General features: G+C 36.5%; 4 protein-coding genes and 1 non-coding gene across 9 annotated transcripts; 1 reads left to right on the plus strand and 4 right to left on the minus strand.

Moving 5' to 3' along the window:
• Positions 1–14198: 14198 nt before the first annotated feature.
• On the minus strand, positions 14199–15135 carry LOC137963990 (CRIB domain-containing protein RIC4-like). Its single transcript, XM_068811243.1, has 3 exons — positions 14882–15135; positions 14675–14779; positions 14199–14505 (listed from the first exon to the last, which is right to left on the minus strand). Exons 1-3 carry the CDS (start codon positions 15003–15005, stop codon positions 14267–14269), a joined length of 468 nt encoding a protein of 155 aa, XP_068667344.1. The 5' UTR covers positions 15006–15135; the 3' UTR covers positions 14199–14266.
• Positions 15136–19399: 4264 nt separating this feature from the next.
• Positions 19400–25998, minus strand: LOC137962285 (nuclear transport factor 2-like). 2 transcript variants are annotated; one of them, XM_068809066.1, is made up of 10 exons: positions 25883–25998; positions 25630–25686; positions 25337–25474; positions 24120–24411; positions 23803–24038; positions 23114–23285; positions 22861–22982; positions 22632–22694; positions 20523–20589; positions 19400–20115 (listed from the first exon to the last, which is right to left on the minus strand). In XM_068809066.1, the coding sequence occupies exons 2-10, from the start codon at positions 25675–25677 to the stop codon at positions 19841–19843; spliced, it is 1413 nt and encodes a 470-aa protein (XP_068665167.1). In that variant the 5' UTR covers positions 25678–25686; positions 25883–25998; the 3' UTR covers positions 19400–19840. The 2 variants fall into 2 exon arrangements, with proteins under 2 accessions (XP_068665167.1, XP_068665165.1); XM_068809064.1 differs by having other exon boundaries at positions 22632–22697.
• An 8991-nt stretch (positions 25999–34989) lies between these two features.
• On the minus strand, positions 34990–65373 carry LOC137962299 (sulfite oxidase). 4 transcript variants are annotated; one of them, XM_068809083.1, is made up of 14 exons: positions 65262–65373; positions 65045–65126; positions 61183–61268; positions 45195–45310; positions 45037–45099; positions 44898–44934; positions 44444–44525; positions 44205–44323; positions 43966–44061; positions 43746–43856; positions 43525–43626; positions 36797–36844; positions 36092–36307; positions 34990–35458 (listed from the first exon to the last, which is right to left on the minus strand). In XM_068809083.1, the coding sequence occupies exons 3-14, from the start codon at positions 61255–61257 to the stop codon at positions 35342–35344; spliced, it is 1182 nt and encodes a 393-aa protein (XP_068665184.1). In that variant the 5' UTR covers positions 61258–61268; positions 65045–65126; positions 65262–65373; the 3' UTR covers positions 34990–35341. The 4 variants fall into 4 exon arrangements, with proteins under 4 accessions (XP_068665184.1, XP_068665183.1, XP_068665185.1 ...); XM_068809082.1 differs by having other exon boundaries at positions 61183–61271; XM_068809084.1 differs by lacking the exon at positions 65045–65126.
• Positions 48407–48525, minus strand: LOC137964219 (5S ribosomal RNA). The gene has a single exon (XR_011115438.1). It is a non-coding gene; the product is annotated as a 5S ribosomal RNA (ribosomal RNA).
• A 12033-nt stretch (positions 65374–77406) lies between the features above and the next one.
• On the plus strand, positions 77407–95035 carry LOC137962146 (probable magnesium transporter NIPA2). Its single transcript, XM_068808876.1, has 8 exons — positions 77407–77765; positions 78191–78247; positions 92098–92188; positions 92284–92444; positions 93031–93158; positions 93244–93381; positions 93977–94069; positions 94742–95035. Exons 1-6 carry the CDS (start codon positions 77639–77641, stop codon positions 93322–93324), a joined length of 645 nt encoding a protein of 214 aa, XP_068664977.1. The 5' UTR covers positions 77407–77638; the 3' UTR covers positions 93325–93381; positions 93977–94069; positions 94742–95035.
• Positions 95036–105088: the final 10053 nt, after the last annotated feature.

Genomic DNA, 105088 nt, shown 5'->3' on the forward strand with positions numbered 1-105088 from the left:
TTCACTTTTACTAAGGTGAAAGATTTTTTTATAATATTAATATTTTTGATATCTATAAATACAACTTAAGAAGGAGGGTTTGGACTAAGTCCATTACCCTATTCTTCCTCCTTTTTTCTCCAAATTCGTTACTCTTCCTCTTCTCCTCCTAAAACCTTCTCTCCACAAATCTTCTTCTTCTTTTCACCCCTTCATCCTCTTCTACTGTGATTACACATCATAGAATCCTATATTTCAACACAATTTGAGTTTGCTAAGAGGATTGAAGAAGCATCCTCCACTTCGGATCGACTAAAGGAAATTGAAGATGATGTGAGAGCAACCCATTCAACTATTCTTGCCACTCAAGAGTAGTTGAAGATGGGTTAAAACAAGCTTCATGAGAGTTAGAGGAGGATCGAGATTGTGTTGGGGATCCTCGTTAGCCACTCAGCTCCCCCACCACTGCCTCAGTAGTTTTCCTTCTTATCTACATTTTGACTGAGCCTGACTCCCTACTTGTATTTACATTAGCTTGTTTTGAATGTATTTTATTTTAGCATTTGTAATTTTCAAGACTTCTTGTACATTTCAATATCTATCTATGAAAGGCCTTTAAGCCAACCTTTTATTTCACAATTCCATTGCAAATCTTTTTGAGTGTGACAAAAAGGGGGAGAGACCATCCAAAAGGCACTAAAAGTATAAAATCAAAGCTTAAAATTTGAAATTAGATATGCATAGATTAAGGGGAGCTATTTCCCAAACAATTTTCACAATCTACTTACCTCCAACTCTTAGGGATGTTATACTTTTGATTTTTCTACATTAAGTATTGCCATCATAAAAAAAGGGGGAGATTGTTGACTGAGTGTTGAGTCCCTTCTTGATTTTGATGATATTAAAACTTAATTGAACTAACAATTGCAATTGAAGTATTTTAGATGCATTTCCATCAAGAGGCACAAAACTCAAAGGTCTAAGCAAATAATTGACACAAGCTTCTCAAACACCTCGAGCTCCATGGAATGTCAAAGCGTTCTTGAAAAAACACCCTTAGAAAGAAGTGAAAAATTGTAGACTAGAGTTTAGGAAAAATTGAAAAATGTCAAAACTCAGTCTATGTAAGAGAGCAACCCAATCCTTCCAAAACTTGAGGTATAATATAAATTTTGGAGCTTTAGGATATATTTTCCTTCAAACATGTTTTTACCAAAACAAATAAACATTTCACACATGTTAGTATCACCAAGGGTCACAAAATTCCATACTTTAAAAATTCACACAATGAATTGACACTGAAATGATCGATCAACCATAAGTGCATAGGCAACATATATAAAACATGATTGATCAACCTAAGTGGACTGATCAATCAATACTGTCCAGGCAAAGAAAAATCATGTTGATTGATTGATTAACCTCATGAGATTGATCAATCATATTGACATTTGTCATCCAGGGACATAAACCATAATTGATCATAGCAAAGTCATTGATCAATCATACTTGTTATGCACAACCAGTAAGGATTCTGACTGATCGATCATACTATCTACATTGATCGATTAACTTAAAATGTCAATCCCAGTGGGAAGATATTGATCATTGCTACCATCGATCAATAAGTGTCTTTCTTAAAAAAATATAGCCATTACACATGATTGATCGATCAATCATTTTACATTGATCAATCAATGTGAAATCAACTTTTGGTAAACACAAAAAAATGACTAGCTTGGCTTGGGGAATTTATAAATACCCAGCCAACCTCCCATTGAGAAGTTAATGAGCTTTTATTGACATACCTACAGTTATTTATTAGCATTATCTTGAAATTCCTTCCTAAGTTCTATTTTGAGAAAGAGAGAGCCTATTTTGCAAAATTCTACCATTTCTCTCTCAATTCCAACTTTTTGCATTTATATTAGTCAAACTCTTATTTGTTCCATTGCACATCAAAAGGCTGACAACTTGGAACTCTCAAGGAAATGGTTATCTCTCCACAATTCAAAGGGTGTAAGTTTTACTTTTCTTTGTAATTTTTTATTTTTTGATAGGTTCATCTAGAATCTTGAAATCTAGATAGAAAGGTTTGCTAGAACTAGAATCTAGCTAATCTCTTAGAGAGATTAAGTTGTAACCGTGTATTTGAGTATACATGGGGCTTGATGGAGAGCCAAAATCTCTTTCTTGCCCAAACACATATTCTTGGTCGGTGAATACCAATATGGGAACTTCGATAATAAAACATTTGGTGTTCAATTGTGGTGTGTGAATTTCGTCTCTTCAATTGCATTTGTGTTTACTTTAATTTCCATACACTTTAAGTTTAAAATTTCAATTACTCAATTCAGCCTCCCTCTTGAGATACTACCAACACCTAAATCCTTCTAAGGGCAAGATTACACTTTTAGATGAAGATTATGAGTTGTTTCAGAAATTTAAAAATCAAATGGCTACTTGATAAAGTGCATCCACAACTATAGTTGCTTCTACTAGTCCGTACTTTTTTCTCTCATGTTCCAGATCCTCACCTTGGATCATTGACTCTAGAGCCTCTAAATGTCTCACGGATAAAATTGAAAACCTATCCTTTGAGTCTCCATGTTCTATGGACCGTTTTGTATCCATTGAAGATGGGTGTCAAACAAAAGTTTAGGGCATTGGTACATCTACTCTATCACCTTCCTTTTCACTTTCTAATGTCTTATTTGTTCCTTAGTTTCCCCCAAATCTCATGTTTGTTGTACAATTAATAAAAAAACTAAAAGTATTTTTTAACATTTTTTCCTTCACTTTGCATTTTTAAAGACATCGAAACGAAACGGGTGATTGGTGGTGGCTAAGCAAGAGGAGGTCTTTACTTTATGGACCCCACAAGCTTGACAATAGTATCTACTACCGACAAAGATGCACAACAATGGCAGAAATAGTTGGGTTGTCCCTCCTAATCAAAGTTGGAAATCGTTGGTTCTACCACTTACTCCAGTTTCTCAATTGTCGTGTGAATTTTATGAGTTTGGTAAACATCATAGATCTACTTTTCAGCCCAGGAAAAACAATATATCTTCTAGTCCTTTTACTTTAATTCATTAAGATGTTTGGGGACCTGATAATGTCCCAAATATTTCTCAGTCTAAGGTATTTTCTCATATTTGTATACGAGAATTACATGGTTATATTTGATGAAAGATAGAACTGAACTATTTAAAAATTTTAATTCACTTTTTGCCATGGTAGAAACTTAGTTTTAGAAAAAAAAAATACATATATTCAAGTCAAATAATGCCAAAGAGTACTTTTGGACTTAGTTTCAAACCCTGTGTCAATAAAAGGGTATTATCCATAAGTCTTCATGTGTTTATACACCCCAATAGAATGGTGTATCCGAAATAAAAATATATATACATTATTGAAGTAGGTAGGACAATTATACTTGCAATGAATGTCCCTCAATTTTATTGGCCATATACGGTTCTCATTCCTAGTTTTTTAGTTAACCACATAGCCTCTAGTGTTCTACATGGCCAAACACCTTTGTTTCAAGTTGTTCCATAACTCTTCTTTCTCGTTGCCACCTTGAGTATTCAGTTGCACCTCCTTTTTTCATAATTTGGGTCCCTATCAAAATAAATTTAGTCCTAGAGCAGTTAAGTGTATCTTTTTGGGATACTCCAAATATCAGAAAGGGTATTCGTGTTCTTCACCAGTTCTAAGGCAGACTTTTATTTTAGCAGATGTAATACTCTTTGAAGATGAGCCATACTTCGCGGCTGGTTCTCCTTCTGGTTTTACTCCTTCTGCAGGGATGTCAAAGCCTATTGTACCAGTTGACCACCAGCTTTCGCATGATAGGCAGCCACCTGAGTTTTCTCTCTCTTTGGCTGCCAACCAACCACCTATGGAGCCTTTTGATGTCCTAGAGGTAATTTCTCCTCCATCTTCTATATGTAGTTTGGACCAACTTATGACACCTAACATCTTGCCCTCTGTAAAGAACCTTGTACCACTACTCTTAGACCTCTATCCACTTCTGATCCCATCCCCAATTATGTATCCCTTCACCGTTTTTCTCCCAATTGTGTTTCTTTTTTGTCTGCAATATCATCTTACCATATTCCTAAAAGATCCAAGGTGGAAAACTGCCATGGATGAAGAAATTCAAGCCATGTACAAAAATTCTACTTGGGACTTGGCATCTCTTCCACTAAAAAAAAGGTGGTTAGTTGCAAGTGGATTTATACAATCAAGTATATTCTTGATGGTACAATGGTCAGGTATGAAGCAAGATTAATTGAAAAAGGTTATACTCAGTCTTACGATTTTGACTATAGTGAAACATTCTCCACTCTGGAAAAGATGAATTTAGTTCGTGTTCTTATTTCTCTAGCCGTTAATTTTAAGTGGGTTGTATGTCAGTTGGATGTTTATATTGATTACAAAAAGTCAATTTATGGGGTTGAACTAGTCCCTCCCATGCCTAGTTTGATAAACTTGCCATTGTAGTTACTTAGCTTGGGTTCAAACAATGTGTCGGTGTTTGCCAAAAACACCATACATGGGAAGATTCTCATGGTTGTATACGTTGTTGACATTATCAATACTAGCAGTGACTATAATGACATTCAACAAGTTAAGGACTTAAATAAAGAATTTTAGACAAAAGATATATGACTTCTCAAATAATTTTTTGGGTATAGAAGTCCTTCAATCCAATTACGACATTGCGTTGTCATAGAGAAAATATGTATTTCATCTCTTAATAGAAACTGAGATGCTTGGGTGAAATCCAGCTAATATGCCTATGGAACCAAATGTTCGAATATTTGCAAAAGCTGGCAATGATTTTGATGCTAACCACTTTCAAAGGTTGGTTGGAGAACTGATCTAACTCACAAGTATGAAACCAAATATATCATATCCAGTTAGTGTTATCAGTTAATTCATGTACCGACCTTAGTTGTCACACTGAATGGCTTTGGAGAGAATTCTCTGATATTTGAAGAAAAGTGTAGGTCAAAGATTATTGCATAAATTCTTTAGATACACTGACATTGAGGGATTTGCATATGCTGATTGGGTAGCTTCTCTAGATCATACAAAGTCCATCTCTGAGTACTCTATGACTGTAGGAGGTAATTTGGTTGCGTAGAGAAGCAAGAAATTGAATATTGTGGTAAGGACAAGTGATAAGGCTGAATATAGTGTGCTATGGCACATACAGTAAGTGAGCTATTATGACTTAAATTTTTCATGACCAAGCTCGGGTTCCAAGTAACTAAGCCTATGTAGATTCACTATGATAATCAGGAAGCCATTCATATGGTAGCCAACCTTGTATTTCAATAAAAGACTAGACACATCGAGTTAAATTATTACTTTGTTCGAGAAAAGTTAGAAGTTGGAGTTATATCAATGCAATACATAAGAACAAACTAACTGGTATTTTAATGAGAGCTATTGCGACAATATCTATCTCTGATATTTGTCCCAAGTTGGGAATATTTGATGTTTTTCACCAGCTTGAAAGGGAGTATTAAAGAAGTATGAGTGGTTACATAAGTGTTGGAGTGGCATAGGGCATATTTATTTAAAAGTTTAAGTTTTTTTTTTTCTTTCATGGATTTGGGCTTCCAAATTTCATCTATAAATATGAATTAAGTGGGAGAGCTCAAGGACGCGCTCTCTTTTTTCCCCTAAGAAATCCTAGTCTCCTCTCTTAAGCTCGTTCCCACTTTCTTGCTTCCTTTGCTCTCCTTTGTTCTACTAAAAAAATCATATTTGGGATATATTACCGCCAGAGAAATCTTTGAGTTTTTAGATTGTTTCTAATATTCTTCGTCATCAAAGTTTTAACATTTGTAGTGTCTATTTCTAAAATAAAATGTCCTTTTATAAAAAAATTATTAAACTTCCTCAAACTTTTTATTGTTGTGAGAATCTCATTTGTGCTTCACAAATGCATATGGCCCTGTAAAAGGAGTCAAAGGTGGTAAATTTTGTGCTTCACAGATAGGAAATGAGAAATAGAACAAATAAAAATTAGATAATTAAAAACAAAATATAAGAAAATAAAATTGAAAATAGAAGAATCATATAGTGAAAATTACATCTTCATAAATGTATAAATAGGAAAAAGATTAAATCACAAAAAAAAGAGTAAAAGAGAATATTGAATAAATAGAGAAAGTAAAAGAAAATATAAGATAAAAAAAAAGAATAAAAAGAGGAAAAAGATTGCATAGACGAATAATAAAAAAATATAAAATAATAACAAAACATAATTAATAAAAAATAATGATATTATAATTAATTTTAAATAATTGAAGAGAACTTCACCCAGAAAGAGAGGGAGATACAACCCCAATTGAAAAACAAAAGGAAAGAAGGAAACAAAGATGATGATAGAGTTTTTTTGTAAAAAAAGGGGGAGACTACATAAGTACCATTTACAATGACTTTGGAAGGCTTCATTATAAACATCAATTAGGAAGGGTGTTGGTCTGCAATGGGAGTAATCACAAGTTCATTAGTTACATTTATGGCAAGCTAGAGGAAAATACTATCTTGCTCCACACATGGCAGGGATGTAAAACTCGTGACATAAGGATTCTAGGTCACCATTGAAATTCAATTTGGTGCTTAACATGCATGAGATACACACAATAGGGAAAGTTTTATGGAAAATCAACAAGGGCCTATTAGCGTGCAGAGAAAGTGATGGGAAAATTCATTGTTTTTTTGGTTAAAGAGGCTTTAAAATGTTAGTCAACCTAAAAATTTCAGGAGGAATTCGCTTTACCTAGAGAATGTGAATCAACTCGTTTCTTAATAAAATGATGGAATGTGAAATGCCACCTCTCATGTTGGAATTTCACTTTCCGTCTTTGGTTGCCTTCATGGGTTTGCATAGTGTGCTCCTTCATCCCCCATTCTTCCTCCTTCCTTATTTCTTCTTTTTATTATTTATTATTTAATATTTAATATTTTGTAATTAGGTTGCTTAATTTATTATTTCTTAATCATACTAAGTAATTATGAATATATTTATTATATAAAAATAAATTCATGCTATTTAATTTAAATTTTATTTTTATCAAAATAAATAAAGTAATTACGAATTTAATTAATAAAAAAAATTAAATTCTTGTTATTTAATTAAAATCATATTATCACATTAAATAAATTTAAACCATTGCTTATTTAATTTATTTTTATTAAGTGAACTAATTTAATTAAATAAATTAAACGTGAATAAACCCAATAACATCTAATTATAACCCTTCCCTAGTATTTCAATTATCATTCAGAAATTCAATGATATATTTGCAGCCCCTAGGGACTTCTGCCTCATTGGGCATGTGACCATATGTTGAAACCATTGCGCTAAAAGGCTCGAACCTTTCAAGAAAGCAACCCCACAGATCTTATAAAATGACTGACCTGGTCGATACAAACAAATATTCCAACTCTCCCGCACGGGGAAAACCCGTGGACAAACTCACCGAAAAAACCCAGGACAAATTCACTAGAAATACCTGGGACAAATTCGGTAGGAGCGGCACTCGAACTCGGGACCAACCTGCTCTGATACCATGTTGAAACCATTGCGCTAAAAGGCTCAAACCTTTTAGGAAAGCAACCCCACGGATCTTATACAAGGACTGGCCCGGTCGATACAAACAAATATTCCAACACCATAAAATTCTCATTAAATCAAATGCCTCATGGGTTTAAGACTCAAAACTTTCTTTTTTTTTGGTGGGGGGGAGTGAGTCCCAACTTGTCATTCTTGATGTCTCTTATGATGGACAAGAAGCAATAGATTCTATCTCCTCGGAAAAAATTATAAAAACTAATGAGATATAGCTATTCACCACTTTTTATCGGTCAAGAATACTGTAACTAATGGATGATGACTCTGAGGCTATCTTTGACATCAAGAAGGGAAATAATTCACATTTACAGTAACTGAATTTTCTTCTCCTTTTTTGCCTTCATTTTGATAACTACCAAAGTGCAATTGCAGTGCAGAAAGAGAATGAATATCTCCTTACCACGACTAGTCCTCATTGCCTTAGTTTCAGCCTTCTTCATCTCCAAAACCCATGCAAATGGAGGAAGAGTTGCAGGCAATGTGAAGCAGACTCTACCAGGGAGAGCTGGATTGAACCGTTTCCGTCATGCCGTTGCTGAAAAATCTGATCCAAAAGTGATATCAGAAGCTACCCAAGGCAACTCACCTGACTTCCGCCCTGAAAGCCATCGCTCTATAAGCTTTGAAGCTTATCGTCGAGCAATAGGCCCCCTTCCTAAACCACCCCAGTAGTTTGCGATGTGTAGGAGTGTGTTTATGTGCTTGAAATAAAGTGGAAGGAAGTAATAGTCCTAGTCTATCAGATTGGGCTTGAAATAAAGTGGAAGGATGTATAGTGTGCTTGCTATGAAGAGTAATTCTAATCTATGTAATATTAAAAGGTAGATCTCTTACATTCCCAGTACTTTATATGCATGAGATCTATATGAATGGGCAGCTTTTAATCTGTCTTTTGGCCAAACGGAACTCCGAAAACTAGAGTTCATCATCGTCTTCGTTCATAGTTCATGGAGTTCCCAACATGGTACGTAGTTGAGCTTATAATGTTATGTGGGGTTGTTCGTCTCACGTTGATACTTCAAATGTACATGCTACAAAGTGTAATCTATGTGAAGTTGGGTATAAGGACCATCCCAAAATGACTAGCCAATTTAGAAAATTTCTTTTCCAACTAATAAACTGAGCATCTTTCTACTAACTAATCCATGTGGGATTATTCCTTAATACTGTCCCTCACGTGTATGCCCTCTTTTGTGGCTCTACATGTGGATAATTTGGGTGGAGGGCTATATATGAGTACCTGCTTTGATACCATGAGAAGTTAGGTCCAAGGGTCATCCCAAAATGACTAGCCAACTTAGAAAGCCTCTTTTCCAACTAATAAACTCAACATCTTTCTATTCACTAATCCATGTGGGAATATTATTTAACAATCTATGATAATAATACATCAACCTTAGAATGAGACGAATCAGAGAGTGTTCTTTGTTAAAGTAGCAAAAGCCTTGTTGGATGTCTCGCGTCTTCAGTATCTTGTCCTTGAAAACCGCAGCAAGGCCAACGTATCTTGCTTCTGGTTCTTAATTTTCTAGGTTTGGCTCGTGAACAAGCGTTAAAATTCAGAATTTATATTCTAAACTAAAAGCTCATGAGAATCCACTTGGGTGTACGTGTTGGGAGAGTGGAACTATATTGAGCCAAAGTAGATTATCACAATATCACTTCATGAAAATTCTTTTTTCTTTTTCTTTTTTTTATAACACGCAAAAAATTAAAATTCAGCACTTGTAGCTTGCCAAATGAAATATTTCTTTGACTCGTAAAAGTGTTTCCATTGTCATACACAATATTTTGAGCTATGGGTCCATGTTATGCCCACTAGGGTTGCAAATGGAATGGGTGAAAGTAGGGGAACCACATGATTTATATGTGAGTAACAGAGCCAAAATAAATATGGTGGACTCTAAGAGGAGTCTTAGAGGAGAATATCTCATAAAAGTCTCAGTTTAAGATATTTTAATTATATTAGTCTTTTATTTATGTTCAGTTGTTCAATTGTTCCAGGACTTATCTTTGGGTGAAACTAGGATAAGGGTAGTTTAATTATAATTGGATTTTACTTGCTTCCTCTATTATAAATAGAGATTCATTATACTCAAATTACAACAAGTCAATAAAGTATTTTTCTTTTTTATAAATTGAACAACATGCAACGCCATCCAATGTCGATTTTATCTTCTTTGAAAGTTTCTGCTCATGTACACTCAAAGAACTCATCAACTATTCAACTGATAGCCGAGATAGATCTGTTAACTTTTTAATGACTGTGGCTCTTCATCATTCTATCTTGTCACACATGAGCAAGCTAAGCCTAGTAGCTCTCCTTGTCTCTAATGTTGGAAGATAAGGTTTTGCATCTCCAAGTGTCTACGATCTTGTTGATGCTTTCAGATCTAGTGAATCTTGCAACTACATTGGTCGCCTCATTGAGACCCTCATTTTTTCACATTGCTACTATCCAGTCAATTGGATGGACAATCATGTTCACTTGATGTTGTCTTCCTCCCCTCTGTTGCTAGGAAGCTTGAGTTGACTCGACCTTCTAGTATTTGACCATGAGGTGCCTTTAGACCATTTCCTACATCGTGCAAATTTGTAAAACAAAAATCCCTCTCAATTGTTACACTTGATACCAAATATTGGGTGTAACCTTTAAACAAACTCTCGTTGTGGTACATGCAAGCACACTTAGTTGGTGTGTGCTTGGCTGATATTTTTATGAAATATCCTATATTGTGTTTTTTTTTTTTGCTTGGAAGCTTGAGTTGACTAGAGCTTCTAGTATTTGACCGTGAGTTGACTTTAGACCATCTCCTACGTCGAACAAATTTGTAAGACAAAAATCCCTCTCAATTGTCCCACTTTGATACCAGATATTAGGTGTAACCTTTACACAAGCTCCCGTTGTGGTACATACATGCACACTTAGCTAGTGTGTGTGAGGCTGATCCATGTAACAATAGAAAAGAAAGAAGCATAACAAAATGACGACAAGAACTAGCAGACCAAGAAGAAAATTTTCCTCGACAAGGCACAATTATGTTTTGTATTACTTGCTTTATTGTAACGGATCAATAAGCGCACATTATATAGGCACATTCTACTCTCTTTTTTATGTTTGGGACTAGAACTAAGGTCTAAATACATTGAACGTACACACTTTTTTAAAACTACCAATTTTGGGCACTAGTAACATATTTAAGGCAATTTTAACTGAACTAGGAAACTAATAGTAAAATCCTAATATATCTTAACTCATAATAAAAAACATTTCCTGAATCCTATCTTGCCCAAGTCCAAATATGAGTCAATTCATTTCTACACAAAACAGGAATTATCTCTCGTTCCTTATGAATTATACTAATAAATACAAGAAAAATCTCTTTAAGGTAACTTCTTTATGTATTAATAAAATGTTAAATTGAAGATGTTTTTGAAATTAATGCAAATAAAAAACATTTCTAGTTTTTCCACTATTGGGCCTAAATGATATTTTGTTAAGAAACATTTCTAGCTTTATTAGATTTTGGATTTAATTGTTTTAAGATTGCTCCATATCCAATATGGGAGGCATCAGTTTTAACAACCTTCTTCCATTGAGGGTTGGCTAAGGTAAGACAAAGTAACTATCGAACTCGAGCTTTAATTTTTTGGACAACCATAGTATGGTTCATGGTCCAAGGTGCAAGATTCTTTTGTAAGCTTTCGTAAAGAAGTGTAGGAATCCTGAGCAAGATTTGGATAATAATCTGCAATGTAATTCAGACTACCCAAAAATCTTTGTAATTGAGTTTTATCCTGGATTTCATCGGGAAATTTGGATGCAAACTCAATTCATCTATCAATAAGAATTATTTTTCTTTCATTAATATTAGGACCCAAAAATTGGATAGTAGTTTGAAATAATTTCATTTTTGGAGCCGAAATTACAAACCATTGCGTTTAATAAATGTTTTAAATATTTTCAAATGTTTAAAATGTGATTCTATAGTTGTGGAAAATATAAGAATATCATCAATATAAACTATAAAAAATTAACTATAATCATTAAAAATATCATTCACAATATTTTGAAATTCAGATGGAGCATTTTCAACCCAAATGGCATAACATAACATTCATAATGTCCAAAAAGAATAGTAAAAGAAGTCTTATGTTTATAATTTTTATGTATTTGAATCTGTCAATAGCTTGATTTAAGATCAAATTTAGAAAAGAGTTTTGCTGAATATGATCTATCTAAAAAATCCATTTTTATTTGGGATAGGATATCTAATCCATTTAAGATGGTCATTGAGTGGCTTATAATTTATCACTAGACGAGGAACTCCTCATTTTTTTGAGCATTTTTCATCAAAATTGTCAACATATGGTAGAAACAATGTGTTTCTTTCAATTCCAAAAAGTAGTAGGAATGTCACTGCAAATTTTTTAAGTAAATTGTTTTTGTATTTATTTTATCTGATCTTTAATCTCAAATGTTCCTAGCCTTTATTCAATTGTTAGATAACAAATTTCTTCTTGTAAATAAATGATTTGATTTTTCTTTTGAAAAGACATCAGTTAATTAGTGCCCCAAAATGAAAAAATATGATATAAACAAACGAATGAGTAAGTTTTTGTAAAAATAGAACATAGGCCTAAACAGATAATTAAACAAAATAACCATGGCTACTACACTTATAAGTGATTTAATGTGAAGTATTAAAAAATATTAATAAACTAATTAATGAAAGACTATATTTTATTACTTAATGATTACAGTTTATTATAAATTAATATAATAATTATGCGTGAATAGAATAAATTATAAAAAAATTTAAATAAAAGTAAAAAATAACATAAGCTATATTTTAACATTAAAAACCACTATTTTAATACAGTAATAAATTAATTAATATAATAAATAAATAAATATATTATTTTATCAATAACATAATATATATTTTTATGTATTATTAATTAATAATATATTGTCACAAAATTTAAAACCATTGGTTTAATTAATTATAGCAATGAGAAAATTAAACCAAAATAATTTATCAAATATTTATTTAACAATATTTTAATTATGACTATTAAATCACTAATTATAAAATGAATATATTGAATAAATAAAAACAATTATTTTATAAATAAATAATATGTATTCTTAGTTTTATGACATAAGATATATTTTAGCATTAAAAACTACTAATTTAATACAATAATAAATTAATTAATTAATAATGTATTATCACAAAATTTAAAACCATTGGTTTAATTAATTATAGCAACGGGATAATTAAACCAAAATAATTTATCAAATATTTATTTAAAAATATTTTAATTATGACTATTAAATCACAAATTTAATACATAAATTATAAAATGAATATATTGAATAAATAAAAACAATTATTTTATAAATAAAAAATATGGATTATTATTTTTATGACATAAGATATATTTTAAAATTAAAAACCAGTAATTTTATACAGTAATTAAAAAATAAATATAATAAATAAATATATATATTATTTTATCAATAACATAATATATATTTTTATGTATTATTAATTAATAATATATTATCACAAAATTTGAAACCATTGGTTTAATTCATTATAGTAATGGGATAATTAAACAAAAATAACTTATCAAATATTTATTTTAACAATATTTTAATTATGACTATTAAAGCACTAATTTAATACAGTAATTATAAAATGAATATATTGAATAAATAAAAAAAATTATTTTATAAATAAAAAATATGAATTATTAAAACCACTTCGTCTTCCTCACGGCGCATGTTGTCTTCCTCAGCACTGATAATGGCAGGAGACTATGACGGGCCAGCGGGCAACAGCGACGGAGGCAGTACGCCGAGAGAGAGCCGAGAGAGAGAGAAGAGAGGCAAAGGCTCAGCCTCCCGTGCTCTACGACGGAGTTCGAGAGGGAGAAGAGAGGGAGGCCGAGAGGGAGAAGATAGAGGGAAAAAATTCGGGGGAGGACAGCCGAGTGGGAGAAAAAAAATTCTGGAGGAGGAAACGTGTCCCACGTGCGATACATGTGGATGATTCGCAAAATAGGTATGAAACCTAATTCCCCCGTTTTTGCCTGAGCACATTACCTGACGTTATTCAAATAAAGAGGAGATCATTTTGGACGAAGGGCATAATCAAATTAACTGAGTAATGCGGGAGTAATTCATGTCTAATTCATTTTGGACTAACCCCGCCCTAATATGTCCTTCTATCCTCCACTGGTTATACCTGTAATTGGCATAATCTTTCTAAGAAACAACATAGGATGTTAAATTGAAGATGTTTTTTAAACTAATGCAAATTAAAAACATTTCTAACTTTTCCACTATGCCTAAATGATATTGAACAGTTATAGCATATTGACAGCCTTGGCACGGCGAAGATCGAGAAGGAAAAAATGTTAACATGATTTAACAAACATCGTGGTTATGAATGGTTAGCATTGGTTAATATGTTCTTGTTCTATGACATGTCATGTTGCAGCTGCGGAAGGAACCAGGGAAGCTTACAAATGGAACGAACACCAGAAATGGAAAAGATTGAAAATCAATGAAGTCTGCATTTCTTCATCTGCGTCTCATTACCATTATCAAAATGTTTAAGCAAGGCTAACAGCAGACGAAATAGGAAGAGATGCATCAGCTTGAGCAGACCTGGGCAACTCAAACTGCTTGAGGGATATGGGAGGTAGTGGAAGCAGCTCTTCCCAGCCCTTGAAGGTGGTGGTGGTCGTCGTCGTCGTTGTAAATCCATCCCATCCTATGTGAGTCACATGCTGCACATCCGAGGGGAAACCGATCTCCATCTGCATCTCTCTTATCTCTTCCTCCTTGTAAACTGAAATTGTAAAGTAAAAAGAATGTGAAAATTTTCATCGTTTTCAATCGAACAAGTAGAATTAATTAAAAGATTAATTGCAGCAGAAATCTTTTCCTTTTGTTGCAGTCTTGCAGCCTAATCTTATTTCAAGATTTATCTGGAGAGTTGTTTATGAAATTCAACATACCAAACAACTGCGAGAAACTCTTGATGCCTTTGATCAATCTCTGGAAGCCAAAAGAGCTCTTGTTTTTCACCTCAGATGCATTCTCTCCATCTTGATCTTCCCCTCCTACATCATGTTTGAAGTTTCAAACAAACCCTATCAACCATGCAAACTAAAAAAAAGAGAAAAAGAAAGAAAGCAAAAACGAAGAGACTTAAATTAAATTACCAGCAGAAGAAGTGCAGACTTCCTTGATTTTCTTCGTCTGGGTCTCTGCAACAGCAACACTAGACTCAGAGACGCAGCCGATGGAGAAGGGAAGAACCGCAAACCGCTCCATCTGGTATTTCATCTCTTCATCAGACCTGGGCAGAAACGATAACAGAAAGGCAGCAGGAGAGGCTGTTGTGGGTATGAAACCATGCTATATTGGGTGCCGTTGGCTTAGATTCCAAGTGAGAATGGCTTCCTACGTTTGGTGAGAGAAAGAGAAACCAAAGGGTAATTATGGAGTGGGTCGTAAAGGCTTAGTTGGTTACCAGCATTGAAATCCAACCTACTATTTGCTGATTCACGGCCAGTTTATTGGCCACAGATGAGCCCACAATCTACCTTTTTCTGCTTCCTGGCTTCTTCACCTCGTTTCCTCCCGTGCATACCAAGACAACATTTTCAATCCACATCTCTCTTTCCTACTCATTAACTTGTTATGGACTCCTTCCATACCGAGATTTCACATTTGAGTAAACTGGAAGGAACTAAGGTCACCAAAACCTCCCCTTTCTTCTATTTCAATATAGCATGAATTGTTCTTCATTAGCCCGTTTGATATCCAGATTCAGATTAAAGAACTGTTATTATTCTCCGATGTCTTGCCTTTTTGCTTCTGTTACTGTGGAATTATATTCAAGTTGAGTGTCATCTTCTCTTAGTGGGAGTTAGTTAGGGAAATGGATTAAAGAAGGTACTAAACTTTGGAACTTTAGTGTAATGCTCTTGTTGGGTTTAGATTGCTGATTATTAAAGAGATTAAAACTGAAGACTTGTGGGGTTCAATTCGTCTTTTGGAGTACTACAAGATTGCAACACTTGAGAGCCTCAGTCTGGCCACACTGCTGTTGCAGTTTCTTTATCTTTCAGGTGGGTTAGGTGAGTTTCTCTTTAGTTGAAGAAGTAGTGCAAATGAAGATTACTAGAATCAATCAGAGTACCAGTGTCACCTCTTGTGCCTGGGTTTCCGTTTAGAAATTGAACTGAGGCCCTCTTAACTTTATATTATGCTTTTTTTCTGGGTTATTCTCAATTATATTCTCATATCTGTATCTTCTTTTAGTATTGTGTTAACTCAACCTATAATCTAACACGTAGTGCTTGATATGTGACAAGTATTGATAGATATGAGCACACTTGCTACTTCCATTCCTTCAATAATCAACAAATCCAACTAATAGTTAAGAGTCCAATTACCTAATCAAGTGGCCACATGTGCTATGTGTTATATACACATAATACTGTAGGATGATGGGACATTTTGTTAGCATATGGCCTTCTGTCTAACACCTCATATGTGATCATCTAACCTACAAAAGTCTAAGTGAATTGCATCAATTTTCATCTCTATCAACCCCAAGGAAATAGTGTCAATATGACACCCATCAACCAATAATCAAGTGGCAAAAGAACAAATTCTATGAAATTAAATAATGCATGTTCAAATTAGTTAAAAAGTGGCATGAGTAGGACCCTATAGCAAAACTCTAACAATCTTCTAGTTGGGCTATCAAAACCAAGGAGAACAAATTACTATGCTAATACCACTCAAATAAGGGAACAATAACCATCTCTATAGGACTTCTCTTCAAATCACTAACTAGTTTTCTTTTGTACATTCTCCCTGATTAAATCAAACTTTTTATCAATGTGCTTTACTCTCAAATAAAATTTAGAGACTTTGGTTGAACCACCATATGCAACTTATATCTCAATATAAATATAGTCAAATTCTTCATAAAATCCACTTCCTGCATAAATTTTGGCTGAACTTACCTTTTAAGCCTAAATTGCCATCATCATAGAACTACTATCACAATGAAGTTATTTATTTTCTATGATTTATTATCATTGTTAAAAATGAAAATAGAAAAAAAATCTCACTAGCTAGATCATCTTGTTATTTTTACTCCACTATAAGTGAAGAAAACAAAAGTGAGACTAATTGTCCTAGTTCCATTCAAATACCTCATAAATTTGTTTTACATCTTCCCATGGCATGACTTAGGATCCACCTAATAATAATTAATCATAGGAGCGGGCCTGTAAAAAAACTGTAACTATCGGCCCCCTTTAAAAAATTGCATAGTAAGTATGATCGATAAGTATCCATAGCTAAAAATTGTTCACATCTTTGAAGCATTGGAAACAAATCCATTGTTCACTATATATATAACTCTTTCAGCTCTCAAGTAAGCCATTATAGAGAACTTCAAAAGGAAATGTGTTAGTTTCTGATAAATAATTATATTTACATTCTCCTTCAAATAGCCCCATGAAGAGTATTCCAAAAAAAATATATATATTTTGATTAAGTGAAGGGAAAATAAATTCAATATTATCATGATCGTTGAGAATGTCAAACTAGGAAAATCCAATGGAAACTCTCTTAAAATAACCTTTCCTTTGTAGCCACACTTGCTTCTTGTTGCATAACTCCCTGGACTAAATTATTCAGCATGTCTTTGCATCTTTTAGCTTGTGCCCTCGTCATTGGACCTACTTGAATTTGAGTTCGTTCATGAGTATTCCTTGTAGGCTTGATTTGTTTAACTCTTGAAGACCTTCATAATGTTACTTAAACATTTTCAGGTTGAGAATATTGAGTGACTAGATCTATAGGAATATCTTCATGATGATGTAGTTCTTCTATTATTGGTTGTTCTTGAGTAATCAAATCATGATGATTATCATAAAATACAACCAATCTATGTGAAAATGAAGGAGCAGGTTGATTGTTATGCTCCTCAAAAACTAATTTCAAGGTTGGTTACTCCTACTAATTTCCTCATCCACAAGGAACTTTGCCTTGTTAGATTCCAAAAATTTTGTGGCACGAGATGGACAATAAAATTTATATCCCCTAAGACTTTTCTACATAGTTAATGAAATATTCACTGATTGTTCTAGAGTCTAACTTTGTCTCATGTAGATTGTAGATTCTAACTTCAGTTGGGCAACCCCAAATATGTACAATCTTGAAACTAGGTTTCCAACTATTCTATAACTCAAATGCCGTTTTGTGAACTGCCTTGGTTGGAACCCTTCTTAGTACATATGCTACAATTTTTAGAGTTTCACTCCACAAAGACAAATGGAGATTGGAGTTACTAATCATACTCTCCCCCATGGCCATTAATGTTTGGTTTATCATTTCTGCCACACTATTTTGAGATGGTAAACTCGGTATTATGTATTGTGCCACAATACCTTGTTCATCAAGAAAACCTTGCAAATAGACTTGACAATTGTTCTTTTTAGTGTAGTTGGCATAATATTCACCACCTCTATTAGACTTCACGATCTTAATGTATTTACCCAATTGTTTCTCTATTTCTGCTTTATAGACCTTAAAAGCATATAATGTTTCACTTCTATCATAAAACAAACAAAAATACATATATCGCGTCATCAATAAAAGGTAATGAAATATTTTTTACCATTAAAACATACATCATAAAGACTTGAAATAACAATGTGTATAATATCTACAACAACAGAAATCCTCCTGGCACATTTCTTGTACTTGTTAGTTCACTTTTCTTTAATGCAATCTACATAAGTACCAAAATCAGTAAACTCAAAAACCTCAAAGACTCCACCATTTACCAATCTATTAATTTTATCCATGGAGATATTATTTAATCTATTATGCCACAATATGGAGGATTTTTCATCTATAACACCACGATTAATGCCAACATTATTACCAATCACAGTAAGATAGAATTTAAAAAAAGTTTAAATAGCCTATCATCCAAAATACTATTTCCAAAAAAAAAAAACATTATCTTTATACAAATGAAGGAAATTCCCAATAAAATTGAAACAGAAACCATAAGGTAAAAATCTAGAAACTAAAATATTGTTTCTTGAAAAAAATGGAAACCCTACCAAGTACTGGCAACATGAAAACTTCACTTTTTATCTTCTCTTTTTTCTCATATTGCATGCAAATCCCTGAACTTATGTCCCCTAAATTGCTACGGAAAAGTACACTAAATAGGATTTTCTCGTGAAGACTTCACAAGTTCTCCTTGGATGACTACCAACCCACGATCTTCCTAGAATATCATTGTTCTTATTGAAGAATTTAAAGGGAAAAATCTGAATCACCTACACCTTATTACCCAAACTAAATACGACTTTAATACACTTCGATTTATTTTTCCACCACTGTAAAACATTAACTACGCACTTATAACCCTTCTATTTACATTTTTGAAGGGAAGGGAGGTTCTTTCTTAACAGCTAAGCACAGGAGTGAACCTCGTTCAACCGGACCTGGGTCAGGCCACTTTTCACTATACACAGCTTAAATAGATTAACATAATCAATAATCCTTATCCCACGTTACATCATATATAATTTTCCTTGCAAATTATATAACAACAGCTAAAAGGACTGATGCTTACGCATCAGAAGGCACCAATTTTGGTACAATCCGCAAATTGATTTTAACAAAAGGTCAAAAGCTGATGAAAGAAAAAGATCATTGGCTTTGCTACGTTGCCTCAGCCTGAGTTGCAAGAGAAGAATACAATAAAGGTCTGCCAAGCCTCAAAACTTTCAAAACAAAATAAAGGCAGGCAAATGATACAAGAAAAAAGGGGAACAAAAAAAACAAAAAGTTCTCATTGTAGAAGACTACCACCACAATTATACTGCACAGCGTCACTACTATCAACCAAGTATCACTCCGTTTCCCCCAAACGACAGAACCAAAAAAAAAAAAAAAAGAAGAGAAGCACCTATATCAACTACCCCAAGAGCTCAAACGGGCAAGAATGAGAAATCTATCCCATCATCACTGCCCAATTTGAGAAGGAAATCTTCAGAACGTTCTAACCCAAAATTTTAACTAAGATATATTTGCCCAACCTGCTGTTGCACTCACAAAGATATCATTGTGTAACTTCACGCAGAAGCAGACACCGGTGGGGCGACATTTTTTGCTGCTGCATTGACCGCAACAGGGCGATTAATGCGACCATAACTTCCATCACCTCCACGGCTGGATGAAGATCCACCAACTCTACCCGAGCCCCTGTTACTACCGAAATCACTCCGGTTGTTGAAATCTCCACGGCCCCCATAATTTCTAGGGCCTCCATAATTGCCTCGCCCTCCTCTTCCACCATCATTGCGGAACCCTCCACCTCTTCCAGGTGGAAATCGACCTCTGTTATTAACTGTGCAAGTAAAACAAATTAAATAACTTTTCCAAGCCTTAAAAATTAAAAATAAAAATTAATCACATTCACCCTGTAATATATGATACAAGAAAAGTAGCCAACCCTGCTTGTTTGTATATCAGTATTTCCAGGTACTTATTAAGTGGAACCAGCATTTCTTGCACTAGGAAATAGACAGTAGTCTTCATGACCAAGGGATTCATCATCTATTCATTATCTAAGTTACATGCGCTGGCAACAACTACTGAGAGAAACAAAGCAGGAAAACAGACTCGATGCAGTCCAAGAGCCATCAATAATAATCATGTCTATTTATTATTTGGAATGGTGTAATAATGAGACACTGAGTCCTTTTTTAACAGAACACTAATAAAAAAATAAAAAAATAAATATAAAATACTTGCCTCGAGAACTTGAAGCCCTCTTCTCCTCAACATGAGCTTGTCGACCACCAATAATAATAGGTGAGGCCTGAAAAGCAAACATCTCATGTAAACAATGGCATACATAAAAGCTGCTCGCAACATTCAGACATGCATTGTAGAAGCACCAAATGAAGATCAAAGTCCACCATGGAAACAGTAGGAAACAGCAGAAGTTTAAAAACTCTCCAAAATGTAAAAAAAAATCTAATAGACATTAATGTTCTGTTTCTTGCAAAAAATTCTGATATTGCATAACAATTTTATGGCTAGAATAATCTAAAGATAAATAATATACTACATTAAAAAGTACATGAAAAATAAATTTAATATCAAGCATTGACATTATGGTGGAAAATATCTCAACGCATGTAAATTACATCTCCAGATAAGCTTTCCTGTATTCATTGAGAATCTAAAAAAATGTTCAGATTCTTCCAAGCTGAAACTATAAAATGATGTTAAATATATATTATAATAAGTCATACAACATATGAAGTAATAATACAACTACCTGACATTAATAGTCATGATTAGTGAGTATACATTGCAAAAATGTTTATTACATAATCCGCTTTGAATTCCAATGCTTGGAACATCTTCAATTTAAATTTTCAAAAACGACTTATATGGAAGTTCTAGATTGGATTGGACGATGGAAACTTCTGTATATATACAGGCCAATTAATGTGGAAAAGCATGGCTACTTATCACTCCCAACAATACAGAAACAGATACATATCAGTCTGTGCCAGTGAATGGACATGGAAGCCAAAAACAATTGGTTGAAGCAGATTTTGGGAGTCAATATCCTTCTCATGGTGGCATGTGTAGGGAGGGGTTTTTTTTTTTTAGGGCGCAGTGAACGTGTGCAATCAGCATTCAGAAAAAAAAAAAATTTAACATGATATCAAGAAAAGATTTCTCGTGCATCTCACAGTAAACATATTTCTTTGCTGAACCATTTTATAGAACCCTATAGACAACACAACATGCATTGATACCAATTGAATGATATTTTCAAGATATTCAAACCATCGCACATAATCCTGATTTATGATCCAAGATTTAGATACAAGATAATTTTGGACCATCATGAATCTAATTTTCTAAGAGATTCAAACTATTATACACAACCGTAAATTATGATCCAAGATTAAGGTATAAAAGAATTCTTTACCATCATTAATCTAATGATCTAACTGATTAGTGCCATAAAAACCACTGACTCATTTAAATTAACCAAAGTAGATGGTAGCGTATTCAAAATGGAGAAAATTATTCCCACAACAAAAGAAGTGCTCTCTTTAACTCAATAACTATTTGATTTTCTTGATCATAACAACAAAAGAAGTGTTCACTTAATGCCATAATTAACTGCTATTCAATTTTAGTCATATTTTTTTCCTAATTTTTTAAATGGCATTTTTTTCCTATTTTAAGACAAGAATTATACATTTTTGCAGGTAGTAGTATCTATTACACCATTATATTGAATTCTGAAGAACATATTTTCCTTCAAACCATCCTTCCTATGCTGTCATATAGAAAGAAGTATAAGATCATATGATCAGAACCTAAACCATGTTATCTGCCAGCATACCACAACAAACTCTGGTAAGCTTTTAGCATGTGTAGGCCAGCCTGAACCACTCAATTAGAGTAAATCAGAATGTCCACACTGATACGCATCACTGCAGATAGGATTACATGTTAATCTCTGAAGTTGGCAATATTGACCATTTGTTACACAAGGAACCACATCTGCACTTGTATCATAGTTCTGTCTACACCAAAAAGTCATAACAGCAATAAACATAGGTCAAGCATAATGAAGAGACACAGGAAGACAGGCAAGCATTTAGGCACAAGTCAATGTTTGAAGTTTGAAAAACAATGAAGGAAATTTTCAACCAACAAAGAGAGTGCAGGTTATCAATGATATTAAATCAAGTACTGAAATTAGAGTTGCTTAAAACAATAGGGGTAGTGATCACAAAGAAAAAAGGTAATTTAGATGCAGCCATATAACTTTAAATAGACATAAGAACAAGAAGGAAACAGACTCACAACATGACCAGGCAGTCATACCTCTATTGCACTTTGAACAGCACTAGCAACATCAAACTCCACAAAGCCAAAACAGAATCCTTGCTGCTGCACCCATCAAGAATAAAACAATCAACACAAAGCATAATCACAACATGATCAAACAAGATTAAGGAAGTGTAAGATAAACAAAGGATTCATATCCTTAACAAAACAAGTCATCCACAAGAAAAAAAGTTATAAACAAAAATAGAAACAAGCATATAGAGACCTTGTTACTTCTAACTTGCACACCCCCACTCTTAATGGGTCCAAACTTCTTGAACTCTTCCTCAAGCTGAGCAACTGTGGCATTGATGGGCAGACCCCTGATATAAACCGAGTATCCATCAGCTGCAACAAGCAAAAGGATGGCAAAAAAAGGATAAAAGAAAGAAACCGTCAGAAAAAAAATTGAGGACCAAGCCATAGAAGCAACAAGAAAAAACAAGTTAAAAAACTAAAAATCTTAAGATAGCTCGAACCTTCTGCCTCCTGGTTATTGTCATTTTCAGTCGCATTCAAACTGGATGCAGGGACCTCAGGGGGCTGGTTCTGTGGAGGAGGGGCCACTTGCCTTTCAGGATTTGCAGGAGCTGGCCTGGCAGGAACAGGTGCAGAGACAGAAAGAGGCGGAGTCTCCTTCATAACCTTCACCTGCATCAAACAAAAAGATTTAGAACCCAAAAAGACCAGAATGTAGTTAGTAATAGTAGCAGAATTAAAGAAAACTACCTAATCTAATTCCCATGGAAACTGTAAACCTCTGGAAAAAAAATGAAAGAAAAACACATTGTAAACCTATTTTTGACATGTTAAAACAAGTACTCACACTTACATGATTATGAAAATTGTTCAGGAAAAAAATGCATTATATATCAGTGAAATAACAGGCGCAAAGACATGCAGCACTAGAAAAGCTCTATTCGAGCAAAATTAGAGCACAAGTAGTTCAGCCAGCTTGGAAGTATCATGACAGCTTAAACTATGGCATATTTTCATGAGCCAACCTACACTCAACTAGTCTGTTAAACATTATTCTGTACTTCAATATGATCAATCTTAGCTCATGCCAGCCCAGGCTTGACTTGATCACATGAACTGAACTTGAGCTTTACGATTCAGTTACAGCAAAACAAAACAAGATAGACAGCAGAAAAGTTAAATTACTCACAATAGAAGCATAGGACTTTTTGGGCACCTCTTCTTGCACAGTAGCAGGGTTAGAATCAGCAAGAACCTGAGAATCATTTGGAACTTCATCAACCACCTCAGCTTCAGGTATTTCTTCATCCACAACTGAGCTATCCTCATGATCAGAGGAATTATAGACTTCCTCAACGGTAACTTCTTCCTCCGACAGTGAAGCATTTTGTTCAGTGACTTGATTTTCTTGGACAGGAAGAGGTTCTGCAGTGGAGGAAGAAGCTTAGCATCAAATTAGTACCAAATAAAAAGTACTTACAACCACAGATAACAAGCACCACATACCCTGGTGAGATGCCAGAGGGGCACCCGTGCCATTAGGTAATCCCTGGTTCACATCAGGATGGTGTTCAACATCCTCCACATATCGAAATATATCATTCAAAACAAAGTAGCCTTTGTCTTGTGGAGCAAGGAAGAAAGACTGAGTGAAATTTCTCTTCACATTGTCCTTTCCAGTCAGATACCCAGTCACAAGAACAAGAACTCCACCATTGAGTGATTCCTGTGCATCCACTGTCTTTATTTCAGCCCTTGATTCACTGTAGTCAAGAGAGCGGATCTTCTCGTCGATAGCCTGTTTAAAACAATAAATAAAGGCAAAATAAAAACCTTATCAGTTCATTCATCTAACATCTTCCAGCATATAAAACACTAGAAATCCTTTTTCTCTTTTGCTGTGATGGTTCTCTATAGTAACAGCAGCCCCATTTTCCTCAATTACTCTGTGGCAACACAATGATCTCTATGCTTCCCAGCAGGTCTACAATCCGAATCGGCTACCAGTACCTATAAAGACCGCTCGAGTTCTTGAGACTGGGGAGGGGCACCCCCAGTGCAGGGACATTTTCAGTGCCAGTTGGAGACCTGGTTCGAGATACATATCTTGAAAGAGAGCCATGCCCTGACCGCAACTCCTAATTTGATTCCCTTAGCGCCCTGTCCTATGAGCCTATGACTCATTAGTACCTGTTAGTGCGGATTGCTATCGTACCCTTAGCGAGCACTTGACCTTCCCTTATTGCAGTTAAGTTAACATGTTAAGAAAGAAGTCTTCCTAAGAGAGAGGGTCTTTTATGCTTAGGAGGCGGAGCACTTGCCCTATCACCCACCTTTTACCTTTTCATCTAAATTTCGCTTGATGTCTTGTACTGAATGAATCAGGAGATTCTCACTTTCTTATGATTCCATTCTATTGCAGTGATCCAAGACCATGTCAAAACATGACTAAAATCACCTCTCATCTTTTTTACCAATAAAACGTGATCGACAATATTCAATCCATCTTCTAGCCTCCTTCACAACCATTTTGATAACTACTTTTACAAGCATAATTTTGGCACACATTCCGTATCAACTAATTTCAAATAACTCCCAATAAACCCAACCAAAATCCGGCAAAAAGAAAAAAGCAAAGGACACGTGAAAGAACTAATCTAAAAATAAAGCTATTAATCTAAAAATAAAGCTAAGTCTTGGTAAGGGACGAACAGAAAAATCACCTGCATGGTGGTCACTAAACTCATGGCTCCCTCCGCTTCATGGCGGCCAAGCTTGCTAATCTCCTGGTAGAATCGGTAAACAAGGTCCGGACAGTGGTGCAGAATGTGATAGTACTGATGAACAAAGGCATTTCCGACCTAAAACATAATAAGATGCTTTTAGCCAGAAAATCAAAAATGAAAAAGAACCACGGAATGTCAAGCAGAAAAGAACAAGACGTCTGAGTTTTTTTTTTTTCTTTCTTTCTTTTTAGAAAGATGATTGAGTTTTCGAACTCGTATTTGATACGTACCACCTGTGCAGAAGGACAAGATCCAGCTGTGGTCTGCTGAGAGGCCATTTCGGGAACCTTAAAAGGAACAAACCATTTTACAAATTATAACAGTATGACAGAAGGCTTAAAACACTACAATGCGGAATATGGACCAAATCAATGGATCGGCATGAAAATTCAGAGACTAAGGCAAGACAATAGCAGTCGAAAAAAAGAAACAGTAAAAGAAAAAACGAATAAAGAGAGAAGCAAAGAGAAGGAAGATCCAAACCTGGTCTGATCCGAAGAAGATAGCTTGGACGAAGGAGATGAAAAAAGGACTTCGCTTTCTTCCCTCCTTCGCCTTTCTTAGGGTTCTCGCTTTTGGATCTGAAGAAAAAAAGAGAGGAAAGGGTTTCACAGTCGTGGGGTTTTATATTAGAAAAAAGGGTTTATACGAGAGCAACCGCGGTAAGAAATTACCTTTTTTTATAAATTAGAAAATAAAAAGAAAAGAGATAGCATTCTTGACGTGATTGGGTCCGATTCTGCGGGACCGCTACCGACGGAATTGGACGGTTCGTTTTGGCTTCGTAACTTGTAACAGATTCCTGTTCGGACTCCGAAGGCGACTCCGTGGTACTTATGGGTGCGTGATGCCCGTTAATGGAGTACAATAATACTTCATGCAGAGATGCCCGTTTTCGTAAAAAACTGGAAAAAAAAATTGTTTAAAACCAGTATTATAAAACCAGAATGGATTATACATTTTAGATATATGTATATAGAGGACCGATCTTATACAAAAAATTATTTAGTATAAAACGGTTATCTCAGCATTTCGATCATGATCAACGGTTATCTCAATCGTCTGATCAACGACTACCTTATCCGTCTGATCATGATGGGATGGTTGAAATAGCCGCATGTTTTGAACCAAATGACTTTTCATATTTATTAAAAAAACCACATGACCTAAATGGGTATTCCTTATTAGGCATTAAATCAATTGAACGCACATGTAACAAATGGGGGAGGTAGGTGTTCTCCCTTCTCTTTTGACAAGTACGGAAGGAGAGGTTCCAATTGACCATAGGTTGACTCCTTTATTATTTTTTATAATAATTTTTTTAATACTGTTACAATTTGCAAATCGAGTATTTTTGATATTTTACCTTCAAGAGACAATGCATCTCAAGTTAAAAAACTTCAAAATGATCAAACCTACACAAGACCTCAAACAACATAAAAGGACATCTCTTAAATAAGCACCCATGAAGAAGAAGACTAGAGTTTAGTGTCATTGATGTATGTTAAAACTCGGTCAAAATATAAAAGAACTATCATAACTCGTTTATTTAAAGTACAATGGTGTACATAGGGTTTTAGGACACACTATGCATCTATCTACATGATTATGAATATTACACAAATCCTCTAGAATATGTTAGAGGACTTAGATTAATTCATTCTCACACTTTAAAAGTCAATTTAGTTGAACTGACACTAGAATAATCAATCAACTTCTGTCGATGATCAATCATCCAGAAATGTGCAAACCAAAAATATAAAGCATGATAGATCAACCTCAGTCAATCGATCGATCATCTAGAACATGGTCATATCATCTTATAAAGCATGATCGATCAATATAGTCCATGAAAGCAGAATTTACATGCAATGATCAATCATCCCACCAGATTGATCGCTTAGACAAAATTTTGTCAGTCAGGGATATAAAGCATGATCAATCATAGGAAGATCATTAATCGATCATACTTGTATTGCATAGCTAGAGAGAATTATGATCGATCGATCATTCCATGGTAATGATCGATCAACTTAATTTTTTTGAACCAACGATAACTTCTCAATCGATTAGTCCATCAATCAATAAGTCATATACTGACAAAAAAATAGCTGATACGATCGATTAATCGCTCTATCACTTTAGATTGATTGATCCATCAAAGTATTGACTTTGAAAATGGGCAAAATGACTAGTTTGGCTTGAAAATGTTATAAATAACCAAACCTCACATGGAAAAGCTAATGAGCAGTTATTGGTAAATCTACAACATTTATTCTTTAAAGTCTCATAATTCTTCTCTAAAGAACTTTTGAATGAAAAAAGAACTATACCCTTGCAAATCTTCCTACTCTTTCCTCTTCCTTTCCTTGCATTTTATATTAGACTAACTCCCTTACTCTACATTGTGCTGCAAAAAAAGAGGATGATTGGATCTCTGAAGGAAAAAATACTCTCCAAGTATTGGTAAGTGATTTTTTCTCTCTTTATTTTTATATCATCTAGAACCTATTTAATCTAGATAAAAAGGTCTCGCTAGAACTAGAATCTAGCCAAACTCGTGAGGAGAATGTGATTGTAAAAAACATGTATTGTGCTACATATGGCTTAAAGAGAGCCAGAATCTTTGTGTAAATTCTAGCTATTAAAGCTTTAAATAGTGGAATTTTCCAAGCACAGGATTTTGGGTGGTGAATACCAATAGTAAAACATCGATAACAATTTTCTTTTGTCTCTTATAATGTGTGAATGTTTGCTTTACATTGAAATTGTTACATTGCATGAATTTCATTACACGCGTTACTTAAGTTTTAAATTATAAATCTCTATCAACCCCCCTCTTGAGAAGTCACCTAGGCCAATAGTTCTTCCACCACCGGTAATAGAAAAAGGGGAGAGGTGACAATCATTGCCTCTCACTTGTTTCTTCAGGTAGTGGACCCCTCTCCCAATCCAATATAAGAGGATGGAGGTCATTGCATCTCCCTCTTTTCTTTTTATTATTTATATATTATAAAGACATATGTTAGTGTTTTTGCATTGTGGTAGAATTTTTTTAAAAAATTTGTGTATATTTTATTCGATTCCATAATCATTCATTCCTTTAGTGGTTGGTTATTAGGCGTGTGACATATTGACACTGTCCAAGAGCGAAGTATTCCAAATTTCTTCTAGGGTAGTTACCGTAAACCTTTGTATGTTAGATGGATGCATATGGTTTATTTTATTAGATATAAGACCATGTGCTAACTTAATGTCACATCATTTTATAATATTGTTTGTGCAATACATAGGATGGGTGAGCACTTGGTTGGGTAATTGAGTCCATGATCTTGATCACCTTCTTATCACTTCCTTTGATCTTAGGATAAATGATTATTTTGGAGTGCAAAATGATCACATAATTACTTTATTTGATGCATTTGGCTACTTTGGAGAATTTGTATTTCCTACAAAATTGGGAGGTTTTATTCCAAGTGGAACTCATGCTATGAGCAAAATCATAATTTTGGAGGGTATCATATACACAAGAAGTTATTGATTATATTTAATATTATGGATATTTTGATTCCCATAAATAATTTTATAATATTTTAATATGTTTTACCAATTATTTTTTAAAATATTTTTATTTAAAGCTTTATGGGAATTGGGCTCGGTGAACCCCATAAGTTGGGTATTATATTTGGAATCAAACACAGTTGTTTAGGGATGTGTATACTAGCTAGAATTTGAGTTTGAGTGGGAAGTTGAGATAAGGAGCAATCCTTTTTACCACCTAGATAGGTTGATTTGTGCCTACACTTTATATAAGCACATGTTGAGGACGACCCACAAATCCTCAAATAGATTATACCCATCTCGAGAGAAATCGACCTGTCATCAAGGAGGGTCTCCAAAGAGGAAAGGTAGACATCACGTATAGGAGAAATTTCTACATATAGCTTAGTACCTTTAACTATTTTATTTTAAAATTTTAGAACTTTAATTAGTTTATGAAAATTTTGAATTATTTATAGGACAACAACATCGATGAATCAATAGTAAATATCGGTTGATCCAACTTCTACCAAATTTGTTCACCTCTCCAAAATTATGACTAGGCCAATTTTTATAACATTGTTAAGACTTCACCCATAAAAAATTCAAGGTATTTGGAGGAATATTTTACTTCAACTAAATGAAGATTAACATAAAATCAGAATGTTTCTAAAGTCATTTTAGTACATAATTTGTAGGTATTAAATAATTCTTAGAAGTGTTATACAATCCAAACTGGAGTCTACATTCTAATGTACATTTGTCAATCCAATTTTTGAATAGGGAGAAATAAACATTACAAGAAGCAAATGTTTGGTGGTTTTAGTAAAAAAATATTAAAGAGTAATTATGGAAGAGTCTTACATGACTCTCACAGGAAAAAAGTTATTGGCCTAGGTGACCTCTCAAGAAGGGGTGAATTGAGTATTTCAAATTAAAATCTATGTAAGGCTTGTAAATAAAATATTGTGCAAGTTTGTAATTTCAATCAAAATAAACATTCACACACCACAACACTAGGAGAATTTTTGTTATTGATGTTCCCCTAATGGTATTCAACAACCCTTACTTGAGAAATTCCATTATTTCAGAGCTCTAATAGTTGGATTTTACACAAAGATTTTGGTTCTCTTTAAGACACGTGTAACTCCATACACACTTTTACAATCCCAATCTCCCCAACAGATTACTATTAGATTCTATCTCTACCTAGCCCTTTCTATCTAGATAAAATAGGCTCTAGATGAACTTTTCGCGAATTGAAAAAAAGAAAAGAAAACTTACATCCTTTACTTGGAGAGTTCCTTCTCCTTGAGAGATCCAAGTTTCCACTTCTTTAGCAGCACAATACAGAGTGAAGACTCTTGTCTAATATGAAATACAAGGAAAGGAATGTGTTGAATATATGAAAAAGAGAAATACTTCATTGACTTCATGAACTTATTATAATCAGAGTACATGAACTCTATTTATAATAAAGGAAGGTAGCAGAGTCCAATTACAATAAAACAACATTTGTCCCAATTACACCCAAACTCTAACACTTAAAGATAAGTCCTAGCATAGTTAAATAACTCAATATAGATAAAAGAGAAACATAACTCAAACTAGAACTCTTTTAGGACGTGACCATAAGATAAATATGCTTTCGTGAGTTCTTTTTTATCTTCCAACTTATATAATAAGGATGCCAGCTTGTGGTAATCATAGTGGATCCTACTTCTTATGTGCTTGGAACCATCTTGTGGGTCTACCTTGGTCGTGTGACCCATCTTATAATACTCTTAGATAAGTAGGTCTTCCTTGGTCGTGTGGGCTTGGGCCTCTTCCAACACTTCCCTCAAACTGAGGATGAGAGAACAACATGAACTCTCAGCTTGCTGCAAATAATGTATAGAATCTTTTTGTAAAAAATGGCACATCTTCCAATATGCCTTCATCTTCCAACACTCCCCCTCACGTTGTTGCGCCCTTCCATGAGGCCCTACTTGCATAATGTAAGTGAGAGTAAAAATCACTCCTAACCTGTAAGACATTGCTCCATACTCCAGTCTTAATGCTAGATGTAGGGCACACTCTGTCTTTTGTAGGTATTGTGTCTATCAGCATTACTCTGAAGTGTCCACCACCGTGTCCCTCCACAGGACAATGACACTCAAGTGGTAGGAGTAATAAAAGCCACTACAGGGGGTAGTGGGTTTATTTATAATGGTGTCCAAATCCGGACACTAACTCTCATGGTATCCCAATCGTGATATTTTTTAGAGTTAAATTTATCATGGTGTCCCAATCTGGGCACCGACTCTCATGGTGTCCCAACCATGATATTTTGAGAGTAACATAAATTATGGCATGAGAAAAAGTATTGAGGCCACCTCTTCTTCAATAATAATCTCTCATCCAAAGAGACATAATAGCAGCTGAATATAACACGTCCATCTTCCAACTCATATAACACGAACCAAAAATAATAAACCTTGTAGAAGGACGCATGAAATAATCATAATCCGATATAAATATTTTTTCTTAGATGCAGAAGCTTCATCTTTTGTGTTCTAAACTTATCCACAACATATGAAATAAAATACCTTTTTCTTATACTTCTTTTACTTCCCTCCCTCAAACTGGGAGGTAATGGTAGTGATCCCAGCTTGAACAAAATATCATAGATGTAACCATAAACCCAAATAACAGAGATGTATAGATAAGCCCTCAAACTAGGGAGAAGTGAGATATTTTTCTGATATATCAAATCAAAAAGTGACGCAAAACAATGAGCTTAAATTCGGATTTTTCAATGCAACAGAATATCAGCATGACCTTTGATTCTTCCAATGCGAATATATATTTAATTATAGATCAAATTGACATAAATTTTCTTTGTCTAAAACTGACTTAAATACCTTTCATCCAAGTATAACTTCTCTTCATAAAATATAATTATCAGAAAATAAATAATTTGATAGATTTCGATCTATGTCATCTAGCCGAACTAAGTATTGTTTCTCCTTTTTTTCCAGAATGACCATTGACTCTTCCAAGATCAATATCTCCTTATAAAAACTTCATACCGAGAATTGGTTGAATAGGTAAGAAAATAGACTTACATATATTTCTTTTGATATATAATTCTCCATATAAAGTTTCTTTCTTGATAGCATAAAATACCTCGGAAGTTGAAGCTTTCTACTACTGCTCGAACCTCTTTTGCAATCTGACCTTTGCTACTTCAAATATAGATTTATCTTTGTAGATAACTCAGATAAAAAATTGGATGAATAGGTAAAATAATAGACTTACAGATCTTTCTTTAGATATATATTTCTCCATACAAATTCTAGTTCTTGATAGCATAAAATACCTCGGAGGATGAAGTTTTTTGCTGTTGCTTGAACCTATTTTGCAATCTGACCTTCGCTTATTCAAATATCGATATCTTTCTGTAGATAACTTCGATTGGAATAATTCATTTTTCCTTAGAAATTAAACTCCAATATATTTCTGTCAATATATAATTTTTAATATGAAAATCTCATTATAGAAGTGAAAATGCAAAGCAAACTACAGGTGTAGGGACTGAAAAAAATAACTACGAACCTAGACTTAGGGTTTAGGGTTTAGAGAAAAGGATTTCATTATCTTTGTGGGTTGACCAAGTCAACTCATAGAACCTGCTCTTATACCATGTTGATTATATGGAAAAGAGAAATATTTCATTGACTTCAATAACTTATTATAATCAGAGTATATGAACCTCTATTTATAATAAAGGAAGGTAGCAGAATCCAATTACAATAAAACTATCTTTGTCCCAATTACACCCAAACTCTAACACTTAAAGATAAGTCCTAACATAGTTAAATAACTCAATATTAATAAAAGACAAACATAACTCAAACTAGAACTCTTCTAGGACATGATCATAAGATAAAGATGCCTTTATGAGTCATTCTTGATCTTCCAACTTATGTGATAAGGATGTCAGTTCGTGGTAATCATAGTGGGTCCTACTTCTTATGTGGTTGGGCCCATCTTGTGAGCCTTCCTTGGTCGTGTGGCCCATCTTATAATATTTTTAGATATGTGGGTCTTCCTTGGTCATGTGAGCTTGGGCCTATCTTCCAATAGAATGGAAAGAGTAAACTATTTTCAATGTTAAGGCTCTCTCTTTCACTCAAAATCACTTTAGAGAAGTTTTGCAATATTGAGAGTAAATGCTCAATGGATTTGCTTATAAATGCTGATTAATTTCTATGTAGTATGGTGGTTTGTTTATAACTTCTCTAAGCAAAACTAGCCATTTTTTACCCATTTTCATGATCATTGTAAAGTGATTGATAAATTAATCGATTATAACGTCTCCTTTTCTGTCAAATAATGACTTATAGATTAATGGACTAATCAATCAATATTTAAACGTTGGTCCTCAAAAAATAAGTTGATCAATCAAAATTCTCTCACTGTAGGTATGATCGATCAGTGAACTTCTTATAATCGATCATGCTTTATGTCCCTGATTAGCAAGATTTTGTCAGATCAATCAATCAAGTGAAATGATCAATCATTCCATGTAAAATTTTCCAGCCTAGATAATATTTATTGATCAATCCAAATGGGATGATTGATGATACTTTATAGCATGATATAACTATGTTCTGGATGATTGATCAATCGACTATAGTTGATCGATTGTATTTTATAATTTTGGCATGCACACTTTTAGATTATCGATCTTTGGCAGAGGTTGATTGATCATTCCAGTGCCAAATCAATTAAGTTGACTTTAAAAACATGGGAATGATTTTCTCTAAGGGCTTTAACATGTTCTAAAGGATACATATGATGTTCCTAAATATGTTTACATGCAATTTATGACCTAAAGCTCCATATTCACTATTGTACTCAAAGAATGAAGTTTTGGAATACTCTTTTATATTTGTGACTAAGTTTTGACATATGACTTTTACATCGAACTCTAATTTTTTCGTTATATTTTTTCTTGTGAGCGTTTCTTCAAGAGATGTCATTCAATGATGCTTGTGGTCTTGAATAGGTTTTATTTTTTTGAAGCTTTAGACCTTGAGATACATTGACTTTTGAAGGTAAAGTATCTAAAATGCTTGATTTTACAAATTTTTAGATCTATTAAGTTTTGTTATCATCAAAATCGATAAGAGAGCCAACCTATGGTCAACAATCTCCCCTTTTTTATGATGACAAAACTACACTTTGAAAAAATAAGAAAGTACATAATCCATAAGGTTCAGAGCTAAGCCAGTTATGCAATTATGAAATAGATTAGAGTTTATTTGAAGTGAAACTTTCATAGTTTTAAATATTAGAGACTATAATTTAATATTTAGTACTTCTTTGCATGTATTATGAAATCAATTGATTATACATGATCAAGTAAGTTTGAACTAAATCTCTTTTACTTTAAAATAAACATCTTGTTCAAATCATCGATAGTAGGAGTTAAATTTTAAAATTCAAGTATCAACATAAATTTACTTTGAAATTTTGATCTTAGTTGAGTACAACCAAATGAACTTAATTTCATCTTAATATCATTTATAAAGTTCATATCAATACTCATAAGCTTATATTTTGAGATCAAATTGCTTTTAAGTGTCTACCTTTAAAAAAAAAAAAAAAAAAAACAATCCAAGTATCTTATTTTCTTTAATTTTGAAGTCATAAAAAACTTATTGAACTGCTATTACATAATATAAGTACATAAGATTAATTGTGCTTATCTATTTCATACTTTAGTTGTAATATCTATTTAATCAAAAGGCATTTGTAAATCAATTAACTCTTTGTGACTTTAAATTGTGTTGCTTAATTGGTAGTTGATATCTTATTGAAGGCATAGGTTGGAAAAGGCTTTGCTTATTGCTTTGAGAACTATTAAGTCCTTGTATAAACAAGTGATGCTAAAAATCCCTTCCTAAATCTAAATAAATGTGTCTAATTTGTTATTCCAAATCCCTCAATGACTCTTAAGTAAAAGTGTTTAGTACCAATGGATCAATAGTGGAGACATTGAATTACCCAAAACTATGAGCCCCCAGTCTCAAATAAAAAGAACATCAAAGTTAGCATCAAAGTTAATAAAGTTTATTCTTCAGGATAACTAACATAATCGCACTTGAATTGTGTCTTGACAATTTCAGAAGCTCTTAGTACCCCATAAGAAGAGCCTCAATACCGAGAGAAGCAACTAGAGCTCCTTTCATGAGAGAAACATTCTCACACAAGGATTCAAATACATCACCTATCCTGTCCTTATTGCCTAATTAGAAAGGGAAGTAAGAACAAAGATGAAGCTTTGGGAAGCCAGAAACAATCAAAATCACCTTTTCGTGGCTACTTGACATTGGACTCCCATGTCTTCCCCATTTACAGGTTAGAATATGGACTTCTAACTTGAATCCGATGCCATGAAGTGTTTAGTATTCCTCGCAGGTTCCATATGTCCTCCACTTTATCAGGTTGGACATTTGCTGCAGAATCAACCTGTAAAATAACATAATATATAAACTCTGATTATGATCCATGGTTATATGATTTGTTTTGTACGAAGGTTATGTTATCTTTTGAGAGAACCATGATTTAGACATAATCTCTTAGGGTCTGTTTGGAACCCGTAGAAAAGAAAATGAGAATTTGATTATTATTATTATTATTATTATTATTATTATTATTATTATTATTATTCCCAAAAATAGTTAGTAAAAATAAGATAATGATCAAATTCTCCTTTTCACTAACTATTTTTTAGAATAATAATGGTCAAATTCTCTTCTTTTTTTCTTTTCTTTCTTTACCATGGGGTTCCAAACAGACCCTAAAAGAATACAAATGGGAAAATAAGAAATTCTTGTGACTAACAAAACGCAAATAACAAGAATCAGCATGGGTAATTCATTCAGTCAAATCAATGTCTTGTACTTTGGGGGCTAGTGCAGTATCAATTTCAAATTGTTAAAGGGATTCCCTCCTTATCTCATTATCTCATAAAGAAAAGAAAAATAAATCAAAGAGAGTCGCAAAAAATTACAAAATAACATTACTACTGATGGCCAAAAAACAATTGATAATTGTTAGGATTATTCATACTAATACCAATAAAGAACAAAAGTCACATACCGCTTTGGCAATTATTTCACCATTACGTGGAGCGTTAACCTCTGCTGAAAAGAAGACCCATGCCCATTTATCACTGCTTAGATCATCTGGGATGTACGGCGTTCCATTTGTCTGATATCTACTGGCCTCCACCCATGTCTTGCCACCATCTGCAGAAACATCCACTCTTTCAATACCACGCCCTCCTCCGGAAACTGCATATCCACTAACAGTTATCTGCAGCATGTGGAAACAACTACATGACTTATATTGATTTCCCAGTTTCTTCTGCCATGACAACTAGATCCAAACACACATTATCCTGGCTATATAAAGCAATAACGATTTACTTGCCACCCTTTATAGCACATCCACGAGATCAACACTGACCATTAATGACGATACTCACAAAATATCCACATTTTAATGTGGATTTTCTTCATAATGAATAGTGAAAACCTCATCAATTAATGCACACATATATACTAATTAGTCACCAAGACGGTTTTATGGACATAGTTTCCTTGCACATGCATATCCATGCGACTGAGTGTATGCATAGACATATCATTGATGCACTCCAAGGCTGGAATTCCCCAACCAAGCAGTAGCCAGAAAGTTACTTGCAGGACACCTATAGAAAATTTTCGTACAGAGGGAGAGAAGCCCGAAAGGCACCCATCTTGAGTATGCAGAGAAATGGATTACACAAAGATTTCACCTTACCTTCCCTTCCCTTACAACAGCAACATCCTCCAAGGAGCATATAGCACACTGGCACACCAATAAAGCAACAAATATAAGTTCAATTTAAATAATTACTATTTCTATATAACAGAAAAATAGAGGATACTTTCAGAAATAGTCAAAAAGTACGTAAAATAGACTCACCATGTTGTGGTTGGATAGTGAGTCATTTAGGACTAATTAGGTATAATTTTGTGATTTGAATATTTATATTTTGTATTGTACTTAGATGTAATTATCTTATTTGTTTAGGGGCATTTTTGTCATTTGGAATTATCAATTTGAGCTTTGATGTCTATTTAAAAGCTTGTAATGTTCTAAAAGATTATTGAATAGCGAATTTGAGAAAACTTCTTTGCCCCGATTGCTCTTGGCTCCCCCTTATTCTTCCTCACTTCTTCTCCTTCCCTTCTTCTCCTCCTTTCTCTCGTCATGCTCACTACAACAACACCTTCGTTTCGCATCAACTCTGATATCAGAGTGAACGACTCCATCGCCACCAACCTTTCTGCAGAGCCCAAACTCTATGACCTCCTTCCTTCTCTTCCCTGGCACTTGAACCAACCCCAAACCGACCTAGTTCTGCTTTGAAGCATCTTCACCAAACAACCCGAAAGAATCGCCTCCGTCCGAGCTCTCCGCTGTCACACCTCTGCGTTGTCATCTCACCATTGAAAAATTGATGTCGGTCCACCTTCCTACCATCTCTTTCGATGTCGTCCGACCTTTCCACAGCCGTTTCCAACCCTAGCCGCCATCGTCATTGCACTTTCTTCCTCCTTCCAGTCATTGTCCCACCACTAGAAGCCCCTTTTCCCCTTTCTTGACTGCAATATCAAGCTTCTAATTAATCAGCAGCTCAAGAAGGAGAAGAGCTCAGTCGTGCGAAATTTGCATGTGTGAGCTTAAGCAAGGGGGTAAAAAACAAAAATGCCTCACGCTTGAAGACTGCTTGCTCCTTGTTTCAGTCCCAACTGACCACCTATCTTACATATGTCGACTCAGCCAGTCCCAAATCGATTTACAAGGTGACGTCGCTCCTACTCCTCTTTGGTATTCCACTAATTGTCTTAAATTGCATCAAATATCTAATTTGTGCTGGTAGTTAGCTCTTTCATTATTAAGGCCCACTTGAGCTGGTCCTCAGACCCAAAATAAACTTTCAAACAAAAAAAAGGCCCACTTGAGCTGAATTTGACCTCGAGACCCATCTCAATAAAAAAAACTCATTCCGTTGATTGAAGCACCTGTGTGCGATCAATCTTTGGTGTTAATTTTAGAGTTCAGCCCATTGGTGCAATATGCATCATTGCTTAGGATTTACCCTTTCTTTACTTTAGTTGTATCTACACTCTTAATTTGCAATTTCATTGATTTGAATCTTGACTAGTCACAAGCAACCTAATAAGCATCTAGTTTATTTGGGCTTTACATGCTAGGATCCGCTAGTACATGCATTTGCATAGTGGTCGCATCATGTCAGGTGTTGTTTCATCTTCCGTTGTAGACAACAAAGATGACACACTCAAGCAAATCCTAAAAAGTTAGGCACCACCAATGATAGCCTCACAACCCTAGAGATTTAGTCCTCGAAAGGGAAAAGTCCTTTAGAAGTTAGGTCTCCTAGGGGTTATCACACTGAAGACAAGGAATTTGCCTCTACGCGCCCTCACATATTGCCTCTTTCTAGGAACCACACATCCTATATCTCGTGCCATGAGGGTCCTGAAGACAATGTTGAAACACATAAAAGGTTGAGGTCCCTACATTTGATGGTTGCTTAGACCCATGGGTATTTTCCACATGGATTTGTGAGATGGACAGATTTTTCAAGTAGTATGAGCTATCTAAAGATAGAAAAGTCAAGAAAATGAAATCAACATGCACCGCTCAACTTTTCTTGGAACATGTTGAGAAAGATATCGCGAGAAGACAAGAACCTCCTATTACTCACTGGGAGAAAATGAAACTCAAGATTCAAACAAAATACCTTTCCCCTCCTATAGACGCACTCTTCTAGATCAATGGCACAATCTTAGGCGGGGAAATAAGTTAGCTACCAAATACATTGCTCAATTTGATGAGTTTCAGATGCGGTGTTCTATCATGGAAGACAAAGTGATCAATTTGAGCAGGTTCCAAAAGGGCTTGAATGACGACCTTAGGCGAGAGATGATGCTTCAAAGTGTAACCACCATGGAGGATGCTTACGCACTTGCCCATAATTATGAGCCTCCAAATTTCAGCCAACACGTGGATGAGACAGTTGTACGGTGCCTTTTAGGTCTCCCACTGCCAATCCTCAAGTCCCAGGAAAGTCAATTTTAGGGACTCCCCCTCAAAGACTAAGTCGCAATTTGGACCTCCTTGCTTCAAGGGCAGTGAACGAGATATCAAAATTCAATTCAAGGATTCAATGTCACAAGTGTCGAGGGGCACATCGCATCCAATTATAGCACTCGAGCCCTTCTTATCGAGGATCAAGAGTACTCCCAGGAAGACCAAGAAATTGTGTAGTACAAGCCTGACCCCGCCAACTTTGATCATTTAGATGAGACATGTGAAGAAAGCACATCCACTTTGAATTGTGTCACGCCCACCCACACTCCCGTCCACAGACTAAATGTCGTCCAATGTGCGTTGACTAAACCCAAGGAGTCTGACTACTGGCGTCAAACTACTATCTTTCATACTTACATCAAGTGTAGAGATAAGGGCTACAAGGTCATCATTGATAGCGACAATTGCATCAATGTCATTTCATTCTGCACAATTACCCACCTTGGCCTTGAGACCGTTCCACATCCTAGACCTTATTGAGTTTCACACTTCCAATTCAGTCAAGGGTAGATTCCTAGTTCCCATTCAATTCCTCGAATACAAGGAAGATATTTGATGTGATGTAATTACAACGGATGTGGATCATATCATTTTGGGCAAGCCCTTATTGTATGATTAAGATGTTACCATTTATGGGCGCTCCAACACTTGCTCCTTCTTGTTCAAAGGAAAGATCATCCACCTTAAACCACTACCACCAAAACCTGTGACACAAGGTAAAGCATAATCGAGCTCCCAAAGGAGAACCTTGCACTTCATTAGTCTCAAGGATTTGGAACATGAAATACTGCATGAGTCTGCAGTTTTTGCAGTGGTAGCCCGTGAAGCACCCGTGAATTACTCAGCCAACTCCCCACTAGAGGTTTAGACCATTTTACAGGAATTCCAAGATATCTTTCCCAAGGAGCTGCCAGATACACTACCACCTATGTGTGACATCCAACACTCCATATATTTAGTGTCGGGAGCTACACTGCCAAACTTACCCACTATCAGATGAACCCTGTTGAGCATGGAAAATTATAGCAGCAAGTGAATAAGCTCCTTCAAAAAGGATTCATTAGAGAGAGTTTAAGTCTTTATGTAGTACCTAGAGGATGTGCATGAACAATATGGTCATCAATAAAATCATCGTAAAATATCAGCTCCAGATTCCCCAGCTAGATGATATGATAGATATGTTGATGAGTGCCACTATATTTTCAAAGATGACTTCAAAATCGGTTACCATCAAATTCGGATCCGCCTAGAAACGAATGGAAGACAACCTTCAAAACAAAAGAGGGGTTGTATGAATGGGATAGTCATGTCGATTTTATTGGCCTAGTTTAAAAAGGAATGTTGCCAAGGTGGTAAGAGAGCGTAGGGCATGCCAATTGGCCAAACACAACAAACAAAACACAGGATTGTATATTCCTCTACCAGTCCCCACATGCCCTTGACAAAATCTTAGCATAGATTTCGCCTTAAGCTTTTCCCGTACCTTTCGGAAACATGACTCCATTTTCATGGTGGTAGACCCTTTTTCCAATATGACTCATTTTATCCCTAATACTAAAACTTCTAACGCCTCCAAAGTCACTCGATTTTTCTTTGATGAAATTGCAAGCTATATGGCATACCCTAGACTATTGTTTTGGATAGGGATGTTTGTTTTATGAGCTATTTCTAGAAAACTCTTTAGCACTTGATGGTCAAACTAAAGTCATTAACTGAAGCTTGGGAAACCTCCTTCACTGCTTCGTAAGAGATCCCCATCACATTTGGGATTTAATTCTCCCAACAGCCCAACTTGCCTAAAATAACTCAATCAATAGGTACATAGGCATGAGTCTATTTCAAGTTGTCCATAGTTATCAACCTAGGAAACCGTTGGATCTCATACCCATGTCACCTCATGCTAGGTTTTCAAAATCCGCCACAACATTTGCATGTAGGGTTCAAGATCTGCATGTTGAAATCACTAAACGAATCCAAGCAAGTAATGTCCAATATAAACTTCACGCCGATGTGCATAAACGTGATAAATAATTTAATGTCGGTGACTATGTCATGGTTCAAATTAGACCTGAACAATTTCCTAAGGGATCTACTCGAAAATTGCAAGCTCGTAGTGCAAGGCCTTTTAAAGCGCTGAAAAGGGTAGATCGTAATGCTTATGTTGTTGATTTGCCATCAGATTCAAGCATCAGCTTCACTTTTAACATTTAAGACTTGATGGCATATAAGGACCACCTCTCCATTCCTGATGACCCTTTTTTTATCACCTTCTGACTCCACCCCATCGCTCGATACACCCCCTCCTTCCTCACCTAACACCCCTTTGGATCCAATTCCATTTCCCATAACACCAGCTCATAAAGAACATATTGATGCTATTTTGGTTAAACAAGTTGTTTTTACAAGGAGTGGTGTGGTTCAACGTTTCTTAGCACAATGGACAAGACCAAATTCCAACTGCACAAGGATTACGAGAAACACATTACAACCGCTCGACCCTGATTTGTTGGAGTACTATCAGAGTTATCAGGAGTCCCACTCGACAGGGTCGAATTTTCCCCACATCGAGAGAGTTGGTGAGGACACTACTCGGGTACCGCCTATTAGGGGTGGCATCGAATCGAGTGGAGCCCAAACCTACCTATGTTCGAGTCGGGCTTACTTTAAATATTTTGAACTCGAGCTCGAGCCGAGCCTAGCCTCGAGCCTAAAATTGTAATCAAGCTCAAGCCCAATAATTTTAAACAAGTTCGAGCTCGAGCCGAGTTCGAGCTCCAACCTAAATTTAAAACTTTGCATAAAATACATGTCAAATAAATTGTATATAAAAGTATGCATACATTTTATATAAAATTGGGCATAACCTTTGTATATTAACCCTGCATAAAATTATTTATACACTGTGCATAAAATTATTCATAAAAACTGCATAATTATGCATAAACTTAATTCAATAATCAAACACAAAAACATTCCTTTGAAAAACAACGCTAGTGTTGTCCATTTGTACTCTATCAGATCGTTCTGAATCAAGGACTAGAAAACCAGATCATCGAGACAGAGAAAAAGTTTAAGAAAAATGGTTTTGGATGACTAAATCGCATGCCCATTTTCTTTTTTTCTTCGGAGCATGGATTCATACAACAACATTTCTAAAATACTACCGATATGTTCTTCTGAAAAACTTGAGTGGAGTTAGCATTAAGAGAGTACCTCATACAATAAGAGGAGCTACAAATTGCAGTTGCATCCAGCATCATGCAGTTTCTTTACCAATTAGTACCTCAAACATGTTTATAAAATTTTTCAGCCTTCCAGAAAACAAGTGATAATGTTGAACAAAGTACCAAGGTGTAAGTATATTAACTCCACTGCATGTACTAAACAAGTAAAGGCAGAGGCCTTTTTTTATATCTGTCAAGGAGTAGGATAGATTTCTGAAATACCCCTCCTTAGGGGAAAAGGAGGAAATGTTTCCACTTAAAAAACCATTTCTACCACATATTATATGAACCATAACAAAGTTATGATATAATTAATAATTAAAAAATCTCACACGTGCAGGACGAGGTAGAGGGGTGGGGGGGGAGAGTTATTATGTCATAACTTTTTTCATTTCCCTGTTCCCCCTAATTCCCGAGAAGTCGAGACGAAGAGAGCTCCCGCACTTAGCTCCCGGGCCGTTGAGTTAACGAGCCAGCTAGCGAGCTTTCGAACCGAACCATGGTTCGGTCGAGCTCGGCTCGTTAACTTAAACGAGCCAGATTTGGATCTCGAATTCAAGATTCAGATAAAATGAATCAAACCGAGCCGAACTAGAGCTGCATGCGAACTAGCTCGATTCGATGCCACCCTAAGCGCCTATTACACAAGTCTATACCAGAAGACACTAGGCCACAGTGAGACCCACCATGCTATGGTTGGATAGTGAGTCATTTAGGACTGATTAGATGTTATTTTGTAATTTTTATTATTTATATTTTGTAATGTCCTTAGACATAATTATCTTATTTGTTTAGGGGTTTTTTTGTCACTTTGAAATTATCAATTAGGGTTTTGATGTCTATTTAAGAGCTTGTATGTTCTGAAAGATTATTAAATAGTGAATTTGAAAATCTTCTTCTTCCCGATTGCTCTCGGCTCCTGTTTATTCTCACTCTCTTCTTCTCCTTCTCTTCTTCTTTCTCCTTCTACTTCTCCTCTTCACCCACCCTCACTGCAACAGCACCTTCAGTCCGCGTCAACCATGTTTTCCATTCATAGTTTATGTTCATAAGTAAGCACATAAAATAATCAATATATGCAGAAGTATCCAGCAAATAGAAATAACTAGCGCGCATTATTTCTAGGAAGGGAAAGAGTATAACCTGCACAGGAAAATCCATCTGAGGTCTTCTGGTGGACCAATTGATATTATTCCAATCAACTGAAGGTGGAAACATCTTATAATCCTTCTGCATAAAAAAACCCTGTATGAAAGAAACATGAAAATCCCACATGTAAATATAATGAAAATCAATTTGATACCAGGTTTAGATTTTCAGGAAAAGCTTAGTTCGTAAACATAAAGATAATATTAGACTATGACCTGGCATTCTTCTGAGATTACTTTAATGCGATCCAACCACTTAACAGAACGAGCCCCGATAACACCAGGAACAATCACTCGCAAAGGGTATCCATGATCACGGTTGAGAATCTTGATATAGCATTCCAAAATGAACATGCAATTTCAGTGGACCCAAAATCCATTTTATGGATTCAAATACAGATTGACAATAAGACACTACAAACAAGACATCCTCTACCTCTCCATTCATTTCATATGCTAGTAGCACATCACCTTCCGGGTTTGTTGCCTGATTTAATGGAATGGACGCCTTATAAGGACCGCCACTTTCCTCCTAAAATTCCCAGTTCCACCATAAAACAGCATTATATTCAAAACAAGGAAACAACAAAAGCAGCAGAAACATCCAAAAAAATTCATGTATAACCTTGACTCATAAAAGTTCAGAATAAATTTGATTGGATCAGAATGTCTCACTTTACACATATCAACACTGATAAATTCAACATGTTTTCCTCCTAGTGATGAAAGTATTGTCAATTTCCGTATCCCAACAAGTTCAAGAACATCTGCTAGTCTAGCTCCTCCCCAGACCGCTAAAAAAACACAGTCAAAATGAAAAATAACAACAATGATAAGGAAAAGATAAACATTGACTATATATTTATAATGCAGGTAAGAATGGCTGTCTCGTAATTGAACCCAAATGAACTAACCATTTCCAATAGCAGAAACATCCCATCCAACACCTTTCACTGGTCTTGTCTTGCTCATTGCAGTCCTCCTATTACCTGCACACTGTAGTGCACAACCCTTCAGTGCAACAAATTCATCTCCAAACAAGAAGAACCTAGAAATCACCATCAAGTGAACCATGGTTCCATCATGCTATTAAGGAACCCAAAAACGATCTAACAGCTTCACCAAGCAAAATTGAAACAGTATATGGGAAAAATGGGCCTTTCATTAAATTGTAGAAATGATAGAATGACAAAAAGCTGATAATTAGGAGTATGGCCTATCTACATGGCTCACCCCAATGGATGGATCTGAGTGCTAGAATGCATCACAACAACAAATTTGTTCAAATAGTTTATATTTCAGAAGGTAACATTTGAATTCTGGCAAAGCTATTCTGTGGAATACCTCTTGAACATGCATTTAACTTACTTGGAGGGTAGCAGTAACATGGTATTTTGGAAGTGCCCTGTTATTTAAGGTGAAATATTAGATTCTTTCAAAAAAACTGGGTCCCAGATGTCACAAATGTTGGAGTATAAATGTTGGATTAGGTCCCAAAAGTCACTACCTGATATCAGCCATATAGAATTGTTTGGGTTGTTCTACTAAACCTTCAACTGAAACATGGTATCTGCTTGACCATATATATACAAAGAACTGGGTTATCACCAATTTGTTGTGCTTCACAATAGTAATAAATAACAAAATGTTAGGATGGAACTTTACCTCTCAATGTCATCAACTGTTGGAATAGGTCCGTGGTTTCTCTTGTAAAACATGTCCACAGGTGTAATATATGAAGACACCAAGGCCGAACGTGGAGGTTCAGCATTGAATGGCTCCTGCCAAGTATAGAAGAATATGTTTATGTTTTATTTATGTAGAACTAAAATGTAAGTATTAACAATTTTCTACAATTAAAAAATATTATAGTATCCTGCTAATCGAGGAACACCAAATACAATAAACATACAACTAATTTAGTGTATTAAAATAAGTCCTTACAATATAACAAAGAAAATACATTCCCCATCTCATAAATTCTCACCCAAGATAAAAAAAAATTATAATCATGTTCACATATTAATATGACGGTATATGTGGACTCTTAGCTATTCCGCTAATGTACAAATGGAAAAATCAGCCATGGTTTCATAATCAAAAGTAACTCAGAAAAACAAGGTAAACAATTAAATTTTCTAAAGAGAAAACCTAATAAGAGTGAAGCACAGTCCCCCTCAATATGAATTAGTTCCAATTGAAAATTGGAAAGCTTTTAGCCAACAACACCAACAATCCAAACATTAACAAAATATGAAGTAGAACATGATAAAAGCCAATGTCCCTGACTAATCAGAAGTCCATAATCCAACTAAATCGATGCAGTACAGTGGTTTACAAGGAACAACAAAGTTGAAATTTTCCTCTAAAGTGCAACTAACCTATATTTGAGCAACAACTTAGAAAATACAATCTGAATTACAAGTTTGATGGGTAAAACTTTAAGGACAGTATGATTTCTGAAGTTATTAAGAAAAACAAGAAATAGAGAATAACAAAAGGATAAGTTTATCCAATAAAGAACAAAAAACCAGAACTATTCAATAAGCGACAGATGATTTCTGTGTGACATATGAAGAAGTCCTTTATTGGAATACAAATCAACGCAACAGAGAATTTATCTGCTGTTCCACTCTGGGAAATAGATTCCGATTAGAACTTACTAAATCTAGTTCCACATGCTGGGTAGAGAATTTAAAAATAAGAAACAATTTCTAACTAGCAGAGTTGCTAACTAAATAGGCTTTAGAAACAAAGACCACAGACTAAAAACAGAAAACTACTTATTGAAGTAGGCTTTCTAATAATAGCTTCTAACCGAAACGGCAAGTAGCTATTTAAGTTAGCTTTCAACACAAACAGCAAACTTGCTATTTAAGTTAGCTTTCCACACAAACAGCAAGTTACCCTTCAGTTAAAACTTCTAACTCCAGCAAGATGCTTCTATTTTAAGTTTTTGTTTCAACAAGTTTGAAATAGGAAATTGCAACTTGTAGATTTTCCAATTTAAGACTTTCTATGTTAAGAAGGGTCTAAAATTGGAATGCCCATTTCAAGAAAAAAAAAAGGAAAGACAACTTAGATTTAGCATCTCTTTTAATTCCAAATTTCTTCTTCGTAAATTGAGTCTTCTCCTTCCTTCTTTCATGAACACGAGTAACCTTTTCAGGTAGCTCTTTTACATTAGACGTGTTGTATTAATCCACATCTAGGCCAAAATGAGCCTTTGAAGTTCATCAAACTAATGAAGATTATCTTGTTGAAAAACTAGTACAAGGGCATTTTGATCATTTCACCTTACCCCTCACTCTCATACTTTGAAGTAATCTTGTTCCCTATGTTGAATTATTTCTATAGTCCAAGTTTCATGTACATAGGACATGTAGAATAAGAGATATAAGAAGATTTGGGTTTCATTTAAGTGAGGGCATTATTGTAATTCTATGAAGGCCACTTAAATAAATAGGTTGGTGGTCGTGCAACTCATATTATCTGAGCTTTCTCCTCCAACTTCTTTCTCTCATTCTCTCTCCTTACTTTTTTTATGGTATTAAAGCAGTAGATCACTTCTGGGAAGGATCTCCTTAGGTTTTTCGACAATTGATTGGTAAAAGTCCAACTATTCCTTCTTTTTCCTCTACCATAACCCTAGGGTTACTGGTTCTACTACTCCTAGAACAGTTCTTTATGATTTAAACTGCCCAAAAAGGGTTTATATGCTTATCTTGGGATGTTTGCCAACTCCTCCTCCTACCCGTGTTGACGGCATCTCTAGGTTATGTTGACGTCAACCCTAATTGTTGACTAATTGGGTTATTTTATTTGGAATATATGCTATAATTTGTGAAGTTTGAAGTGAGCACATCACAATAACGGCCCTACTCTAATTCTGCATGGTGGGGGCTACCTAGACTGATCATACATAAAACTTTGGACGGTACAATTGACCAGATTTGTGTTTCTATACAAACATTATGGCCGATTCTGGTAGGTCTATAAGCCATCTAAAGAAGTTTCAAGTTCTGATGGGAAGGACACTATTTTTTTTAAATGAAGATGTATAAACTTATAAACAAAGGAAAAAGAATACAATACCTGGCTAAAAGGGCCTTCCTCCACAACAAGGTGTTGGAGTGAAATACCCAACTTAGCGTAAATGTCTGCCAAATGATTAGTAGACCTAGGAATGAGCTTCCAATTACAGTTCAGAAGAGAAATTAAATTACATATATCAAAAAACATATCCCAATGCCGCCATGGAGGAGGGGTTGACTTTGCACACCAGTCAATGATAGTTTTAGAGTCGCACTCAATATAGAGGGGTCCCACAAGATGGCTTTGGAAGATCCGAAGCCCTTTGAGCAATCCGACGAGTTCGCCAATGGTAGAATTGGAGATTCCAATTGGCCCGGCAACGGTGAAAGTAGACTACCATTACCATCATGTATTACTCCACCAAACCCTGCAAGTCCGGGGCAACCAAAAGTGTTGCCATCAAAATTTAATTTGTAGTGGCCCACCAGCGGGGGAGCCCAAATTGCCATTGTCAACGAGAAGGATAGCAATCAAATACCAGCTCCCTCTAACATTGGAGCCGTTGAGGCTTCGAAATTCCTTACGCGTCAGGAGCCAGGTTGAAACTTGGCCAACAATATTTTCTATCAGTATATCAATAGGGATAGATTTCAGGTTGAATTTTCAGGTGTTTCTTTCATTCCATAAGGCCCAAAGGATATGACCAATGCAGCATGAAATGAGTAGTTTCCCAAGCTTTGGGAGGTTAGCACTAGTAACTCAAAAAGAATAGTGGCTGGTAGATTTTGGGAGGGGCAGTATTGGAAATCGAATTTATTTTATTTTTTTGAAAAAGAAAAAAAAGGGTGCAACACGAGGACTTCCTAGGAGGTCACCCATCCTAGTACTACTCTCGCCCAAGCGCGCTTAACTTCGGAGTTCTGATGGGATCCGGTGCATTAGTGCTGGTATGATCGCACCCAATTTTATTTAGGAAGCTAGTCCAAACAGTATGGGCAAAATGGCAGAGTAAGAGGATATGATTGGCTGTTTCAAGATAATTTTGGCAAGAGGGAGAGGAGGGGTCCTGGACAGGGGTTCCCCGCCGAATTAGAGGTGAGGATTTTGTTCCAACATGCACTCCAAATAAAGAGTTTAGCATGGGGAGGGGCAAGTAGGGTCCAAGCAATGACCGCAGCGTGATCAGGTTGAGGAGGATTGGGGCTGCTGAGGAATTTATAGGCTGAGGCAGTGGAAAAAGAGCCTTTTGGGCAAGGGGTCCATATAAGTGTATCAGGCAAAATCCGGGGTGTTACCGAGGAGAGACAGTAAGGAGATTGGATGCCAAAAAAGCCTCAGAGTTCGAAAGAGCTCTCCAAAGATTTAATTCCAGCCTCTAGATTTAGTCCACTTGTCAGAGATAGAGGCATCAATATTCTTGGCCAAGTTTGAAATCAAACCATAGCTGATATTGAAACTGCTCCGACCCAACCACCAATCAAACCAAAATTTAGTGAGATTTCCATGGAAAGGACACTATTACTACTGCATCTGAAAAATTGAATAGTGACAATTATCTCAATTGAGCCAAATCAGTTAAGATGTATTTAAAAGGCAAGAAAAACACTGAAATTTATTAGGGATGATTCTCCCATTCCCACTGATGATGATTGGGAAGCAGAAGACAGCCAAGTTATGACTTGGAATGTCAACAGTATAGATTCTTCTTTTCGGAACCAGGTTATAAATTTTGAGATTGCCAAAGCTATATGGTTATCTCTAGAAGCTTTATATGCTCAAGAGAGCAATCTTTCAAGGGGATATGAATTATATACTGATTCCAATGGGTTGAAAAGAGGAAATAGGACAGTAATAGAGTACTACAATTATTTTCTGGATATTTGGCAAGAGATTAATATTTATCACTACGAATGAACAAGAACTCGGGAAACAACAAAATCAGCTTTTAGTGGCAAAATTATTGATGGTCTATGTGCTGAATTTAATGGAATCAAGGTTCAAGTCCTCGCATCTAATGAAATACCTAACCTATCTACCTCCTTTAATAGGGTAATGAGAGCTAAAAAGACAATTGTACCAAAGGTTGAAAAAAATGCAAAAATGGGTAAAGCCCCGGCCCTTAATACATCAGCTGCTGCATTTGGTTCCATTGAAGGAATGCACAGGGATTGGCAGAGGTAGAGGTAGAGACAGCTCAAGTCGAGGAATAGGCCGCGGGGATGGCAAATCTGACAGAAAGTGATTTCATTGTGGATGCACTAATCATTATTGTAGCATATGCTAGATAAAGTTTGGAAAAGTTGCATGGGCCAATTCTACTAAACATGATGGTAATGTTGTACCTGATGTTACAGCACCTGTCACACCTGAAGACACAAATGAAATGCAGCAACTAATTTAGCAACAGTAGCAGATTGCTCAGCCCCCTCTGCATCTTTGGCTCGTACCTCTCCTCCTACGAGTATGTTTGCATTCATTGTGTGTCATTCCTTGTCTTGGGTCCTTTAGTCAGGAGCTACTAAACCCATGTCAGGTATGCCTTATTTATTTTTTGACTTACGGGAGTCCCTGGTTATTAAACGTGTCAATCTTGCTGATGGGTCAATTTCACCAATACAAGGAGTGGAAAATGTTACTCCTGCTTCTTTCCTATCACCTCAATTTGCATTACTTGTTCCTAGTTTTCCTTTAAATTTACTATCTATCGATCAACTTGCAAAGTGTATGAACTATACTTTTAACCCTCTATCCTACTCACTATGTCTTTCAAGGATCTCATGACGAAGAAGACGATTGGTTCCGCTCGTGAGAAAGGAGGATTATATCATTTGGCAAGCCACACACCAGATAATATGTTACATGTGCTACACACAACCAATTCACCTCTATAGTGGCATCTCAAACTAGGTCATTCATCACCTGCAAAGGTAATTCAAGTAGTTCTAGAATTTCCTTCCAGCATTTCTTTTTAGTGCAAGTCATGTCAACTGGGCAAGCATCACCGGATTTCCTTGCTAGTTTCATCTCATCAGACAAGTAAATTATTTGAGCTTGTTCATTCAAATGTTTGAGGCCTTTGTCTAGTGACTAGTCAGATCGGTTCATAGGTATTTTATTTCATTCGTTAATGATTTTTTAGTAGGTATACTTTAATTTATCTCCTTTGAGAAAAATTTGAAGCTTTTGAAGTATTCCAATTTTTTTATAATGAAATAAATAATTAGTTTGCAGCCTCAATCAATGTCTTGCGTACACACAAGACGTCTTGTGTGTTCACTCCGAAGCAAAATGGAGTTGTTGAACGTAAAAATCGTCACTTACTGGCTCAAACTATGATGATTCATATGAATGTTTCAAAATCATATTGGGGTGATGTTGTAATTACCGAAATTTTTGCAATGAAGAGAATATTGTCTTCAGTTCTTGAGGGTAAAATTCTCAGTCAGATCGTATTACCAACGATACCCTATACTACCCTGTGTTTTGGTTACGTTTGTTTTACTCATGCTTTTGAACCATCTAGGGATAAATTGTCTCCGCATGCTATCAAGTGTATTTTTTAGGATACTCCCAAACACAAAAAGGGTACAAATGTTTTTGTCCACCTACAAGAAAAATATTTGTACCAACAGATGTTACTTTTTTTAGGATGTACCGTTCACCTAATCTCCTAGGTCTAAGACAGTTCCTCATGTTCCCTCAATTCCTAGGCCTATCATTCCTATTCCAGTTAATGAATGTATTCATTCTACACATGATGTCCCTATTGAGAAACCATTGCAGGTGTATTGGGGCAAACAAGCATCATCTCATCCCGCTCCAGACCTCTCTCTCACACCGGGCCATGACTTTGCGTCTTCCCCTGATCCTGAGGTAAGTGACCTATATCTTCCTATTGCTCTTTTTGGAAGGGTGTCAGGAAAGGTAATCGTCATTCTCTATCTCATTTTGTCTCTTTTGATTTATTATCTAAAAGTTATGTAAGTTTGTTCCTAGATCCGCTAATCACTTAGCGGATAGTCAGGCTAAACTAGGTGTTTTTCTCCAACATCTTGTTGTGAAGGAAGATTCTGTTTAGTAAGGTTTGTATATTTTCTCTCAGTAATACATTGGCATTTTTTCTCAAAAAAAAAAAGTTCTGTAAGTTTGTTTTTGTCCATCTCCACTTGCAATGTTCCTTCTTCAATGCAGGATGTTCTTTTGTCTCTCATTGAAAGAAAGCCATGGATGTTGAGATGGAAGCATTGGTCGATAGAGGTAATTAGGAGTTATGCGACTTACCTCCAAGGCTGCAATGTTTGGTTGTTGATGGGTGTATACAATAAAATACAATGTATAAGGGTCCGTCTAAAGATATAAGACATGTCTTGTAGCTAAAGGATACACCCAGACTTTCAGAGTAGATGTATTTGAGACTTTTCTCCGGATGCCTGCCTGTCCTCTATTCGAATACTAGTCTTCGTTGCAATAAATCAAGGTTGGTCTCTATTCCATCTAGATATAAAAAATGTTTTCTTGTATGGTGATCTTGAAGAAGAGGTGTACATGGAGCAACTTTCGGGGTATGTTGTTCAAGGGGAGACGCATAAGGTAGGTAGATTCGAGAAAACTCTTTATGGCTTAAAACAGAGTCCACGAGCATGATTTGAAAATTTTAACCAAGTGGTTATGTCCATGGGATTTTTCAGAAGCCACTATGATTACTCCTTGTTTATTATGAAGTGATCATCTGGGATTATTATCTTACTGGTATATGTAGATAATATCATCTTATCAGGGAGTGACAATTCAAGCATTGAAGTCAAATCACAATTGGCGACTCATTTTCAGACCAAGGATCTGGATTAACTAAAATATTTTCTGGGCATCAAAGTTGCAAGAAACAAAGAGGGAACTACTTTGACTCAAAGGAAGTATGTAACTGACATGCTTCAAGAGTGGCTTTTGGGAGTTAAACCAGTTGATACACCTATGGAGGTAGGACATGATCTTCATGATGATCAAAATCCGGAATTGAAAGATAAAACAATGTATCAGAGATTAGTGAGCAAGCTCATATATGCTATAGTTACTAGACTAGATATCTTATTTGCAGTCATGGAGCTTCCACGTAAGATTCACCTAGAGGCTGCACAGAGAATCTTACGATATCTAAAAGGAGCACCTGGGAAAGGTTTTCTCTTTAGACCCAATGATCACTTGAGGATTGAAGCTTTTTCTAATGTTAATTATGCAAGTTTCAAGCTTGACAGAAAATCAACTATTGGGTATTTTGTATTTCTAGGAGGAAACTTAATCAACAGGAAGAGTAAAAAACAGAATGTTGTTGCTCGATCTAGTGCAAAAGCACAATATAGAACGATGGCCAACACTGTAAGTAAATTAATGTGGGTGAGATTTGTTGCCCAGGAGTTGAGACTTCTATCAGAAGAAACCTATGACTATGTACTATGATAACCAGTCTACAATCTTCCTTGCTAGTAATCCAGTGTTTCATGAGAGAATGAAGCACACAGAGGTAGACTATCATTTCATTCAGGATGCGGTGATGAAGAAGGAGGTAACAACCCCATATATTCGGTGATCAACTTGGTGATGTTTTCACTAAGGCACTAGGGAAACGTGAATTTCTGAACTTCTATAACAAGTTGGGTCTCTCTTTTCTCTTCTCCAAGGTGGGAGAATGGCTGGGCGAGGGGTCGGTCAAGGAGTAATTTCCTCCCACCAACCATCTGGGGAACGAAGTAACTCCCACTCAACGACCACTCCCTCTAATCCAGCACCTCTAGTAGGACAGCGCCCAGGAAGGGGCAAAGATCGAACCAATCTGGGGAAGCAGCAGCAACGACAAGGTAAACAACCGGAAGAAGAAGAAAAGACGGAAAAAGAAAGTATTGACTCTAAAGATAGTTCAGGCGAGAGATGGCAAACTGTAATCTCGAGATCCTCACGCCGAAGGATCCTTGTGGAGGATCTGACCAGATACGAATTCCGGAATGGAAAAGCAAAGCTGACTTTTCGAAAGAGGAAGGAGAAGAGTGGGGAGGCCATCCAGATTCATGCACAAGAGGGGGGAAAAAAATCATACATCTCCCTCCCGATCTCCACAGTCAGCTTTTTCCTAGACATCTTCAGGAAAGTCCAATTAGGAAACACGGGAAGAAAATACAGCAGATCACTCCTCACCAGAGATCTGGAATTCCAAGTACACAGCCAGTATCATGGAGGGCTTCTTCAATGCGTCATCCACCAAAGACGTGGCCAAATGATAATGGGTATGATTTTTCTCCCACAGCTCTCCACTTCTGGAATGGGATGGAAACGCTTTGATCAAATTCTCCAGCAGCTAGCCACACCCCCAAAAATCCACTCACAACCCAGCGCTTCACTCCAGTCAATTCTGTCGCTTCCACCGGATCCTCCACTAGAGAAGACTCACCTATGCGAAACCAATTGTCCAACACCACCACCAATACCACTCCCCCAAGTTTCACCCCAAAAAAACCAATTCTCTATATCCCTGCCAGCCCACATCGAAACTGAGGGCAAGCGCAAAATGTCCCTGGCAATGCTTTTGGAAGATCCGGAAAATTTTTTCACCAGAAGACAACTCCAAGAATGGCTGCAAAAACGAAATATCATGTCCACAGCCATCATCAAAGCTCATGAGAGGAGCTGGATAATCAACTGTCATTCGGAGGAGGACTGCAAGAGAGTACATTCACTGAAGACAGAGACTATTTCAATGATCCTCCACATGACCAATTGGAGCCCAAAACTCACAGCCCCCATCTCGGGGCAATGGGTGATCGTCAAAGGTCTTTCGGTGGAAATCCGATGTCGGCATACTCTGGAATGCCTCACAAAAGATTTCGGAGAGCTTATTTGGGCCGAAAGCCAGCCAATGCAGCTTCACAAAGAAAAAATTTTCATCCGGCCAAAATCACCGATAAGTGGTTTACAGTTTTTTCATATCTCCTGTGGAAAAACCACGATTTGGGTCTCCATGGAATTCAGAGATCTGGAAATCCTCCCAGCAGCCAACTCAGAAGAAACCTCACGAAACATAACCCAGGCTGAGCCGATCCACCAGTTGCTGACTCGGAAGCATCACTCGGAGTTCAATCGGACATGGGTTCCAAAAAAAAAAAAAATCCGACCACACAAAATCAATTCCCATATCCCGAAACAGTCCAATCAATACCAGTTCACAGTAACCCTCTTAATGCCTCCGCCGAAAAAGCTTCAATCCACATAAATGCCTCCGCCGAAAAAATCCCATCTCTGAAATCGCCCTTGGCCACAGTGCCAATCCCTAGTTGTCCCAAAACATCTTCAATACACCTGTCCCCAAATCCAAAATCTGACAAGATCTCTCAACCTGATCTACAGACACATCCTTCACCTGACAAGGGGATTATTACTTCCCCATGCTCACATCCATCGCCGTCAAACTCTACCTCACCTCGACGCAAAAACCAAAAAAAGAAACTTTCCCCCACATACCTATCTCTCCATTTACCAAAAACCATCACCACCCTCTCAAATCAATGGCATTTCCAATGCCCCTCCGATTTGGCAACCTCGAGCCCCGCACCATACTTCTACACAAAAAAAACACCTTTTCAACCATCAAATCCACAGCCGTCAACCACATCAACTTCCAAAACCCCTCAGTCCACATCACGCTGTCGCCCCGTCCTTTCCTTTCTACATCAACCCCTTCCCCTCCGCCGCTCCTCGATTCCCGAAGCAGTACCACTCGCCTGCCATACATCAACTTCCACAACCCCTCAGTCCATATCACGTTGTCGCCCCGTCCTTTTCTTTCTACATCAACCCCTTCCGCTCCACCGCTCCTCGATTCCCGAAGTAGTACCACTCGCCTGCCATACATCAACTTCCAAAACCCCTCAGTCCACATCACGTTGTTGCCCCGTCCTTTCCTTTCTACATCAACCCCTTCCCCTCCGCCGCTCCTCGATTCCCGAAGCAGTACCACTCGCCTGCCATACGTCAACCTCTCAGTCCACATCACGCCGCCCTCCCGTCCTTTCATTTTTAAATCCCTCCCCTCCCCTCCACTGCCTAAAGCTTTCTTTTCCTGAAGCCGTACCCCTTACCTGACATCCCCGTCCCGCGGCTTCTCTACCTCGATAAATCCCCTTTCCCCCCCACTCTCACCCACATTCTTGGCTCCTTCTCGAGGATTACCCCCTGCGACCCCCCTACCTCAAACCTCCCACATCATCCATCCCAGCATCCCGCTCCTCTCGCCGTCCCATCAGACCCTCCCTCTCTGACTCAAATCTCCCTTTGTACGGCCACCCCTCGAGCCCCACTAAGCCCATCCCTCCTCTCCAATGAATCCACCTGGGATTTCGAACCCCCTTTTTACTCCCCTCCCCCCTTATATATTCACTCTCCCACTATCCTCTGCCCCACCCCACTCGAACACCATGGAAAACCCTACCCCCAAAACTTTCACCCCTCCCCTGCACACCAATACTGGAAAACAAATCGCCAACACCCCTTACCGGTATACCTATTCCAGAAAAAAGGAAGCAGGGAAAAATAAAGCCAAATTCTGCAACCCTGCACCTTCCGAAAAAAACACTGACAAAGATAAAATCAAAGACACTACCCCCCCCCCCCCCCCCCCCCCCCTTCAAACCCCCCTCCTGTCCTTCCATCGGAATTTCGCCCTGATTGGTACGATCTCCCCCCTGCTTTCCCCTCTGGAATCCCTCCAATATGGTCCGGCCTCCCCCCAACTATAACCTCTGAATCTACCCTAGCCAAGACCTTCACTCCCAATCCGCGGGATGAGCTCCTCTTGTTTCTGCTGGAACAGGAACAAGACTTTCCACAAGAGGAATTTTCAGAAATGACGGAGCTCGCCAACATCTTTTGTGCGAGCTACACTGAAGCTGGCGCCGTGGAGCGAAATATCAATACCCACCGTTCCCCATGATCGTTCTATCATGGAATGTTAGAGGTCTCGGCTCTCTGGCCAAGCGTGCCCTCGTCAGAGCAGCGCTTTTTGATGTTAAACCAAAAATTGCTATTCTTCTTGAAACTAAGATACAGTCTTTTGATTACTCAATTATGTGTAATTTATGGTATGACTCCAACCCAGCGTGGGCACATGTGGGTGCAATTGGTCATTCTGGTGGCATAATTGTCATCTGGGATCCAACTGCTTTTGATGCTATTTCCGTCATTCCAGGGCGATACTCAATCGGTCTCCAACTTCTGGATCACAACCTCGGTACTTCTTGGGCTCTAGCCGGCATATATGGGCCTACTCGTTACCGTGACCAAGCATCTTTCTGGGAGAAAATCTTTCAGCTTGTCCAATTGTGGGACCTCCCTTGGCTCACTGGAGGAGACTTCAATGCGACATTACTTTGCTCTGACAAAAGTCCTCCTGCCTCCCGAACCTCATCAACCATGAGAGCTTTTTCTAACTTTATCAATAGTCTTGCTCTCTCCGAGGCTCCTCTCTCGGGGAAAAAATTCACCTGGACAAATTGTCAGAATCCCCCTATTTTGTCTAAATTGGACAGATTTTTTGCCAATATAGAATGGAACCTCCTATTTCCCAACACCTCTGGCCAAGTCCTAAACAAAATAGGATCTGACCATTGGCCTATCCAACTCAATTCTCGGCCAGTTACATGGGAAAGATCTCCCTTTCGGTTTGAGAATGCCTGGTTATTAACAGAGGCTTTCATCCCTTCTTTAAAATCGTGGTGGCTCGAATTGGAAAATCATCCGAACCCGGGCTGGGCCCTCCCTCGAAAACTCAAAGCCCTCAAGACAAAGATCAGAATGTGGGATAAAAATCACCGAATTTCTACTGCTTCCCAGAAAGAGTCGATTTGCCACCGCATTTCTGAGCTGAATCTACTGGAGGAACAAAGGTTAATCTCTCCTACTGATTTTCTGATTAGAAATAATTTAAATGTTGAATACCTTACGTTTCTTCGTTCTGAATCTGTCCGTTGGAAACAACGTTCAAGATTTCGTTGGATGGCTGAAGGTGATAGAAATACAAAGTTTTTCCATTCCATCGCCTCGGCCAGGAGGAGGACTAGCCATATCACTGCTCTCTGTAACGGAGACCAAGTGGTAATGGATAGTGCCTCCATTTCTAACCTTTTGGTGAAGTATTTCTCAGAGCTATATTCAGAAGTCTGTTTCAGAAGACCAAAAATCCATCAGCTCGACTTCGAGCGCATCTCAGCTGAAGACGCTGCTGATCTTGAAAAACCATTCTCCTCAGAAGAAATTGAACGGGTTGTGCTTGGCCTTCCTAAAGATAAAGCCCCGGGACCAAATGGCTTTAATGGTGAGTTTTATCATTGTTTTTGGGACCTGTTAAAAAATGATGTTTGTGCCTTGGTTCACAATTTTCACCAAGTGGGAATAACTCACTCTGGAATCGGGGCATCTTTTATTGCACTTATTCCTAAAAAAACTAATTCGGAGGATCCTAAAAATTTTCGCCCTATTAGTCTCACTTCCAGTTCATATAAAATTGTTGGGCGTCTATTGGCTAATCGGCTAAAAGTTGTCCTTTACAAGGTAATTAATCCTTGTCAAAGTGCTTTTATCCGAGACAGAAACATCCTGGACTCTTCTCTAACAGCTCATGAACTTCTTGATTCTTTCAAAAAATCTTCCCTTCCAAGGTTTGTTCTGAAAATTGATTTTGAGAAAGCTTTTGATCGGGTTGATTGGAAACTGGTGGATTATCTTTTTGACCGTATGGGTTTTGGTACAAGATGGAAATTTTGGATGAGGAGCTGTATTTCCTCTCCTTCTTATTCTGTCTTGGTAAACGGGAAAACCGGAGGATATTTCAAAGCTTCTAGGGGGGTAAGACAAGGCGACCCCCTTTCTCCATTTATTTTTACTCTCGTTGGAGAATACCTTACCTCTATGATCCGGTTTGCTAAACGTTCGGGTTGGCTCAGTCCTGTTTTTTCTTATCCAATCCAAGACGTTCCCATTCTTCAGTTTGCTGATGATTCTATTTTTTTTGGAGAAGGGTCCATGAGACAAATCAAACACATGAAAGCAATTTTGAACATCTTTGAATTGACGTCTGGTCAAAAGATAAGCTGGGAAAAAACAACAATTTTTGGATTTAATATTGAAGCCTCTATTCTCATCTCAATGGCGAACTATCTGGGTTGTAAGGTAGCGTTCGTTCCGAGTACATATCTGGGCTTACCTTTGACTCCATTCCTGCCTTCAAAAAACTCCTGGTTTCCGGTTGTTGAGAGGCTTGAGAAGCGTCTGGCTTCTTGGAAAGGAAAATTTTTATCCAAAGTTGGTAAACTGGTTCTAATTAAATCATGCCTTCATGGAATTCCATCCTTTTTTATCTTTGTACCATTGTCCAGCTTCTATTCGGGATAGAATTGAATTTTTGAAAAGAAGATTCTTATGGGATGGGCCAAATGGGGAAAAAAAGTTTAATCTTGTAAAATGGGTAGATGTTTTCTAAACCAATTGTAATGGGGGGCCTCGGGATTCGGGACATTGCTACCACAAACAAGGCTCTGCTCTTAAAGTGGATTTGGAAGTTCAACATGCAACCCAATCTACTGTGGCGCCGAATGGTTGCAATTAAATCCGGAAAAGATAATGGCTGGTGGACGGACGGGGGAAGATTTTACAAGTTATCCCCCGTTTGGAAGAAAATTGTCAAACTCTTACCTACCTTCAAATCTGCCGTCAAATGCTATATTGGGAGTGGTACAGATACTCTATTCTGGTCGGATTGGTGGATAGGGGCTAGTTGTTTAAAGGAAAGTCATCCTCGTTTATTCCAACTGTCAAGATCTCGTAGCTCAATGATTTTTTACCATTGGCAGTCTTCGGGTGGTTGGAATCTTCATCTCAAGCGAGCATTAAATGACTCTGAAGCTGTTGAAGCCACCTGTCTGGTCAATTTACTTTTTGGTGTAACCTTAAAAAACTCTGTCGATACACTCATCTGGACGCCCAACAAACAAGGTATGTTCTCTACAGCTTCAACGTACCATCATATGATTTCATACCCGCCTCTCCACGCAGAACATCCTGCTGCTTTTGCATGGTCGCTCCCGATTCCTCCTCGCATCAAGTTTTTCATCTGGATGGTATGTCGTAAGAAAATCTTAACTTCTGACGCTTTGCAAGACGTGGCATTAATACTCCCAATCCAGAATGCCCATTTTGCAACACATCTCCTGAAACAGCAGATCACACGCTTCTACATTGCGAATATGCTCATAAGATTTGGACCGAATTAATGGACAAAATTGGTTTATTATATTGCCCTTCGCCAGATTTGCAAAACACTATCTTAACTTTGGTTAGCTCTCGTCTTCCGAAGTTAGGGAAAATTTTAATATCTTGTTGTGTTGGGCACATTGCGTGGAATTTATGGAAAGAAAGAAACAATCGCAAATTCAATCAGAAAGCTATTCCTCGGAATGTTCTTTGTGAACAGATAGTCGGTCAAGTTAGCTCTTGGGTTCTCCTTCGCAAAGAATTCTGTTATTTAAGAGCAACAAATATGAGGGAAAATTGGCGAAATGTTGCGAATATGTCTTTTCCATCGAAGGTTCCTATTATGGTAGAATGGACTAAACCTCCTCCTGGACACTTTAAACTAAATTTTGATGGAAGTGCTTTCGGGTGTCCGGGCCCAACTGGATTTGGCGGAGTAATTCACGATGATCAAGCGAATCTTCTCTTCACTTATGCGGATCCAATTGGAGTATCAGACTCTACTTGTGCAGAATTACATGGCTTGCTCAACGGACTGAAGCTCTTCAAACAAAAAAAGGACGATGCTCTCTTGGTTGAAGGGGATTCTCAAGTCATTATAAACTGGTGCTCCAAGCCATCAAAACCTCCTTGGCGTCATTGGAAGATTTTTGATGAAATTTGTAATTTAACTTCTGGTTTATTATGCACTTGGAAACATGTTCCAAGATCTGCTAATCATTTAGCCAATGTTCAAGCGAAAAAAGGCATTACCCTCCAACATCTTGTTGTGGAGGAAATGTCTTTTTAGTTTCAAGGTTTGTAATTTTTCTTATTAAATACATTCACAACTCCTCTCAAAAAAAAGTTGGGTCTCTTTGACATATACGCTCCAGCTTGAAGGGGAGTGTGGAAAAACTAGTACAAGGACATTTTGGTCATTACACCTTACTCTCGCTCTCCTATTTTGATGTAATCTTGTTCCCCATGTTGGATTATGTCTATAGTCCAAGTTTCATGTACACAAGACATGAAGAATGGGAGATATAAGAAGTATAGAGTTTCACTTAAGTGAGAGGCATTATTGAATTTTATGAAAGCCACTTAAATAAATATTAGAGCTTTCTTCTCCAACTTCTCTCTTTCTCTCATTCTCTCTCCATCTTTCTCTCTCCCCTTACTTTTTTCATATCTAATTCTTAAAAACAAACTCAAACCTAACCAACAAGTAAATAAAAACACTTGAACAACTACTGCGCAAATGATTGGATGAAGAAAAAAAAAATTAACAGAAAGCTATGGTACAACAGAAAACGCAAAATCCACAAGAAAATGAGAAGATGAAAAATACCTTAGCATTTATTTTTAAAGCAGGATGGCGAGGAGGTTCACGGGAGTAATCAGAAGGTCCTATGAGGCCTGGCATCTCCACAATTTCTGCTAAAAATGATAGAAGAACAAGGGGAGCAATACAGTATCAGGCATATCATTGCGCTAGCCATAAAATGCTCTTTAAGGATCCATAAATAATGTGAAATCTAATCAGGCAACAGACATGAAGAGCAATAAGTAAGGACAAGATACCATTTTAGAGTAGTCATGTACAAAGTAAGTAAGCAGCTAGAAAGAAACATATAGCCAATAGAAAAATCAACTGAAACTTTTTTCTATAAACAACACAAACGGTACCCACACTTCAATATTTTCTTCTCAATGTCCAATGAAAAAAAAAGGTGATGCTAGGAGACAGAAAATGTGTTTCAGATAATTCAAATTTCTTGTAGAGACCTCATACTAGTTGCCTACACCACAAAGATGATGTTTCCATTGGTTCATCCTCACTTGAGAAGCAGATGACATAACTCCTTGTTGAGAGAAATTTATAGTGAGGGTAATACTGTAATTTTAATCATGGGTAGTTTAGAAATTTTATCTTTCTCATTACCTCTCTCCTTAAGAGTAACTAAGAATAAAACTAAGTGCAGTTTCTACCTTCAATAAGGGTGTATTTGCAAGAGAAACAGAGAGAGCTATTCTTGTAATTGTTTATCAATATACTTGAAAATATATGAGAGCTATTCTTGTAATAGTCTATCAATATACTTGAAAATATATGAGAGGATTAAGAATTGATCCCAACCCCGAACCAGAACCTCGCTATCTCAGTTATAGACATCCTCTTTTCTTCTCTTCTTTCTTTCACTCCCCAATTCTCAATCTCAATTCTTGATCCTACTTATCTACATGGTATCAGAGCCCAGATGAAAGGAATTGGTGAAGCAAATCTAAATTTCTTTTTTCTTTCCTGTTTTGAGTCAATTTAGAGGTAAGATCTTACCTTTCCTTCTGTTCTTAGAGGCTTTCAAGGAGCTCAAATTCTCCATTCATACCACAACCCTAGGTTGATGGTGTAGAGTGGTTTAATCCCCATATGTGCTACGGAGTGCCCCTTGTTAGGTTAAAGGTCAAGTTTTTTTCCCATCATGCGTCTGTGCAAAGTATAAGAGCCAATATTGCAATTTTTTCAGAGTTGAAACCCAATGTAGAGTTTTTCTATTGATTGTTTGATGAAGATTAAAGTCTTCTATTTTTTTGAGAATTACGATTTTTATTTTAAAACCAAAAGGCAAGAGAACAAAAACTATAAAAGAATTTTCATTACAACGAGAAATTGGAGGAAGACCCTTGCTAGGCAGAGAATCAGCTAACTACTTTACTGATCTAAGCACATGACTCCAATTATTAGGAAAGGAACGAGAAAAATCCAATATTTCATGAAAAGAACACCAATGATGCTAATGGGGACCAGCTGGCTTGGAAAACCAGCCAATGACAATACTGTAATCTCCTTAAAGTGATCAGAGAAAAAAGTTTGGAAGATGCGAAGACCATGTCGAAGCACCTCAATCTCAGCAGATATGGAGTCCGAGATACCAAGAGAACCAAAATAAAAGGGGAGGACAAAGCCATCATAAGATAAAAAAAAACTCCAACCAAAACCAGAAGGCTACGGTTAACCCAGACCACACCGTCAAAGTTAAACTTCATCTAACCAGAGGAGGAGGGCACTTCAGAAGGCACTAATCCAAGCAAGAATGAACCCAAAAAAGGTGCTCATAGTGATTACTTCTTCTTGAGTGCCGGTTTTCCCCTAAAACCTTCTGTTGTTTCTTTTCAACCATGGACTCCAAGGGAAGTAAACAAGACAAGCAAAAAGTACCAGATTCCAGAAGGACCTTTGCCAAAACAATAGAGCTCAGCAAGGTTATTAGGAACAGAGAGCAAGCCCAATTCTGTAATAAAGTGGACCCATATGCTCCACAAGGAGAACAATAAATGAGCAAATAGTTGATGGGTTCCACTTCATTTTCACACAAACAGCACAGTATAAAAACAGATGTATTTCCTGAAAACAGTCTCTCTCGATGAATTTCTCCACCTAGGGAAAGGTCAAATGACCTTTTACAGAGATCATGTATGTGGCCTGCCGCCTATGTACCAAAAGAACATGTTTGTGGTCTACCTGGCCGCATTGCGACATCAAAGTAAATGGGGTCTGATTAGATAACAACAATGAACAATGAAAAAGAAGCCCATCCAATTGGACATGCAATATAAATTTTACACATGTGTTTCAAATATGAGGTTAAGAAACTATTGTAGATCTAAAAAATGCTAGCTAGATTATTTCAGTTGAAGGCCTGTATGGTAAACTGTAGCTGCCAAAAGATTTCTACAGATTTTAGTTATTAGATTATTGCAATTCATTGGCTGTTGCTTAGACGTTGTCAGCTGAAACACTATAATAAGTTAAGAGTGATAATAAGTTAGAGTGCTCAGACCTTTGTTAAAAGTAATTTGGTATAGGTTTCTCTGTAAAGTTGACAGTGTGCCTATCAATGAAATTGGAAATTTTCTCTAATCACAAGAACAGCACTAAGAACTGACTAATATGCAAATCAATTTTTTTTCTGTCTTCTAAATCTGTTGCATCCTCAATGAAAAGGTGATTCAAGAAGTCAAGACCCAAAGTTAAAGATTGAAACATTTTTTCAGTAGAGGTCCTTTTAGAAAAAACAAAATTGTCACTTGGATGATGTTTTGCATTTGTGCATGAGTTGCCTATTCTAAAAACATGAACGCTTGAAATGATTACAACAACCATTTTTTAAGCTTTCTGTATGGAGTAGTCTTTTGAATGCACGTGTAGAAAAAAAAATTGTGAATTGAGGAATCAAATCATTGCAGAAAATGATATTTGAACAAAAACAGTGTTCATATTCTCGGTTTCAACTATTACTTACAATTTTTTTTTTAATCCTAAAAAAAGGCTTATAACTTCTATAGAGGGATTGCATTAGTTTGGCATGTTAACACGTCTGAGAAGCCACTGACTGTTATTTTATTAGGCCAAGTTCTTCACGTGCTGCAAGAAGAGTTTGCTGTGCAAAGGATCTCCTTCAACACTACGAGACACTCTATCTGTGGGAATGGCAGTGAACAGTCCACTAAAATTTGTTAAACTGTTTCAATCAAAGGCTTTAGATGTCCAGGAGGAGGATTTCAGTGTGTAATTCATTTAGAGTTCTTATGTCATACAAGTGCACCATTCAAAAGAAAATTTTTAGCTCATAAAATTTTGAAGTGTTTCAAATCCAGGGTATTTTCGTCAGACCAAGCTTCACCATATAAAGATCAGCGTACATTACACGCACTTTTCCAACGTCCGACAACCATACTATTTTCACAAAATCCAAAGACAGAAGAACAGAAGAATAGGGATCGGAGTTTGGGGTTTGGACAAATGCATGACCACCGAGTAAATCAACTATTTTAATCCAATATGAAATTCATCCAGGAAAGATTGTCCAAAACAGAAGTAACTCTTTAAAGCGAGAGAACAAAAATTGCAGAAAAGAGAGTTTTTGTGGCCATGATATCTGTTAATAGAAGACAGAAGAAGAGAAAGCGTAGAGAGAAATCATCGTTTTCATCAAAGATCAAAATCGTCTAGGAAACTAAATAGAGTACCCCAAAGAGCAGGAGCCCTTAAAGCAACAGAAAAAATTGTAAAAATAGGGATTTTTTTCTGGCTACAAAATCTATTAATAGAAGACAGAAGAAGAGAAATGCTACAAAGCAGAAGCGGGAGAGAGAAATGAGACATTTGTCGAGAAGAAAAGATAGAGAACAGAAGAAATGAAAGTACTCACCAGCCCTGCAGCACTAGAAGACCGGGAGAGAGGTGACAGGAAAGATGGTGGAGAATGAGAGAAATACGGAAAAGAAGGTTCGCTGATAGAAAAGAACAGCAACAGAATAAGAAGAAAAATCTCTGGAAGATCACAAAACATTTTTTTCAGTAAAACAATGACTAGAAAAGTTTCTCCTATTTGTATACATAGATTAAATCAATGAGGAGAGACTTACAGTTCTCAGTCTTGCGCTCTTGAATCCTTCTCTCTTCTGGTCGCTCCCCTATTCCGTTGGATCACGACAGATGTTTTTCCTCTTGAAGTCTCTCTGAGCGAATTGTCCTCTGAGAATGTGGCTGGCGCCCGCGTACCAAAAGAATGTGGCCTTAAATTTCCCCGCTTGAGTGGCCGCGTGCCACGTCACCGTAAGTGGTGTCTCCGCTATCATCATATAACAACAACGACGCTTCCTTGTTTTTAGCGCATCGGACGGCCAAAAATGATGAAAAAGAAAACCAAGGGAGAAGGTTTGTTCGATTCTTCATAGTATCAGACCAAAGAATACTTGTGACCCCAATCGAGATTTAGTGGGACAACAAAGTTGTCCTAGCTCAAGTTCGAGCTGAGTCAAACATGAGTTGAATTCGAGTTGACAGTAGGAACTCATTACTGATTCACGATAGTGAGTATTCTCAGTAGTAAAGCTCGAAAGAATAAATCCAAGGTGGATTAATCACATGTATAATCAGCTCGTATAATTATTCAATAGGCAGCAACAACTAGAACACTTAGTATAATGAGTTGAGTCATATGAAAGCTTTCCAAACAGAGCACTGGTGTCCAAGTTATCATAAAGTAAAACCAAGAGAAAAATGATTGGCACGGAGTTGTGATTCGAATAGAAGAGGATCAAATGTATAGTCGGAAGTTAAGATCAAACCAAGATATTAAAAACAACTAAATATCTTTCCGAACAGAGCAAATATATTCTCTTCAATCAGAGTAAATAGGGAATGATGATCAATTATGAAGATTTGAAGATACCAGAAGATCAATTAGGATGTTGGCAACAATAAGCCTAATTAGAAACTTTGGAAGCCAGCTCGGGATGGACAACGAAGCCAGCGAAGAATATCATTTTCCACGTGATGAATCTCGTTTGTGAAGATACGATGAATTATGCTATTTTTTCAGCTAGAAACAAAACCAAAAACACTTCAGCTGGTATTGTTGAACAAAAATATTGCACCGTATTGGAAGATGGGCCAAAGTCCACATGACCAAGGAAGGCCCACACATCCAAGAGAGGTGGAAGATGGGTTCGAGCACATAAAATGAGGAGAAGGCCCAATTGTAATGGCATGATGGTAAATAAATATTCATCTAATAAAGATGGTATTGATGTAATTAGTTTAAGTTTCAATGGTATAATTATAATATTATAACTTTATTCATCTATAAATTTAGCCTCAGAAGGGAGGGTTAGGACACAAGTCAATAACCACTTTCTTCCTCTTGTTTTCTCCCCAAGATATCGTCTCTTTTTTTCTCCATGAGTTAATTCATGGAGTCCTGAAAATCAACATGGTATCGGAGCTTTAATTTTATGGACTCATATCTATGGTTTTCAGGATTCAAAAAATTCATCATTTTTTTCTTTGCTCATATTGTTGCTTAGTTTTTTGTCATATTGTTGTTATTTTTTCTCTCTCTTCTGCTCGTACACCTGCTTCGGTTGATTACTCAGCACCAGCCAACAAGCGACGTTCCCTGCAGCCAAGCTAGGTGGTCTAAGGAACAACTCAGTCTCTTGCATAAGGAAGAACTAATATTGTTCCTGAATAGCCCAGTCGTGCCCCGTGATATTCACCAACATCAAGAATACTTTTGGGTCAGCAGACATTTCTTCATCAAGTCCAGAGTTTAAGGCATCACACATAGTCATCTCCATTGTTGTAGTAGAGTGTTTCTCTCTAGCACTAAAGTCGCGGGTCCAGAAAAATACAATATAGGGCTTTCTCATATGCAATCCCTTCTACTGTAAAAAAAATCAGAATAAGAATATTTCAAATGCTATTTCCGACACCAGGCTAGCTTCAAGCTATGTAAACAACGCATAGAGGATTAAAAAGGACGAAAGAAGAGCATCTCATTCACAAGTTAATTAAGTTAAGCCCCACCTTCGCCACATCTTCCCTCATTGAAGAAAATACTTGGATCGCTCCACCGGGGTTATACCAGTTTAGATGTATATCTATTTCAATTTGCCTGGCCCTTCCTCATTCTGACCTTATCAAGGTGTTGCCACGATTGAGTTCCATGGCCGATGGTGCGGCATCCTCGTTTGAGATAGAGCGTTTCTTCTTATTTCTGAACATGCTGAAAACAAAGTCAAGTTGTGGAAGAGAGAAAGAGAACTTCTATTAGCTAGCAATATCCTTCTACAAATAACTTTGACGACACCAAGAGAGGTGGAGACACAGTGGCAACTCATCAACCAGTAAACCAATCAAACATTTATGTTTCTGAAGAATGAAGGCTCTACTGTCTCTTTGTTGATCTGTCATCAATCTGAAAATCTTGTTTGGAAGATAATCGGCCTTCTCATACCTTCATTGGCCCTTCTTTTACTCGTTTTACTCTCTGGTATCCTCAATTTACTTAGAAAGATCCTTTTATTTGTTAGTCAACTCACTAAACAATTTAACTATTCCATCATTTTTTCCTTACTTCTTGTATTCTTCATGATCAGTAGATAAAGCAAGTTATTGGTGAGGCCATGAAAGAGGGGGGCTCTATTATCTTGATCCACCTGCTCTAACTGCCTCCACCAATGCTTAGCATGCGGCTCTTTAGTGGCACAAATAGGTTAGGACAACCATCTCTTTAGTCACTTAAAAAAATTATTCCTACATTACAATCCATGTCAAGTCTCAACTGCAAAGACTGTCAAGTGAGTAAATACCAGCGGAGTACTTATTCTCCTTATGGTGAAACCAAAAGTGTTGCTTCATTCTCTTTAGTTCATTGTGATATATGGGGCCCTATGAACATTTCCTAATGTTTTATGATCTAAGTAATTTGTTAAATTTGTGGATGACTTATCCCGAGCAACATGATCGTTCCTCTTAAAAGAGAGATCTGAAGTCTTACCTCTCTTTAAGTCCTTTTGTGCCATGGTGTCTTCTCAATTTAACACTACCTTAAAAATTCTCCATTCAGATAATGCCAAGGAATATTTGTCTATAGATTTCCAATTCTTCTATCAAGAGGCATAATTCACCAAACCTCTTATGTCTACAACCCACAACAAAATGGTGTTGCTAAAAGAAAAAAATAAACATCTTCTTGAGGTTGCCCGAGCTCTACCACATCATATTCATGTGCCTCATTTCTACTGGCCTCATGACATCCTCACTGCCTATTAACTTATTAACAGGTTACCTTCTTTTGTGTTTGGTAACCAGACACCATATTCTTACCTTTTTCCTGGCGATAAGCTATTCTCTCTCCCTATGAGAGTTTTTGGGTGTACCTGTTTTGTCCACAATACTTCCCCACATACTACTAAATTAGATCCTAGGGCAATTAAATGTATTTTCTTGGGGTATTCTTAGACTCAAAAAGGTTATGTTTGTTATAATCCGCTTCTTCAAAAATTGTTTGTTTCTAGTGATGTCATATTCTTTAAGGACCAACCCGTTTATCCATCTACTGGTGCTCCACCTAGTTTTTTTGCAGTAAATGAGTTTCCCAAACCTATTGAGCCAATTGATGACTCCGCAACTCATGGCCATATCGATGTACTTGCCATGAGCCCTGATGAATTGGCCAAACTATACCTATGGAGTCTCCAGATTCTTCTGAGGTAAGCTCTCCTTCTCCACTTCCTATTTTTGGTCCTTCATTTGATACCCAGCCATTGCTCTTTGGAAAGAACCTAGGGCCTACACCTGACCTTTTACCTCTCACCTTATTGCTCATTTTTTATCTACACATCGGTTATCCCCATCTTGTTGTCAATTTCTTGCCTCTATTTCTTCTGTTGATATTCCTCACTCTTATCAGCAGACCCCCATAATATTGGATGGAAAACAACAATGGACGAAGAAACGACAACTCTTTGTGAGAATCAAACATGGCACCTTGTTTCCTTACCATCTGGTAAAAAGCCTGCAGGTTGTAACTGGGTCTTCACTACCAAACAAAATCCTGATGGACCGGTGACCCGTCAGAAAGCTCGACTTATTTCTAAAGGCTATACCCAATGTTATGGGATTGATTACGAGGAGACATTTTTTCCCGTCTCCAAGCTTAACTCAGTACATCACTTATTATATCTAGCTACTAATTCTTGATAGCATGTCTTTTAGCTCGAAGTCAAAAATGTTTTCCTCAATAGCGATATTAAAGAGGAAATTTATATGCAACAACCACCTACATATGTGGTTGAGGGGGAGTTAGTGTGCCGCCTTACAAAAAATTTATATGGTTTGAAGCAATCTCCCCAGGCTCGGTTTAACAAGTTTAGTCAAGCAATAATTTGTTTTGGGTTCACAAGGAGCTCTGTGGATCATTATGTATTTGTTAAACCTACCAAGAAAGGAGTTGTAGTACTTGTTGTATATGTGGATGATATTAGTCTAATGAGTAGCGATTTCCAGAACATCAGTCAAATAAAAAGTAAGATATGCAAGAATTCAAGACGAAAGACTTGGGACTTCTTAAGTATTTTCTCTATATTGAGATTCTTTAGTCCAAACATGGCATTATCTTATCCCAGAGGAAATATGTTCTTGACTTGCTTGAAGAAATAAGAATGATGAGATGTTGCCCTGCTGAAACCCCATGGAGACAAATACAAAATTGTGTTGGCAGGAAATATGTTCTTGACTTGCTTGAAGAAATAAGAATGATGAGATGTTGCCCCGCTGAAACCCCATGGAGACAAATACAAAATTGTGTTGGCTCGTGTGAAGAAGTTGATGTTAGCAAGTACCAAAGTCTAGTTGACAAGTTTATTTATCTCATTGTAACTAGACCAGATAACTCCTTTGCAGTCAATATTGTCAATCAATATATGCATAAACCTCAGATGTCTCATTGACATGCATTGGAAAGGATTCTCAAGTACTTGAAAAGGATACCAAGACAAGGGCTCTTATATAAGTATCACGGTCTTCTCAATATTGCAAGCTTTTTCGACGTGGATTGGGTTGAATCACCAGATGATAGGAAATTAACTTCAGGATATTGTACTTTAGTTAGAGGCAACCTTGTTACATGGAACAAGAAACAAAATGTGGTTGCAAGGTCCAGTGCAGAATTAGAATAGAGAGTCATGGCACATGCGGTAAGTGAGCTTCTATGGATTAAATCCCTTCTACCTGAATTGGGATTCCACAAAGAAGGCCCTAGGGAACTTTATTGTGATAATCAGGCAGCAATCCACATTGCCTCCAATCCAGTATTTCATGAGAGAACAAAGCATATTGAGGTGGACTGTTATTTTATGAAAAAAAAGTTGCAAGTAGGGATCATAAGTTTTAAACATGTTTCAACTCATAGACAACTTGTTGATATGTTCACAAAGTCAGTCAATTCCAAAATTCTCTCCAGTGAATGTACCAAGCTGGGTTATACGATGTTTTTTCACGACCAACTTGAGGGGGGAGTGTTGAAAGTCTTGTACAAGCTTAGGTGGTATTGTTGTAAATATCCTATGTTCTTTGTTTTTTCCTCCACTCTTGATAGGGTGAAGGGTATACTTATAATTTATGTAATCTTGTGATCTATACATAAAGGTTAAGGGGGATAGTGTGACACATTGAACAAAACCCTCATTCTTCATTCTCTTTCTCTCCCAAATTCGTCATTCTTCTTCCTCTCCTCCTTCTCTCCACAACTCTTCTTCTTCTTCTGCCCCTCTAAATCTCTTATATCTTGATCATACATTATGGAATCCTAAGTTTCTACTGTATTAAATGGGCGTAAAGAGTGTATTCTTAAATGAGTACATATTAGAAAAAAATTATATAGAACAACCCATAGGATTTGAAGATATTAGTCAAACCACATCTATAAATTGAATAAAGTTTTATATGGCTTGAAGCAAACTCCTAGAGCTTGTTGTGAGAGACTTAGGGAATCCTTTGAACAAAATGGTAATAAGAGAGGTAGGTTGGATAAAACTCTACTTACTAAGAGTCATGACCAAAATTTTATCGTTGTCCAAATTTATGTGGATGACAATATTTTTTGCTCTAACACCTCCCTATGTGATGAATTTTCTAAGGTTATGAAAAATGAATTTGAAATGAGTTTGATGTCCTTGGATTTCATGTACTTCAAGCAAAAAATAAAATTTCCATAAATTAGTCCAAGTACACAAAAAGATTGTTTAATAAGCTTAATGTTGAAAACTTAAAAGCAATTAGTACACCAATGAGCTCATCCTTGAAGTTAGACATTGATGACTCTAGTAGACCAATAGATCAAAAGCAATATAGGCGTATGATAGGGTTTCTCTATTTGACAACTAGTACACCCAACTTAATGTTTTTAGTTTGCCTATGTGCTAGATTCCAAACTAATCCTATAGAATCACGCCTGCTAAACATAAAAAAAAAAGAAACTTTCAATGTTTGTTTGAAACACCTAACTTAGGTATTTTGTACTTGAACACTTCAACCATAGAGATAAATGGGTGCTCTGACCCTGGATTTTGTAGTTTTAAGATTGATATGAAGAGTACTAGTAGTAGTTGCCAACTATTAGGTAACATGCTAGTTTCTTGGTTTTTAAAGAAACAATACTCTAAGGCCTTGTCCACCATCAAAGCTAAGTACATAGTTGTTCGGAGTTGTTGGGGGCAGCTCTTATGAATGAAACAACAATTAGAAGACTATGTTTTGAATCAATCTAAAATGTCATCTATTATGACAACATGAGTACCATTAACATATAACCCATTTCACTGGTCTTAGTAAAAACATATTGAAATTAGACATCATTTCATTTTAGAGTTGGTTCAGAGCAAGGTAATTAGGATTGAATTTGTTTAAACTAAAAATCAATTAGTGGATATTTTTACCAAGCCCTTAAGATTTTATCCATTGTCAATGCTTAGAGGAAAACTAGGCATGTTCAGCCCTCCTAAGTTGAGCTAGTCAAGATTAGTAACAATGGAATATATCCCCATTAGAAATTAGCCAATAATTTGAAAAAAAAAAGAAAATCATACGTAAAAATTTTGTGAACCTGTGATTGATAAATGCTTTAAGTGTATGAACAATCATCACCCAATTGATGGATCAACCTTTATACACATTAATCGATCATGCTTGGGATGATCAATCAACTTAGTCTCAAATGATTGATCAACATCAAAGAAATTTGTTTTAAACAAGTTTCAGGCTTCATTTTCCACATTCCAAACTCAAAAAGTTTTCAAGTCCTAGCCTTCGAAAATTTCCCCAACATCCTCAGTCCTTAAAGCTTGCGATTTAAGAGTGATTTTTGTTGGATTTGATCCTCCCAACTCTCCAAAAGCCTAACACAAACCCTAACCCCACTTAATCATGGTGGTTAAACCCTATCCCTGAGTTTATTCTCTTGATTTGGTGATCTTTCTACTTCCCACATCCAAGATTTGAAGATAATTCTTACCAAGAGGACACCTAGAAGAGTAATCTGAAGTGATTCTATCGAGATATTGAATTAGAGAGGGCACTTCCACACCAAGTCCCAAAGAAGCCTGTACATGGAATTCCACTTGGATAAGAGAACGGTCGAGCTTTCCACTATTGACCCAGGGTTTTGTAAAAGAGAGGTAATAGGTTTTGATGGTATTTGTCACTATGAGCACATCCTTAAAGGAAATGAAGATATACATCCAGATCTAGTCAAAGTCTTTTATTCCATTTTGAAGATAAAGGTAGAGGAAGGATAAGAGAATAAGTTCACCACATATGTGAAGCATCTAGACATTTCCATGATGATGAGTGAACTTAACTCTATTTGGGGACGCCAACTTATGGGTTGGGATGATGAGTGAAGAAGCTGGTACATGGAATTCTACTTGGATAAGAGAATGATTGAACTTTCCACTATTGACCCATGGTTTTGTAAAAGAGAGTTAAAAGGCTTTGATGGTACTTGTTACTATGAGCACATTCTTAATGCGAATGAAGAGATATATCCAAATCTAGTCAAAATATTTTATTCCAATTTGAAGATAAAGGTAGAGGAAGGATAAGAGAATAAGTTCACTACATATGTGAAGCATCTAGACATTTCCATGATGATAAGTGAACTTAACTCTATTTGGGGACCCCAACTTATGGGCTGGGATGATGAGTGAAGAAGCTGGTACATTGAATACTACTTGGATAAGAGAATGGTTGAGCTTTCCACTATTGACCTAGGGTTTTTGTAAAAGAGAGGTAAAAGGGTTTGATGGTATTTGTCACTATGATCACATTCTTAAAGCGAATGAAGAGATATATCCAAATCTAGTCAAAGTCTTTTTATCCAATTTGAAGATAAAGGTAGAGGAAGGATAAGAGAATAAGTTCACCACATATGTGAAGCATCTAGACATTTCCATGACGATGAGTGAACTTAACTCTATTTGGGGCCGCCAACTAATGGGTCAGGATGATGAGTGAAGAAGAGTTGTCTACCGACTTGGATAATGGTTACCCTCATTCCATTTATGACAACATCAACACATTTTTGGTTAGATAATTGAGAGCTCATGCAATTTAAAGATTAAAGACTTGAGCGTGGAGTTTAGGCTCTTCGTGGAGATCTTTACTCTTATCCTCAACCGAAACAACGGGAAATTTTTGAGACTCACAATGATTGTAGTGCATAAGGGAGCGGATTTTGATCGTGAGTACTTAACTTGAAGAAGTTGGTCGTTGGGGAAGTTAGGGTGAGTAAGTTTGAGTTCAAGAAAGTCCATGGGGAATGGATCCCCGAGGATGGTGGGGTAGAGAACCTCAGGAGGTGAAGAGGAAGCAAGTTGAAGGATCCTCAAGCACTGATCACTTGATCTTGACTAGAGGAAGATGTGGATGAAATTAAGGCAGCTCAGCTTGAGTTCGAAGAAGTACAACTTGAGCTCGATGCAGCTGATGCAAGGATGGAGGAGTTACTCTATACCATCCTAGCACATGTTTTAAAGGAGTTGAGTATATGCCTCTAGTTCCTTAGCCTAGCCTTTTGTCTCAGGTTGTGATCCTGTACTTTTTGCCTTTTCTTGAACACTTGTAATGATGTCTTATGTAAAACTCTTTTTTGTCAATAATTGAAATATCTTTTGTGTATCTCTACTTCTTTGAGCCATATATGTCTTATCTTTTTTATTAATAACAAAAAGGGGAGAGACAGATGAATACCTTAATGGGGAGTGTAGTTAGAAATTGCAAAACACAAAATTAAGCTCTTCATGAATGCACAAATTAAGAAATAATTATATCCATGCATGATCCCTAATACAGTAGGGAGCATTTTCATTTTCCATAAGTTAGGTTTTGTCATCATACAAAAGGGGAGATTGTTGACCTACGTTGATTCATTCCTAGCTTTTGAGGAAAAACAAAACTCAAGCTAAGTAAGTTAACAATTTGCACTTCATAAGCATTTCAAATGCATATTCTTCAAGTGATTCAACCACAAGATCTATGAGGATCAATCTCCGTAGGCATGATCGATCGACTAAAATCTTGCTATAAAAGTGCATAAAGCATAATCGATCCATACCGTAGTAGTATGATCAATTACTTTGCTGCAAAATTTAGCAAATCCTTTGAACAATGTTATGATTGATTGTAAGGTCAAAGGAATTCCAAAATATAGTCATTGGAGATTGATTATTTGATCAATGAAAGTATATGATTGATTAAAAAATGGTTAGTTTCACCAAGAAACTTACATATAGGGACTCATACTTGTCCCTAAGCATTCATTGTGTGAAAAAATTTAACTCTACCCTTTTCCAAATAAAGAGAGTAGTTGTGCCAAAATCTTTCAAACCTCCTTGCATTTTTGGCACTCTCCCTTCCTCCAAAGCTCCAGATACTTCATCATTCATGTCTAAGAGGTTGGAAGCCTATAATTACTTTAGGAGTGGTTATTTCTCCAAAAGAAGGAAAAAGTTTCTACTTTCTTTTGTTTTTTTACTTTGTTTAAAATGTTTTCTAGAGCCTTAATTCTAGAAGAGAATTGCTCACTAGAGTTGGAATATGGTTGTATGAGAATCTCTTTGAGAGAACTTAAGATAGTATAATTGGATCTTACACTTAGCTTAAAGAGAGGTGAAATATCTTTTATACTTTTTGCTAATAGAGTATATTAATGAATTTTTCTGAGTAAGGGTTTTTTGGCTGTGATTACCTCTAGGGAACATTGAAAATAAAAACCTTGACCTCTTTGTGGTTGTGTGCATTTTTACTTAATCTTTCAATTTTATTTACACATTAAAAACATGATTTTTAATTTTCATTCTCAATTCACCCACTCTTAAAACACCACTTGGGCCAACAAGGGTACCTAAAAGTAACATCAATATTATCTAAATGAGAGCAACAAAAATGCCCATGAATAGAAAAAAATAGGCTTCTTGAGCTAGTCATCGAGATAAATGTTAAAAATGAAATTTTATTGATTTATTTTATATACCTAAGAAAAATATACTTGTTAAATTTATTACAATTTTTGATAGATCCACTATAATAAATATTATATAGGATCCTATGATAAGGTCCTTGACCAAGGTGGTGAGAGAGGAGAGGAGGAAAAAAAAGAGAAGAAAGAAGAAGAGAGAAAGAGGAAAGGACTCAGCTAGAGAGATGGAGAGAGAGAGGTTGGGAGTGGGGAAAATTCTAGGGACGAATTTAAAAGAGAAAAGGAGAGACATAAGTTTTGCAAAAGAAAAAATATAAGTAACATATATCATCTTCTTTAATCATACCCTTGTGTCATCTTCACGAGAAGACCTTTTAATTACCTCCTTTGCCACCACCTCTTTGACATGAGGACGTATTTACTTTGATGCCACTTCAAGATGTCTTGCAATAGACTTAATTTTTAACTTTCAGTCTCAATTCACCCACTCTTAAAACACCACTTGGGCCAACAAGGATACCTAAAAATAACATCAATATTATCTAAATGAGAACAATAGAAATGGCCATGAATAGAAAAATTAGGCTTCCTTGAGCTAGTCATCAAGATAAATGTTAAAAATGAAAATTTATCAATTTATGTTATATACCTAAGAAAAATATACTTGTTATTTTTTTTACAATTATTGATAGAGTTCCACTATAAGAGATATTATATATCATATATATCTTGCTTTTCATTGGGATTAGGTTGGACCCCCCATATTCAGGTCTTGTTCAAGCGATCTTTTCAATAGGTTGAATTTGGATACAAATATGATCGAGTATGTTCAAGCCCTCCAAGTTTGGATCCGAGTTCGACTTTGATTGGATTCAGGTTTTTTACTTTGCTTATTTAAACAAAAATAAAAATTAATCTTTTTACATAAGGATGAATTGTTGAAGTTAGAAAAATAAACAACAAGAGAAAAAAATAATTATACATACAAAATAACAATACATTTTTTATAGTTAATATCTACATTATATAATATGGGAAAAATGTTAAACTGTGATTATGAGAAAAAGATTAAAAATAAAATGTAAAATAAAATTATCATACTAAAGATAATTTATTATACAATTAATTAAAAATAAAAAAAGATAACGAGTTAGAGTTGAATTCAGACCCTCTTAAGATAAGGTGGAACACATTCAAATTTGACAAAATCCGGTCTTGATCACTTTTAATGGGATTTACCAAAAAAGAAGGAACTGTCACGATTACTTTGGGAAAATTGGTAATTTGATAAACCTGAATCAAATTAATCAATTTACAATTTCAGACTCCAAGTTTGGTTTAACGAGACCGGATTTGATTGATTGTATGGTCCAGTAAACCCTTGGACCAGAACGGATTGGTATGGAGAACCGGGTCTATTCTCTATTTAATTGATAGTCGGTACACATCTAATTGGCCTGTTACGTGAAAGGATGGCGAAATGTAGCTCGCGAGAGCATCGATTTGAGTTGCCTCCTTCGGGGAAAACGGGCCAAGCGGGCCGAGGGGTATGGAGGTTTGAACTCGGCGGGGGTTTGAGGGTACTTACGAGTGAGAACACCGGAGTTCCAAACCCGCGGACTTGCTGTCGCGTCTCCTTTATAACCGGAAAAGAACGGGGAATTTGGAGCCGCAGCAGCTCACATTCATTAAAAAAAGTTGTGGTAAGCGTTTCGGATTCGACGTAATGGAGTTACCGTTGTTCTATCTTCCTTCCCCTGCCTTGATTCTGCCATCCTCCCTCTTCCCCCTGTGCTGTAGCTCCGATGAGCTCGACGCCGATCACCATTTGTCATTACCAGCCATCCTCACCATCATCTGACGGTGGTGGGTTTCGTGAAGGTTTTAAATTCTTCTGAGCGGCCGCAATTTGAACCTTTGTTTCTTTTTCTGGCTCATTCCGAGCTCTGTTTTTGTTTTTTATTCTTTTTAATATCGGCAATGTTGATATTGAACGATAATGTACGTGGGCTTGCTCTGGCCCTTTCTTCTAGTATCTTCATTGGGTCGAGTTTTATTGTAAAGAAAAAAGGACTGAAGAGAGCTGGGGCGTATGGCGTCAGAGCTGGTTGGTGTTTTTCTTTCTTTTTTCCCTCGTTTTGTTTTTATTCTCTTTGTTTCTCATTTGCAAGAACCCGAAGAGTTAGTTTTCGGATCTTTTAGCTTCTGGGTTGGTGCCTCTTCGTCTGACAAGGGAAGACACATCAAAAACATGACTTTTGTTTCTTCAGGACGTCATTTTCTTTTCCTCTGTAAGAACCTTATGTGTATATATTGTCAAACGATTTGAGGTTGAGCTTGAAAGTTCATCTTCGTGATTAGAACACATTACTGACCGTACACGTACGGTATTTGGAAAACTGATTAAACTACAGTTATCCATTATTTTTTAATGGATTTCATTGTTTAATTTTGAAAATCTTCGGATTGAGCAGGACGTTTCATCTCCTTTTTCAATTATTTGGCTAAATTTCTTTTTTGATGTATTTCCAGGAGCGGGGGGCTTTTCTTACTTGTATGAGCCGTTATGGTGGGTGGGAATGATCACCAGTAAGTTACTTCAGAACTGTGTGTAAATCATTCGAAATTTGCAATCATTCTTTGAATAGAATTGCTAATGGTTTGATTGATTAGTTGATTAATACATAAACTTTGTAAATAGCTTTTGTTTTTCTGTGAAATGAAAACAATCTGAAACGTTAAGGTTGTCTTTTCTCTTGAGTTCTAGAGAGATATGGAAACATTTTGAAATTTGAATTATCCTTCCAATCTTTGATCCTCAGCTGTAGAATATTGATTGATTGTCTTTGAGTGAGAGATTGTAGAAGTAGAACTGGGTTGTGATGTAGGATATATTCTCTCCTTGATATTAGGATCTTGTGAGATTGAGAATCCTTGTTGTAGGTCAGTGAGTGCTTTTAGGTGCTTTCCAGATTTTTCTTCTTGCATGAGAGTTGGTTGACGTGGGACCTTGTCTTGCATGCATGTGGACGTCCCTATTCACTTGGAAGTGGACGGTCTCTGCATGGGAGTGAGAGATTGCTCATTGAGTTTGTTATACATCTTCACATCCTCACTGAAGTTGAACTAGGAGGTTGAATGAACATTCAGCTTGTTGCTTATGAGTCTGAGCCGACTCTGAGGTAGTGGCTTAGTAAATATATCTGCTAACTGATTTGTGTGGAAATGTGGTGGACTAGAAGACATACTATTGTAATGTTTTTTCGGTCAAAATGGTAATGAATTCCTTTGTGTTTATTGCAAGAGTGGAAAACAGGATTGTGAGAAAAATATATAGCACTTGAATTATCACATAATAGAGTGGGAGGATGAGAGGAGTAAATTTGTAAGTGTTTAAGAAGGAATTGAAGCTATGTAATTTCAGCATAAGTTGAAGCTATTGCCCTATACTCAGCTTCGGTTGTAGAGACATAATGGGTTGTGTTTTTTTGCAGACCATGAGAGAAGATTAGTTTCTAAAAAAATGGCATAGCCGGTTATAGAGAGTCTCGTTAAGCGACAACCACCCCAATCTCCATCAGAAAACGCATATAGGTGGAGTGAGGTTGGTTTTGAAAAAATGAGGTCAATGTCTGTGTCCTTTGGATATCTAAGAATTCATTTTACTAACGTGAAATGAAAATCGGTAGGAGAGTATGTGTATTGAGCAACTAAATTAATGGAGTAAGAAATATCTGATCTTGTAACAGTTAAATATTGAAGTGCTCCTACAAGAGTACAATAATTTGTGTTATCGGAATAAGAGGGGCTTTGGAAATCAATTTTTGTGTTTGGTGCAATTGGAGTGGAAACATGTGTATGACTTCATTTCAGCTGTACGTAAAATGTCTTTTAAATATTGGATTTGAGTGGCAAATATACCCTTGGTAGTTCCATGAACTTATATTCCTAAAAATGCATCTAAGGGTCCTAGACTTTTAATGGAAAAAAAGTATCATGCAATGCTTTTCCAAAAATTGTAATTGTGGGATGGATTATTTCCAATAAGAACAATATCGTCAACATAGGGAAATAAATAAAACTGACTAGAAGAAGAATGATAACAAAATAAGGAGGGATCCACTTTGCTTGGTTAAAGACTGAAATGAATTAAAAATTAACTAAATTGAGCATTACTAGCTTGAGGGGCTTGTTTAAGACTGTAAAATGCTTTTTTTAATTGACAAACATGCTTTGGAAAGTTATGGTCTTCAAAACCCTAGGGTTGACGCATGTATCCTTCTTCTTGAAGAGAACCACAGAGAAAGGCATTGTTAACATCAAATTGATGTAATGACCAGTTTGTGAGGCTAGAGTAAGAATAACTTTAATTGTTTGAGATTGAACCACAAGACTAAATGTTCGGTCACAATTAGTTCCAAGAAGTTGATGGTGACCTTGAGCAACCATACAAGTTTTGAACTTATGAATGGTTCCATCCGCTTTGTTTGAAATATTTACCAAGAGACAGCAATGTGCAGGTGAGATTGTTTAGGAAGAAGTCCCCTTCTATTGTTTTCTAGAAGAGCATTGTACTCTTCTTGCATCGTTGAATGTCAATGAGGAAGTGTAAGGAGATACCTAATGGACCCGCATAAGATATGCTCTTCTCAATGGGCTCCGGGTGTTCAAAGATAAATGCAGTGGCCCAATCCACATTGAAGGGGACTCTAAGGTAGTCATTGGTTGGTGCCGAGGCACTTCTTTTCCTCCATGAAGGCATTGGGATATCTTCCAGGAGATTTTAGAGATTACCTCATTATTTTCTTGTATTTGGTCTCACATTCCGAGATCTACAAATTCGGCAGCAGATGTGCTTGCAAAGCAGGGAGCTTCCCTTCAACATCTTGTTGTTAGGGATTTGCTCCCTCTTTCTTTGTAAATTTCTGTTTGTTAATACAATACATCTTTATCAAAAAAAAAAAAAAAAGGAAGTGTAAGGGCTAATTTGTAGGAATGTGACTTAGAGGCATGTGTACTTGAGCTTGGAGAGTAGAGGCATGTGTACTTGAGCTTGGAGAGTAGAGGCATGAGCTATACTCTTTGCTTGAGTCATCATTGGATGATTGTTAAGGGGTGGAGGTTGAGGTGTAGTGGGGAAGGGGAAGGGGAAGGTGGATAAATAAGAAGAACTATTTCTAGACGACCTAAACATTGTGTGTTTGTTGGAGAAGAGGGTGGATCTGATAAAGGAAGGTCATTGTTTTTGGTAGGAATTTTTTGTGAAGGATGAAGGGGAGAAGGGTTAGGAATATAAATGTTATGATTTATAGAAGGACTAGGGAATGGGTGTGGGTAGTGAGTTTTGGTTCTCAAAAGATTTCGTATGAAAATTCCAAGTGTTGAGGGTGGAGATATTTTAAATCTTTTAGTAGTGTATGAGAGACATGACTCGTCAAGATATACATGCTGGGTAGTAAAACTTATTAAGAGATGGCAATAACATTGTATCCTTTATATTCATCATGAAAACCGAGAAAAACACAAGGAAGAGAACGGGATTCAAATTTATTTTTGTTCTAAGGGCATAAACAAGGAAAGAATAAAGTACCAAAAGTATATATATGTAAGTAAATAGGAGAGGAACTATACAATATAGAAAAAAGGGGTTTTTACCTTGTAAGGTCTCAGAGGGGAGAGTTGTTAAATAACCGGCAGGAGTGAATGCCTCAAACCAAAAAATTGTAGATACATTTCTTTCAGATAAAATGGCTAATCTGGATTCAATTATATGTCTATGATTTATTTCCACGATTCCATGTTGCTCTGGAGTATATGGACAAGAAAAATAATGAAGTATACCATATTGTACTAAATTATTTTTAAATAAAGAATTCTTATACTCATTGCTACAATCCTACTGAAACACTTTTATCAGTAAGAAAATTGAGTTTCCACCATATTCCAAAACTTAACAGACTACTAAAAGATTCATTTTTTAATTTAAGTGGATATATCTAGACAAATCGTCACAAAGATAATATAATAAGGAAAACCAGATTTAGAAATCAAAGGAGCCCGCCTCATAAATCAAAATGGATTATTTCTAGTGTCTTAGAAGCCTTATTATCAATCCAATCAAAAGGAAGCCTTGTTTGCTTTGGCATATGACAACTACCACATTTATCTAAAACGATGAACAAAACTTTGGAAGTAACTTATGACGTAATAAAGTAGAGATGGCTGAAGATGATGAGTGGCCAAGCATAGATAAAGACTCCTTTGAGGTTGCAAATGCATTTTCATCTTAAGCAAAAAGATAGAGACAATTAGACATGGTCCCATCGGCTCAAATTACTCCACTTTGATTGTCCTTCACATGAAACCAAGTAGGGTGAAATTTCAAGTCTGTTATGATTTCAGCTATATGATTTGGCTTGTGACAAATTTGGCAATGAGTGGCATTGGATTTGAAGGTGGATATTATTTTTTTTTTTGACCAAATGGAGGTGCTGTGGTGGGCACAATTTGTGTCATTTAATTGAAGTTCATTGCATTTTGAGGTCTTACCTAAGGGCTGGTTGAATGAACGACCGTTATTCTAGTTACATGGTGATTCGTGACTGGTGTTTTTTTGGTGACTATGGTTGTGAATGAATGCCCCTAATGTTTGACAAATCCTCAGGTCATGACTTTAGAACATTGGAAGAATTTCTTCATACGGTGGAAGGGGAGGCTGTGCAAGCATCGCGGTGACAAATGATTCACATGGGGTGTTTAAGTCATGGAAGGGGAAGTTCAATCATTTAGAGGTCTTACCTAAGGGCTGGTTGAATGAATGAATGTTGTTCTTATTACATGGTGATTTTCACTGGTGTTTTGTTGGTGATTATGGTTGTGAATGAGTGCCCTAGTGTTTGACTGATCCTTTGATCACGACTTTAGAGCATTGGAAGAATTTCTTCACACGGTAGAAGGGGAGGTCGTGCAAGCCTTGCTGTGACAAATGATTCATAGATGGGCATTCAATCCATGTAGAAGCCAAAAATGCTTTGTCTTCTTCTAGATGCTTTGGATGGCTGCTACAACGTGCCATATCCCCTTGAATTTGGTGATGTAGTCATTGAGTGCTTGATCCTATGTTTATTTCACAAATTGTAGTGTTGGCGAAGGTGCACTTCTAGAACTGTGGATTAAGTTGCAAAGATAAGCTAAGGCCTTTGCCATAGACCCTTGATGTTCTTAGTCTAACCGCATGACAAAGTGCATTTTCTGCCATTGTAGCGTTGAGCCCGTTGATGAGAAGTTGGTCTCTGAGGTCTCATTCTTCAAAGGAAGAATTTATAATGGATGACTTGATGTTGTCATTGATGAATTGTCAATGGATCCCATTAGGTGTTTAAATCTTATCACTGGAATCCATTGACTTCTCCATAAGATATAGTTGTTGGATAAGAGGTTGACCAAGATGAGTGCCGTGATAGAGGTGATAGACATCGGTGGTGAAGAGATTGTGTTGAAGTGATGTTGGCATTCATGGTTGTTAAAAGACACCCACATATGTAGGGGTGGCATAGCTAGTAAATAAGTAGAAGTTCCATAGAGATGGCATAAAATTCTAATTATTCAAGTTGATGTTTGTCCTCTTATGTCTTTTTACTTTTGAAGCATGTAGCCCTAAGGGCATTTTAGTCATTGTAATCTTTGTAAACACCTTCTCACAACTATATGTACAACCTCAAGACATGGGTAAAGCATTCAAGCCTCTTCCTCTTGGCTCAAATTTGTCTTTACACCTCTCTCTCTTTTCCTCTTCCTTCTCTCCCTTGGTTTCTTCTCTCCTCTCTCCAAAGAGATAAAGTTCCTCTTTTCTCTCCTTCCCTTGAGATCTCTTGTGTTTATGTGTTGTCCTTAGAAATCAACATAGTACTAGAACAAACAAAGATTTTACATGGAAAAGGAGAAGAAGATGGAGAAGAAAGGGAGGAAGAAGAAGAAGAAGAAGAAGAAGAAGAAGAAAGAAAAAGAAAAAGAAAAAGAAAAAAGAGGAGTTTCTCGTTTTTTCCTTTAGTCTTCTTTCACTATTCATATTTTTCATTGAATTTAGCACTCTCTTACCATAATTTTCATATAGCAGATAATATACTGTTGGAAAAATCTTTGAGTCTAGTTTCAAAATAAAAAAAAAGGATTGTTGCGATCAGAGTTTTCTAGAAAGAAAAATCGACATTTGAAGTAACAAAGGTAGTAGTAAAAAAGTTTCGTGTAGCAGCAAAAAACCTCAACTTTAGGAACAGTTTGTACCAACATGACTAAGAATTTATATTGATAATTGTATCTCAAAATAAAGCTATGTGAGTCTAGTTTCTATCCCAATAAACCGTTTCTCAATCTGATCTTTCTAGAGAAAGCTATCCACATTGAAAGAATCACAGGTCATGTTGATATTCTGTTGCATGCAAAAATCCAAATTTAAGCCAAATTTTTTGCTTTACCTTTTGAGTTTGCTAATGTTAGTTGAATTTCCTTTTTTTTTTCTTCAAACTTTAGTCAAGATCTTACCAACATGAGTATCTTTCTTTCGTTAAATGTTTTTTCTCTTTGATCTCATTTAACATTAGTTTCCTTAAAAGAAGTCTTTCCCTATATAAGTTTAGTTTCCTTTTTGACAATTTCTAAAAATTTTGAATTAGAAAGTCTTGTTTCCTCATTCTAAATTCCAAATATTAGATTCCTAAACCTCCTTTAATGCAGAATTTATCTCTTGAATATTTTCTTTCCATATTGGTCAAGTTGTGTTAAAAAGTAATTGTTTTATGTGAGAATTCTATTTTAGAAAATTTCTATTATTATGTTCTATCTTAAAACTTTTTTATTGGAGATTTTTAAAGTTTCCTCAAGTATCATGTTCATAGAGTTATTTTTTTACTTCCCTCTTTAGTCAAACCTGGTCACTTTATATCCATCTATTGGTCTAAAAACGCTTCCTTCTTACTTGTTTTTTTTTGAGAAAAAAATGTAAATGTATTACTGAGAGAAAATATACATACCTTACCATACAAAACCTTCCTTCACAACAAGATGTTGGAGAAAAATCCCTAGTTTAGCCTGTCTATGAACTAAGTGATTAGCGGATCTAGGAATATAATTCCAAATACACTGTAATTGAGAAATTAAATTACATATATCCTCAAAAAGATCCTAGTGCTGCCAAGAAGGTTTGCATGTCTTCTTACACCAGTTGATGACAACTTTTGAATTGCCTTCGACATATAGAGGGAAGTATGAGAGCTGCTATCTTGGAAGTATGAAGAGCTGCATTGTGCACCTCATTCCGTTGGAAGTATGATAGCTGCTATCTTTTTATTCAAACCTTAATTCCTCAAAGTACTTTCTTCAATTTATGTTTGTTAAAATTACTTCAGAGCAATGCCTATAGACCCACTACCTAAACATATAGGATTGTGCCCCAACATCCAGCTTGAGTCAAGTCTTTTTATTATTCACCCAAGAGGTATTTTTTGTTTGATCTACCCTTAAAAAGTGAGTAATCTCTTTGTTGTACCCTAAAGTTAGGCTGTTTTTCAACCTTGAAATTGAACGGAATTTGTTTCAGATTATGACCGTTTTTTACTTGTATATGGAGCTTTGCTAGGAGTGATTTTTCTTCTCTCACCATTATGTTGTTGTGCAAGCTAGGTCTCTTAGTAAAGAACAAAGAGATTCCTAACTTGGGGGGTGGGCAAGAAGCAAAAGAAAAAGTACAAGAAAGAGGTAATCAATAATGAAGAATTCCACGTATTGTAGTAATCAAATTTTATGTGACTAGAATATCCAAGTAAGGGAGAGACAAGATGAAGACTCCAAGCAATAGGTGAACAATAACAAGATGAACCAAAGTATGCCAATCAAAATTTCTTTTTTAAGCCACTCAAGATTAGAATTTATTTTCAAGCTGACAAGTTTCTTGACCAAGATTATTTGTCAAGTGAAGTTACAAACTCCAACTTGAAGGGGAGTGTTAAAAGACACTCACATGTGTAGGGGGTGCTATAACTAGTAAATAAGGAGAAGTTCCATAGAGATGACATAGAATTGTAATTGTGCAAGTTGGTTTATGTCCACTCATGTGTTTTTTCTTTTGAAGTATGTAGCCCTAAGGGCATTATAGTCATTGTAAACAACTTCTCACAACTATAAATACAACCTCAAGGCATGGGGCAGAACATTCAAGCCTCTTCCTCTTGGCTCAAATTCGTCCATACACCCGTCTTTCTTTTCCTCTTCCTTCTCTCCCTTTGTTTCTTCTCTACTCTCTCCCAGGAGCTAGAGTTCTTCTCTTTTCTCCTTGAGATCTCTTATGTTTATGTGTTGTCCCTAGAAATCAACAATGGTGCTAGAGAGAGAGCAAAGGCCGAAGGAGGATGATGATGAGCAAGAGAGACTTGTGAGAGAGATGAGTTTGGAACTCTTCTCTTTAGCTTGAGTGAATCAAATTCGCCTTGGATCAAACTGGGAGCTCTAATACCATGATCAAAATTTGCAATCATTCTTTGAATACAATTTGTAATGGATTCATTGATCTTTGGCTCTTCATGAAATGGAAACAATTTGAAATGTCTAGGTTGTCTTTCCTCTTGAACTCTAGAAAGGTATGGAAACATTTTAAAATTTGAAATATCATTCCTCTCTTTGATCCTCAATTTTAGTATCTTGATTGATTGTCTTTGAGTGAGAGATTTTAGGAGTTGATCTTGGTTGTGATGTAGGATGTATTCTCTTATTGATATGAGGATTTTTTTAGATTGAGAATCCTTGTTGTTGGTCCCATGAGTGAGTGTTTGTAGGTGGCTTTCTAGATTTTTCTTCTTGCATGAGAGGTGGTTGACGTGGGGCCTTGACTTGCATGGAAGTTGACGTCCTTCTTTGTGTTTACATAAATATATGTAAAATAGGAATAGGGGCATTATTATAAATTTGTGATTATCACTTACGGGACTATATGTTCCCTAAGTTCTCTCTGTACGAAGATAGTCGGGAAATAAAATCATCTTCAGAAATCTCTTGACATGGTATCAAAGCTTCGTTCCGCGCCCTGAATTTTTTTTTCCGAGCTTGTTCGGCGCCCTTGGCGGTCTCGATTCGGCACTGTGCTCTCATAGGTGAGTTATCTTTCCCTCTTTCTCTGGTCGTCGTATCTTGGATCTAGGTTCTCGGTTCTCAATTTGCAGTGGATTTCGGAGGGTCTTGTGGCGCCATCTGGGATTTATCTTGGATTTCTGAGGTTCCTCTCTCGGATAATTTTTTTTTTTGGTTTCGTTTTGTTGTTGTGCATGATTTACTGGATTTCGGAGATTCGTTTTGCTGTTGATTTTACTTCCAGTCCTTCCACGGAGAACTCACGAACGCTGTAGTTGTCGTCCAAGCAGGTAGAGCCGCAGAGTGGCGCACGTTTTCATCACTGTGGCCGTCCAACGACGACAAAGCTCTGGCTTTGAATAGCTTCCTGGACCTGTTCTGGTCTCTGGATTGAAGGGAGGCTTCGTCATTCAAAAGTTTTCAGATTGGAGAATAGGAAGTCGAATTTGGTGTCGTAGCGACGGACTAGTTGGTTCATTTGATCAATCAAGTTGGGTTTTGCCCTTATTGCGTCGTTATTTGAGCTTGATTTTCGGCGTGTTTGGAGTTCAATAAGTTACAGTTGGTCCTCCGCTCGGAAGAACGGAGAACACTGTACGCGGAAATTGAGTCCTCGGGTTCCGATTTGTGCCCATTCGAATTGACGATTACGGTGCCTGGCTTGTTTATTTTTCTTCTCTTTGAAGACTCTGGTTTTCTGTTTTGACATTTGGGGGTTTCTGTCCAGAGAGGTGCCATTTGGATTTTATCATGTTATTTGATCGGTTAGACTCGTTCTATATTCGTTTCACGGGTAAAAATTACACTGCCTAGGAATTTCAGTTTCGTTTATTCGTTATGGGAAAAGAGTTATAGGGTCATATAGATGGGAGTGATCTCGCACCTCGACAGGCCGAGGCTTTGTCCAAGTGGACAGTCAAGGATGCTAGGGTCATAAGCTGGATCCTTGGCTCCGTTGAGCCTCACTTTGTTCTCAATCTAAGACCTTATAGAAATGCGGCTGACATGTGGAGTTACCTCGCCAAGGATTACCATCAAGACAACACGGCTCGACATTTTCAATTGGAGTATAAGATGGCTAATTTCACACAAGGAAGTCTCTCCGTTGAGGAATATTTTTCTGGTTTTCAAAACCTTTGGGCTGACTATGTAGACATTTTTTATTCTAATGTTCCCGTTGCAGCCCTCTCTGCTATTCAAGCAGTGCATGAAACTAGCAAGAGAGATCAATTCTTGATGAAGCTCCGTTCCAATTTTGAAATTGCACGGTCTAATCTGATGAATCGTCATCCTCTACCATCTCTAGATGCTTGTTTCAGTGAACTTCTTCGTGAGGAGCAATGTATAGTAACTCAGGCTAGCATGGAACATCGGGCTAATGTTAGTGCCCTTGTTACTGTGGCTTATGTAGCACAGGAGAGGAATAAGGGAAGAGACATGCGTGCTGTTCAGTGCTTTAGTTGTAAAGCTTTTGGTCATATTGCTCGGGATTGCCCTAGGAAGTTCTGTAACTACTGCAAGAAACAGGGTCATATCATCTCTGCCTGCCCCATTCGACTTGAAAGGAAGCAGGGTACTGCTTATCATGCCTCCGCTGTTGCCTCTAGTTTTACTACATTGCCTGATGCCTCGCCGGTTGTTCCTATTCCTGCTGCCCCTACAACCTCAGCAAACCCGAACATACTCACTTCTGAGATGGTACAACAAATGATCATTTCTGCTTTCTCTGCTTTTGGGCTCTCAGGTCATTATAAAGTTTCTTCCAAACCATGGTATTTTGACTCCAGAGCTTCTAACCATATGATCAATACTGTTGTTTCTCTTTCCAATGTCAAAAGTTATGATGGAAATCAGAAAATTAACACCGTTGATGGCAGTTCTCTGCCTATCAGTGCTGTTGGTGATCTTTCTTCTTGATTAACTGGTGTTTTTGTGTCTCCTGACCTCTACACAAATCATATTTCTATTGGTCAATTGGTTGATAATAATTGTAATGTCCATTTCTCTCGATCTGGTTGTGTTGTGCAGGATCAAGTGTCATGGATGATGATCGCGAAGGGGCCTAAAGTGGAACCACTCTTTCCTCTTTATGTTTTTCCTTCCACCATTAGTCCTAGTTTTTCTTTCCTTTCCTTTGCATGTAATGTTGTTGGTCCTGGACCTAAGATGTGGCATAAACGTCTAGGCCACCCAAACTCTGATGTACTTCGAAAATTATTTAATTCTGGTGTGTTGGGACATAAAGCATGTTCTTCTCTTGATCTTTCTTTTGAATGTCCATCATGCAAACTTGGCAAAAGTAAAGTTCTACCTTTTCCTCATCATGCATCTCTTGCCTTACAATATTACGATATTATGCATATTGATGTTTGGGGGACTACGCCTGTTGTTTCTCATGCGCATTACAAGAACTTTGTCACCTTTATTGATGACTGTAGTCGGTTTACTTGGGTTTACTTTCTACGGGCTAAGGCCGAAGTTTTTTTTAGTATTTAAGCATTTTCTTGTGCTTCTAGACACTCAATTCTCTGCTAGCATCAATGTCTTGCGCTTTGATTCTAGCTGCGAATACATGTCTACTGAGTTTCAGGACTTTCTTCTCTCAGCGCTCGTCCTTCGACACCGCAACAAAATGGTGTTGCTGAGCGGAAAAATTGTCACCTTCTTGATGTAGTCAGAACCCTTTTACTTGAATCATCTATTCCTTTTCAATTTTTGGTGTGAAGTGCTTTCATTCGCTTACTTTCTCCTACATTACATCATGCTTCTCCCTTCTTTAAGTTGTTTGGCCATTCTCCTTCATATTCTGATCTTCAGACATTTGGTTGTGTTTGTTTTGTGCTTCTCCCTGCTCATGAACGATATAAACTTACAACCCAATCAGTTAAGTGTGGTTTTCTTGGTTATGCTATACCTCAAAAGGGTTATGTTTGGTATGATCCACATGCTCGTCGTATACTTGTTTCTCGAAATGTGGTTTTATTTGAAAATCAATATTTCTTTCCATCTCATGTTGAATTGCCATCTGCATTTTTATCTCTTCTGCCTAGCTTTGATGATTCTCCAACAATTGTGGAAAGGTTCAAACCTGGTTTTGTGTATGGAAGACGTAGTAGACATGAGTCTGGTTCCACTTCCTCTGTGCCCCCTCACGATCTTGTCCTGGCGCTTGCTCCTACTCTTGCTCTGGCTTCCACCGCTCTTTGCCGGTCTACTCGCCCTTCTCGGCCTCCTCATTGGTATGGTTTCTCCTCCACTGTCTCTCCTATGGCTACCTTATCCTCGATTTCCATTCCCACTTGTTACAAACAAGCCATGGAACATGAGTGTTTGCAGAATGCAATGCAAACAGAACTTCGAGCTCTTGAGGAAAATCACACTTGGGATATTGTTCCTTGCCCTCCTACAATTAAGCCTCTTGGGAGTAAATGGGTTTTCTCTTTAAAACTTCGCTGTGATGGCTCTTTGGATCGGTACAAAGCTTGCTTAGTAGCTCTGGGCAACAATTAGGAATATGGGATAGATTATGAAGATAAATTTTCTCCTATTGCCCAAATGACCACGGTTCGAACTATCTTAGCTATTGCTACTTCCCAGTTGTGGCAACTGCATCAGATGGATGTGAAGAACACCTTTCTTCACGGTGACCTTCAAGAAGAGATCTACATGAAGCTTCCCTGTGGTATGACTACTTCTTCTCCTCATGATGTCTGTAAGCTAAGGCGTTCTCTATATGGACTCAAGCAAGCTCCCCGGGCTTGGTTTGAGAAGTTTTGTAGTACGCTTCTTACCTTTAGGTTTACACAAAGTCAATATGATTCTTCTCTCTTCTTCCACAAGTTTACATCGGGTATAGTCCTTCTCTTGGTTATGTGGATGATATTATAATTACTGGCACTGACTGTGGTTTGATTACTAAGGGTCAATAGTTGTTGCATGCCACTTTTCATATGAAAGATCTTGGCCAGTTCACCTACTTCTTAGGACTGGAAGTACATCATTGGGCCAATGGTATTTTCTTAAACCAGCATAAGTATATTCAAGATATTATTACCTTGGCTGGTTTGAAGGACACTGCTTCGGTTGATACTCCTATGGAGGTCAATGTCAAATACAAGCAAGATGAAGGGGACCTTCTAGATGACCCTACTCTCTATTGGCGCCTGGTTGGGAGTCTCATCTACCTTACCACTACCCGCTCCGATATCTCATATGGAGTTCATCAGGTCAGTCAGTTTATGTCCTCTCCTCGGCATCTCCATATTGCTGCAGTTCGACGCATCATCCGCTATCTTCGAGGTTCTCCTACTCGTGGGTTATTCTTTCTTACTGACTCATCCATTCAACTTGTTACTTATAGTGATGCTGATTGGGCTGGGTGTCCATATACACGTCGATCTACAACGGGTTGGTGTATGTTTTTAGGTAATGCTTTAACATATATATATTAAAATAGGAATAGGGGCATTATTGTAAATTTGTGATTATCACTTACGGGACTATATGTTCCCTAAGTTCTCTCTGTATGAAGATAATCGGGAAATAAAATCATCTTCAGAAATCTCTTGACACTTTGCATGGAAGTTGACGTCCTTTGCATGGTTGCAAGAGGTTGCTCTTTGAGTTTGTTATATGTCTTGATGAACTGGTTGTCTCTTACCATTTAATTCTCAATTTGCAGTTTTTTCTATAATATTGCAGCCCTACTCGTGTAGAAACGTACCATTATTTATTTTAACAACTTTTAATTTATATAATATTGCTTAGCCTGAATTTTAAAAAGAGATGAGAACTCACTTTCGCCTTTGAAAAAAAAAAACAATACAAAAATTAAATGAAGAAAAAGAAGATTCTTTTTTCTCCTTCAGTCTTTTCATGTAGTTGTGCTGAGCAGGAAACACCTCTGGCCAACTGAAGAAGTGGCTGAAAAATCAATTTCTTCAACTGAAGCAATTAAGCTCATAAACTGCTTCCTGGAAAAGGCAAGATCACCGATATGCTCAAAATTACTTCCGCAATTAAGGGAATGTTAGTGTATTTAAAATTGTTATATTGAAATTCTGTTACTAGAATTAAGGGGCTGGTATGCAAGTTCTCTTTATTTGTTTGTGTGGTTAACACCAAATAGCCTATGTGATAACAAACTTCTTCTTTCAAGTTTAATTGTTCTGCAGCATAGAATTTATGTGACATTTAGAAGTCTCTAGAGCCAAACCTTGTTCCTCAGCACAAATTTGTTTGATTTCTGATCATTTGCTTCTTGTTGTCCTTCTTTTTTTAATTATTATTACTACTACTAATGTTGTTTTTTTGTCTTTCAGTGATTGTTGGTGAAATAGCTAATTTTGCCGCATATGCCTTTGCTCCTGCAATTCTTGTCACTCCATTGGGAGCTCTGAGTATAATAGTTAGGTGGGACAAGGGATCATATTTTAATTTTTATGTTTTCGAACTTACAATTCCACTTTTTCCTAAACCCTTTTTGCCTAAAACGTTATTGAATGCAGTGCAGTGTTAGCTCATTTTATTTTGAAAGAGCAGCTACACATTTTTGGTGTGCTTGGATGCATTCTTTGTGTAGTGGGGTCAATTAGTCTTGTTCTACATGCTCCGCAGGAGAAATCAATTGAATCAGTTAAAGAAGTGTGGTTTCTTGCCACTGAACCAGGTATGTATATCTAAATTCTGCTTGCAGTACTTGTTTCCAAAGACTTATACTTACAAACTTGGATCTTTCATTGCACCCAGAATTCTCTCAATATTTCTGGCAAAAATGCTATAAAAAAGTTCTGTGGACGGCAAAATCAGGGATAGACTGAAAGTTCTGGATCTTTGTTTCCAGGATTTGACATGAAAGTTCAGATAAAAATGTCTGTTTGATTCACTGAATGTCTGCCTCAATTCAACTACTTGAGCTCTGAAGTATGGCTCAAAAGTTTTGAGCCCTTCACTAGTCATCATATTGAATTTGAATTCTTCTGGGTATAAATGGATTTGTCAATTCAAAAGAGTTCCTTGAAGATGTGGAACATTCAATATTTACTCAAAATATCTAGAAGTTCAAAATGTTTCTTAGTACATTAGTAGTCATTAGTAGCTGAAATTCATTTTTTCCACATTTACTGAACAAATAAGGAAGTTGAAAATGTTTCTTAGAAAATTTGCAGTTGTTAGTTGTTGCAAATAAATTTGTCTACTTTATTTTGAATTCTGAAACTATTGAAACTAACTGAAAATTATTTTGGGCATCACAGGGTTTATCATTTACACTGCTCTTATTTTGGTTATGGTTCTTGTCCTTATCTTCCTGTTTGCTCCACGCTATGGTGATTCACACATGATGGTTTATATTGGAATCTGTTCGCTTTTGGGTTCTCTCACAGTATGTTTTTATCATTTCTAAATTCTGTAGTTTCAATGATTACCTTCAATGTTCACTATTCAACTGTTTTTCCAAATGTCTCTAGGTTATGTGTGTCAAAGCCGTGGGGATTGCTTTAAAGCTAACGTTTGAAGGATCAAATCAATTTGTTTATGTCCAGACTTGATTTTTTACTTTTGCAGTAATCCTCTTTTGTCTAATACAACTGAATTATTTGAACAAGGTAATCTGTTATTTATATATATTTTCTTTTTCTTTTTTGTGGAGAGCAATAAAGTTGATTATGTCATCCACCTACGTGTCTGCATTCTTTGAACTCCTTATTTGTTCACCATGGAGAGGCTTCTTAGGCATATAACCCATGATAGTCGAATTACTTAGATTAGTTTCAGCTTACAACTGTTGCATCTCTCTTGTGTGCATCTTCGTCCTGACGTTTTGTACCATGTGTTATCATCATCAAGTATGAACCTCTTTACTAATCACAACTTACTCTTACAACATTTCTGCATAGTTACCTATTTTCAATGCATTTATGTAGATGCAGCCAATGATAGTAAACATGATGGGATAGACATTTGGCCACCCTGATGGAGTGCCGCTTAATTCACTCAATCAAGTTGCATTAGTAGAATTTTGTTGAGGTGATAGTGATATATGGAAATCTCTTAAAGGAAGCATATGTACATTCATTACATCATTTTAGCCACATAGTTTGAGTTGTTAAAGTAGGCAGACCATTGTCATTCTAAACTGATTATTCTTTTTCTTTCTCATTCTGACGGTTATATGACAAACAGGAATGTTTGCTTTTGCAGGCACTGGATATCTTTAATACAACTGTTATATCCCCTGTATACTATGTTATGTTCACTTCCCTTACCATTGCTGCCAGTATGATCATGTTTAAGGTAATTAAATGCTCTTAAATTTCTAAATAGAGTTTATAATTGGCTCAGAACATAGTCGTAATCGATGTCAAACTCTTGATGCCGCTACACATATTACTTGGCTGCTATTCACTGCTCTCCCTTGCCTTGCCATTATAATCATATTTAAGATCAGCCAGTGGTCCAAGTTTCTGGTGTGAATTGACACAAAAACTGTTTGTATTTAATAGCAAAACCAACTGCACAGGAAATTAAGTTTTCCTCTCAATTAGTATTTAGTATAAGTTTTTACTATCAGAAAGTTAGTTACTTGTGTAAAGTTCGTCCCTGATACATTGATTGTAACAGAGCCACCTTGAAAGTATGCTACATAATATTCTCTTTGAAGTTCATGCAGTTCATTGCAACACCATAATCAGTAGACATCTCATAAATTTACTGTGATCATATTCTGTCGCATAAAACTGTCTTTGAAGTTTTCTGAGATTAGCAAGTTCTCTTTCTATTCATGAAAACAGATTCTGGTGAGGCATTTGGCTTGGAGGATAAAAAAACACATCCCACAATTGACAAACTTAAAAATCTCATTTCCAATCTTATGCTAGGACACTAGCATCATACTTGTCTTAAATATATGTTCTTCATCATTTTTTATTATTCATGTTCTGGCTGACAAGTATGTTTCCAATTTAGGACTGGGACTCACAAAACGCGTTGCAGATTGCTACAGAACTCTGTGGATTTGTGACCATTCTTTCAGGAACATTTCTTCTTCACAGGACAAAGGATATGGGCTCTACTGATTCTACACCAGAACAAACCATGTTGAGAAATTCACACACTCCATCTTAGTTTTTCTATTCTGTGAAGTTGATCTGACTGTATCATACTTACCCCATTCTTTGCACTCCTGATCCTGTTCTAAAGACGAGTATGGTTGAATGGCATGAAAGAGTGAAATAGCATATGCAAAAGCATACAGTAACACCTGGGATGTATTAATCTGATATAATACTTTTGATTTCCTCGGTGGGCACCATATCTACATGACATTTTAAGATGGAAAAACAGGACTTATAGTGTGACTCGAGCCCTGTAAGGGTTACAAAGAGTCACAAAAATCAACTAAAATTCCAAGTGAGCTTAATTTACTCTCACTTCAACTTTTTGGGAGATGCAAAGATGATTAAAATGAAAATTTAAAATTTATGTTAAGCTGGATTCTCCAAGAATTGGGCATCAATAAAAATAAAGATTATTTTCCTAGTTAAATACATACCATCTCCTTTTGAATATGCATAAAAGACTTCGGCCTAGTAGTATGTTAGGCATTTTATTTCCTAATATTTTAATATTTATTTGGGATGTTTCTACAAGTGTAAATTAGATGTGAGTAAAATAAAAAATAATTGATATTTTAAAACACAATTTTTAATAATTTAATCACTTGGGAACCTCTCCCTTCGAACACATTCATGCATAGTTACCTTAAGGGAAACTCTGTATAAGGAGTAGATAGTGCCTTGGGGGTAACCTCCACACTCTTTATACTAGACATGCATAGCAATTTGGTGTTGTTGAAATGTAACACCCAATATAGCTTGAATGATGGTTCGTGTTGCCATATTACTATTCAAGTCAATATCAAAATTCTCCTATAACACACAATATTATCAAAGTAAACTAATAATTTGGTTTATCTCAATATAAGGATAAACACAAGCTACCTCATGTTTGGTGTATGAGTTAAACTTTTCCACCTTCACCTTCAAGTCCTCAGTACATGGTCCACCCAATAAGTGAAAATTCGACTATGAAGACCCAATGTCTTTGATGCGAATCTCGAAACTCCTAGGATCCTCCTAAGGAGGTCTCTCATTAGCTCAACAACACTGGAGCCCTTGTTCATGCCTTGTAATCGCCACATCTATGAGGATGCAGATGGAGCTGATGTGGATCGAGATGATGTGGTTGTATCTTTAGACACAAAAAATAAATTAATGTAGGTTAAATATAATTTAACAAAAAGCAAGGATAATAATTAGTTGACTATTATACTGCGTCTTTGGGACACGATCATCCCTCCCAATAACCTACTATTATGCATCTTAGGATGGTGACTCGGAAGAAACTATCTCCTAGGATGACGCATGGCATGAGATCAGTGGTAGCCTAGTTGGACGAGGAAGCATGACTGATGAATATGCATATGGAGTTTGTTTATAATATCAATAATGTTATTTCTAAAAATGGAATAACACTATTGTTGTTTGTAATTAATAATTTTACAAAAACTAGCATTATAGACCCATAAAATAAATATTCAGATTTATCATCAAATAACAACATTATATATCTTCATCGCTTTCTCCCCCCTCTCTGTCAACCTCTTATTTTTCTTCTTTAGCTATATCTTGTTCTTCATCGTACTTGTCCTCTACCTCAACTTCATCTTCTTTATTTATATCCTCATTATATTCATCCTCAGCCACTCCTCAGCCACTGATATGATCTGGAGGAACACCTAGTCTTGTCAATGCGCTAACATCATCGTCCATTTGATCAACATTGAGTCTAGTATTTGATAATTCATGTTGGTAAGCAGTCATTTCATCAGGTCTTGAGAATTCAAATACATTTCTCACAACTACATTTTGAACAATACGCCACGAACTACCATTTTTTGGTTCTTCCATATAATACACTTGTTTGGTTTAAAACATTAATACAAAAGGGTGGTCATTGCACAAGGTCCGTAAGATATTAACATTGGTAAACCATTTATCTGTCTTAATACCATGTCTACTATCCCTTATGTGAAACCACTTGCACTTGAGTACATAAACAAAATTATTGTTTAAGTACCATAATTCAATTATATCAGTTACAACCCCATAATAATCAAGATGATTATCTTCGTAGTACCCTTTTACGACTACACTGGTATTTTGAGTCCTATGGTTTACCTAAAGTTGCTATTTTGCCATTTATAACACACGATGAGTAGCTGTTACCTGATATGGTACTCATTCCAAGATGGTAGATATCAATGTTCATTTCATGTTGGCCACAAGATACTAGAGTTTTTAATGTAATAAATTAGATGATATCAGAATTAATTAATAAGCTCAACAATCTTGAGCTCATATAGTTTATTAACATAACCCTTTTGTTTAAACTAAACAATAAACTCTTCTTCATTGTTGTTGGTCTAGGTTAGTTGTAGTCTTCGTTTGCAAAACTTCTTTGGGATAACTATTTAATAAAAATACTAAACGACTTAAAATCATGTTCAACAATTAAACCCAAAATATGGACTCAACAAGTGTTTACAAAATGTGTTATTCAATCTCATCACAAATATTAAGTATAACCCACAACATTTTGCCATACAACTTCACGTCAAAGATCTTTTATGTTTTCCTACTCAGTTCATGAGCAATGGGTGCAAAAACTTAGAGCTTGTCCTTCTGGCGATCGACATCTCTATCATAATTTTGATTCATCTGGTTAAATTTTGTTTCAACAACATCCATGTATAGTGAGCAAAATATCAAAGCTTCATTGTCAATATAAGTTTCTTCTAAATGAACCTTCCAGATAAGCTCTATTTCGTAGAAATATTTTTAACTTATGTAGGAATCTCTTAATCGGGTACATCTGTCAATATTGTACCAAACCACACAATTGTACTTCTTGGAGTATATGAACTGCTAGATGGACAATTATATAAAAAATGATGGCTGCATTTTTTTCTCCAAATTACATAAGATTACCACGATGTCTCTTTTTAATTTTTCAATCCATCAACTCTAAGTGTTTTTGAACACAAATCTTTGAAGAATAGTCCCATCTCAATGATTGATGTAGTTATACTATTTGAAAGATAACCAAGTAACCCTACCGCTAACAAACATTACATTATTATGTGATAATCATGACTCTTTAAGCCAAATACATTTGGGGGATCCATCTTGACATAATGTGATATATTTGAAACAACTTGGGAACTTAATGTTATATTGCCATGTACAAAATTGTCATTTCTCTTATTGAGACATTGTGTAAGATGCATGAGGTATATAAACCGAATCACTCTCTTCTTAAATGTAATTCCCTTTTAATTTCCATATCTTCAAAGTCAAGTCTAACATTCACTTAGTCTTTATTTTTACCACTTATGTTCAAAATTGTACCTAAAAGAATGTCAAAAATGTTTTTTTCAATATGCATGCCATCTAAATTATGTCTCAATCTCAACCTCAACTTCAACCAATAATTCAACTAAAAAATATATTCTTCTTATTCCAATTCAATTCACCAACAAATCGTTTCCTCTTCCTATTTTCTCGAGTTTTTCCATAAAGTGTAGGGCGAGTTCTAGTGATTGCCTCTCAAATCTAGTTAACTGAGCCAGGGGATTGTAGTGGGGGGGGGAGGGGGTGTCGACGTTCTATCCTTTCATCTCCTATTATCCATGAGTAAAAAGTGTTGAAGACCCTTGTAACATTCCTTTTTCCCATGTTTCAATTGCATAGAGTCTATTTGACTCATACACGTTGGACATGACAACTTTTCCTTGGTACTCCAACCTGAAAGTGATCCCTAAGTCAGAAAATCTTTTATGGCCCAAAGAAGTGCAACATGCATTTTAAGCACCTCTCTCGTATGTGTATCGAAAGCCTATACACCTTCTGACCACAACTCTTTCAACTTGTTCATCAAAGGACATAAATAAATATTTATTGGAAAACAAGTATAAAGGCATTCTGGTTATTTTACTTTATCCTTATTCATATATCTTGATGTAATCTTGTTCCTCATGTTGAATTATGTATATGGTCCAATTTTGCATGTATATAGGACATGTAGAATGGGAGATATAAGGAGATTAAGGTTTCACTTAAGTGAGAGTCATATTTGCAGTTTTGTTCAAACCTCTAATAAATAGGTTGGGGATCGTGCATGATCCCTAACACCACTCTCTCTCTTTCAGAGCTCTTCTTCTCCACTTTCTCTCTCCTTACTTTTCCCATGGTATCAAAGCAGTAGATCACATTTGGGAACTCTTTGTCAGACTTTTTCATCCTTGGAAGCCAACATTTACATAAAAGAAGGATCTTTTTTAGGTTTTCTGGTTACTGATTGGTAAGAATCTAATATTTTCTATTTTTCTCTCTTCCATAACCCTAGGGTTATTGGTCCTTTAAGTTGATCAAGGAATGTGCGCTAACTCCCTACTTATCCGTGCTGATGTCATCCTCTGTCCATGTTGACATCAGCCATATTTAATGGTTTTTTATCTATTTGACCTGAAATTTGATGTTTAAACTGGGATTCTGGTATTTTGATCTATGCACATCATAGTAACAACCCAAAACCCTAATTTTGAGTGGTGGGCCCACTTTGACTGATCATATTGACTTGTTTGGAAGGTTTATTTGATTTGATTTGTGTTTATATATTCACATTATGGTTGATTCTGGTGAGGTATATACTCCATCTAAAGAAACTTCTAGTTCTGATGGGAAAGATATGATTACCATTACATCCGAAAAATCGAATGGTGACAATTGTCTCAATTGGACCAAATTTGTTTGGATGTATTTAAAGGACAGAAAGAAAATGATGTTTATTAGGGATGACTCTCCTATCCCTCCCAATGATGATTGGGAAGCAGAGGACAACCAAGTTATGACTTGGATTGTCAACGACATAGACTATTCTCTTCGGAATCAGGTTATAAATTTTGAGACTGCTAAAGCCACGTGGTTACTCTAGAAGACTTATATGCTCAAGAAAATAATCTTTCCAAGGTTTATAAGTTATATACAAACTTCTTTGGCTTGAAGAGAGGCAATAGGACAATGACAAAATATTACAATTCGTTTATGGGTATTTGGTAGGAAATCAATGTTTATCATCCATTTACTATGGATGAATGAGAACTCATAAAACAACAAAATTAGCTCCTAGTGGCAAAATTTCTTGATGATTTGGGTGTTGAATTTGATAGCATAAAGGCATAGGTCCTTGCCTCTGATGAAGTGCCTAACCTCCCTACTACCTTTATAGGGTAATGAGAGTTGAAAAGACAATTGTACCCAAAGCAGGAAAAGATGCAAAAGTGGGTGAAGCCACTGCTCTTAATACATCAACTGCAACCTCCAATTCCTTTGAGTCATCTGGGGAAGCATAGGGATAGGCATAGGCAGAGGTAGAGATAGTTCAGGCTGGGGACGAGGTCGAGGGATGCCAAATCTGTGAGAAAGTGTGTTCGTTGTGGATGCACTAATCATTATTTAGACAAATGCTTGATAAAGTTTGGCAAGCTTGCATGGGCAAATTGTACTATACATGAGGGTACTACACCTATACATGATGTTATAACACATGTCCCACCTGGTACCACAAATGAATTACAACAATTAATTCATCAACAACAACATATTGTTCAACGTATGGCACAAATTTTCATTCCTTCTTTATCTTCATCCTTGGCTCATACTTCTCCTCCCATAGGTATGTCTGCATTAACAATGTGTCATTCCAATTTTGGGTACTAGATTTTGGAGCTCTTAAACATATGTTAGGTAAGTCTTCCTTATTTTCTGACTTAAAGGAGCCCCTCCTTATTAAGCATGTCAATCTTGCTGATGGATCGATTTCACCCGTATAAGGAGTGGGAAGTGTTACTCCTACTTTTCTCTCACATTAGTCTGCATTGTTGATTCCTAAATTCCCTTTAAATTTGTTGTATGTCAGTCAATTTGCTAAGTCTATGAATTTCTCTTCAACTTTCTATCCTACTTATTGTGTTTTTCAGGATTTCACGATGAGGAAGACAATTGGTTCCACTTGTGAGAGAAGGGGACTATATTGTTTGGATCGCCACATACCAGATAATACCCTACACGCACTACACATTACTGATTCACCTTTATAGTGGCATTTTAGACTAGGTCATCCATCATCTGCAAAGCTGATTCAAGTAGTTCCAGAATTTCCTTCCAGCATTACCTTTTAGTGCAAGTTGTATCAACTGAGCAAACATCACTGGAGTTCTTTTCTACTTTCATCTCATTAGACAAGTAAATTATTTGAGCTTGTTCACTCAAATGTTTGGGGTCCTTGTCATGTGACTAATCAGTTTAGTCATACGTATTTTATTTCATTCATTGATGATTTTAGTAGATGTACTTGGGATTTATCTCCTTTGAGAAAAAATATGAAGCATTTGATCCATTTAACCTTTTATATAATGAAATAAAGAATCATTTTGCAACATCCATCAATATCTTGCGTACATACAATGCTCTTGAATTTATAAATCGGAAGTTTAACTCAATTTGTCAATTTGAAGGGATTATTCATTAGACTTTTTGCATGTTCACTCCACAACAAAATGGAGTTGTTGAACTCAAGAATCATCACTTACTTGAGGTGGTTCGAACTATGATGATTCATATGAACGTCCCTAAAGCATATTGGGGAGATGTAGTACTTGTTGCATGTTTTTAAATAAATAGAATGCCATCTTCAGTTCTTGATGGTAAAATTCCTATTCAGACTGTATTACCCACTTCACCTCTTTTTCCTATTTGACAAATGTATTTGGTATCGTTTGTTTTGCTCATACTTTCGTACCATGTAGAGATAAATTATTTCCTTGGGCTATTAAATGTCTTTTTGGGATATTCTCGAATACAAAAGGGTACAAATGTTTCTATCTATCTACGAGAAAAAATATTTTTATTTGCAGATGTTACTTTCTTTGAGGCTGTCCCATTTTTTGAGCCCTCTAAGTCTACGTCTATCCCTCCTATTCCCTTAGTTCCCTGGCCTATTATTCCTGTTCCAATTGATGACTTATTCAAACTACACATGATGTTTCTATTGAGAAACCACTGTAGGTATATTGGCACAGACATATGTTAGAAGGTATGACCAAGCCCACCATGCCAAGCTTAACTCAATGTGTTTCTTATTATCTTTGGTTGCTAATTCTCGCTAGATTGTCTTTTAGCTCGATGTTAAAAATATCTTTCACAATGGCGATATTAAGGAGAAAATTTATATGCAACAACCACGTGAATATGTGGTTGAGGGGGAGTTGGTGTGCCACCTTACAAAATCCTTATATGGTCTGAAGCAATCTCAATGGGCCTGGTTTGACAAGTTTAGTCAAACAATGATTCGTTTTGGGTTCACAAGGTGCTCTATGGATCATTATGTATTTTTTAAATATACTGAGAAAAGAGTTGTACTACTTGTTGTATATGTGGATGAGATTATTATGATGGGGGTAGTGATTTCGATAGCATTAGTCAAGTAAAAAACAAGATATGCAGTATATTCAAGTCAAAAGACTTGGGAGTTCTTAAGTATTTTTACGGTATTGAGGTTCTTTAGTCCAAACATGGTATTATTTTATCCCAAAGGAAATATGTTTATGACTTGCTTGAAGAAACAAGAATGATGGGATGTCGCCCTGTTGAAACTCCCATGGAGAAATATAAAACTGTTTTGGCTTGGGTGAAAAAGTTGATGTTGGCAAGTACTAGAGGCTAGTTAGCAAACTTATCTATCTCATTGTGACTAGACCAGATATTTCATTTGTAGTCAGTATGGTCAGTCAATCTATGCATAAACCTCAGATACCTCATTGGCAGGCATTGGAAAGGATTCTAAGCTACTTAAAAAGGGCATCGAGACAAGGGTTCTTATATAAGTGTCATGGTCATCTCAATATTGAAAGCTTTGCCGAGGTAGATTGGGCCGAATCACTAGATGACAGGAAATCAACTTCAAGATATTGTACTCTATTTGGAGGCAACCTTGTTACATTGAGGAATAAAAAACAACATGTAGTTGCCAGGTCCAATGCAGAAGTAGAATACAGAGCCATGACACATGCGGTAAGTGAGCTTTTATGGATTAAATCCCTTCTATCTGAATTGGGATTTCACAAAGAAGACCCTATGGAACTTTATTATGAAAAAAACAATCCACATTGCCTCTGACCCAGTATTTCATGAGAGAACAAAGCACATCAAGGTGGACTACCATTTTGTAAGAGAAAAGTTGCAACCAGGGATCAGAAGCCTTAAACATGTCTCAACTCATGGACAACTTGCTGATATATTCTCAAAGTCAGTCAATTCCAAAATTCTCTCCATTGCATGTACCAAACTAGGGTTATACGATGTTTTTTCACCACCAGCTTGAGGGGGAGTGTTGAAAGTCATAAACAAGCTTAGGTGGTGTCGATGTGAATATCTTATGCTCTTTGTCTTTTCTTCACTCTTAATAGGGTGAAGGGTATACTTGTAATTTATGTACTTTTGAGACCTATAAATAAAGATTAAGGGAGAGGATGTGTTGCATTGAACACATCCCTCATTCTCTAACCTCTTCTTCATTTTCCAACTTTGTCACTCTCTTTCTTCTCCTCCTAAACTCTATCTCCACAACTCTTCTTTTTCCTGTCACCCCCTAATCTTCTTCTACTTTGATCATACGTCATGGAATCCTAATTTTCAACAAGAGTGTAATAGTGGATTTTTTTTTCCAAGCAAGGGTCTTTGGGCAGTGACTACCACTAAGGAAACATTGAGAACAAAAAATTTTCTTGTCCCTTGGTGTGTGCATGTCTCTATTTATATTGAATTGCTTTTATACATGATATTTTGATTACACGCACAAAATCGGTTTTCATTTTCATTCTTAATATTGTAATATCAGCCTATTAAAGAGGCACATTTGAGTTTTTCCAGGAAAGAAAGTAACACTCTATAAATCTAATCAGTTAGCTTGTACAAAGCTGATTGAAAACTAAAATTCCTTTTGTGGGTCTTAGTGAATATACTTAGTTACTAATCGTAAGTCACGAGTATGATTAGGTATTGGAATTCAGACCGTTGTGGTCTTTTGCTATAGATGTCATTTGACTAACTAAATATAGTGAACTAACTGTTAGTTACAAAACACCTTATGAGTGGATTACCAACTTGAGTTCGGGTTGTGGACTAGTATATATACAAGTATAATTCCGGCTGATTGATTTTAGCACTCAATTAGTACATTATTTGTGTTAGGTAGCTTTCATTATGTACAAGCAAGAATTAGTCGTTAAATTTGATAAACTTATTCACCTGCCTCTAGCTTTATTCTCGTAGGACCATCAACCGAGCTTCCTTGCTTCTTTCTTTGTTATTTTTGGTGCAAATTTCTCATTGTTGGTATGGAGGGATTTTTTGGTGTCTGGGATGGTTGCCTCATCCATGATTTTTCTAATCCAAGACGAGTTTTTGAAGAGGGGTGATAAGAATTATGTGCATTATAGGTAAATTTTTATTTAATCGATATTTTGTGTCACTTTTTCATGGCATGTCTTTGGTTCTTAGGTGTTTCTTTTGTCTTGATTTAGAATTTTGTGGCTCGTTGTGATTGTTACTTTTTCTATACTTTTACACAATTATTTTTACTATTGTTGCTAGTGTTATTATTATTATTATTATTATTTATTTTTTTGAGTATCACTACTTCCTTCTTCACGTCTAGATTTTGATGGCATAAGGTGTTTTGGAAAGTTTTTTGTGGGCAAATACTTGTCTTTGGGTTACTCATTCATATATTGCAAAAACTACATTTTTTCTTTGACTTAACTTTTCGACTTATGTTTAGCTTTTTTTGCCTAATGATGAGATTTTTTTTTTTTTATTTTGAAAATTGGGATTCTTGTATAGATGAGTTTTTTAATTTATTTATGATGATTTTAGAAGCTATAGGGCATGATGCTCTTTTAAACAGAAATATGTTGTTATTCTTGTATGAGCTTTCCGAACTAGTTCTGTATTTGGAAGTCAGTTTGTTTTCCAATGGAGGATTCCAAAACAACATCTCATGTTTGTTGCTTAGTATTCAAATCAAGGCAAACTCAAACCTACATAAGTTCTAGTTTAGCTCTACTTGTAGCAATCCCTTAAGACTTTACCAGAGAAGATGATACCAATGTTTGCTTACTATAGTGCTCACATC

This window comes from Aristolochia californica, unplaced genomic scaffold (assembly GCF_029961685.1).
Source record: "Aristolochia californica isolate CCGP_79_NKW_82.1479 unplaced genomic scaffold, dmAriCali1.0.hap1 SCAF_4, whole genome shotgun sequence".
In the NCBI taxonomy this organism is placed as follows: domain Eukaryota; kingdom Viridiplantae; phylum Streptophyta; class Magnoliopsida; order Piperales; family Aristolochiaceae; genus Aristolochia; species Aristolochia californica.

What these genes read in the sequence shown, in the direction of transcription:
- LOC137963990 (XM_068811243.1), bottom strand. Translation starts at nt 15,005, where the DNA reads ATGAAATACCAGATGGAGCGGTTTGCGGTTCTTCCCTTCTCCATCGGC. An exon ending in AGTCTGCACTTCTTCTGCTG is followed by an intron (nt 14,780 to 14,881) that starts GTAATTTAATTT and finishes AACATGATGTAG; the next exon opens with GAGGGGAAGATCAAGATGGA. An exon ending in GAGTTTCTCGCAGTTGTTTG is followed by an intron (nt 14,506 to 14,674) that starts GTATGTTGAATT and finishes TTACAATTTCAG; the next exon opens with TTTACAAGGAGGAAGAGATA.
- LOC137962285 (XM_068809064.1), bottom strand. Translation starts at nt 25,677, where the DNA reads ATGGCCTCTCAGCAGACCACAGCTGGATCTTGTCCTTCTGCACAGGTG. An exon ending in GTTTAGTGACCACCATGCAG is followed by an intron (nt 24,412 to 25,336) that starts GTGATTTTTCTG and finishes TGTTTTAAACAG; the next exon opens with GCTATCGACGAGAAGATCCG. An exon ending in GAGGGCTTCAAGTTCTCGAG is followed by an intron (nt 20,116 to 20,522) that starts GCAAGTATTTTA and finishes TTACTTGCACAG; the next exon opens with TTAATAACAGAGGTCGATTT.
- LOC137962299 (XM_068809084.1), bottom strand. Translation starts at nt 61,257, where the DNA reads ATGCCAGGCCTCATAGGACCTTCTGATTACTCCCGTGAACCTCCTCGC. An exon ending in TAATCTCAGAAGAATGCCAG is followed by an intron (nt 43,627 to 43,745) that starts GTCATAGTCTAA and finishes TCTTTCATACAG; the next exon opens with GGTTTTTTTATGCAGAAGGA. An exon ending in GTGAAATAATTGCCAAAGCG is followed by an intron (nt 35,459 to 36,091) that starts GTATGTGACTTT and finishes GTTATTTTACAG; the next exon opens with GTTGATTCTGCAGCAAATGT.
- LOC137962146 (XM_068808876.1), top strand. Translation starts at nt 77,639, where the DNA reads ATGTTGATATTGAACGATAATGTACGTGGGCTTGCTCTGGCCCTTTCT. An exon ending in GTGGGTGGGAATGATCACCA is followed by an intron (nt 78,248 to 92,097) that starts GTAAGTTACTTC and finishes TTTGTCTTTCAG; the next exon opens with TGATTGTTGGTGAAATAGCT. An exon ending in GCTCTGAGTATAATAGTTAG is followed by an intron (nt 92,189 to 92,283) that starts GTGGGACAAGGG and finishes TATTGAATGCAG; the next exon opens with TGCAGTGTTAGCTCATTTTA.